This window comes from Carassius auratus, chromosome 8 (assembly GCF_003368295.1).
Source record: "Carassius auratus strain Wakin chromosome 8, ASM336829v1, whole genome shotgun sequence".
Lineage (NCBI taxonomy): Eukaryota > Metazoa > Chordata > Actinopteri > Cypriniformes > Cyprinidae > Carassius > Carassius auratus.
Window position 1 is genome coordinate 21,617,787 of NC_039250.1, and position 132,571 is coordinate 21,750,357.

Genomic DNA, 132,571 nt, shown 5'->3' on the forward strand with positions numbered 1-132,571 from the left:
GCCCAGACAGAGCTGATCATCTGCAACTACTGTTTTGAGCCTGGAACAACAAACTGGTAACACATAAGCCGGATATGTGTTTGTTTATTTGTGAGTGTGTCTTTTACTCACATCAGCAGATGTGGCCCAGGGAAGCGAATGTCACAAACCAAAGAGACTTTTTAGAGGCCAGATGAAACACCACCTGTGTTTTCATAGTGTTAAATGTCTACATTTTCTGCTCTGATGAGAATTTTCCAGACAACTTTTATTAGAATAGCTGTGAAATTGATCATTAAAAAGTACTGTGTGTTTACTGAACGCTGAAAGCCTGAGTAATTAATTTACGTTGAATATCATAAACAAATCACTTTGGATCAGAAAGAACTGTAAAAAAATTTATTGTATATAAATGAACAAAGCTTTAAAGATTTGTGTTGTAGAAAATGTTTCAGTTGAGAATATTAAATATTTTGAAACATTTACTGTAATTTTTAATACATTTATTAATTAGGAATTGGTTTCTGAATACAGTTTTGTTAACTATAATGATAGATGATATAGTCATGAACAATAAAAGCACTGAAAGCCATTTAGAATCCATCCAGTTTTAAATATATGGTTTTATAGTTTTTTTATAGTTACAGATTTTTTTTTAGTTAATAGTTATAAGTTATCTTTATAGTTATTATTGATGTGAATGGGCCTTAAAAATCTATTAAAATCACTAAAAAAAGAATGGGCTGAATATTATATTGACCACAACAACGGATCAATGTACAGACTATTTCTGTTCTTTTGAATACATTTTGTTTTGTGTGGATCCTGATAATTATGAAATCTATCTAAAACCTACTAACAAAGTTAAAGGTCTGTTTATTTAAAAAAAAAAAAAAAAAAAAAAAATTTACCATTTCACCTTTTGGTAGACAGGCATCTCAACCTTGTGAGTTTCATATCTTCAAGGCAAATTCATACATTTCAAAATATTTTAGGGTTGAATGATAAAGGGTTAATAAACCCTTCTGTGGAAATCTACAGATGGGCGTACATTCGGTGTGGGTCTTGTCATAACCCACGTGACTACTGTCAGACGTGTGCATCCTCTAGGTAAACGCTAGTAAGGTACAATGAGGATTTGAGCATCACACTTTCCACAGATGTCAAAGACATCATGATGCTGCATGCAGACGTGCACAAACACAGCTAAAAATAGGACTGAAGTATCCAGCAGTTCCCTCCCTGCATTAAATCCTGTAGCTCTGGGCACTCTGGAGCATCCTCAGCCCTGCAGCGAGTGCATGTGTGTGTGTGTGAATCACGAGGCTCTAGCTCTCTATGCTGGAGCACAGAGAGCTCCTCACCCTTCTCATGTGACTCACCTCGCCAGGCTCACTGCTGGGATCTGTTGCTATGGCAACAGCAGATCATATGATTCTGAGTCATTGGCAGTGTGTGTACATGGGATTATGTTCTGGTGGCATGAATGGGGCATGGTGGCACACGCATGTAAGATCATTGCAAAAGGGATGCCATCCTGCTTGACATCTGAAATCACATGCTGCACGTGTCACCTGACCTAAGACTTCTACTTCACACAAACACTGCACACATCATTAACCACAGCACCAGTGTTTTAGTCACCCATAACTATTGATAACTATTCATAAATAACTGGCATTACAAGCTACAATCCATAATTACTGAAAACACAGATTCTGAACACAAGCAATGTTAATAAAGAGGACTATGGAAATTATATCAAATATGGGGTATTTTATGAAGCCTTTGTCGCAGTGCTATTCTACATTTAAGTACTTTTTACTTACTGTATGGTTAGGATTATGGTATGGTTTAGGGTTAATTGTATGTCATTGTGTACAATTTATTGTTATTAAAAATAGTAAGTACATACTGTTTAACAGTACATGTAACAAGATTTTTTTTTTTTAGTTTCTGAATCTAAAATCTTTTGGATCTGCATAGACCAGAGTTGTTGTTGTTAACTAAAACTAAAACTATTAAAGATCATTTTTGTTAACTGAAATAAACTAAATAAATATTAAATAAACATTACAACTTAAACTGAGTTAAAGTTAAAGTTTTGCCTAGGCTTCTAACTGAAACAAAATAAGCTGATGTTGAAGTGTTAAAACACTAAAGCCAAACAATAGAGATATTAAAAATAAAACTAACAAAAATGGCAAAAGCGCATGACAAAATCACTTAAACTCAAATTCAAATAAAGGCAAATTCAAAATATTAGTGAACACTATAATAGTATATACATTTTTTCAAAATAAAATAGTGGCATAGACATCATACTTTTAAAGTCCGAGCATAACATCAGTAGAATCACAGTTCCTCCGGCATTCTTAGCACATTGTGAGGCTCTTACAGTGGTCCCAGAGAGAGGCTTTAATTATTGAGAACTTGCTTGCGTCACTGTGACCTTGAGGGAAATGCATTGGTGTGAATGCTCTCTGGCGCACACATGCTAGCCTGATGCATTACGCCAGATTTCAACAGTGCTGAAAGCGCCGTTCTATAAAAACTAAAGAAGGAAAAGGAGGTATTTTGTAATTCTTTTAATGAGTCTTTTAAAACGGTTACTCAGATGTCCATGAACTCTACATCGAGCCTCAGAGTTGATAATACTTCATATTGTGTTCACAGGCTCATTTGCACTCACAGGCTTCAGGAAACTGGTGGAGGGGATATTTATCACCGGCCTAATGGGGCATACAGCAAGGCTTGAATTTACAACATGGCCGCACGGGGCGTTTTATCTGGGGAAATTATGACACTATGGGCATAGCAGAAAAAGAGAGCAAGTGCAGTTATTAAGCAAAACTAGTAGGGTGAGTGCTATCAAATTGATCCTTAAGTATATACCAATTAATGAAAACTATATACCAATTAATGAAAACACTTTTATTCAGGATTTGTCATTGGTAGCAGCAAATGGCAATGGTTTTTGTGTCACGTGGCAGACTACAACACAGAAAGCTTGTAATACACAAAACAAAGCACTGCAAATCTAAGAACCTAAGAACCTTGGTTCCCAAAGAACCTTTCAGTGAAAAGGTCTTAAAAGAGCCATTTTTTTCATAGTGTGAAGAACATCTTAAAAATCTAAAGAACTGATTTCCACTATAAAGAACCTTTAATGGCTGTTGTAGAAGCGACCAGTACCTTCAATGGAAAGGTCCCATAGATGTTCAAATCTTGCCATCGATGCTAATAAAGTGTGTATTGATATCGTCAACCATTAAAAGATGGCAAGAAATTTCTAAAGAAAAGCCTCTAAACAGACTCCCACAACTGCGTCCAAATCCCTAGCCAAATACTCAGCGGTAAGAGTGCGATTTTGCACTCTCAGTCTGTCGTGCATTTGTCAGCACCAGTGTGATCCAAAAAAGAGCTGTCCCTTTTTTGTCGCCGTGTCTGTGCTCACTTGCTTGACTTGTAAACATTACAAAGCATAGATGAATAATGCCTAGAAGAATAAGAAGAAAAGCTTATTACAGGCAAGAAACAGCGCATAATATGGTATACTTGGTTATTTATTCAAAACACTCCATGCAATGCTATTCAGGATTTAACTTCTCCCAGGACTCCGACTTAATGGGCCATGGTGTCTTATCTCACTTTCTGTGCCTTTTAACTGCCTTCGACATGAACCGTATTTCCTCAAGCCTTGTTCCTGACAAAAGCTACCAGTACCTTTAGCACATTCTGTCAGAGACTCGGAGGCTTGGAAAGGTAATTTGCCCGATTGTGTGTGCACACCACATCCTTTTTCTCCTGTAGTGAAGTAAGCCTCATACATTAGCATGGAACGACTCATTAACGATGTATGATCAGTCCCTTCAGGAGCAGAAAACCGTTTAATCGCTGTGTAACTGACAGCTAATGACCTTAATCACAGTGAAGACAACAGGGGCCATGACTGAGATACAGCAGTAATTCAGGTGTCATGAATCAGGGTCGGTGTTACTCTGACAGGACATAATTCAGGCTGAAGCTGATCTGAGCACTATAAACAGCCTGCTGTTAAGGGCCGGCTTACGTCATAATCTCCTGCTGCAGCATTACGTATCATAAACAGGATGGCGATACAAATACTGTCCGCGCCAAAGGAGAAGCTACAGGGATGCTTTTGGTTTAGGCTTGATTCCAGTTAGATATGTGCGGTGACAGTACGTGTGTTTACAGAATGTTTTGACAATGGGGGCAAGAAAGAAATGATTAAAACTAGTCATAAGGATATTAAGGATAAATCTTATATGTATAGGTCTTATATGTGTGTTTTGGTATTGGTGGAGTTGTCATTTCATTTGGAAAGAAACAGAAAATGATAGACATGGGAGGTTGGAATTGCATGATGGTACAACACCGTCTGTATCAAAACCTGTCAGTGAGATGCTTGCCTGCTGCATAGATGAAGCAAATACTGATCATATATAGTATGAGATAATATATCAAACATATAAAAAGATACAGGGAACAAACACACATACACGTATGTATAACTTTAAATACTATTTATATTAATCTGGATTACAATGTCTTATGTATGTATTTATTTTGTTTATTTTCCAACCATCTAATGCATATATGCATAGTGCATTGTAATTTATCAAATGCCAGAGCTGAAGATGATAGACTGATGATGGAATTCAATCATTTTCAGTGAAAACCCACACACTGCATAATATAAAGATAGCACTGCGCATTCTGAGTCACAGATAGTCTATAACATGAAAGGATTAGACATTTGTTAAGCAAGATATGAGATTGAGAGATAAAACTCTAAATATATCTTTCATTTAAAGGCTGCAGGAAATAGACATTTCCTCCGCACTGTTCACAGAAACTGAAATTCCTCTGCTGTCAGGAATTTTAATGCATACTTCAGCACTGCTTAATCCATAAAGACAGAATACAGAAAAACATGACATTTTGATTTCTAACTAAATGGTTTTGATATTTTTCATGTGTTTTGACTCCAACTCACTTCCTGTAAGATTTACAATAAGCTGCCAGGATTATAGAATTGGATTAAATGTCTTTCTTTTTCTGGTTATAAAGTCTATAATGTTTTAAATAAATATGCTCTCAGCATTATGTGTACTATAAATCACACTGACAAAAGGTTAAAATACATGTAATATTAAAGCATAATTTGAGATTTTTTGTGCTACTAGCATCACCAAAAAGAATCCACTCTTTGCTAAGCTCCGCCTCCCGTGGTTGCTGTTGCTAAATCAGACAAGCTTTGCAGAACACCCTGAACAGAAGATCCCATGTGCTCTTAAAGTGGAAAAAATGGCAGTGATATTATCCTTACGTGGTTGGGGATGAATTGTGACATTGCAGAACATCTTAATCTGCCATTTCTAGTTAAAATTAATATGTTTACATTTCATACTAAGTAGTTCAAATCTATTAACATATTTACTGACATATTGCTCAAGACTTACTGATACTTTATTTGGCGTACTATTTGTGCACAATGCACATTACTTAATATTAAGCCTTAATGTGTTTTAATGTCACTATTAATGAGGATTGTATTATCTTTGAATAATACTGGTGTTTAAATGCAAGATATTTAAAGTGTAACTGAAGTGTACTTGCAATAGTTCCACTTCATCACAATCAAATCCAGTTCAGTATAACTTTAGATGGACTTCAGCACTACTTCTGCGCAATTAAAGTGGATCATACCTTGAAGCAAATGTAGATGTTCTAACTGATGTTCTGCATGTTAATTTGGGAATGATGGCTGACATATTTAATCCACAACATGAACTTTTCAAGATATATTTAAAGACATGTTTAATACCTTAATTGGAAGGATGAGATTATTAAAATTGGATAGAAAGAAGAATCTTAACATCAGAAATAAAACACATCACCATCCTTTTTTTTTTTGCATTTAAATCTAATCATGGATATATCTCGGACTCTTGATGATTATAATACTGTGATGATAATAATAGAATTAGACTCTCACAATAACTGATTTGATTAATGACTATGTGTGCACCAGCCAGTGCTACGATGCCCTTTTTTCTGGAGCGAAATGTCCAGAAAAAGCACACATAATAATCCTAACGCGCATTAATGGTCACCCAGCCATCTCTACTTAAGTCATTTTTTAATATGTCTCTCTGTTATATAAGGCACTATATGGGCAGAGATGGGAGTGGGTTAAGCCACTGCTAAGCCCTCATTACAGAGATAGAAGGAGGTGTGAGGACCCAACAGATGGGCAGAGATGTCACTCAGTGTAGTGATATGAGCCTTTCTCGCTTATGTAAGGCTCCGATCTAATGGATGCAGTTATTATTATGAATTGTTCCGTTGGAACCCTTCTGATTTTATTTTGAAAAAGTACATATCTAACACAGGTCTATTTTTGTCATGATGTTTTAAATGAACAGTGGAGCATAACATCTCGATGAGTCAGAGGCTGGATTTTATATTGTGTTTGATGACCCATTGTGCAATTAATCAGATGCACATTCTCCTAAGCTGCATGAATAATTTTTCTATAGCACATAGACTATATGTCTATAAAGCCAAATCCTCATGCTTTTTTTTGCATGTGTCTACTGAGGCCACAGAAAGTAGAACAAGACATGGAAACAAGAGCATATTGACTCAGATTCTACTTGTGTAAGTGCACATCACAAACGCAATTTCCATTAGAGGGAATACTCTTCAGCACAGCTCACTCATAATCTGCAAGCCCCACGTGGTCATTCATCATCTGAGTGACTAGGAGGTCTTTACACATGGAGAGGCCTTTTGATAAAGGAATCTAATAGGAAACAACCACCTCCTGCATGTTATACGTGTGTTTTTCTCAGCTATAGACCATGTCAGTCATGTGCATTGTGTTTGGACTTCTGTTTGACATCCTGCAAAAATATCACACATTGTTATAACCCTTACACTTTATAGTACAATAATTATTCTGTATGAATACACCAAGCATTTAGCTAAAGGAATCGTTCACCCAAAAATTCTAAATTTACTTATGAGTTAACATCTTGTAAAGTAAAAAGCTGTGCGAAAAAACACAGCAATAAACTACACTGAATAAACAACAAATGTCTTTGTACAGGATTCTTACTGGTTTTGTTCAGGATTGAGTCGGTTTTGTTGCTGATGTTGTTTTATCCCCATGTCCCCCGTTTAACCAGTCGAGAACAAGACATATGCTGCAGATGAGACAGATAATGGCCTGTATGGTCCAGGAATCTCATTTGCATAAAGACAGCAAATGGCAATTTCTTATAATATTCCTCACCAATATAAACCTCCATTATAAAGGCTCAAAAACCAGTGTTAGCTAATGAAATAGTCTATTGTAGAATTGCATAAGCTTAGAATCCATAAACAATTACTAAAAAAAAAAAAAATATTGTGGCTTTTTGTGACAGCATCCCATTGTGATGTAATATTTCAGTTTCAAGTAAATGTTTTTTTTTTCCTTACAAATACAACTTTTATATTTGTGTCTGTAGCCTATTTCTTGTGATTGTGAGACTTTCTTTTTTATGCAAATTTACTATACGTAAATTTCACTTTTAATTGTTTATTTATTGTTTGTTTGTTTAAAGGCAGACACATGCTTCCATAAAGAGAAGGCATTCTTAAATTTAGTGTGTTGGTTCTTGGATAAAGCAGCTAAACGTATCTTACCCATCATGCATCAGTACAGTGAAACGAACTCATTCCGTGTGGACTTTCAGCACCCTCTTGTGGCTAAAATTTCAGCTAAAATAAGTCTTTGCAGGGCAAGGCTTACTGGAAACATTCAGTAGTTTTAAAAAATGATGTATCTACACACAAAGTTACAGCCAATAATAAATATGCATGAGACAGAATCACTCCAAGCTCCTACTTTGACAATTGCTCTTATGCTTAAGCTGTTATGTACTTATGGCTGTTGTAATAATAATAAAAAATCTTTATTTTTAGCACTTCACTCTTGCATTTTAATCTAGATTTTTTTATATAATAAAATGGTGTCATCTATATAAATAACATAATAAATTATATAACATGGGTGTGATTTCATTAACATTAAGTAATGTATTAGGATAAAATAATAAATCCATCCGAATCTTTCAAAAAGTAATATTTTATTACCCCATACATCACTGGTGAGATGTGTGTTGGAGATTTACTCCGGCTCTTTCAGCACTGTAAAGGTCACCTTTTGAAGACGAACACACTGCAGACTAAAAAACTCCCATCCTCCTCTGGGTCCAGAGTATAGGGCTCTTTAGATGATCACACACCGATGTAAATTATGTTTCAGGACGATGGCTTACCTCATGACAGATGAACACCAGACTTATGGAAAATAAATGCACCACAATTGTGATTATTTCTACAAAAAAAGGAAAATTAAAACACTAAAAATTAGTTCAAATAATTTTAAAATGGTATTTTTAGTCTAATCTCCTATACTAAAATATAACAATATACAGATTTTTACAATCAATATATTGTCCCATACTGTGTGATTGTTGCCTCGTTCTGTCTTGCTATCTCTCCTTCCACACACACAAATACAGAGGTGACAAATGAGTGTGCCACAGCCGCTCTGGTGTGGGCAGTATTATGTCTCTCTCTCTGCCCGCCTGTCTTCATGCTCCATTGCTTTATTGATTTTTATCACATAAAGACATGAAAACTGTCTACATGAACAAGCCTGCTACACACGGCCATACTGTTGGGCTCTTTTCTAGTATGAAGCCAAAGAAAAGCTACCTGAAATGATCGGTGTTAATATAAACCAAAGCTACAAATTACTTTATTCCCAGTCAACCTCTACATGGTTCAGTGCTTATCAGTGCATGTAATTGTGTGAAAAGTTGAATTGATTGTAATGAAGTGGAGTGTTTTGGAGAAGATGGTTTTACAGCAGATGCAGAACAGGAGATTGTGGTCATCTTTTTTACATTAGACTTTGCCAGCTGCCGTATGTATGACAACAGGCAATATTGCACCGTTATAGCCATAAACAACCTTGGCTTCAGCACCGAAAGTGCTGGAAGGGGCTGTAACTCTGCAGTCTGCACAGTTGATATACAGTTGTGGGCTTCTTAAACTCTCGGTCAGGTCTCAAACTTCAAGCAGCATGGTCGTTACAGGGAATGATTATGGCTGTATTTCTCAGGTCCAGTGCTCTTTTCTTGCTGTTTGAAGTTGCATATTAAGGTCAGTCCTGCGCTTTGGCCCAATGGATGCAAAAAAAAAAATTGCATGATTACCGCAAAGGAGTCCAAGGTAATGGGCCATATATCATAAATAGGCCTGGCGGTGCATTTTGTGTGATTTTCCTGGCTCTTAAGACATCATGCTGGATGACAAGCTATACATCAGGGGTGCCAAAAGCAAATAATGATGAAAGTTACTTCAGAGACCTGGGAATGTTTTAGTTTGTTTAATGAGCTATTTAGTGCAAAACTAAGTAGCCTCTTAGAAGGACACTCTCAGAAATTGTTATTTTAGTCTAAATGTGAAGTTTGTGTGAATTTTAACTGAACAATAATCATGTAGAATGTATAAACTACTATAAGATTTTTAAACATGTTTTGATCTATACAGTAAAACAGTATTATTATGAAATCTTAGTACAATTTAAAATAAATGTTTTTATTTTTAAATATTTTAAAATTTAAATTTTTCCTGTGATGGATTCCTGTCTTCAGTGTCACATGATCCTTCAGAAATCATTCTAATATACTTATTTGATGCTCAAGTCACATTTATTGTTATTATTATCATCATTATTATTATTATTATTATTATTATTATTATCAGAACAGCTTAATATCTTTCTGGAAACCAGAATAATTTTTTTCAGGATTCTTTCATAAAAAGAAGGTTCAATGTAACTGTGTAAAAGTCTTTACTGTCATTTCTGATCAATTTAATCCATGCTTGCTGTAGAAAAGTATTCCTTTGGGGTTTTTTTTTCGTTTGTTTTTTTACAAAAATCTTACTGACTGCAAACCTTTAAATGGAAATGTGTGGGTGTGTGTGTTAGAGAGAGAGAGAGAGAGAGTAAATAAGGTGAAGAGAGCAGGGTAAATCAATGAGATAAAGGTGTAATAATGCATTAAACAGGAGTTAAGTGAATTTTGTTGTCTGTGACTCAGTGTTTTAATACCATCTGTCAGGCAGCAGAACACAGCTTGTGTGCGGTGTGGGCACACAGTCCTTGATGCTTCTGTGAGCTTCCTTTCGACATTTACACATGTATGATTTAAATTGAAATATGAAGAGTCAAGAGGGGTTTTATATTCCTCTTACAATCCAGTAAATAAATTTAGGGCAGCTTTAAAGTCTTAGCACTCTGTTCTTATAAGAACAACCAAGCTCATTAAAAGATTCCAGGTCTAATATACAGCTGAATAGTGACTAAATGAATATATGCAACTCAAACACATCAGAAGATATCTAAATGCTTTTGACAAAGAATCTAACTAGACTGTCCGCAGTATAGGAAATCACATCACTCATATGAGACATCAGTACGTCATCCACTAGATGGTGCTAAAAACGTCATGCTTGAATTCCATTGAAAGATTCATCACCATAGTCCTGATTTGTGTTCTAATGAACTGTACTCTCTATTTGCTATTTTTAAGTTGATCTCAGCAGATATAACACTGCAAGTATAGATAATACCAGTTGTTATTAATGGTAACCAACTGTTTGTGATCATCTTAATTATGATCATCTAAGCAATACAGTTCCTACAGTGTCAAACATGGAGCAGTGCGCCAATAATGAACCTAAAGGAGCTACATATTTGAGGTGAGGATGTTATCTGAAAGCACTGTGTGCTGCTGACCCTTGAATGAATTCTCCGAACAGCTCCGGTTACAGCTTAAATCTCCATGTGTTTATCTTTTGGCGGAGGGAGGGGGGTCGAATGCTAGAATGCTCTTGTCATAACCTGGCAACATTCGAGGGTCGAATCATGTAGAGGAAGACTCATTTGAACAAGAACCAGTGCCAAGTGGAGAGTTTGTGAGCTCTCAAGCTGAACGTTTTTGATTGTGAGATTTCATTGCAGATGGTAAAAAAAGCAACCACATGTTGAGTGCCGCATCTGTGATTATGACTACATGTGGACCTATGCATGCACAAGTCTACTACTTTAAATCAGGATACCAGGAAACATCTTGACCCCACGAGCTCAACATGCCCCTTTTAATAAAACAATAAACATAGGGTAAGCTGCGCAATCTACCCCCATAGCAGTCCGCCCCATAACCAAGGGTCACCCCCGAGAGAGGCTTTCCTTTTATCCCCATACCAGCCGATGGTTACAAATACTCCCAACACAAACACAAGCTCACTACAAATGCTGGTCACTATTTTAAGCCATCAAAGTCAAATAAAGTTACACACGCAAAGAAGGTAAATATTTCCACTTATACCTGGATGTTTCAAAAGAGCCGCTGTAAGTCTTTATTTACGCTCGGCTCCCCCTATGTGATGTCCCAGAGTGTTTGAAATTGAAGCCCTGCCACAGAAGAGGGGGGCTCACGGGGGTCCCAGACACCCAATACCCCACGCGCTGCAGGCTCAGTTTGAAGAAAAAGAGCACAATTGGATTAGATACCAAAATATGAGCGGTGTTTGTTTTAATCAGTCTGGTGACACAGGGAGCTTTTGAAAGCACTAGGGAGAGAGATTTTGAGGCGGAGGGGAGTAGGACAGCTGTCCTGCAGGCCTGATACAGCATTTGGAGACAGGGGCCTGGGGGCCGCAGTCTGGGGGGTGCTTGGGCATGAAGGGGTCACAGCCAGGACTCTTCTAGTAGGGATAACACCTTGGCATGAATATTACATTTACATTCAGTCATTTAGCAGATAGATATGTATATGAATATGTGTCTACCTACACAAAAGGATTTTCTCTGAACATTTTCTTTACTGGGGGAGCCATACTGTGTGAATGTATTATAAGATATAATCTCTCATTAAATTCACTTTATCAGAATCAAGATCAGCACCAGAATATTACTCCAGAAGGAAATTTGAAGCACAAGAAGAAACGTATCTGCTGGATATGGATCCAGTTGCTGGGATGCCATTCCAAAAAGAATCTACTTTTCAACTGTGAGATCTTGGAAATTGTGTCGAGTGAATATGATATTTTACTTTTTTCCCAAGAAAAGTTAATCCAGGCATCAATTGTTCACCAGGTTATAACAAAGAACGCAGGGCCATTAGATGCATTTTTAAAAGCGGAACATATTTTAACTTGCATTTTAAAGATGCGACTCATGTGAGACACAGAATTCAAAGCATGACATCTTAATCTTACATTCAAAAATGAAAAAAAAGAAGGACAGTTGGAGGCCCTTGTTCTGGCAAGTCAATTCACTTTGTTGTTTTTTTGTACCCTCATTTTAACTTTCAGTAGGCTCACTTAACATGTTTTTAAGGTAGCCTCAAAATCTGTGCAAGTGGCCCAGAATCTCTAGCGATGCCACAGTCTGTAATATAAATTATATGAAGTCTTGTTGTAATAAATTGACAATTACATAATCAAAAAAACGTAAAATAATAACAAATATATAATATGAATAAAATATAAATAAAAATATTGGAATAAGATTGATACGGCTGTGTTTGGGTAATCTTTAGCAGGTCTAGCTGGTGGACCATGCATGCAGTTCAACATAAACTTTGAGTCTCTATCAAAATGTTACACTTTGGTCTTCACAATGAGTGCTGGCTGTCTCAAGATGTATGTGCAGGGTAGTGAGTGAGCTGGAACTATGTAGACGTTGGCCAAAGGCTAACCCTCCTCACTCTCCCTCAACAGTCCAGAACTCTCAGAATCCCAGTTTAAGTTCCGCTGGCTGTAACAAAATCCCTCTCTCGGAACTGCAAATCCAGCTGCTGCTGCGCTTCAATAAATTAGATTTTCTGCACCGCTTCAGGGATCAATGTAAGTCTCTCTAGAGCATGATTGGGCAGCAGTGCCATTATCAATTCATACTGTTCACCTGTGTATCGCCGTAAGATTTTGTTTGCCAACATTTGTTGCTAGTGTACATTTTACTCAATAATTGTGATTTTAACTTTAATCTAAAACTACACAATTCAAGTGGGCCGGTTTTTGTAGAAACGGGAAAACTGTGGATAACATTGAAACGTTTGGTAGGTATTACCTTGATTTTATGTTTTATTATTAAACAAGTAAGTGAAATCATTTTTAATTTTGTTTCTCCTTCCTAATTGTATTTCTATATTAAGTTTTTGTTGATTGTGATAATAAATTAGTATCTTTGTTCTGAATGGGTAAAGATCTCTGTTTCCGGCTTTTATAAAAAAAAAATTTAACCCTGTGTGAAAGACATTCAGCAAATGGAGCATTAATCTGATCGTCATCTGCTTTCCATTGCTTTAGGTGCAGAGTATTTCCAAACAGTTTAGGTTTTGATTCCACGAGTGTCCAATTCAAGGTCAGCCGCTGTCTTTTAGAGAGAGGATTGAATTCACGTGAAATACTATTCATGTTCTTGTTAGGGTGTGTGATGTGGTTTCTCATTCACTCAGTCTCTTTTGGAAGTGAGTGTAGTATTTTAGTGTTGAAATATACATGGCTGTATTGCTGTCAGAAGAGTTTTGATAGCAAAAATGTCTTTCTGCCATTTTCTCTGAGTGTTTTAGAATAGCCTTGAGTGGGAGTGTGTGTGTGTGCAGGCTGTTTTGTGTGCAAGTCTGTGTATGCACACATGTTATTGTGAGTGTCTGAACATCCTTTGTGAAAGAATCAACTTCAGTCCTGCGGATGTAAGAATTTGATACTCACACAGGAGATAGACAGACATGGATATGAAAGGTTGCATTATGTCCAGCGTCTGGGTGGTTCTGCGAGGGGTCAGAGCGCATGTCCAGTGCCTCAGGCCGTCAGGATGAGCTCCGGGGCACGTGAAGATGACCCGTACTGTTTCTATGCAGTTACGCTTGCACAGCTGCCGCAGTCTGCCATTAAGACGAGTCCCACATCTAAAGGCCGTAGGACAAATGTAGGTCATTAATATCCTCCATCTTGCACTGTAGATTTCAAGATTGCTTAACCATCGCAATTTGAAATGTGGCATTAATTTGACACCTGTATTCCTCACAGATATTTATTGTTAAACTAATGTGATTGCTGAGCTACTCTGCAACTATTTCGATATTTAAGAAAGTATGATCTGTTGCAAGTTGGTATTTTTTTCTCGAAGATGGCCTACATAAAATTGCTGTTCTAGCTATTCCGTGACAAAAGGTGATGTTTCTTCAATCAAGGCATTTTTTTCTCAGTTATAGTGTACTGGTGTGTTTTTTTTTTGTGATAGAACTCCGAAAGCATGCAAAACATATATTTAATTGCACGAAATGTATTTATGTGTAGCTCTAGTTTGGGAAGCACGCTGTAAGTGCTACTTAGCGTTCGAAGAAACCCTGAAGTGAGCGCTAAGATCGTAAAGGCGCCCCCTGGAGTACATAGAGGCTACATCTTATCCCAATGCATTTTTTTGAATGGGAGGCTTCATTTCATCTGAACCATAGTAGGAAAAGGCTATAGAAACGTGGAGATACATTCATACATTCAGGAGATGGCATACACTCGTAGCCTACAAATAGTCAAATTAACAAAGATGTTCTTTCTTTTTAAGCAAAACAACAGACAAATTATTTTAACTTTTTATTATATATATATATATATATATATATATATATATATATATATATATATATATATTTTTTTTTTTTTTTTTTTTTTTTACAATAGTTTTTAATACATGGATTTTAGCGGATTTTTGGAATTATCTACTAGTATATTAGGCTACAGTTTACTACTAAATAAAAAGTTACACAGTAGCTTATTAGACATTTTTGTGAAAAATTTAACCTCACTCGAAATTTTAAACTAGAGTTTAAAAGAGTTGTTAGAACAAAAACAGGCGAAAAAGTAGAAAGAGATAGCGTATGATAGACAATATTTGTTTCAGATTGTTTCATCAGACTAACAACAACCAGCTAGATCGGGACAGTTTTTAGGCTTTATTTTATGGATAATGATGTATTTATTTATGTATACTTTTTAATTGTATTATGTTTATTTGTTATGAGGATTTGTGCGCACAGATGGTTAATTTGCTTATTGCAGTGTTAAATATTGTTTTGAAGTGAATGATCTGGATGGACCTTCATTCTTTTACACCTTATTATCAGTAGCTAAATGTATTTTGCGTATTTTCACTATTTATTTATTAATTTAGTACAAATTTTCTTTATAAATTAGATGAAGTATTGAACGATGTTTTATTAGGCTATTTGTAGCCAACCAAACAATCAATATGGGCTACACAAAAATACTAACATTAACACGAAAATAAAGACTAAATCAAAATATTTAAACGATTTAAAACAAAAATAATAAGAATAATAAATAATTATAATAATATTCACATAATAATAAAAACATTACTATTCAGGGCCGACATCATTGTATTTGATGGGGGCGGCAATAGGAACCTGCAAGGAGTTGGGCTGACCCAAGAAACCTTGAAAAACATAGTCACATTTCGTTTTTTATTTTTAATTAATATTTTTATACCTAGTTTTTTTTCCGGGACTATTTGAGCCTACTTCCAATTTATTTTATATTTCACGAATAGTAATGTGTAACATAGCCTAGTCATAAAGAACCAAGAATATGGTCTATTTAAGGTCTCTCTGTATTAAAAGTCATATATGACAAATGAACGATATGCATAAGAATGCAACCACTAGTTATCAAACTACTATGATAAATGCTAATTTATATGATCACATAATTTAAAAATATGTATTCGGAATACGCTAACCCCCCATATATTGCTTAATATGTTAGATGTAGAATGGATTTGGCTATTACGCTGCCAAAATGTGACAGTGAGGCTGATTGTTAATTCACGAACAGTAGCTTTAAATCTATTATTGGCCGGGTTTCTGTGACTCGCTGGTGACTTCCACGGAACAGACAGAAAGTTGGCATGGATTTAACAGCATGCTTTGAAGGGATTTGAGCACTCATTCGTTTTTCGGTGACAGTTTAAAAGGGCTCTTTCTATCCCGCGTACGCATGACTCATGAAACAGCCACAATGCTTGTGCCGAAAATAAGGGTCTATTTTATTTAGGAAAACAAAATTCAGGAAGGAATGAATGATGCCACAGCCACAACATGGACAAGACTGTAAATTATTCTTGTTTTTAGCCCGCAGAAATTTCATGGTATTATTTTTGGCTTGATCAAAAGAATAATTCTTGTCATTGTGCTTCATATTCGCAGGGCCACGACGACCTTCTTAGCGGAAAAAAGTCATGGCGCGACCTCAGAAATAGTGATGTGCAGAAGAAGAAAATGGGTTAAAGCAGTCTTCAATAAAAAATAAATAAAACCTCAAGAACAAAGAATAGGCCCTACCAGAAGAGACAACCATGGACATGTTACCTTAAACTCTCCAAAGAATGACTGGAATTACTAAAAAAGGAAAATAGATATTAGAATAAATCTAGAATAACATGTTTGACAGGATTTTAGATTTAGGGTAAAGTGCAGTACAAATTGCATACCACAACCATTACATTTATAGGTACAGAGTGCTCAAGTAATGTTTTTAGAACAGAGGTCCAACATGGGACAGAAGAGAGGTGAAGTGGGATGCTTGGCCAACTGTCTGGATTTATCCATATCAGAGGAGAGAGTCCCTGCCCCAGGCTGTAGTTAATGAAAATCCCATGGCTGAGCATCTGAGCTTCAGATACTTCTTCATGGTCATTGTGTGAGCACCTTTAATTGAATCAGAGCCACAGGTCACAGAGACTCTCCTCCACCAGCTCCCCCCTTCAGTATAAACACATTTAGGGACTATTTATTTTTTAGCTGTGGCGTGCGTCCACGGCAGCCAGGTCAACTGATACCCAGATGGTTTCTCTGAGGAGCCTGTTTACAGATTCCTGCAGTCAGAGTTGAGGAAAGTGAGGATCTGACGGTATGTCGCTGATTACAGTCACTCAGCTTTAAATGCAGGAACTGCATGATAAACATTACTCCTCAGGCCTGCTAAATAAGCTCAATTTTATGCTGTAGGGACATTTTCATTGTTTTCCTTATGGATAGATGGGTACAAGGATGTGCAAACAGAATGCAGAATTGCAGTTTGAATTTGAATCTAAAGAAGTAAAAAAACAAAAATTCTGGAATTTCTACAACTGTGGTTTTAAAAAAATGTTTACGGACATAGATAGATAGATAGATAGATAGATAGATAGATAGATAGATAGATATATAGATAGAATAGATTAAAATGCCATTTATGGAATATAGTAATTGGTTTTATTAAACTATTTTTTCCTATTCAATAAATTAATTTTTACTGACAAGGGTGGAAGAACACTTCATTTCCCAGAATGCATTGCCTGTGTTGCATTACTTTGATTTTGCTATTCAGTAATTTCCTCTTCCTACTCGAACACCAGTTAAACACCATCAGCCTTCAGTAATTTTCAGTAATTTCCTCTTCCTCTCATCCCAATTCATATTCTAGTTCAACTTTAATCAATAATTTAATACAAATTCTAACTTGTACAAGAATCTATTTTTCAGTTCTTTTACACAATATGTTCATAGACATATGTTTTATTTCGGTAGAGTGTGATGTAAAAGTCTTTAAAAACCTCTATAAACGTTTATAGTAAAGGTATTAACATTTGACTTTGAACATCATCATTGTATTCATTCACATCACCTTTCTGTGGTAATATAGACATCTCTTATGCAGTCTGCAGACAGCGAAATTGTGTGGGGTCGATGGAAGGACAGTCAGTCTGTTCCTACCCAGTGTCCCACATATACACATAAAGACCGGCCCTTCTTCAGTGCTTTTCAGACACAAACTCTCGCTTCCCAGACTCCCTCTGTCATGTGTTGTGACCCGGGGTCGGCAGCTGTCAGTCAGAGCTTCGGCTTCAGCTGGACAGAGAGAGAGGAAGAGAGAGAAAGAGCCCTCAGAGGAAAATCCTTCCTCTTTATACGGGATCATCTATCTGCATGCAGGGCACATAATTGAATTACTGCCCCTTCCCCTCCACATATTCCAATGCAAACCTGTAGGCTGGTATGATAAAGACCTCCACTCATGATCAGAGTGTGTGAATCAGCTTGTTAACAGCACAGTGGTTTCCCTGTTTAAACACTACTAATGCTGCATGCTCTTGATGAAATTATTACATAGATAGAAACTACGTATAGAAAGATAATTCCACATCCTACCTTTTAATTCAAATTGCAGTTTTGTTTCCTGTTTGAATTCAATTTGAATTCAGGAATTTAAATAGGAAGTTACAAGGCATTCTCAGTTCAGTTTTGAATGGTACACACCCATTATTAATGGAGTGGAGCAACATTGAAAAACTGATACAGTTGAAGAAAGCTGACAAGGAGATGGAGGATGATAGCAGGTCCAGGGTTGTGTGAACTGAAGGTCTCAGAAGGGTCACATCCAACTCTGCTCTTTCTGCTCTGAACTGGATGAGAAAGAGAGAGGGAGAAGGGCGAACAGAGAGACCGTGGGCCACAGACTGGACTGATTTCCTGCATGGGGTCATGCCAGGGACAGGTTCAGCCGCCCCAGGTTCGGGAAACAAGAGTGGCCACAAAGCCACAGCAAGTGGAGGAGCGAGGGTCAGCCGTTTGATGACTTATCAGAAATCCAAAGAGTCAATGGAGATACATGTATACAGCTGGGCAGAAATCAATGTTTCATCCTAATATCGCCTGCAGAGTTTTGGTGACTGATGTTCAGGTCAGGACTGTGAACCTTAAACTGAAAAACTTTTGGTGACAAATTGACTTTGAAACAGTAAATTTGACTAATAATTAGAAAGAAATGGCAAATACACACTAAAATAAACATGAAAATCTTAAGTAGAAAGAGAAATTGTATTTTCATGTAAACCATATTCTAATAATTGTTGTTTTTTATTTACAACTTCAAAAATATATATTTTTTACAGTGTATTTTCTCATGGAAACCGAAATGTTGTTCATAGCTTTTCCCCTTGAAATCTCTTAACTTTTTTCATTTCAGTATTCAGTCAGTTCTCACTCAGATCATATTCAGTTGTAGATTATAATTGTAACTGATAGGGGGAGATCTACTACAATCAGTCATGCAAGAATTACATGATTTTCTGAACTACATTTTATTCTGAGGTAACATATTTTTCTGTCATCCTTGCTTACAATGGCCAATGCATTTGATCGAAAAAGGAGGGCATATTCCTTTCTGTACTGCCAGTTGTCATATTGTATAGATAACATTGAAACAGAGAAGAGCATCAGCTCTTACTCTGCTTTCCTACAGATGCAAATGATATGACTGTGGTTGTGTGCACATCAACTCTGTCAACACCAAAGTTAAGAGTCCTTGTTCCTGGGGCCATCCAGCCAATCTAAAGTTGATATTTTCTTTAAACGTGTCTCCTGGAGTATATTTTCTCTACTGAGTTTTTTATTTCAAGAGCATGCCATCACCTCAGGCTAGAGTGAAATGTTCTCTATGGGGTTTCAGCCATTTAACCATGAGTCAGAATCACAAAACCTGGCTGAAGCTACTGGATCAAACACAAGAAAAGTGTCCAGGGTGCACTCCATACACAGTATTTGCATTTACAAAGACACATTGAAGCATAGAGAGTAGGGGAGAGCGGGGCTAGTTGTCACATTTTTTACACCAGTAATTATTTCTCAGGTTGGGTTTATTTTTGAAAGTCAATCAAATTCTAAAGACACAAACCTGCAGAAAGTTACTGAATAATTCCACTGTTATATTGCCCAGGGAAAAACCATACAGTTAAATGAAGAAAACCTCACTACATTCCAGAATATTTGGGCAGTTGTCACACCCATGGGGTTGGGTGTCACTTTTTTATATATGTATTATTCCATATATATTTCTATAGCCTATAAAAATATGACACCTAACCTGACATTTATGACTTTTTGTCCTGACCCTGTCTGAATTATTCCAGGTTTTTGCGTTCACTTATTTGACTAATTGGAAACTATTGGAAACTGCATAATCTGGACGTGATTAGGCCTATACAGTCATAATGACTGCACTGGATGCGGCCAGCGCAACGCGACAAAAAAAAATCGTCCTGAAAAAACTCATGCACAGTTCTATTTCTGTCGCACTCCACGCGCCCTTGCTACTTCTGACGCGACAAATAAAAGAATTTGCAGCGGTCGCTTTGTCTTGTTCAGTGTAGACAGTCTCTGTTGCAACACTAGTCTACAACGATCGCGTCGGCTGTAAAATCTAGAAAATCATTCCAATGCAGTGTTTAAACTTTAAGTTTGAAACCAACATATAAAACCACTGATACAAAACTTTTACATTTGTAATTGGACTTTTGACTCCAAATCCTGCAACTGGTAGATACTAACTGTTTGGGTAGACATTTTCCCGGCCCATGTCATCTCAGTGGAAAACATAATAACTGAATTCACTTAGCTCGTGAGACAACTTGTCCCGCATTATATATAGACTAGTCAGTATTTATTTATAAATACTTAGGCCTACACATTAACTCGCTGAATTAAACGAGCATTGTATTGTTTTGAGAATGCATTATCTTCTACTTACTGCCGACGCTTACTAAATTCCTAGCGGGTCTCCAATTTTCGCCCATATGTTTTCAGATCTCCTCCACAACATCCTAATCTAAGTCACGCTGTTTATTAATTGGCTCACAAACATGCCACTGCATACGAGCAGAAGCCGGTCATGTCCTTTTGATTAACTTCACGGGGTCCTTTAATGTGCCTTTAGGATCACTGAAATAAAAGGGTAAGATTTTCCTCTCTCTATTAACATCTTCACAGCTTAATGTGGGGTATTTGCTGGAGTGTTTGCGCAAATTCTTTTTTTTCTCTGTATTTGTAACAAATTTACTTTTTCTGCCCAATGCAAATTATGCAAATTATGTCCGCTAGATACAAATCCCAGTGTAACTTTTAACATGACTGACTTTTCATGTTTGCAACAGAATAACAGAATGAGGTTTATGTTTAGTTTAGACGAAGAATAAGTCAGTGTCATAGAAGTGAGTCAGTATTTGATTTTAGTTTGCAGTGCAACAAAACAACTTGTGGGAGGAAGTGATATGATCTCTTCCGTATTCCCAAAGTCTGTTTGCTTGGTGAATTCATCATCGAATGAAACGGTTCTTATGTGGGCTGACCGAAGCAAATGGACTGGATGTTTACACACTTGTCCGTCAGGTTGGCTCCATACGGCCTTACAGACATCCAAAAAACTGTTAGACATCCTGGAGAGCAGCGCGAGTCGTTTAAGTGCTCTGAGTTTAGAGATGCATTGCAGAGATTTGAGCTGCCACGTCAATATCAACAGTTTTCAATTTCTTTGATCTCTGGATGTCCCTGGATGTCCAGACTCAAGCAGCTCCACGAAGTTCTATGGAAGGCGTTTTTTTTTATTTTTATTTTTTATTTTTTTTGGATAAATTATGTGGACAGTCAGCAGTTTGCAATATATTTCATCAAGCGTTTGTTACCAACAAAAAAGTCAATAAAAAAGGATATTATGATAAACGCTTTAACTTTTCTTCTGGACTTTAAATGTATTTTTAAGAACCACAGATCGAACAGAACAAAATGCATACAGCAGATTTCTTAAAATAAATTGCTAGTAATTAAAAACTCTACAAAAACAATAAATCTATCCTAATATAGGCCACTCTACATTATAGCGAGTTGCTTTTTGTCTGTTTTGTCTATATCTATTATAAGCTTAAAGTTTTGTGCTTTTGCCATAATAAAAGAGGAAATGAGTAACAGGTGAGTTGGTGATCATCATATTAATGAACTTTATTTAAGAAGAATGCAAATTTTCTGTAGCAACTGGATCAGCGTTTGTATAATTTTTATTAATGATGCAGTAACCATAAACCAGCTTTATTTCTTTTATCTGTTATAGTCTATATATGTTAGCGTTTTCTAAAATAAAATAAATGTGATGTTTGCTATTTAACTACTTTTTATTAGTATTTACAGGTTTAGGTTTACATAAGATATATAATCGAAAACGACCCTTTTGGCTTAAAATAGCTAAAAGAAAATATCATAACTTAAATGTTGCCTTGTATAAAATAATGACGTTGGTTTGTATTACATATTAATTTGTACTACATACATATTGATGAATATGCATAGAAATATGGAAGAATATAGAATAGGAATAAATATCAATAGCCTAGTACCCTTAAATTTTTCCCCCTGTAAAAAAGCAACAGTTTACTTTTTATTTTTTTTAATTATTATTTTTTTTTTTTGCTGTTGCTTTAGGCCTTGTGATTTTTTCACACGGCTGTTTCCTTATGTAAATCAAATTACAGCTGTGCTTATACATTGCATACATCTCGATAATAAAATAAAAAGATGTTTCTCCAACGTAGAGTATTTTGTCCGTCTAACTAAAGACCGTGATGGCATTTCAGCTGTTACATATATGATTTAAATTCAAAACTAAATTTTGTCTTTGCTGTAGCATGATATATCATAATCGAATTCATTGAGTGGATGTTTTCGCCAGTGCGCGTTTAAAGGTCGATCCTTGATCCCTGCTTTGATTGAGTTGGGACAGCGTCACGCGTAACATGTTCCTGGATCAAAATCCATCAAATCTGGATTCAGTAGACTAGTTTGGTGATTTCAAGTTAGGCCTATAAGTGCTCAGCCAGTCACAATTATGTGATTTAATCACATTCTCCTATCTCTCATAACAATTTTGTTTTATTAAGAGAAAATGTTTTGGAGGTAAATGGTTAATTGACAGGAGCCGCACGTGATTGATTTTTGGGCGTATTGAATCAGACCGCTGTCTCCCTCTCTCCCTCTCCCAGTTTACGGGTCGTTGTTTCTGATCCTCTAAATCCCACCCACTTGAAATGAAGAGGTGGAAAATAATCGCCATCTCTCTTGCTTATACACTAACTTGTCCCCTGTTATTAGCATCCTGGTCCACTATTCTCGTGCTCGGGCCGGGGTGATGGAGACTGAGAGTTGTCTGTCTTTCTCCTCGCCTTCAAACAGGATCACGCCAGAGAATTCACCGGGTTTGGAGCATAATTCTGGCGCGTTCTTTCAGTGTGACGACCACCAAAAGTCTCCGCACCTTCCTCTAGCGCATCGACATGAGTTTTTTATGGGACGCTACACAGACGGCGGCTCCGCGGACTTTACGCACGGCGTCAGCGCTACAACTCCCCGCGCATCGCCTGGAAAACATACGAAGTATTTGGAGAATATGAACCAGGACCAAAAACCTTCGATCACTGAGAAGAACTCGTCATTTTATGAGACTAATTCTGACGGTAAGTGAAAACTAGTTCAGTAGTTCAATGTCAAACAAAAGAATAATAATAGTAGCCTAATAATAATAATAATTCTCAAAAGCCGTTTACACATTTTTTTAAAATAGGCTACTCCACCTGAGAGGCCCAAAACAACCAGTTGCTGGGAATGTCAGTCATATTTTTCATTTACGCATAATTTCTTGAAACGGATATATGGCAACTGGAAATGTAAATAGCCTACCATTACATTACACTTAAAATTATGTCAGCAAGAAAAGTGGTGTTATTTGTGCTGATTAGTGATTGGCTAGATTAAGCCAATTGAAATAATGTATTTATTTATTAAGTTAGACTTTTCGGTTAATCAGTATTTCTTTCGATCTGGAATCTCACTTGTTAAACACTTTTGAAATGGCCTGTACTTAACTTTTTTTCGTTTTATTAGGCTACATACATACATGGTGTTCACGATGTTAAAGTGAGATGTGTATTCGTTGTGTGTTTTTATCAATAACCACAATATAAAACGTTAGAATTATTATTATTTTTTTTACATAATTTATTTACACTACTACTTAAAGCAGTTTTGTTAGGCTTCAAAACTATCTTTTTACTTTTTTTTTAATTACAAACTTTTACAAACGTATATCTGATCTCAAATAGCTTAGCTAAAAGTTTAATGTTTGTATAATTTTGGTTTTTAAAATAATTAACTCTAAATAAGTTATCATAATGAGTTAAAAATAAGCCATATAGTAAAAGTAAAATAAAAGAACACTTTGTTTCAATTTTATTATTATTATTTTAAACCAGGCAAGTCAGTTAAAAACGGCTTCTTACTTTCAATAACAGCCTATTTTAGTTATTATTAGTATTATTATTATTTTATAACAGCTGAATGGTTGTTGTAAGAGCTGCGTCTTTTAGGAAATTTCAGGCCTGCTCACCCGAGCGCTTTTCGTCCTCACACTTTCCCAAATCATGATTTAAAAACGCATGTTTAAAGTTCTTGCATAATTATTTATTATTTGTGAGGTTCAAATCTTTTTTGATCTGTTGTGATCAAACGTTTTCTTTCCTCATACAGCTGAAACAATTTATTTCTAGTCTCAATTTATATTACAGGCCTAATCATAAAATATTGCGATGTCTAGGCCTAATTCTCAGAAACAATATCGTCAGAAGCATAATGACCATTCTTGTTTGCGTTTAAATGCCTTACTATTCTGTCACACATTCTAAATACGAACAGAGATCTTGGATTCTAAATTGGGTTAATTTATAAACGATTATGTCGATATAAGCTAAGTCAACAAGCAAGTTTACATTTCCAGAATAACTTATTTATTAAGATCACGAGACGTGTTGAGCCAGTATGTTCTTCAACTTTTAATTGGGGACCTCACCTTATGGGGCTCATGGGGTGTGCAAACAAATATAGATTTATTGGTGGGAACGAACTAGTGTTGAAGACAACAAAACAACATGTTTTGTCTTTTAGTATACTGTGCTATAAGGAGGAAGAAATGCAAGGTCATTTCTGCCATATGTGCCGGGGTCACAGCGTCGAACTTGTTTCCGATACATCATTCATCGTTGCACTTATATTATAGCCTACTTTTTGAAAGACACTCTTTGTCATGTTCTCAATCATTTTTAAAACTTCATCTTTATTAGTGTATAGCTCTTTCGAAGGTCAGTGGATACATTTTGGGAGATGTTTAATTAAAATTAAATTAAAATAGTAAAGTCTTGTTATATAGTGTTCTTAGGCCGGAGTATATAACTATTATATTCCTTAAAACATTATTATGATTATTATGATTATTATTATTATTAGTTCTTGCACTATTTGAAGAGATAAAATATAATAATGCTATCACTTTAAAGTTATGGAGCTCTAGTAAATGGTTTCCTCTGTTTTGGTGAAAATTAAATTAGGAAAACCATAATTCATCTCTGCCACTTAATCACTAAGCAGAGACAGACATTGAGCTTTAAAGCAAACTGCCTGGGGATTTTTATGACCCAAGGTCAGATGTTTTTAATATCTACAGAAACATCTAAATTATAATTTCACTCTAATTCAGATGGATTACAGGGGAACTCTTGTGAGGAAAACAAACTATAGCACTATCATTGTCATACAGTACTATCAGCAAGTTCTTGACATGCCTGTAAAGAAATATATATCATATTTTTTTATGTCTCAAATAGACTTTGACTCTTGTATGCATTTGAATGAATTAAAGCACATTTTCCATGAAAATTATGGATATGATTATTTGATTAAATAAAAAATTGCTACACAGAAGAGACATACATTTCTATTTTAAACTCATGAAGAAAAAAACACCCTCTTGTAAAGGACTTTGACTGGTTTATTCCTTTTAAAATAGCTCTTCCCATCATTTATATCCTCCTGAGAAAAGCAAACACGTCCTGTTTGAATGATGTTTATTATTAAAGTGATTATAACAGAACTTTTTTTGTCAAAATTCCTTCACTTCTTACAACCTTTTAACCTGTCATAACATAATAGCTGTGGATTTTGTAATGACATGCATTTTATTGTACTATTCAAGCAAGCGTTTAAACTTACAAAAATTGATTTTTAACTCAAGCCATTCAATCTAGAGTTTCAAGCTTAATCAAAACAGTAAGCTCTGCTGACAGTGTGTTATTATCCTCTTTAAAGTTTGTGGAATACCAATAAGTAGACTGAATATTTGAAGCAATGTTGGTTTAATGGTCTACTATTTAATATAAACTGCTAAAATATTCTTCTATGATATAAGCTTCTATGGTTTACAGTAACATACAGTGATTGCTATGAATTTATCACTGATCAAAAATATGTTTTATTGTTTATTTTTTTAGCAAGGTTAAATTGCTAAATATATATATATATATATATATATATATATATATATATATATATATATATATATATATATATATATATAGCTTTGGTGCTTCATATGGAAACCTGCAATATAATGTGTATTAATTTAACTTGTAAACATTATAATTCTATTCATAATTAAAACTCATATATTTGACATGCGTTTGTGGTTAGTCTGAGGTTGTTACGCCCTGCAGCTGAATCAGGTGAGAGGGAAAAATATTCAGGCTATACATAAAAAAAGCCATTAACTGCAGTTTAGAACACAAGAAAAGCACAGTACTTAAAGAGAAAATTATGTTTAATTAGCCTGGGCACAGTATCTATATTTGCTTATTAGAATCTAAATGTCATTCTGTATTGGTGTCAGCAGGAGATAAGACCATACCCAAGACTCTTGCATATCCTGCTCTAGACTCTGAGTGTTGTGGAAAACTGAAAGAGCCGTCCAACGGGTTGCCTGGAGACTCCTTCGCTGACTCCATCGACCTGTCAGGCAAGAACAAGAAGCGGAGGAACCGGACAACCTTCAGCACCTTTCAGCTAGAGGAGCTGGAGAAGGTCTTTCAGAAGACACATTACCCAGATGTGTATGCACGGGAACAGCTGGCACTGAGGACGGAGCTCACGGAGGCAAGAGTGCAGGTGTGTTAGACCACCTCGTGGGACAGGCTTTTAGTTATAAAATCAATGAAAGTATTTGGTATTATAAAAATAATTATGTCTATTCTCTTATTTTTGTGTATTCTCACAAAGGCTGCATTACTTGATGAAAAATACAGTTAAGACAGTAATATTATGAAATATGATTATATTTTAATTAACTGTTTTCTATTTCAGTGTATGTTAAAATGTCATCTATTAATGTGATGGCAAAGTTGAATCTTCAGCAGCCATTAGTCCAGTCTTCAGTGTCACATGATGTTTCAGAAATCATTCTAATAGGCTGTAATAATACGTAGTGCTCAATAAATATTTATTGCTAAAAACAATTGTGCTACTTACTATAAAGTTCAAAAGTAACATTGTCCTTACAGATCCTTGCTGAGTGAAGTATTAATTTCTTTCAAATAAACTTTGGTAACTAATCTTAATAAAATATCAGGTTTCAAACGCAGCAACATGCACTAATATTTATTTATTTATTTGCACAGATTTAAGTGCTTTCACTAATATTAATGTTGCTCATCGATTAGATTAAATATATTGAATTCAGTGAAAGGCAGAGTGTTCCATTTTGAGACGGCCTATATTTATATCACTCTATAATTAAGTTATTATACAGTAATAATAGAGTATATGGATATTCTTTCTCCAGGTGTGGTTCCAAAACAGACGGGCCAAATGGAGGAAAAGAGAGCGTTACGGGAAGATGCAAGAGGTGCGAAACCACTTTGCTGCTACATATGATATCTCCCTTCTCCCTCGCTCCGACTCATACCAGGTACACACGCAAATACACAAACACAGAACACAAAGACAGCATAAGACAGAGCTTGAGAACATAAAATGTAGCTTTTGTATACGATTTCAACACACACAGGGGAGTTGCTTTGGTTTGGCTGGAGACATAATGGACATTATAATGATTTATATTTGATGTCATAAACACAGACTCAGTTTAGTTTTATATTGTATGTTAGTGTAATTTCATGGGGCACAAGCCAGCATTAAACATATTTAATTTGTATACATGTTAATTAAATGTAAAAAGGTTCTGAAAATGATTTCAAAATGTGTTTTTTTTTCTTTCCACACAGATGCAAAATAACCTGTGGCCAAGCAGTGCGGGAACAGGAGGTGCCGGCGGGGCGGCCAGTGGTTGTGTTCTGGGAGCAGAGAACATGGCGTCCTGTATGAGCCCTTACCCCCATCCTCACGGCAACCTGCCCGGGCTCATGGGTATGTCTGCGTCTCCAGGCCATCCTCATCATCATCATCATCATCATCATCACCCACCCCACCACCCTAGCATTAATGGGATATACTCACTCCATGGCTTCCCAGGAAGCCTGGGGGCCCATTCCTTTGAGCCCGGACCAGAGTCTGAATACAAGCCCTCAGGCCTGGTGGCCCTGCGCATGAAAACCAAAGACCCCGGGAGCCTGTTATCCTGGCCGACATGACCGTGCAGCTGCAACTGGGATTGTGATGACATCACTGAGCCAGCAAACAGTTAGCATGCCTGCACACAACTGAAATACTTTTTTAATGCTCAATGTACACATCTGTTTTTTTTTGTTTGCAGGCTTCGAGATGTTTTCACTGCAAAGATACATTTGACGTTTTCCCTATGGAAGCATCTCATTTGTTTGTGTGCTTGTTGAAATTCTATGAGCTTTGCACACAACTTGCCAAAATATAAAATTACCAAAGAGGATGTGCAACCTTTTTTATTTAAGTATGTTAAAGTTACTCTCATAGTTTCAGTGTATGCAGTGGTTTAGCCCCATTATGTATATATGTAGTCCCAGTCAATAAATGATTTTACATTTTCTGACTTTGTGCATTCAAATATGTCACCACTAAAAACAGCAAATACATACGTGCTTCTGGTAAACCATAGCAGGAATGAACTATCACTGCATATAGATTACATTTTTTGTTACTAAGTGTTTATGGATTGCTTATTTTAATTAGGGATGCATGATATTTTGGAATCATATTGCCTGATATAACGGTTTGCTTTTTTATTAAACATCTTTGGTCAGTATTAAATATAAACTTGTACAAGCTCATTTCTCAAATTTTTACATTTAGATTAACTTAGGTATTATCTAACACTCAATTAAAGTCACTTTTTAAAAACACTAAAAACTTAATAACAATGCTAAATGTAATTTTTAGAATGCCCAGACACTTTGTGCATTCAAAATAATTTATTTAGTATTTGTTGTTTTATTCTTTCTTTTATTTATATAGAATTTAAAAAATTTACATTTAAAACCATCATCCTAGTAAAAATTTTTGGTATTCTACATGAATTTAAATATTCATGCATCCCTAATTCTAATCTTGAATAATATACGGAATTTGTGGTTTTACTATAACATAGATAATTGTACAGGTTCAGGCAACTTTGGGATCCATATGAACATCTCATAAAATTCTAATACAACAAAAAATATTTTGTGTGCCGATTTCTTAAGGCTAGTATACTTACAAGCAAGGTGAAATGTGTTTTTGTTTTTTGTTTTACTTGAGAGAGAGCATGGCTGTCTAATGAGTAATTTTTAATATTTTGGTGTGGGCTGGCTGTCAAATGTCACCTGATACACCAGCAGCATGTGACAGCCCTGCTAATACAAAACCAACTAAGTGACCACAAACATCTCACTCTCAGAATGATGACAGATCCAAGGTTTTTTTTTTTTTTTTTTTTTGTCATACCAATCAGTCTTAGTTCTGGGGTCTGACAGCTGGACAGAACCACAAAGAATAATGAATTATGAATCAACTTACATGTTATGCTACTGTTTAATTCAAGGGTCTTTGATAAAAATCTAAATACTAATGTGACAAGCAAAGCAGACCCCTTCTGAAGCTTGTTATGTGGTCGATGTATTAAAAAATAAATGTTTGAAATGCACCTGGGCTTCATAACTAATCAAACTAGTTCAATTCGAATTCTGCCTGGTGAAAACCTACATATTTTTGAACATTCAGTTCCTGTGACATTGACTTTTAATAACAAAAATGTCTCTCATACAAACAGGGCTTCTAAAGAACAACATGCATTCTAAATTCTGTTTTTGAGACAACGCAATGTCAGTATACAGTTGATCGTGTTTGGTGTGTTCTTGGAATCCCAATCCTGTGGGAAATAGCTGAAGTTAAAGTGTTCTGTTGATACAAGTGCCAAACAGCCTTGAGGAGGGCAGTTCTGTGACCCAGCCATGGGACCGGTGTGGGTTTTTCAGCTTCATCTGGGTTTAATGACTGCATGCCAATCCTGCCAGGCACTCTTTCAGGGGGATTCACTTAATTTAGATGACACATAAGACGAAATTGCTTGAGATGAAAAAAGCTGCAGTGACAGGATTTTCAAAGCTTCTCTCATTTTCCTAATTCCTCAAAATGGGAACATCTTGACAGTTGCTTTGGGGCTAGCATTTCCTGCTGCTTCTTTCCTTTGTGCATTGAGGATGACAGAAACGCTGGATCACATTAAGTGCCAGTTTGGGACCGTGCCGTGTTTTGGAGCGAGTTGACATGTGGTTCCAATAGAGGATAGAAAGGGAGGCTGACAGAAACTCTCTCCACACCCACAGCTTCGAATTCCAGCCTGATCTTTCAAGAAAATGGAGCCAGCTCCAGCTACACATGCAAACTGATTAAATCCCAGATTAAAGGATGCGATAAAGAAATTAAGTTCAGGAATACAAGAGAAGCGTTACTAAATAGATGTGAACTACAATGAAACAGATGGGATGAAAAATGTACAGAGTATAGTGAATAAAAAATATTGACCCGTTGTAGGCGTGCTGCAGGAAAATTGGGCAGTTTGAATTACATTTGGCAGTAAATAAACGTTCCTTGAATAAATAAAAAATACATAATGTGCTTATTTCTGTATTTAACCTTGATTTGTATTAGACAGAATTATTTCTACAAAAATCACTTATTTTTAAAGTATATATAACTGTCTGCTGAAACACACACAAGTAATTGTGAAGCTAAAGCACTTTTTGCATGTACTTCCGGATTAAAGTGTCTGTTTGTTGTCTTATAAATATATTCCTTTAGTAGGCTACTATTTAACTGTGTCTTTTTACATAACATTTTTACTATCTTTTCGCAGACTAAAATATATTACGGCTGTTCTGAAAATTTATATTATTTAAAATGCATTCATTATAATAAGGGTGAACCTCGCTGAGAATGCTAAATCAACACTGAACCGACATGGTGAAAAAGCTATTCTTCACGTTTACACTAACGTGACCCTTCCCTTCACTCCAGTTCAACAGGCACACATCACCATCTGTTGGACATAAAGTGAACTTCACAATTTGTTCTTAGTTTTATTAATTTGACCACTTGCAATTTATAATTCATTAAAATTCTTAATTTAAATTAAATGTGAGGTGAGGTGAAATTCCCAGTCTTTAGCATCAGCTAGAAGCATCAACACTTTTTAATTAAAAAATTTATTATTTTTTCTGCATGATTTATGGATTTATCATGTTGACAAAAATATCGAATTCAGAAGCAGATATGATTATATTTTCAATGCATGTCCTCACAACTTGAGAGAAGTTAAATGTCACTTCTCTTGTGTCTATGGTGTTTGAAGCTAAAATGGTGTACACCGAGACTGGGCGCTGTACGGGAGGTCTTGATTGACAGACAGAGCGACCAATTGCGTTGACGTTTCTTAGAGATTCAAACCAATCAAAGTCCATGGGCGGGTCGTCTTTTAGTCTTGACAAGATGGCGTATGCGGTTGTTTTGCCGCAGGGACTCTAAACAAATCATACAGTTTCTCGTGTAAATTCGTTGACATTGCGGTTAGCATAACTGTTAAAAAGTGTTTTATTAGGCGCGCAAAGCCAGAGGACATCTAACATGAAAGGGAAAGAGCGGTCGCCGGTGAAAAAGCGTTCAAGGGCCTTGGATGATATACGAGACAGGGGAGGAAGCCATCCGACCAGTAAGAAAATGGGGGTTATCTCGATCTCTGGCGGTGGAAGCAACAATGGCAGCACTTCGTCTAAAAGCGAAGGGGGTTCTGCACGACGGGGGCTGATCGGGGATAAAAGAGACGGACGGGATTTTGACGGACATGTCTCCAGTCGGACTGGAAATAACCACGGTTACACCAGCCCTGTCGCGAGCTCGAGCGGCAAGAATCACGCCTCGAGCCTATCCTTAGAGGCGGCCGCGCGCACCAACTCGCGCGGAGAGTCGCGCGCCCCACTTCCCACAAACGAAAGTGAGTACAAAACTTTAAAAATCAGCGAGCTCGGCTCCCAGCTGAGCGACGAGGAAATCGAGGACGGCCTCTTTCACGAATTCAAAAAGTTTGGCGACGTGAGTGTTAAAATCAGCCGAGTCAACGACGAGAGAATCGCATTCGTCAACTTTAGGAGACCGGATGATGCCAGAGCGGCGAAGCACGCGCGAGGCCGGCTGGTGCTCTACGACCGTCCTTTGAAAATTGAGGCGGTCTACTTGAATAGGAGGAGAAGTCGATCTCCTGTAGATAAGGACCATTTCTCTGTCGTTGCAGGCCACAGACATTTGCATACCCAGAGGCCGCTCTCTCCAACCGGTCTGGGTTACAGAGACTACCGGTTACAGCAGCTAGCGCTGGGTCGGCTTCCTCCTCCCCCACCCCCGCCGTTACCGAGAGAGCTTGAAAGAGAAAGAGAGTTCGCCTTTTATGAAGCCAGGGCCCGGCCTGCGTACATCGCCGAGCGGGCCGCACCTTTCCGCGAGGAGGACTTTATCTCTCCCGAGGATGACCAGAGAGCCAACCGCACACTGTTTCTGGGTAATTTGGATATTACTGTGACTGAAAATGACTTGAGGAGAGCTTTTGAACGATTTGGGACCATCACAGAGGTGGACATTAAAAGACCCTCTCGGGGCCAGAGCAGCACCTATGGCTTTCTTAAATTTGAAAACTTGGACATGGCCCATAGAGCAAAAATGAGCATGTCTGGGAAAGTTGTGGGCCGAAACCCCATAAAAATTGGCTATGGCAAAGCCACCCCCACCACACGCCTGTGGGTGGGCGGTCTTGGACCTTGGGTGCCTTTGACTGCGCTAGCCAGGGAGTTTGACCGCTTTGGCACTATCAGGACTATAGACTACAGAAAAGGAGACACCTGGGCTTATATTCAGTATGAAAGCCTGGATGCCGCTCAGGCAGCCTGCACACACATGCGTGGATTTCCTCTCGGCGGTCCCGACAGGAGGCTGAGGGTGGACTTTGCTGACACGGAGCACCGCTACCAGCAGCAGTTCTTGCAGCCCCTCCCTTTGCAACACTATGAAATCGTGGCTGAGTCTTTCGTTCATCGTGCCACCCCCGAGGCCATAAGGGTCCGAGAACGGACTCCCCCACCGCTGCACTTCAGAGAACGAGAACTGTATGCCGGGGCTGAATGGCCTGTGCCTGCCATCCGTGAACGTGTACGAACTCCTGCCTTCGAGCCCCTTGAACACTTGGAGCGCGAGCGGCGGCGAGAGGCCTGGTCACTGGAGCGGGAGCTGCCGGGGAGGGACGCTGCACGCAAGCGGCGGCTCATGGAGGACGGGAGACATCTAGAGTGTTCACCTGACAGCAGCAGCGAGTGGGCGGCCCGACGTCGCAGACCGCCATCCCTTGAGGGCAGCCCCGGAGAAAACAGTCGAGATGGACGATTCAGCGACCCAGAGCGGCCGGCGAGAGCAGACCGCGTGTCCCCTGTTCGAGAGAGCCGCAGCAGCCTTGACCGAGGCCTTGGTGAAAAGCGCATTAAAAACAGCAGCCTCTTCGAGTCCAGTGTCAGCGTGAGCCCTGCGGAGAGAAAACGCAAAGCAGGCGATTCAGGCAAAGGTGCCTCCAAAAGGGACCGATCAGAGAACAGCTCCAAAAGCAGCCAGGCTTCAAAGCAGGACGCAGGGGGCAAGCTGAGCATGCCCTGGAATGGCATGCTGCTCCTAAAAAACAGTAACTTCCCAGCCAGCATGCACCTTCTGGAGGGGGACCTGAACGTCGCCAACAGTCTCCTCATCGACGGCAGCACGGGAGGTAAAGTCACACAGCTGCGCATTACACAACGCCTTCGCCTCGACCAGCCCAAGATCGACGAAGTGTCTCGGCGCATCAAAGTCGCAGGCCCAGGAGGGTATGCGGTTCTACTGGCGGTTCCGGGCAGCTCTGAGGAGGCTTCATCTTCGGACCCAGCAGCGTCAACGCAGAGGCCCCTGCGCAACTTAGTTTCGTACCTGAAGCAAAAGCAGGCCGCTGGGGTCATCAGTTTACCCGTCGGGGGGAGTAGAGATAAGGACAACACTGGTGTCCTGCACGCATTTCCACCATGTGATTTCTCACAGCAGTTCTTAGATTCTTCTGCGAAAGCTCTTGCCAAAACGGAAGAGGACTTCCTGGTCATGATCATTGTGCGAGGAGCATCTTAACAATCATAATGCACACAAGTGTTGCTAAATGCAAGCAGCTCTAAATGTCTCTTAATTGCATGCTCTCTCTAAAGCAGGGCAAATGTTACCTGCTCTGCCAAACGTAAAAAAAAAAAAACAGAGAGAGAGAAAAAGGCCCATTCTTATAGTAAAGTTTAGTGCTATAGCAATATATTTGTTTTCATTTGCAATTTATTCAGAGGTTTAGTTTGTGATAAGTTGCACCCTGCATAAAAGAAAGAATGATATTGGGAATATTAGAATAGGAATTTAATTTGCTATTGGTCATTAAACGCTGTCTAGTTTCAACACTTCCTATCAACATGTATTTCAGTCAGATTCCAGACAGTCATCCCTGTACAAAATCCTTTTTGTGAATTGTTTATTTTGTTCATGTTCATGATTCTCAATTAATCTGATTTAATTGGAACCTGGTTTATGTGTCTTGATGCTTTGAACAATCATTCAGTAATGGGGAGTGTAATATAGGTATATAGTACTGTAGGCCACTAAAACAGGCAAAATATTTTGCTCCGTGAACTGCATGTTGATGCTAGTGTTGTACAGTAAGTGGTTTAATATATGTAGCCAGAAATGTCATCAGTGTTATATTGATTGATACAGGCTGCATTTTTAACACCCTTTTATCACATTAAAAATAATTTGTGAACATATTTTGATTTATAAATGTATATATTTCTAAGCCCCCCTTAGACCAAAGCATAACATCAAGCTTTCAGTTTGTTTAAAAATGAAAAAGGTGTTCTGACATACTGTTTTCATATTTTTGGGTTACATTTGAAAGGTTTTGAATGAAGCATAATTCTGATTTCAAAGTGGGATTAGAGTGAAATGTCTTTGTTTAAATTATAATGGGTCTCAGATAATTCATGTGTTTGCATAAGGTGGTTTTAATTAACCCCCCCACCTATAGGACTATCATAATTTCCCAGGTAAATTCTATTTACAGTGATATTGTTAATAATGGGATTCTTATGAAGGTCTCTTTATAAAGCTAAAGAAAAGAGGTGCATATACAGACTTTTCCATTCATCAATGTAAAGTGCATGTGTCCTATAATGTGATATTTTCATAATCACCCGTAAATGGCTAGATATGCCATGTGGATAGCACTAAGAAATTAAGGTGTATAACAAATATATATATAAAAAAAATCAAGCCCACGTATTTGTACAAAAAAAAAAGACTTGATGCCCTAAAGAGCTGTTTCCTGTGCAACTGTAAGACAGTCCTACGTTTTATTTCATTGACATACCTTTAGTTCACAATATAGACGTACATTTGAGTATGTTTTTAGTTTGAAATGTTACACAATGTTGTGGTTCTTCGGTGTCATTGTTTGAATGGTTTTAAAATGGCAGTCTACACTTTTCCCTAAAATCCTGAAGAAGTATAAATTTGTGTTCTTAGTCTGTTTAGCAAATTGCAGTGTACTGATCTGATGCATAACTAACATCTTTTCATGTAAGACGTTTCTATTCACACTAAATAGTGTTTTAAAAGTTGATTTGCTTGGTGATATTACAACATAACAGCTGTTTGTGTACATGAATAAATGGACATACTGTACGTTCAGTCCCGGCCACATGACGGACAGGACAGGAAATGGACCGTTCCACAAGTGGACTTCACATGGCTGGAAACAAATGATTGTTTGAAATGATTCTGGAGCCCTTTGGATGCACAGGGGCAAGAGCTTTCCATTTAGTGTTAGTGTACTCTCACTCAGAGCATCTTCCTGCTTGTGTAATTGTTTTTTTTTTTTTTGTGCTTACAGTTCCCGTATTTAAACGGAAATAATGACACTCTTGATTTGTGCTGTGTTTACCTAATTTCTTGATTGGGGGAGAAAGAGGAAGCGGTCACTCACTCCTTGCACAGCTTCTGACGTGGCTGTTTGTACACACACACTGGCCCCTCATTTGATTATATCACGCTATCAATAAATTGATTCATTTGAGGGAGAAAATGTTTATTCGTTGGAAATCAATTGAAGAACGCCTGCCGCTGCTTTTTTCGGTTGTGTTTCGGGAGGAATTGTTGCTCGATTGCTTGTTTCTGCTCAGGAAAGAGAAATTCTCCTCCGGGATCAGTCACAGCAGTGAGAGCGAAGGGAGAGAGAGGCTCAATGTTATTGTTGATCTGTGTTTTCCACCCCTTGTGTCCTGGAGTTGCCCCACATGCTAAGTAACCCGAGGGTGCTGATGCCCCCAACCCTCAAACAGATCAGGGAGAAGGGGGCCGTTCTGCTGAGCTTTGAGATGATGTTTGCGCAGACCTTCACCTAAACTGAAATCTTTCCATTCTCCCAGGCTGTATGTGTCCTTCATCTGGAAGTATCCAGGCTTGCTGTAACCAGTCCGGCCGTACTATGCATTGCCAGCACGAACCTCAAATCAGTGCTTTCCAGTTCAGAGGAGCAGGCGTTTGTTTGTCCCATCCTTTGATTTCATCCGATATGATTTTGTTTGGCTCCATTGAAAATCAGTGAAGGAAGAGGATTTAGAAAAGCCAAAAGTGTCTTAGCCTTTAACTCGAATCGAGTTTTGATAGTTTCTTAAGCGTTTATTTTCCCTGATTGTGAAAACGGTGATCGGTACGTGGTAAATTGACCCTTCGTTGTGAAGGACCCCTGAAAGAAAACATGCTGCCCATGTGAACTCCACCCAGAGTAATCCTGGAGTTCGCTTGCCAGGAGCCTCATCAGGAGGAAGAAACTGAACGTCCCTTAGTAAGACGTCCGGTCAGCTGCATCACCTCACCAGCAGCTCGTTCAGGCCTCTGACGCCAGGATCCAGACCAGTCCTCTGGGGTGGCTGGTGAGTAAGGGAGTATTTGCTTTAAACCAGGTCTGTAGACTTTAGAAGTCTTCCTGGTGCAGGTAAGTGTCAGTTAAGCAAATACATTAGAACATTGCCATTGGTTGTAACTCCGACATCTTGGTCTGTCGCTCCCAAAATCATATTTATTTGTTTATTCTGGGGAAATGAAAAATGCAGAAATATATGTAATATTTTAGGTAGGAGATTATTGTGCTTTGGGATGTTAGACACAGGAATTGGAAACTGATAAAATTCTATAAATATTACATTATTTCTGCACTATCGTGTTGTTCTACACCATTATGTCTTTCCTCTGTGGAACGAACAAGATATTTTGAAAAAAAATGTTTTTCTTTGTGTTTTTTTATTTTAATTTTTATTTCGCAAATATAGTTGAAACATCCTTCAAAATATATTTTTGTTTTCCACAGAGGAAAGTCATATTTGTTTGGAATGACTTGAGGGTTAGCAAATGATGATAGAATTAAATTTTTTGCGGGAAACTGTATATTAAAATGTATTGTATTTTTAAATGCAGGTAAACTAATAACTTGCCTATTATTCACAGAAACACATTCAAACACTTGTGACAGTAAACAACCCCAAAACATTAAACCAATAAAAATAAGCTCATGGTTTTTTATTTTAATTTTGATTATGAAATATTTTAGATAACTTTTACTAGATCTAAAACAACTAAATGTACAATTTAAATAGAAAATTCAACACAATCTCTTAATTAGTGAAATAATTAAAGCTTCACTACATTTACTTTTAGCATTCTAATCCTAACGGTTAATTTGCTTATGAATTCTAATGTTAATTTGAATTGTAACTTTGTAACAAGTTATATTGTGATGATTTCTTAAAACATTAGGAACATAACTATGACTGTCACTGTTAGGGTTTCATGGGTTTATTTTTATCTTTTTAGAAATGATATAAAGAAACAACTAAATTATTAGATTACTATAGAAAGTCATGGAGCTGATCATCTGCACTAAACCTCATTGATTATAGACAGCCAGAACAAAGGGCTTAGTGTGGGAGGTTGTGTTGAATTCCTTCGTTTTAATTATGTTAAACATTACATAAGGTTCTTTGATTACATAAGGTTCTTTTCATGTTTTTTTCCCCTCCATAGGACTTTTATGATTAATTCCCCATTACTCTGATATTGTTAATACGGTTATACTATGAATGTCACTTTATAAAAATTAAGACAAACAATAATTGTCTATAAGTGATAAAACTTTATACCTCAGGGAATAAGAGTTAATTTTATAATTATGTTTCTGAAATGAGACATCCCTGAAGAATTGAGAGGTAGCTGACAGATGCGGCCTCATGAGGGCGCAGCCCTTGAAATGTGACCGCTTTGATCAGGAGCACAGATGTGGCACATAGTTTGACCGAAATCTGCTCTCTGCAGAACGGTTTGGGAACTGGCTAACATGAAAATCCATTTGCATTAACTCGTATAACAGAAACAGCTGTGATAATTCATTTCTGTAACTTCATTTTCAGTTACGCGTAATGATAATAATAATCAGTTGTCTCAGTCCATGGCACTCAGCTGTGCTCTCTAATGTTTTCTCCTGTATCTTCACCACAGTTCTGACTGACTGGCTTGTCCTTCAGATGCCATGGAGTGGGCCTGGTAACTTGGTAACCGGTAACCCTCAAGCCCCTCCCCTGGCCTCATTTACATAATCTCTTTGTGTAGTTCAGGCACTGTTCCCTTCCCACTTCTCCAAGTAATGAAAAGAGCATAATAAGTCTGACAGTCCAAAACATTAGCTCATTGTTCCTGATTGTAGCTTAGTTCTCTGCATAAGCTACCACATGATGACTATAAACTATTTCAGGCCTCACAATAGGCTTTCAACCCTCTGATCTTACTATAAATTATCTTACTACTCTGATGTTTGACTAGAACCCAAGAAAACACTCATAACTGAATGCAGTCAGAGTTTTCTCTATAAAGAGTTTATTCTGAACGGTTATAGCTTATAAAGGAAACTGATGATTGTTAAAACCTCAGAAATCTGTTTAGAACTGTCAGTCATTGAAGTTATAGGTGACCCATCTGCTCTCTTTTATCACCAATGGCCACTATTGTGAGAATATTTGCTGGCATTTTTTAACCGATGTCATGATCTGAATCTTGTTTCAGGTGGACAGATGTTAGTATCTGCTGAGTAATGAACACACACGGCTGTCTTCAGATGAAACCAGGATGGTTTGTTATTGATTAGAAGCCTTTGTTTCCTACAGCTGAACAGGCATATTTAATTATTCATTTGTTATGTATGTGAGATTTTCTACACATTATTATATGCTGTTCATGGTTGCATTGTAGGTATCTATTCATCAGTGATTAAATATGAAAACAGTGCAGTGCAGTGCATCTCATCTCGGCTCACATTTCTGTAAGTACCAGCTCTTTTTTTTTTTTTTTTGCAAGTAATTTTGTTCAAATAGTTTAGAATCATGATTTCTTGTAATACATTTATATATTTAACCATTGTTGTGTGCTACATACAGTGTTCTCAATAAAGATGATCTTTTAAACTGCTTTGTGCTATTTTTTTTATATTACACATGAAAAGAAGAGTGTATGTGTGTGAGTGTGTTTTAAAATGACAAATCTTAATATGTATGCAATCTTTTAAAAAAAAAGGGGAAAAAAAGACTATTAATAATTAAGATAATAATGGACTTTGGACCGTGTGGTTTCAAAGATTATATTATCTATTTTCTGGTTTACAGGCAACTCTTTTCTTTTACATTTTCCTCATAATTTAGATAAGCTCTCCCAGGGATGAACAAAAGTTTTACAGGAAACCCAGTCAAATCTACTGCTGGCTTTAATCGCAGTCTTGTAGATCCTGACAGTCTTGAGCATTGTCAACAAAAAAATAAGAACAATAGAAGAAAGAAAAAAAAAACACTACAACAACAACAAAAAAGTTCAACTTATAATCCTCACATTTTTCCAAAAGTACGAAATCACTAACAGTACAGTATTGCTGGTGAAGTCTGTCATGGACATTAATAGTGTTATTGCGTCCCCTTAACTGTCTTTAAGGCTAGTATAAAACAACTTCTCAAAACAATAACCCATTTCTTCAAAAACAATTTAGTGTGAGAAGGAAAAGCTTGCTGCCAAAAACAAAACCAAGAAATCAGTGGCCAATGATTTCAATGGCGTATTGTTATTCTTTGTTAAATTGTTGCATTTGTGCGTGTCTTGCTCATTCTAGGAAATGCTTAGTTTGTCATTACTTGGCTGATGAAAGAAAAGAATGGGACATTCCAGAACATGGACAGCCTGTTAATTGAGACGACATTCCAGTAGCAGTACATCTTTCGTGCCTCTAGAGGGCAACAGCTCACACAAAAACACATTACCAGAGAGAACTACAACATATGAACAGTAACGAGATTTCTGTCAACACATGACACCTTCAAATGCATAGACTGATAAATTATATTTCTATTGCATCTTTGGCTCTCATCACAGGATATTTAGCACAGTCATTGTGTACAAAGGCAAACAGTGGTGATAAACAGTGCACTGTAGTATACTCAACAAAATCAGAACCTAAAAATAAAAATGACAAGAAGAATAAAGGATTTGCAGTTTAGAGAACGCTCAGCGTCTGGGCCTCTTGTACAGGTACACGTGAACCCACAAGCCAACTGACCTAATTCTTGCACAACTTGGCACCAGAAGAATATTCACTTGTATTCACGAAGCGGTTTGTTCCAAAAAATCTCTCGGTTGCTGTCAGCAGTAAATGACAGTGTGACTGATTTGGCACCAGTGAAAAAAAGAAAGCCATGTCTGGAATATTCTGGCCCAAAATGTCTTCCAGTTGGGGCACCAATGACAAAATCTGTTGATGTCAGCCATGATGGCATGATGCAGTCCTTTACACAGTACTGAGCTTCACAGCAAAAAACACATAAAAAAAAGGGAGGCTCACATGGTCTTAATATGCGTATTACATACTCATTCCCATCTGACAAAATACTACTAGTATATTTGAGTATTATGTGTCCTTTGATACAAATTTACAATCAAATCAGTGGAATGCATTTGAGTAACTTTCTAATGTAGGAAGATCCAGATTTATCATGTGTTGTAAAATAAAAGCTTATGTGGTGACAGAGGCTCCTCATTTAGTTTTCGTGGTGATCTAAGAAATGGAGAAGAAGAATTATATAAAACAATTCAACCAACTCCGTTCTCAGAATAAAGTCGTCTGCATTGTCCCGAAGCATTCATTTATTGGTCTCTGCATTCAAATGACCATTCATTTGCTTGCCACGCTGTGGTCCCGCCAAATGTTCAGGTCAGGTCCTCTTCCGATCAGCCCTCAGAGGGTGAACCACATGACAGGGTGAAAAGTAATATGGCTTTGAGTTTAGTCCTTTATTATACAACACCGTTCCTCTGAGGCGCCGGGCAGAAACAGCCATTATTCCACATCAGTTCTTGGTTTAGCGTCTCTAGCCGCTTCTTCCGGGCTTGCCAGCGCCTCGCCAGAGGCTCCAGGAAAAGAGAAACTGACGATAACAGATAACACACACCTGCCAGGTAAAAGGAGCAGTCGTAGGTCTGAGTGTAGTCGTACAGGAAGCCTTTGGGATGAAACGCAAAGTGTTAGACGTATATAATATTACTTACAGAAAGAAAAATTTCCTTAAATATTCAATGGAGGCCAATGAAGAAAACATGAAAAAAGACAGACTTTCTTTACATTCAAATTTCTTTTTTTCTGTCCTTGCATGATATACTTGAGAACAGTCAGTAACTAAACACTTAAAATGATGGACTGATGGAGAAAACGTTCTTCACTTTCCAGCCCAGAATCTCCACACACCTGTTTTCTGACTGGATACGCTTTTAAAACCACGGATTGTTTTCACGATGCAAGCAGCACCGGGTCATATGCGGAAAGGCCTCGGGTAGGATAGAAAATTCAGTTTTGCTTCCCTGGCTGCTCATTATTTTTTGGGGGGCGGGGGGATTGGAGGGGCCTGACAAGATGGTTCATGTTAGCATAACTGTGTTACAGAGTTCAGAGGAAGGTCTACGCTCGCCTTTCTGAAGAGGCCCCTCTTCAAGACTTGATTTTCCAAGAACTGTACTTCACTGTAGAACTGTTCTATATAAGGAGATACTGTATTTGTGTTGATGACTGAGTATTCTTATTAAATAACAGCAAATACATATATATCTAGTAGCCTAATGGAATTTATTTAGCAATAAATTCTAATGAAAAGGAGCCATATATATATACAACATAGTAGGAAATCTAAATAAGTTCAAAATGCTTTAAATCTATCCAGACAGGTAATCCTATTTTTAGGTGGGTTAACATGTCTCCCATCTGTAACCCACTTAAACAGAAATCTGAAACTGTATGACCCCAGGGTCCCTCAAGCCACACACACAGAAGCAAGCTTGTCTTACACTTTATCATGTCTGGCCAAGTCTTTCCAAAGCTGCTGGTTATTTTCGTGAGACATCAAGGCTAGGTTCACCTATTGATGTTTATCGCTTGCATGATCTAGTCAAGGAGTTCATCCAAACTCCACATACCTGCCAGAGGAGGACCTGTTAGACAGCCAAGCCCCACAAAGAACATCGAGAACCCCATCGAGTTGTTCAGCTTTTCAGAGCCCACCAAGTCTACCTGGAAAACACAGAAATGAATAATGTTTATGACGGATGACATATGGCAGATTATGACTTCTCTGATTAAGCCAGAAAAATAGAAAGAACTTTGGTTAGCAAACTTTGATATATAATATAAACAAGGATTTATCACTAAAGAAAAAGTTTGTTTTTTTTTTTTCACATTCTTGTCAAATTTATTAATACACACATTTTTTCCCCACCAAAGCATATTTCAAACAATAATTTTAATTATAATTCAGTGCAATATAATCACACACACGCACAATGAGGTATATGCAAAACTTGCATTTTTACTGACACCAATGGTAGTGTATATATTTCATAAAATGTTCATACATTATAGCACCATAAAATATGAAAAACTATATTCCATCATGCTTTAACTACAGTAATTCTCTTGACGTTCATCAAATTCACTCACAATAGAACAGTGGATTTGCATATTACAATTGGACAAGTGATTGTATTTTGTTAATGTTGATTATGTATATTTGACTTGCTTTCTTGAGGTTCAGGGAGAATCAATATTTGATTGGTCTCTTAAGGGGACAGTTCACCAAAAATGAAAATTCTGCCATTTGTTACTAATCCTAAGGTTGTTCTGAACCTATATTAGTTTTTTTTATTCTTTTGAACATAAAAGAACAGTTGCTGGTTCCCACTGACTTCCATTTTACAGAACAAAAATAGTACTCAAAAAATAAAATAAAATAAAAAATACTACTAGGTCAACTGGGACTAGAACTGTTTTGTTACTTAGATTCTTCAAAATGTCTTATTTCATATTTAGCAGAGGAAAGAAAACTCATACAAATTTGGAGGTGAGAAAATTATAACAGAATTGAACTATCCCTTTAATTAAAAATATTTGCATTGCACTTTACATGCCATTTACAGCATATTTAATATATTTAAATGTAGGCAACAAGACTGTTTTCCCTCAGGGGCTTTTTAAGCACTCGTTTTGTCTCTCTGGTTCACAGAGACTGATTCCAGGTTGTAAAAAATATTTGAAAGGTAAAACCTGAGATTCCATCCAGAGGAACGGCTGTACTGCAGTGCTGCCTGTCAATCTAGCCCTCTCTCCTTACACTGCAGTATTACACAACAAGAACTAAATGTCTCAGTACTAGAAAGAAGACCCCTCAATGAGCACATATAATACAAGTGTAGGAAACTGCATCAGGATGTCCCCGTTTGTCATGAACAGAACTGACTTCATAACTCCTAAGACATACTTTCAAGCTGCTGGTCACATTGAGAACAATGAAAGTGATGAAACAACTAAACAGAGACAACTAACATTTTTAAACTGAACTAAGCATATTATCTATACATACACATTTATACAAGATCTTTGCCAGGCCCAGGTCTGTCAGTACTCACCAGCACAGGAAGTAGGAGAGCCATGTACCCCCCACAGAAGATGGCAAAGAAGACAGCATAGACCATGAGCAAGATGTACGAGTTGGCCAGAGGGGAGAGAAGATTGACCACACCACACAGGATCAGGTAGGCCTTGTGGTAGTGATACTTGTGAACCAGATTCCTGTCTGTCACCCAGCCAGATGCAAGTTGGGCCACTGTCTCTGTTATACCTGTGAGACAGAAAAACTGTTGAACCGATGGACTGAAATGGGCTGCTTAGTGTTGGATTCATCCAAAGTTTCATCCTTACAGTATTGCTGTCTTATATTGATATTATGGGATGTCGTTTTAAACCTGTTATACCTCTTCATGTCATTTGTAAAGGACTGTGAATGTCAAGCGTCAGAATGACAAAAACATTGGTGAGCTAAATGTAGCATATTACTTTAAAGTCATTTTTTAGCTTTGTAAAATGTCCAAAATATAAGTCGCTATCATGCATACACACACTACAAGATCTTTTTACAATGAAATATACCTCTATATCTCCCAACATGAAGAATGGAGAGGTCAGTAGTCACAAATAATAAATAAATGAATACATAAATATTGCATATTTTAATTCTTTGGAAAAGTAACTCGGTACAATACTGTTCAAACGTTTGGGGCTGGGTTAAGACTTTATATGAAATTAAACGAATGCTTCTATTTAGCAAAGATTAATCAATAGTGATCAATAGTGATAGTAAAGACTTTTATAATTTTACAAAATCTTTCAAAAATAAATGTTGTTTCACTGAACTTTATTCATGAAAGACTTCTAAGGAAATTAATCTGAAATAATGAATATTAAGCAGCAAAAACTAATATGAAACATTTCTTATAGCAGCAAATCAGCATTTTAAAATGATTTCTGAAGAATCAACTAAATCAATTGAATGTTCAGCATTCATTGCTTAAGTCTATAATATCACACGACCTTTGTCCTCACAGGAATAAATATACTTTATTTTAAACTGTTTATTTCTAACTATTAACTATTTCACAATATTCCTGTTTTCCTGTATTTTCGCCTGGGTGAGCATAAAACGACTTCTTTCAAAAACGACCCCAAACCTTTGAACCACATGGGTAAATTTAACAAACATGAAAAACCACTGCTCAGCATACTTTCAGTTAATTGACTCTTTGCTTGAAGCCTCTGGCGCAGTCTGTTTTTCAGTTCAAAGAGTGACAGACTAGTTATTTTGTAGTGTGCTGTACGTTCAGTACTGCTTCATGTTTGCTGTTATCTGTGCTGCAGCTGTATGTCCGTGTCCTGCAGAGCTTTATTGAACAGTCTAGGAAAAGACCTGAGGCAGCACTATTGCAGATTCATACATGCGCAACAGATCCAAAGTGTGAGACTCTGTGTTGACATTAAGTCTGTCATGGTTTACTGGATAGACCTACATAAAAATGCACATACACAAGATCATATTTATTCATAACCTATTAAGTCACATAGTGAAAATGCTTACACAAAGCCCAGAGGTGTTGGTATGATCATCCGACCAGCTCATGTAAAACCAATGGCTTGAACTGACGCTGCAGTTTGTGCACATGTGGTGTCATTTATTTCTGGCCAGACATAAAACAAAACAGCTGCTCAATGTTTGCATGTCTTCGGTGCGCCACTAAAGGTGACGTCCCGGTGTGCCACGCTTGGACCCAAAGACATTTTGAGCGTTGTTTGTGTGTTTAAATCCCTGCAGGGCCATTGAGTTTCACAGCTGTTCCTGTCATGCTTTGCACAATGAAACAGAATCTTAGTGACAAAAAGTAGAGGTTCCTAGCCCACAGAACTCTGTAGTGTATAGTGGGACTTTCAGCAGGGTAATCAGGCATGTGACAGGTGTTTGTGTAGCCTATTTCACTCAGTGGACACAAAAGGACTGGACGAATGCAATGTCCCGACTACATCAAAGACCGACAATAGCCCCTCACTAAGGTACAGAGCGCCCAAATGCCCAATCGCTACCAGCTCATTAAAACACAAAACGTGTTTGGCTCGTCTCCTCACTCTCTTTTGTCCTCGTCGCTGCCTCAGTATCACGCCACACAATGTCAGCCACTTCAGAACTGGGCACTGAACTACCCAGCCTCACGGCAGCTACTTGGGCTGTTGCTTAGCGACTTCTCTCAGCTCGTCCACAGTTAGTGACCTGCCGCGAGGAGCCTGAGCTCTAGTTCCCTGCTCAACCCGTCCGATGTGAAAACAGCTTTCAACATGCAGGTGGAGGGGGTGGGAGGAAAGGAGACGCTTGGAATATCCCAGTTGTCTCATTTTTTGCACGTATGCACTATTCAAAGCCGTTTTGTTGACTACATATTGTAAGTATATTCATACTGACAATTCCAAAAAGAAAAGCTCACTTCAAATATCCAGATAATGCACTTAATTAACCAGAAAAACTAAGTGTGAAATGTTGGACACTTCATTGACTCAACTATTGCAGCTTTCTGTATGTAGCGGAAGGGAAGGTGCTTTCTTTTATGCTAAAACTACACATATCTGCACCATTGCTTCAGTGATTTATGAATTTAAATGCTTTTTGTTTGTGGTGTCTTTAAAATATTTATAATATAATTCAGAGATGGATACATTTTTAACTCCAAAAGGTGACTTTTTGGGCCATTATATAAAGTAGGGATGCATGATAGCCTTTTATTTTGAATTTTATTTTGACAAAAGAGGTTTATAATTTCATGACTGGTCATTTATTATCGGCCATAACATGAAAATAATTAACAGCTCATCATATCGGGCAGAATTATTATATTAGTGCAATCTTAATTCTAAAATAAAGCAAGAAATTCAAGTAAATTGCATGTGGTATAAAATAAAAAAATTAAATAGGGCCTGAAACATTAAAAACAACAACAGACATGTTGCAAATAAAAAAGCCTTTATAAAGCTATATGTTAGGGGTGGGGGAAAATGTATACATTATAGTATCGCAATATTTTCCACGGCAATACTGTATTGATATACGGATGCCATAAGTATCTATCTTTTAGTATAGGCTTACTATTTGGTAGAATAATAATAATAAAATCTATTTCATTACAATCCACAAAATGGTGGTGTTGAGTTTTTTTTTTTTTTTCAGTTTTTTTTTTTTTTTCATGCAGTAAGTTAGCAAAATAAAGATGGCTGCATCTCGAAAAGTTATCAGGAAAGCCATATCTGTGTTTAGATTGCATGTAGGGACTTACTTCGTATTTGTAAGCAAGAAGGGGATGTATCATGTAAGTAGGGATTTTCGGCATCCAAAAATGATCGCCAGAAAATGACATTTTTGGTTTTCAGCCGAAAGAAAAAAAAACGCCCAAAATATATAATAATAATAATATATATTGTCGCAATTAACAATACATGTATTACAGTGTTTATTAATCTTCTTAATGTTAGTTAATGAGAATACAGTTGTTCATTGTTAGTTCATGTTAATTCAGAGTGCATTAACTGTTCACAAGCACCACTGTTGATTTTAATAATGAATTAGTAAATGTTGAAATTAACATGAACTAAGATTAATAAATGCTGTAGAACTATTGTTCATTCTTAGTTTGTTAACTAAAGTAGTTAACTAATGTTAACTAATGAACCTTACTGTAAAGTGCTACCAATATTAATATAAATTCCGTCCAGTTTTATTGTGTTACTTTCAGTAAACGTGTGGTTATTTCATCGGCTTGTGTTAATTCAGTATCATTAAAATTGAGTAAAATTTAAATAGTCTTACAAAATAACTTTAAATATTATAGCTCTGGTGATTTCCACCCCTAGTATATCTTGCAGTAAACAAACAACTGGATCAATAGTACATGTTTTCTACATGCCCAGACAACACGTTGGTTGTGATTTTTTCTGAAAAAGTTAGCATTTCAATGAAGGCTTCTTAATGTTAATATGAGTGTATTTGTTTTTTTCTCCAAAGAGCACCATTAGAGGTAAATATCAACACCCTAATAGGCAATGCCTCAATAATATTAGCTTTCAGTAAATAAATACAAATGAAAAAAAAAATTTCAAAAATGTTTGAGTAAACATATTCACACTCATTATTGGCAGGACACTTGCAAGCCCTCTGGTTTTAGCCACTATGCCAAAGTTCATTTTTTATGTAAGAGCACTTATTGCATAACACTGCAGAATTTAAACTGCTCACAAATAATTCATGTGAAGTTGGCAGCGTTTCTGCATCAACCCTTTAAAGCCCATATTAGAGCACATCAATGGCCATAGTGCATCTATCAGGTATGGCTTTATGGCTTTCCTGGAATACATCCCTGATAAAGCCAGAAAAGAAAACAAAATGCTTGGTTGATGGTATGCTGTCCACTAGCAGTGTCATTACTGTCTTTAGTCTCTCCATTTTCCACAGCACAGCTCAGCAGTGCTTACGTCCTATTGATTTCCTCTACTGTTACACATTATTAGTGTACAGTTGAACTGTTGTGGCCAGAGAACAGCAATAACACACATGCTGACAAGAGGACTTTTTTTTGCAATAGGTAACTTTTTAATTTAAATCATCTTATAACCTTTGTGACGAATCTTTTATATATAATTTCCTTGCGAATGCTAAATTAATTCTGTAAAGAGCACTTAATACTTAAAATAGATGGAAAAACAAGACTCTAGTGTTACAAAGGCTGATGAAAGGTAATATGACTCACCAGCCACAGAGATGATGAAGGAAGCATCCATAGGGTCGATGCCCAGGTTCCGGGCCCTTGCAGACAAATGGAAATAAGGTATAAAATATGCCAGCTGACTGAAGACCAGCGACCAGGTGTAGATGCAAAAGAAAGGGTTCTTCAACAGTGAGAAGTCCAGCACTTTTTTAGGGTTTTCATTAAGATTTTCTGTTCTGCTGTTCTCAAGTAATGAATCCACAGGAGAAAGCCCATTCATCTCGGGGGAAGTTTTCATTTGGCTGCCGTCTGCACTGTTCGCCCCATTCTGGATGGATTTTTTGAGTTCCAGATGTGGGAGAGCATTCTGTTCATGAACGGTGTTCTCTATTATAAGTGTGTCCCTGTGAATGGGAGGTGAGCTTTCCATTTTGGAAGTGCCATTGGATATAGGTGTGTTGCCGTTCATATGGTCCTTAAGAGGTTCTTTCTCAGATCCAGCATTATGAAGGGTGGAGTTTGACATATGAGAAGCCGGAGGTCTAACATTAATGGGCCGCAAAAGCATCCCAGAAGCCACCAGGTTCAGCATCAGGCCTCCTAAAATCAAAAGAGCTCCTAAAGACAGAACAGAAACCAATAAGTGGCAATAATAATATTTTAACATGTAATAATATATATATAATTCATGCTCATGAATTCATTAAATAAAATTCAGATAAATTAATGTATCCAGAAAAAAAGTCACTTCATTAAACCACAAATTACTTTTTAGCCTTACTAATATAAATAAATAAATTACATTGGAATTATAATGTTATAATGTAACTGTAAGGATCATGTGACACTGAAGACTGGAATAATGGCTGCTGTAAATTCAATTTTGCCATCAAAGAAAAAAAAATTAATAGAAAAAAATTATTTTAAATAGTAATAAAATGTCATGAAATAACTACTTTGATCAAATAAACGCAGCCTTGGTGAGTATTAGAAACTTTCAAAAACAATAAATCAAAAAAAATCACACTGACCCTAAACTTCTGAACAACATGATGCAAATAATATACCAGTTAAACATGAATACTGACATTACAGATAATATCAGTATTATAATGTGGCTGGAAAAAAATCAATTACCCTGCCAAGCATACTGATCCAAAAGCAGCTGAGTGAAAGGAGCGAGGGCAAAGGTCAAACCCATGCCAGAGCGTCCAATAGAATATGCAGTCGCCAGCCTCTTTCGGAAATAGGTCACTGTTACAACAGATGTGGCCTGATAAAGAAGAGCAAAGCCGAGACCTGGAAAAAATCAATGTTTTTTAGATTACATTTTACTCTTAGCATCTATACTTTTATTTTTCAAATTGAACAAAACTCACCAACAACTATCCCCATGCTAATGTAAAGGTAGATCACGCTGGTGGCAAATATGCTGGTGATGAAGCCGACGCTGACAAAAAGTGCCCCCACTATGGAGGTAACTCTGTTCCCCAGCTTGGCACAGGCCACTGAGGCCAAAGGACCTAACGGTTCACAAGCAAAACTGGGTTTATGATCTGTCACACTGGATCGAAGATGGTTGCTATGCTGACCGTACCTCCAGAGAGCCTGAGGCTGGACATGATGGATCCAATCCAGCTGATACTCTCGGACGAGCCTCCAAACTCATCCTGCAGTGCCACAAAGAAGATCCCAAAGCTCTTCAATGTACCCATTACCAACACGTTCACCTGAAAACACCAGCATATTCAATTGATTTCAGCTCAATACAGATCACCTCGATTTTTATCATAGCAAAGAAACTCTAAATTAGAGTCTCTTAACAGTAGGATTCATGGCATACCAGGAAACAATGCAGGACCACCATCCAACCCCAACCACCATCTGGTGGATCCACAAAAACCACCTCCTTCTTTTCTTCCTTCATGGCTTTGACTTTTTGTTCAGAGCAGGAGGTTTTGGCAGCCTTGCCATCACTGAAACCACACAACATCCACTTAACATCAACCAGTGAGAGATAAAGCTTCATAAAACGATCACATCTTCAGATCTTCACCATCTGAAAAATACGACCCTTTACAGATGAAAGGCTTCCAAGAACACAACAATTAATCAATTGTTATTATATGAACAGGTTCAATTAAGATAAAAACAAAAGTACCAAAACACTGATAAAAAAGAATGTAAAAATGGCAAATGTGAAAGTTAATTTTTAATCTGATCTCCTGTTACTCTTCTATCTGCTTTGCCCTTTTTACATTTGGACCCAAATACAGTATCTCCAGCATAATGTGGTTTGATCTGGTGTTATCTGTTAAACATTTTCTAAACCCAGAATGCAGTGGACCGTGATGACATCAGTACCAGGGGTTGTTCTATTTAGAGCAGTTAAATTTCAAGTAAACATGAGGATGCCACTGGTCTAAACTGGTTATCAGTATTGGGTGAAGTGTTCTGGATCTGGGCCTTAGACCTCTTTATTTACAGCTGATACAGCTGAATAAAATGTGTGTCCAGTACATTCTTTAAAATGACACAGAGAGACTGAGTGAAAGAACGGTCAAAGGCTGACGGGTTCGTTCAAACAAACACCTGGCATGAAGTTAACCAAACAGCGAGCCCCTGTGCAGAGATGGTGGATCCTTTGAATTATTTTACAGAGATAAAGGCTTGCTCAACTATAAATACTGAGCAATCAAATTCATCACCTCAGGACATCCCAGCTGAAGCAGGAACATGAAATTCGCTGATCCGAAAATGTATGTGCGCACATAACCTTAAGGAAAATACATACTTTTTTCTTAAAGGTACAGTTCACTCAAAATATACCCGCTCACAGTTTTCTTACCTTAATTTTGTTTCAAACCAGTATGATTTTATTTTTTTGTGGAACACAAAAAAGTAGACATTTAACATAATATCTAAATTGAGATTGGACGTACCTGTACAGTGAAAGTCGATGGGAATCAAGCCAAAAAAGAAGCATAAATGCACTATATTTCAGTTATTTAGGAACCATTCAATAGCTTTAAATGGGAAATGGACTAAAATGTAAAAAAAAAAAAAAAAAACATGGACATTCTGCTAAAAGCATCCACTTTGTGTTCCCCAGAAGAGCAAAATCCATACACATTTTGAATTGGACAACATTTTCTGTTCTATGTGAACAATCCCTTTATCTACAGCTGTTATGTGTGCAGAAATCTGAAAGACAAAGTGATCTGGAAATCCATAGCTTCACTGATGAAAACATAACCATGTCAGACAGAAAATGTGTGGTTTGTATAGCTCCCGTACATTAAGCTCATGCGTCAAGTAGTTGGCTGTTCCTTCAAGAGAAAACAGACAAGTGGAGACGCTAAAACATGCAGAAACTGCTTAGAGGATTACAGAGCAATGAATTGGGCCAGTGTGTTGTAAGTGAAAATATTTCCTTCCATGTGCTTACCAAGGGCCACCCTGGAATGTGTCTGTGCATGTGTGTGTGCTTGCATGCATGTATGTCAGATCATATGTGTGAATTCTTCAGTTCAAGAGTAAGTCTATAAGTTGCATTGGAAAGGTCTACAGTCTACCCTGCTACTCACCTTGACACTTTCACTCAAAAGGCTCTTTAAAAATCAGTGCTAATTGCATTTTTGATAATTGTCCTATGTAGCGATTGAGTGTGCAATATCTTTGGTCACAAAAGCAGTTTTCCTCTGGTATGTATTATGCAATCATTATATCATTATTGGTTATGTGACAGTCATGCAAAACCTGTATGGTCACTTTGTTTGAAATGTTGGAGAAAAATGAGTAGCTATATGAATGAAAAACAAAATCCACCTATAAATTTTAAAAAACAAATTTAGATCTCATAATCTTAGGCAGTCAGAGAAAAACACTTTGAAAAAGACTCACCTGTGTGGCTCTTTTGGCAGCATAATTGTTGCACAGGAAAATGAATGACCTTTAAGGTGAAAGCTTATTTACTCTTGTGTCATCTTCTGCACTGGAGGCTCAACTTGCAGATCTTGCTTTAGAAGAACCTGTTACACAAACTCTGTTATAACATACTATCTTTTGGACCTTCCCCACACAAGAATCTCTAATCACTGGGTGTCCTTTCAGACAACTAATTCTCTGAATTGTCATGCATGCTGGCAAATGCATGACTTAGTTAATGTTATATTCATTGTTAGAGATGTCTGACTGGGGGTCACAAGCTTACATAATCAGAGTACTGGTTTTTTCACATTTTTTTAACAGCTGTTGTGTTAATAAACCTGTGTGGAACTTTACACCTCTGTGACTGTGCATGGGCCCTCTTGGGTTTGTGCAGGGGCTTGGCATTTTTAATTAGTAATATAACCTCAATTCAACTGAGAATTATTATTATTATTATTTTTATCATTATCTCACTGACTGATGAATCTGCAAAGGCGGTCTTGTTATTCTGACAATGCAGCCAGTGGAAGGAAATTCCTAGACCTCTCCATTGATTCACTGTAATGTTTTCTAAACACATTCACAGAAGTACATTTCCACAAACTGCTTCCCAATGTCTTCACATCAAACATTTAGAGTCTAGAAAACATGCACAACTTTTCCTGATGTGAAACATACTAGTTTAATAAGATTAAGTAGGCCTAACCTAAGACACTTTTACTAATTTTGTGAGAAAGTGTCCAATATATAATCCAGTTTCACTCTTCAGCGTTGCCATACATAATAGCCTCGTGATTCCCAACTTTCACTTAAACAATCGTTTGTAAATGTTTGCAACCTTCAAAGATTCTCACTGGGAGCACACCGTTCAGGACATCCCACACAGACTAGATTTGCTCCTCATCCTCTTCTCAGCCGGCCGTGCGGTGGTAGTGTAGTTAAACCTCTAAAAACTTAGGCTTAGTTCCTAGTCCTACACTATGACACAAAGCAGAGGCGAAAATCACGAGGATGTTGCACTTATGCACTTACCTCAAACGCCAGAGAGCCGCTGCTGTCGCGAGCTGTCCGCAGCCGCATAGCGCTCGAGTGTGCGTCGCGCGAGCCCAGCGGCGTTCATGTGAATGCGCGCTACTGGAGTGCAGTACTTTATACCTATCGATAACAGTCGATAGAAGAAAAAAAAAATTCCTTTGTCAGTTAAACCTTTGGCATTATATGATCAATGCTGCATGTCCTTGTTAATGTCATTGGGTTTTATTTATTTATTTTTTCTTTCTTTTTTTCAAAATAAATAAAAAGTTAATCGCATTTAGCTAGCCTACCTGTCGTTTATACGCATTCGTATTAGATTGTATTTAATTTAGTTTTAGTTTTTTGTAAAATAAAAATACATTAATAACATCACATTTTGAAAAGTAGCTAAATAAAATAATAAAGAACTATAAAATTATAACCTAGCCAGGTTACATGGTTTTATATAATCATGTTTTAATGAACACAGAACTCCGAATAATTCTTCACACGGTGTTGAAATGATCCTACAGCATATAAAAACTATTACCAAATTGACTCTCTCTCTCTCTCTCTCTCTCTCTAAGGGAGCCTTAAAAAACTTCGGATTTGTCTATGGACTTGTGGACATTCCAAGATCGAGTCATCCACTATTTCATAAACAGGAAAAGAAGGATTTACCATATTTCCCGAGACGATATCAGTCATTTTATTCCAGGTATCACTTGTTAAGACTTGATCTGGATAGACGTCTCCTCACGCGCGCATCTGCAGTTGCGCTGCAGGAAACATCCGTGGATTCCCCGGTGACAGCTCCTCCTATGTGGTGGTATGTCTTATCAAAGTCATCATTGACCATGGCTAGGCTCCCTGTGCTGAAAATTTCCTGCCTTCTTAAAATTTGGCCCCAGTATCTGAGTCTCTCGGGGGTCACATCTGACCCCTCGGACCGGCACAGATCGGATGCAATGCGCTCAGGCTGTGCAGAGCCAAAGACGGCCCCTACTGCATTTAATGACCATGTGACCCGAACTTAGGGGCTAAGTATTGGAGTGCAACTAATTACAGAGGCTTTCCTGGGCTATGGCTATTTGAGAGAGATTAAAGCACTACACTATTACTGCTTCGGGGGCAAATAATGTTTAAGGTAAAATGTTTATCAGAGATATACCACCATGTGGGGGGAAAACATAAAATGCACTGATGTGAGATGCTCAGGCCCTTTAAACTTTGAAGGCAGGTTAATCTTTGAAGTTTTTAGAACCACACAGGTAAACAGACAGTAATGAATGACAGACTGTCCTACAAGTTCTAGACCTGTACATTTTGATACTATAATCCCAGGTAAAACATTGCCATGCAAGTCATTGCATGCCTTCTATGTTCCTAAACATTAAAACACACCTGCTGTGTTCAAAAAGTTTAATCAAACAAATGTATTAAGAGAATCTGCTGTTTAAAGCACTCACACACCTTCCACATATCACAAAAAAAAAAACTTAAGTTACCGCTTTCTTTTTCTTTTTTTTACCTTTTTAGAAATATGAGAAGACCAAAGAATTCTCTGCATTTTCCATATGCATACAACAAACCTATTCAATTCCAACAAACGAGAAGATATATATATATATATGTATATATATATATATATATATATATATATATATATAGATAGATAGATAGATAGATAGATAGATAGATAGATAAAAACAAAACTAATTTTAAATGGTATGTTTGACAAAATATATATTTATAATTAACCATAACTAAGAAGGAGGTTGAGAAAAATCCTACCCCTCTCGACTTTAATAATTTGCCATTGTTAATCATGCACATAAACGATAATTCACAATGACCCATTAAACAATTCTCTGTGAGGTACTTACTGAATGTAAAATCATTATAATTTTCTTCATTAATTTAAGCAAAACATGTCACAACTACTGCCCCCTTTTGAACATATCATGGTACTTCAACTTAACACCTCTCACAAATGTGCAAAACAGACTCTGTCAGAATTAGTTTCCTTAAATAACACAATTTATTAGCCAGGAAATAATAGTTTTAACCACAAAAAAGGGGGGTGGGGGGCACACAGTTAACACGTCTAAACTATGGTTGAAAGAAAATACAAATATTGGAAAAGCAATGATTCATTAATCATGGACACAAATATATGATAGTTTCTGATATGATGGAAGACATAATCTCAGCTGATCAATAAACTTCTATGTTGCTGACAATAGACCGTTGAAGCTTTTCAAACTCAAAATAATTATGTTTAAAAACACAGCACACATTCAATATATGACAATCAGAAATAAACAGAAGTTATGATGCCATCTTATGTACAGCCAGTGTAATTGTTCCATGTGTTCTCATCAAAATGTTCCTGCAACGACAGAATTACATTAAGGGTCCCATTTAATACTAAAAAAGCAGCAACAACATTTTCTTACCATTATAATAACCTTAAGTGTGCACAGATATAATTTGAAGAGTGTGTGTGGGATGAAAGCAGCAGGTTGGAGAACATGTCCTCACTTTTAATATTGCTATGCCCTGGATTATTCAATTTATTTATTTTTTTCAACCAAAACAAAAAAAGAAACATTTAAGATCTGGAGTGTGCTTCGTTGATCTTGGATGTCTCTCAAAATGAAGCTTAATCAAGATCCAGAAACTAGACAGATGTTTGTCAAGTAGCTTCTTACCCAGAGTCAGACTCCAGACACACAGTAGGAGAGTCGGTGGGGTCTTTGGTTAGAGAAGCAGCCTGCTTGGCCAGCACAGACACAACTCCTCCATGTTCATCAGAAAGCGAGCCACGGCCTGAGTTTAAAACAGTTGACAGTTACAGTACATGGGTCATCCCTGAATTATGGTGAGCAATGAAAAAGATTTCAGGCAATCAGGAAAGAAACATATGAAAACAAAATTCTATAAGCTTATATTTTATTACACAATATTTTCAATGTTACACCTGCATTATTCTGGACATTTAAAAAAAAAAAGCTTCATTAGTAAAACACAGTATAATAAATGTAGTGTGTTTTTTTTTTTCAACTGCTCACACACAACATCTTTACTTACACTTCTGAAACCTGACACTCAAATACAAGAATCACACACCAAATCTGCAAAACCATACACCAATTCTCAGCATTTGACTCAGTTTTCAAATTCATAAAAGACTTTTTGCAAAACACAATACTCTATGTATCACAAATATCTAACAGGAAGTATCTTGATTTCCTTTTTCAGACACAACTAATCAAAATGCCTCATTAATTCATCATTGCCTCTCACAAACTCCTCACATGTGCAAACACTGCTTTACTTAACACCAACCAACCATGGCTTTAGAATAGGTCTTTTGCATTGTGTAATATTATATTCACAACCACAAAAACACTTACTGTAAAAAAGTTTTAATTTTGCCTTCATGCGTTTACCATGAATTTTTCAACATCTCTCTGCCAATTATTTTCAATGTTGTACAGGAATATACTTAGGAACTCATAAAAGAAGAGCTTTAAGATTTGAATAACTGTGTGTGTATATGATATATCCAAAAATAAAGCATGGCAAAGGTGTTAGCAACACAATACAAATGTTTGCTTTTGAGATGTGTTTTGTGATGTTTTGAATGTAGTGCTTCATTTAGCAAGAGATGTGAGTCATTGTGCATTTTGTGCATCCAATTCTTGGATTTGTGTGTAAAGTAAAAAAACAAAAACAAACAAAACAAAAAAAAAACCTGTAATTACATAGACAATTGTAGTTTTCATTAATATTTGGAATCAGCTTTTCTTTTCCTATTTTCTATTTTCTTTTTAGCTTTAGCTAATTTTAATTTTTAATTGTTTTAATTTTAGGGCCTCAACTTAAACATATTTTTGTTTCTTATTTTCGTTTAATTTCATTTTCCATTTTTGTATTTTTTATTAGCATATATAAATACAAATGCATACGCATATTTTTAGTTTGGACTGTACTGTAGTTGTCAATTTTAAATAATAACGTCACCCATTTTATGAAAGCAAACTGAACAGAGCCACATTCAGAACTTTTTGCATACACTTAAGTTACGTAAACATGAATGTTGCTGAGGAAAAATGCGAATGCAAGCTGCTCGAATCCTGACCTAGTGGATAACTGAGACAGAATGATACTTACATCCTAGATTATGGCCTTGAGCGTCTGTGCACAAAACCCCAACAATGGCAGGATTTTTCATTCTAGTGGAAGAAAACGGATAAGTAAAGGAACACCTAAATTTTCATGCCTATGCCTGGGGGGGGGAAATAAATTTTTTAACGTACGTATCATCAAGATGCTGCTCCAGTGCACCCTCCATAATAGCGGTTTAAATTATGTCTCTAAAATAACCGAAATATTAATGAGGGAGTGGCAGCAACATTTATTATTCGTATCACTTCCGGGATGTCAGCTGACATTTAAACACGCGACTACAACACTACGGCGCCCTCTAAGGAAAAAATACTAAAATCGAACATGATTTAGCGCCATCTAGCTCAAAGTCTAATTTTGACAGTAAACAAGAAAATACTGTTAGCAGCCAAACCCTGTTTGTGTAGCCTGTAATGCATTATGGGTTTTAATTTAAATAAATTTTAATTTGAAAAAGTTTAACTGATATACGACAGGAGAGGTAACGAGCTGTTAGCTTAGTTTTTGCTGGAACAAAGTTATTTATTACCAGCTTGAACCACAAACCAGCTACAGTGTAGGCTACTAAAACAAAGCAACCAGCTTGATGGATGTTCCTGCGGGGATATGGATTGCTGCACCCATGATGTCGAAACCCAGAAATGTGAGAATGAACCAGTTTCACTGCCCTAAGGACGACCCTGCACTGACCTTTTTTTTTATACATGAATTAAAAAAAAACTTTATTAAAACCCATAGCACATCCTCGAGGGAACCCATGGTGAATTAGTCAGTGTTTTGACGTCATGACTGCACCACTATATTGTTATTTAGTGGATGATCGCATATGATTCAGTGGCTAGATCGACATCTTTTTCTTCCTCTACTTCCTTTTTTATAAATAATACATTCCTAAAAATTCTATAAAGGGCAAATAAATCCGGTTAACATTTAGCTGTCATTGTCACAAGGACTCCCAGGGGAATGTGTGAATGTTCACTGTTGATATCTCTCTGGACAACCTCATGCTCCTCCGACCAAGAGCAGAATAAAAGCGCAGTCCTGCTCCTCACCATCAATTGTATCAGAGCAGATGTTCTTTATCAGAAACCAATGCTGTCTTCTCCATTTGAACTCATGATAGGGAGGCACTCTCTTTTGTGTTTTGTGAGCATGTTTTCAGAAGAATCACTTCTAATATATATATTTAGAATAAATATACATTACCAAAAGTTTGGAAACATTACTATTTTTAATGTTTTTGAAAGAAGTTTCTTCTGCTCATCAAGCCTGCATTTATTTGATCAAAAATACAGAATTTTTTTTAATATTGTGATATATTATTACAATTTAAAATAATTGTTTTTAAATTTATTATACTTTAAATTATCATTTATTTCTGTGATGCAAAGCTGAATATTCAGGATTATTATCACATGATCCTTTAGAAATCATTCTAATATGATTATTCATTATCAAAGTTGGAAACAGTTCTGCTGCTTAATATTATTTCAGAACATGTGAAACTTTTTTTTAGGATACTTTGATGAATAAAAAGTAAAAAAAAAAAAAAAGAAGAAGCTATGTTTTTAAAATATAAATATTTTGTAATAACAATATACACTACTTGTCAGTAATTTGGGGTCAGTAATTTTTTTCTTTCTTCTTTTTTTATAAAATCAATACTTTTATTCAGCAAGGATGTGTTAAATTGATAAAAAGTGATGGTAAAGAAAATATATTATTAGAATCTATATTATTAGAATTTTTATTTTATTTTAAATAAATGCAGTTCTTTTTAACCTTTTATTCATCAAATATATTAGACAGCGGAACTATTTCCAACACTCATAATAAATCATAATATTAGAATGATTTCTAAATGATCATGTGATCGACTGGATGTTACACGTGACACTGAAGGCTGGAGTAATGATGCTGAAAATTCAGCTTTGCATCACAGGAATATTTTTTTTTAAGTATATTCAAATAGAAAACTATAATTTTAAGTTGTAATAATACTTCACAATATTACTGTTTTTTCTGTATTTTTGATCAAATAAATGCAGGCTTGATGAGCAGAAGAAACTTCTTTCAAAAACATTAAAAATAGTAATGTTTCCAAACTTTTGGTCTGTACTGTATAATATATATATATATAAGTATGTTTATATAACTGTGTATGTATACTGTACAGCCAACCACTACACAATTTGTCTAAAGTGTCTAGTGTAAATCAGGTTATTGAACTCAATATACATGCAAATGGAATGATGCAGAGCAACATCAACAATTTCTGTCCCTCTAGAGCCCATCCAATCAGGTTAATGTTTCCAGAATCTATCCAGAATCTAAATTTCACAGTTTTGATAGGAGGTCCATTTAACATACTACTGCTTCCGCAAAAGACAGACATTTATTAATTGTCTTATTTAGATAAAAATGACACGTTATTAGTGAGTGCTGGATAATTGAAATAATAAAAAAATAATTATTGAGTGAATATTAAGTAAATATAAAAAAAAGTATAGGCGATGTATTAATAATTTAATTTAAAATTCAATTTAATTTAAATAATTATTTTTCATTCCTTTTTATGGCTCAGTTTTCAAACTGCATTTATTATGAAGTTATGCTTAAGAGCTTTCAGGCTCTTTTAGCTAACTTGGATTCTCCCCTGCCGGCAACGCTTGATCATTTCTGCCCAGTCCTGTGCAGTTAGAGCCAAGTTGGTCTGCTGACGGGGCAAAAAGTTGCAATGTAATTACGTGGCCTGGGCGTCAGTGACATCCATCACTTTCACTGCAGTCAAGTAATGCACTGCTGACTAACCAATGGCATTTTCATGCTCTCGCTAAACGTAAATCAAATCCCAAAAGATAGGATTGACATTTTCCACCCTGCTATCCTTCACTCCAATTGCCGTCAAGTCAGATATTTTATTTAGCTATAATTTCAAGTAAGCTCATTGATTCTGTATAGCTGCGTTTCATCACGTATCTCCATCTCTAGGGCTTTTGATGATCAGCAGTTCATACAGGCTATATCCACATTTGCATTTGCTTCTGACACTGATAAAAAGAGTGTGCTGGACTTCCTTCATAATGACTTTGTAAGACCAAGTAAGATGTCATAATTGTATGTATTCTTACCTGAACCCACAAGTAAAACACTTATAAACAAACATGCTATCCACATTTATGAATGTAAGGCATTCCAATTGTGCATAAAAGTGCAGAGCTTTGTATTTTTGAATTTCTGCGGGTGCAGCGATGCCTTGTAGGCCTTTCTGATGACCTCATGGCGGCAAAAGCAGAAAGACAAGACCAGATTGAACTTGACACAAGAAACTGAAGAGTCCTTTTTTTTTATAGAGTCACTTCATTAGAAACATACTGTTTGCAGTGAGTAGGGCTTATGTGTCCATGATGAGATGTAATTACTCTTGTTACTGCTGGGTCAAGGAAGTTTTCAGGCTTGAGAGGACATGATGTCGAATGCGTTTAACCGTCTGTGCCTGACTGGCACATTTAAGACTTGTAAACAGGAAATAGTCAGTGAATGACAGTGCATATTATGTCATGAAGTGACTGTAGGCTTAAATATCTCAAATGAACTGACAAGTGCTTAATTTGTTGTGATTTACCTGCGAGCTGCATCATATTGCCAGGAAGCAAAAATAAATGTTTCTCTCGTCAACCCCTTGCGCTGATGATTCATTTCCTATGAACTTACTTGACTTGTGTTAGTAGTCTGAAACTTGGCTGCAAGTCTGACGTTGCTTTGGCACTGTAAAGGGTGATGAATCCTAATGATTCAAACGAGAAGGTGATAATTATGGCTCGTGGAGTCCTGTAAAATGAACAAGCGCCTAGTGGAGAAGTGAATGAGGAAACGGGAAAAAAACTGAAATGACTTTAACAAGCTGTGCATTAAACCGGATGCATAGAGGATATTGGATGATGAAGGTGTGAGGAACTAATACTTTTTGATAATGGAGTAAATCTTTTTGAAAATATATTTTCACATTTTTGTTTGAGAATTTCAGACTCCTCACAGCTCTTACATCATTCAATTAAAATTACAATTAAATTTATGCATTTAGCAGACACTTTTATCCAAAGTGACTTACAGTGCATTCAAGCTTACATTTATTATGTGTTCCCTTTACAAATCCTGTTAAAATGTAAAATATACAAATGTACCTAAAATATTTCTTTTAAAGTTGCATAAATTTACACAAATTCTACTAAACAACTTACGGCAGCGGGAAACAAGTATTTTCACATATTTAATTTTTTTTCGAAATATAGAAAAATGACCAAAAATAAAATCACATATCAATATATAAAATAATAAAAAAAATATATACTTTTTACTTTCATTAAAATTCAACAAAATACACTCACGTCACCTTTATTTGTATTCTGTGCAGTGTGTGTATCATTTTTGAATAAAAATAAGCAAGGAACATAAAGTGTTACAATATAAAAAAATATATAAAAATAATCAAACCACTTTGGTATAGCCCAAAGTTTTTATCTTTAGCCTAAATTTAGGCCACTGGAAGACTAGAAATGTATTTTCTTGCCCCTAAAATACATAAATGCATATTTTATTATATGAAGGTTGAAAACAAATATATTTTATAATAAAAAATATATATATTTCATATAGCTTCACTTTTTACAACATAGCATACATAGAAAAAATACATTTAATAATCTGAATAATAAATAAATAAAACACTTTAAACATTAACTGGAGGATTTACTGAAATATTTTATAATGATTTGAGTTCCAGTGATTCCCAGGTGTACTTGGAAAGATTTTGATTTGTTAAAAAAGGAAGAAAAAATAAGCAAAATATTGTTTTTTTGTGTGTTCTATGAATTAGTGTGGGCAACACTTACCAGAATAAATGTAATTTTTTTAAACTGTCAAATAACTTCTTGTTTTAAATGATATTCAGTATGAAATGAGTTGACAATATGAGCACATTTCAGAATTCAGTGAAGGGTGCTTGAGTGGGCTTTGGGGGCATATAAGACGGGCAAATAATGCTGTTCTAAATATAACTCAGCTGATTTAAAACCACACAAATCCAATGAAATATGTGCTGCTCTGGTGTCATTAGAAAGGATGCGCTTGAATTGAAATGTCCAGTGAGGTTTCTCTGAGGTCTCCATCATCCGGTCCAGCGTCATACAGAAAGAGATGACGAAGTCCCTGCGGAGGTGTGGGTGGGGGGACGAGAGGGGCGAGGGGAGATAAAGAGAAAGAGAGATGGAGAAAGAAAGAGAACGACAGGGACAGACCTCAGACCTGATTTCAGAAGTTACCAAAGACTCCAGACTCTGAGACCGGAGGACAAGAACAGCAGAGACGTGAAATCATCTCAGGGCCATACGAAATCCTCCAGAAGCTCCACAGGACAGAACAGAGATCAGTAGGGAGAATTAGAAAGACGTTCAAGCTCTTAGCGTTCAGTGGTGTGTGTTTTGTCCCGCTGCTGCCATGAGCAGGGTGTTGATTCTGTCGGTGCTCCTGCTGTCCCTGAGCTGGTGCAGATGTGCCGTCATCACAGGGGTAAGTCTGATCAATCTTCTCACAGCATTGACTTTAATTCAACTTAACTGTATTATTTAATGAAGTTTTCATTTAATTGATCATTTATTTATGCAATTATACATAATCAGTTGCGTTTAGTTGGTTTTGAAAATAAATCTCAAGACTTCAAGAGGTTTGGTTATATCCCAGAATTTGTGATTTGCCTTAATTTAGCTTGTTCAGACTAATTTTTTAAAAAAAGCAAGTTTGCTCGTAAACCAATATATGTCAAATCAAATGCAAACTGTATTACAAAAAAATATTTTATATAATCCAAATTAATCATATAAATATTTATTTATAATAAAATTGTTGAATGTTTTCCTCATTTTTCAAACATAATGCCGAATTAATTTATCATTTCTATCACATATTTTATCATTTTTTTCTTGACCTTTTTTGTTCTATACTTTTACTGAGCCAACATCCTCAGTTAACATCCTCTATTTAACTCATATTTAACTGAATATCGTTTAGCATTGTCATTTCATGCAGAAAATTAAATATTACTATTGCACTGATTCACTTAAATTATGTTTTTGTACTTTTTTTTTCTTTTGTAATGTCATATTTTTACAGGGATGTGTGAAAAGAGACTTACCAAGAAAGTAGCTTCCTCTCTCTTTAATAAGACGCCTGAGCGTTTCTGACTCTCACAAGTTTTCATAGTTCTGGGGGAAATCATCAGAATAATCCCTGTTCTCAAAAAAATCAAAAAAATAAAAATAAAACCCCGAAAAAATAAGCATAATTTAAATTTATTTATAAATCAAATCCAGACAGAATGTTTAATAAAACATTTAATTTGCACTCTTGGCATGGGGTAACATAGATACATTAAAAAAGCAAATACTCATCATCTTTCACTTTGTACAAATTAACAAAGACTTTTAACAAAGCCATGCAGAGCAAGATCTTCTATGCACTGGGAATGCCATGCCGTATGTGACTGATGTTGTGTTGTGTTTGTGTGTCAGGCATGTGACAGGGATGTGCAGTGTGGAGTTGGTCTGTGCTGTGCTGTGAGTCTGTGGCTCAGGGGTCTCCGGATGTGCACACCACAGGGGCTGGAAGGAGACGAATGCCACCCGTACAGCCACAAGGTATATAGATACACACAGCCCCTCTGGAGCATGAAAGCAGGGATTTGACTGGCTGACCTGAGGCAACCAAGGCCTTACTGTTATAAGAACTGCAAGAAAAAAATAGAAACCAGGAGATACACAGAGGAAAGCTCAAAAGAGAACGACAATCTTATCTTAGACTAGTCAAAGCGGACAGTACAGCTTATATGGTCAAAGAACTCTTAAAGGGATAGTTAACCATAAAAATAAAATCATTTACTCACCCTCAAGCTGTAGCCAACTTTTGTTCTTCTGTTGAATATTAAAACTTCCATAGAATTTATTTGCCACACTGTGGAAATCATTGGGAGCTGTTCGCTTTGAAGTAAAAAGAAACACATTGGAAACCAGTTTTCAGTCTCATTTTAAACAGCTGATCGGATCATGGAGTAAACATGGGTGACGGCCAGAGATGACTAAGAAAGCTTTTAAAAGAATCTGCTGATAAGAGTAACTCTTATTGATCAAATGTCTCACAGATCAGGGCTGTTCATCACTCTGTCAGACAGTCGCAGACTGATACGGGGATACAGAAGCTTTGCCATTCAGCTGAGGTTACAAGGCAAAGAGAAACGGATTTGGAGGGTGTTTGTGACTCACTGATGACTAGTAAAACTGACAAGATCCTTAAACAGAAACCTAAGCCTATAGAGTTTTGTAATGTATCTTGATTAGCTAACCTAACAGCTTTAGATTTAGATTTAGTTAAAATGATATCATTACAGCGGTCAGATTTACACACCAAATACAAATGATTCACAATTTATGTTTTCATAATCAATGCATTGCCGATTCAAAAGTCAATTAACTATATTAAATTATAATATAATATATTATCCAGTAACTAATGAAGTTATCTGCATTTTTTGACCGCAGGTTCCTTTCCCTGGTAAGAGACAACATCACACTTGCCCCTGCCTTCCACATCTGGTCTGCACCAGGTACAACGACAACAGATATCGCTGTACCAGTGACTTCAAAAACATAGACTTTTAACACTGGAAACATGTGAGAAAGAGACAGATGAAGGTGCTGAATACTTGAAAAGGAACAGCAGAAGAAGATTCATAACAAGTGCCATAACAACTTTCTGGTCAGCTTCATTTTTCACTCTCATGCACTTTTGCACTACAAAAATAATACATTATCCATCATGGCACAAGGTCTGCCTCAGAATCTCTGGTTTACCTTGGCATCCACCACACTTGATAGTAAAAAAGTTTCATCACCTTTACATGAGAACACATGCAGACAGACATCTTGTAAGGAATGTGCTTAGGCGTGAATTTTCTTCAGTATGCTTTGAATTTGTTGAAAGCTTTATTATGGTAATTAAAATTTTATCAGTCTGAATGGTCTTTGTGTTTTTCTCTTTTTTCTTATATATATATCATTGATACTATATTTAACCAGTAAAGACAGCAAAATAATTGTAGAAATTGCATAAAATGTTGTAATATTGTAAAATTACAAATTGATTTTGCTAATTTCTATACAAAACATTAAAATAACATAGTAAAATATTGAAAATAAAATTAATGATCATGGTTTACCATGCATTAGGGTGTCAACACAACTGTTCAAACAAGCTTTAATAATCACAGTTTGATTTTGAGAATGGTGATCAATATTCAATTCGCAGGCTATCTAAAACATATTTTACTTGATGAAAACAACAGTCACAGTCATTTTCTATTTAAAGATTTATGAAGAAAAGATGACTGCCCTTTTTTAATTTCACTTCTGTTTAACAGTCCCTAACACTTCTGTATGACCGGTGCAATCAGAGTTTCAGTTCAGAGAATCATTGTAAGTGCATAATTGGCTTTCAAACTGTTTCTATTAATTAATATTTTATTTTCATGGTTTTTTGAGTGTGTGTCTTTGTAAGTATGTAATGATGTGATGTAATTCAGCTGCCTATCTTGGCCAGGTCTCCCTTGCAAAAGAGATTTTTAATCTCAATGGGCTTCTCCTGGTTAAATAAAGGATAAATAAAAAATAAAAAATAAAAAAATTAGCAAAAATAGCATGAAAGAGAAAGGCCTAGTGTTGATTCATTTGAGTGACCTCGATTAACCCAGTGTCCCTTAAATCCTATTCAATACTAACACAATGTATTAAACATGACATGCTTCACCTCATCTTTATGTTGCCTCACTCTTTAGATTTTGACGGATAACTGCTGCTAGATAAAGAAATAGAGAATTGCAAAATCTGGTTTCCACTGACTTTCAACATCTAGTTACATGTTTCATAACTGTAACTTTCTCTGTTCATCCAAAATAAAATTATTGCAATTATAATTTTTGCATCACAAGTTGTCATCCTGTGTGTTTCTATGCCCTTAAAGGTCAATCACCCATGTAAGTCAAGTACCCAGAAAGTTAAATATTTTTTAGATAATACATTTTACTTCTATAGACATTTTCCGGCATTTATCATCATAATTAAATTTTCAAGAATAAAATACTTCTGCTGTATCAGTACAGTGTTGAATTAATAATATTGTTTTTTTTTTTTTATCTTATAAGAAAAAAATATCTCAAGAAAACAAAAGCAACCAAAAAACAAATCAAAGCAATTGAAAACATAGAACAAAATTATTGCGAATGTTTATGGTGGTGCTCTAATAATAGTGGAATATTCTACACTTTCCTCTACTGTGACGTTAGAGTTTGAAGAAAAGTCTTTTGGGTTGTGCATCTGTAAATTGGCATAAAGTTCAGATGGATCCTGATGGGGCTTAAACTCCACCATAGAGTAGATGATGGCATTCTGCTCCTGTGGAGAGATGTTTGATGACATTTCAGAATCAATCATTTTATCCATTCATCCGTCCATCTATCCATCGTAATTGTAGAATCTAATTTTCCCTGTTCAGGATGACGACGGTGATTACAGAATAAGCAGTCAGCTCGTTGTGGATGAACTAATGATTCACCAAATGTTGATTTTAACTCAGGTTAAAACGTTTTATACCACATGGCTACCAAACTTATTATTAGAAGTGGAAGTTAAAAACAACATCAAATAAACAGTAATCTGTATAGTCTCTACACTTAAATGTCTTACATCTGCATTTGTAAGTCTTTACTGAGGGACTGAATCAATCTGGATAAATAAGTTAATAACATACAGTATGTATAGACTTCTTACCTTGGAGACGTTAGGAGAACCACAAATTTCACTTTTACCTGTAGGCAGAGAAAGAAAAAGTGTTCAGCCAAAAATTCCTTAGATAAATGAAAATAATTACTGTCCATTCACCGACCTGTGGATTTCTTCTTCCTGGTGTTTAGACGGTACACGAGCAGTGTCGCAGAGATGACAGCAAACAGCAGAACACTTAAAACTGCAGCTAATGTGTAGGATGCTCTCCAGCTGTCACTGCTTAATGTATTGTGTCACACAGATTAATAACTCTTAAGAGTTGGAACTGTAAAGGGTTCATGATTGTAACAAAATTTACCTTAGTTTATCTTTGTCGTCTTCAGAAACAGTTGGCAAAGAGGGAGAGGGAGAAGTAGAGGGCCAGACTGATGGTTTGATGGAGAATTTTGGCAAGAGAGGAACTGTGTTTACTGCGATGCGTGTTAATTCTGTTTGTAGAAAATATTTTTTTTTTGCATATATTGCATATTATTACGATTATTATTATTGAAAACTATTAAAATTATAGAATACAACCTCCAAGTGATTACAAATATTACATATATTTCTCAACCTTTAATCAATGAATGCAAAAAATTGAATTTAGAAATATCATACCAGAAACTGTAACTTGAACATCTTCATAAGTGACAGGGATGCCACGGACACCACATCTGTATCTGCCAGCATCCTGTATGCTCAGCTTTGTCATTCTTACTTGAAATATTCCATCATAATTAGTGATGAATATTCTTCCTCTATACAGGTTTGAAGCATATCCTCTGTTATTAACAAAGATGATGCACTCTGATTGATATAACTTACAACAAGATATTTCATAATTATTATAATATGTGTTAAAGAAATATTGTAAGATAATTTCCTGTGAAAAATAAAACACACGGAGCCCTGCTGTTGAATTCATTCCTAAAAAAATCAAAGAAACAAAAAAACATTAATGTCTCTCAAAAATAGGCATGATAAACATAATACCATTGTTAACTTTTGCTTGAAATATTGTATTTATTTATAGTGTCATAATGAAAATGTAAAAAATAAATTTATGGAGCTAATATTTAGCAAATGTCTGCTTTTAAATATAAATAGAGCACTACAAGCATATGGTTTCAGTGAAATGTTCCATATTCTAATATTCTTAAAAAAGAAAAAGCAAGAACCATTCTCACCGTTCTCCAAGAGGACAAGAAGAAATAAAATCAGCTTCATTTTCCTCTCTAATATTTCAAATATTCTTTAAAAAGCTGAACTCACTCTGGTAAAATTGTGAACTCTATGTTCTTTTCCAGTCAAATTGAGGAACGACCGATCTAAACACAAGACTATGACGAACAACTGACAAAAAAGGAAGTACAGCCTTTTTTACACATTAGAAAAGTATTTTTGACTGCTTCTTAAGAAGAATATGAAATACCACTTAAACATAACAACCACATTAAAGTTGTATTTCTCTAAGTTTCTGTTGTATTTCTCTAAGTTTTCTATTGTCATGGCAAGTAGAAGTGTTACTTTTAAATTTTCTGTTGTCCTTGAATAGAGTTTGAAAGAGGTTTGTTCATCATAAGCAGTGAATGTCTTAACATAGAATGACGGTTGAGTTCAAGTTCTCATCAGTCCCAACACCAAATTACAATACGTGATGATTTCATTAAATGAGAACAAATGAAAAATTAACCTTAACAATTTAGCTACAGAGCAGATTGTCACAAAATATTGTTAAATAAACTCTCACCACTGGTGTGTAAGTCACTTAAAGTACTTTAATGAAAGGATAAGACAAAATAGCACTATACAATTAATCTACACAATTTACATCTAGAGTTCCTGCAGAATTATGAAGGAAAACATTCTGGAGAAATTATGGATAAACTTTGTCAAATAGCACATGCCAAAAATGAAGAGTTATCTCATCATTTTAAATAAAATAAAAAAATATCAGTGTTCATGCTTGAAATTAAAAGTTTAGTTAAATTTAAACTGGAATGTTACCTCAACAAATGTTAAGTGGTTAACTAATTGCAGCAACTTTTTTTTACATTTAAATTTTGTTTTTATTTTTTGTAAACTGAACTCGGTTGCCTTGAGAGTGCATCAAAAGCTGTAAATGTTAAACTCCATTCTGAGAGCTCACATACATGACCTGGGCAATGGAAGACAGAAGAAGAGATGGAGACAAAAACTGTCAGACTGTGATTTGATCATACGTCCATCTGACTGAGGCTTTTCAATCTGTTTATATTGATACTTTAAAACTGCAGCAGAAGTTACCTCAGTGATTTCACTGTGTCTGGTCATCAGGTGCTCCACCGTCTGTCCATCTGCCGTGTTGTTCTGCAGAATAAACGTCACCTCCTGTTAAGTAAAGTGATCAGATATAGGACATGAGTTTTAAGAGGTTTGATATGTCATCCATGTGGTCATATGTCAGATGCATAAATCTCTTACCACCATGGTGTCGAGAAAACTGCAAGTTCAGTGTATGAAAACCATATTTAAATTTATTAGATTTAAGAATTGGTCACATTATATTCAAATTGGCAGAGTATTTTTCTTCTACCAACCTGTGGATTTCTTTTTCCTGGTGTCTAGACAGTGAACACCACACTACTGAGAACAGCATTTAGCTTGTAGGATGCTCTCCAGCTGTCATTGATTAACATGTTACAGAAGTTAATGAATATTAAGAGGAAATTCATCCAATGTAATTTACTCTACTTAATGGCATTCTACACCTGTTTGACTGTCTTTTGTCTGTGAAATTCAAAGGAAAATTTGAATAATTTAGAATTAATTCTTTTTTATTATTTTATTATTTTTTACTATTTGGACCCAAGCATTCTTCAAAATATCTTTTTTTGTGTTCTGAAGAAGAAAGTGAGTCGTGGAACAACGTAAAGTTGAGAATTTTTGGGCAGTTTGCTGCAGTTTCAAGGGCTTCATATAAGTTGATATGAGTTTCTCTTGTATCATTCTCAGAAACAGTGGATAGAGATGATAGACATAATCCAACTGTTTATTGCTTGATATTATTTCATTCTTTTAGTAGGATTATTATTGATAAAGGTACATTTAGCTTAGCTACTTAAGTAAAATTAAAACAATTATGATTCATAAACATTTTTACAATTGCTCTAAAACACCTTTTAATTGGGATGGACCTGATCTTTGGAACTGAGCATAAAAGCAGATGCAAATGCAGAAGAGATGAAGACAACATTAACACTTTTATTTGATCACAAGTTCAAGATGAATTTATTTTAACCTGACATAGTTTAATTAATTTTTTCTTGAAAAAGCTCTTGAAAAACCAGTAAGATGTCTTAATAATGTACACAAGTGCAATTCATTTGATGTTTTCATAATCTACTGCATTCCATTCCCTGTCCAACAGCTTTGTCAAACCTGAACTGTAGCATGATGACTTCAAGAAAACCAACAATCAGTTCAGATAAAGAGGTTGTGATTTATTTGCTATGCATTTTAAGTTCCTTTCTGTAGCCATCTGAAGAAAAACAAATCTCTCAAACTTAAGAAGCAAGTGATGAAACGGTGCATTTCATGTAAAATGAAAACAAATAATCAACCCTCCTTTATCAGCTCCAGCTAGGAACTGTTCATAACAATGTGACTTCAATCCTCCAGTCTCCTGTTTCCACACTGGGACAGAAGGAGCATCAATCGTAGTACATCACAGCGACACGTAGAATTAAATACAGGGATTTTCTATACAGGCAAGCCTTGGCTTTTGTGTTTCTCTCTCTTGACAAGGCAAAACACAGTAGGCAAAGATAAATTGCTTTAAATATTTACAAAGGCATGAGTCGTATAATTTTCAGAGAGGATCTAACTTTACATTTACCCTCTTACTGAACAATTATGGAAGAAAACAACTGTTACTTGTGACTGTCAGAGTTTGGAGTGTCCACTGCAGTCATCTGAGGATCTGTGTGTATGTGTCTTGTTTCTACTCCTCAGTAAAGGTGATGACGTCATACTGGATGCCCTGCTGCTGCAGCTGCTCCAGCTGTTCAGGTGTGGCCTCGGTGTAAACCGTCTGAGCCTGAGCCATGGCTGCATCTGCAACAGCTTCACACACAAACACACATCACTTACATCACCTCTGACTCTCCTAAACATCACCAGAACGTTGTAGTATTAAAACTTTCTGTTCTTGGGTTTTTGAGTGAATAAAACCTAGTTAAGTGTGAAGGTGTAATGTCATACCTGTGACCGCTGAATGGGCGGCTGCCCCCAGGTCCTCAGGCTCGGCAGTGATGGGGACGTACTGGATCTGTCCATCCTGAGACAGAGCAATCTGGCACACCACACAGAATAGATTTACTCTTGAATCAGAGTAAATAAATTATGCATCACATTCGTTTTCACTGTTATAGCCAGTTAGATAATGTTGAAAAAATTTTGAGGTCTTTTAAAGAAATTAAAATTAACAAAATGAATGCTGCATTAAACTCATAAAATGTGACAGTTAAGACTATTACATTGTTAAAAAAAGACTATTTATCAAAGAATACTGGATTTTATGTGTGTTCTAATATTTCTAAAAAAATATTAAACACTGTTTTCAATACTGATCATGAAACATTAGTATTAGTAAATATAAATTTCGCATATTAGAATGATTTTTGAAGGATCATGTGAAACTGAAGACTTTTTTAAAATTGTAGTAATATTTAATCAAATTAGTTGAACTGTCTATTTTTGATTAAATAAATACAGCATTATTTTTTACCAATACTAAACTTTTCAATGGTTTTATGTTCCACATTCATGTCACTTTATTAAAACAGCATTTTATATGACAGCATTTCAGGTTTCATATGCTGTCATCGACAACAAAGTTGCATATTGAGCCATTTACAATTATTATGCCCCTTAGAATCAAATAGTTTCAAGTAGGAAGACATGAACATCTCAAAGCATCAAAGCTGTAATTACTATAATTCAAACACAACTTTAAAATGCAGCATAACATAAACTTTAATATAAAAAAACGTGTAATCAGCTCTGGGTTCAACCTGTTGCTCCTGCAGAAACGTCCCGTCATGCTCATACTGAATGTGAGCGATCCGCCCATCCTCCATCTGCAATTCACAATCAGAATTATTTTTGTCATAATGATGAAATATAGCATCCTCCAGACCACAAATTATAATGAAAATGCTTTTCAGGCTGCTGTAACGTCCATCAGAGAACTGTTCATCAACAACCATGAGGAATTCTGCACCCTTGGGTTATGAATGATGGAAAGAGCACATTCTAACCTGAAAGTGGTTTCCTTCAGATAGCACCACATATTCCCGCGGGAGCAGATGCTGAACTCCATCCTGAGAGATGATATACTGGACCTAAGGAAATACAGGGCAGAAGAGGGCATTCAGCATACAACGGAAGCTCTTGAATGTGTTTGAGGAACTGACACACAACAGTCAATTTATATATATATATATATATATATATATATATATATATATATATATTTTTTTTTTTTTTTTTCAGGTTCTCTTTTAAAAACTCCTAACGTTTAACTTGATGTGTGTATATAATTTTGCTGCTTTTCTGAATAAAGCCTTAGAAAAGGAGTTGTACCTCAGTGACCTGATTGTCTCCAGTCATTAAGTGCTGCACTGTCTGTCCATCTACTGTTGTGATCTGCTGAATATATGTTGCCTCCTCCTGAGAAATGTAAATGAAAAACATGCAAGATGTGAAAACCTGATATGAAATCTTCTGTATTACACAGACATTCAATATTAAAAAGCTGCTCTGTTTGCCAAAATGTGTCAGTCATTTAGAGGATGAGAATGTGACTGCTTGCATTGAGCAAAAGTGCAAAACCTGGTCAGAAAGAGTCTGATCCTGAGCCACAATGATGTGTTCCTGACCCAAAGCCTGCTGCAACCTCTCCGGACTGATGACTGTCTGACCCGTCTGCAGATCTGAACAACAGAGGAAAGATAAATATAATTAATGCATAAGTATGTCAAATAATCTGAATAGGGCTGTGTGAATCCATTATTTCTATAAAAACAAAATACTATCTTATTCTGAGAGTCAGCACTTACTCTGCAGTGTGGCTAAAGCTTCTTCATCACTGTTAACGATGATGGTCTGTTTGGAGGGGACAGAGCGGGTTTTTTGGGGCGAGGGTTCCTGAGTATGAAGCCTCTCCATGTGGAACTTCAGATGGCCGTTACGGTTAAACCTTAAAGAGAAACTCAGAGCACTGAGAGGCTGTGGAGGTCTGAGTGTATGTGTGTTGCTTACATCAAGTAGTGGAAGTGTTGTATAACCCGTAACAGCACAAATTCTCTGATAAATCAAGTCCATAATCATTTTAATAATATATATTTTTGAATTGCTCCCTCACCTTTGGCCACAGATTTGACAGGCGTAAGGCTTTTCGTTGGTGTGTGTCATCATGTGGCGTCTCAGGTCCTTCTTGTTTTTAGAGGCAAAACTGCAGCTGTTGCATTTATGAGGCCTCAAATATGCGTGCATGGCCATGTGAGACTAGGAATATAAAAATAGATCGGTCAGACAAAGTCATAGATACTGAATTAAAACTCCAAAACCATATGATCAACACACCTTGACTTCTGGCCAAGAAGGTGCTGTAAAGTCACAGTCGGGGCATTTGAATGTTTTGGGGCCTATGTGCGCCCTCTTGTGGTTCTCCATGTCCGAGCGGCAGTGGAAAGACTCCATGCAGATGTGGCAGGAGAAGCGCTTGCCGTTCAGCTGTTTAGAAGCGGGTGATGGACACAGAGGAGGGGAACCTGGAGCTTCACTGCTTAGCTGCAGGAGGAGAATTCTGTCACTTAATCTTTCCATCGTGAATGAACACAATTGGTTATTCTAGCTGTGAAGTAACCAAACCGAGTCTCACCTCTACCTGCTGCAGAACTCCATCCGTGAAGTCTGAACTCAAATAAAACTTCTCTTTATTCTCTTTGAGAGGTGTAGAGATGGACAAGGGCTCGGTGCTCACTTCCATGAGCTGAGGCTCAGCTGAGGGTTCCTCTAAACTGCTGCCAAACACATGCATCATCTTAAAGGATTTATATGACATCATAAGACATTACACTAGCTGTTTCTGACATTCAGTGGTACCTGTGTGCTGTCTCTTCGGAGGCCTGCTCCACCACACTGAAATCTGCTCCCTCGTATGTACCCATGCCAATCTGTGTCACCTCTTGCGACACATCCGTTGTCTCCTCTTGCTCCACGGTCTCCGTAGCCGTCTCAAACGCCTCCTGCACCAGAGTGTCCCCGTTCTCTGACACATGGAATGTGACGATCTTTTGAGGCTGCAAGAATGAGCCCTCAGTCCCAGAGTCAGCTCCCGTCCATGACCCCGTCTCCAGGGTCTTCCCGTCTGGTTTCAACACTGCCACCTGAGAAGAGTGATCAGTTTAGCACAAATAAAGAAAAAAATATTGATAGATAGATATATAGTCATATCATTTCAGTTCTACAGGGTTATGATTTCAGAGAAACAGATGAAGAAATATAATAATCTAAATTCATAAAAAGGCTGGTATCATTATTATAGCTTACTTATAATTACTAAGTATTTATTGCATTGTGCATGATCTAAAAGAGAATTCCTTGACATAAAACAAAATTCCTGTGTGTAAAGCATGTCTGATGTTTTGTACACATGAAGTCTATGTACACAATACATGCATTAATACATGCATTGTAAAGAAAACTTGCTTCTGCACAATTTTAATTATGATTTTTTTAATAATTTATACTTTGTAACACTCTATCACAGAACTTTTTATTGTTTTCTATAACATTTTTGTTGCTTATTGTTATAGTACAAAAATAACAAACTTATATAACAATATTTATTACTTTTCTTTCATTGAGCTTTTCTAGGCCAGTAAAATTTTAAACTTACAGATCCAATTCAGGTATGTTCAAGTACTTCATATTGTTATTATATTATGGATGCAACATTAAAATAGCTCCTTTTCTGCCTTTTGTAGGAGTGTTAAAGCACAATTCAAAGGCAAAACAGTGATATGATTGCATACACACCAGTATTGGCGTATAGCTGTGTCGTTGTTGTAAAAATTTGTATCATTAAAAATGTTTACTTTTATAGATTATGACATTCATTCACTTACTGGTACTCACTTCATCCAATAAATGTCATACGCATTATGCATTTCTAACATTATTTTATATTCCAGCAGAATGATGTGAGTGTGTACCTGCAGTTCTCTAGCGTTACTCATGTTCAGCAGCAGATCTAGAGCATTTTGGGCTGCGAGGTCTGATGTCTGGGCTGTGAGGGAGTGTAAAGATCAAATGTAACACTGTATATTAATAAGGTGAGTGATGAAATATGTAGGGGTGCTCCGATCACGATCGGTCGATCGTTAATGCGCATCTCGTCAGTAAAGCCGGTTTTCTAATCAGCGGTAAATTCCATCAGGTGCGTGATTTCACATAGAGCAGCTGTTACTACACAGAGCCGTTGTTAACTGAGAAGAGGAACCAAAAAATGCTGAAAATGAAGTGGATTTGCGCATCTTCTCTATTAACAACGGCTCTGTTTAGTAACAGCTGCTCTATGTGAAATAAGGCACCTGATGGAATTAACCGCTGATTAGAAAACCGGCTTTACTGACGAGATGCGCAAAACGATCGGCCGATCGTGATCGGAGCACCCCTAGAAATATGTATAGCACACCATATATTTTAGGTGTGTTCCAATCACTGATAGTTTTGTACGAACCTTGCTCATAAATGATGGTAGTGTTTCCTAGTGCATCTTGAGATACAGATGTTTTCCCTATGGACTCCATGGTTTGGAGAGTAATGGGGTCCACTGTTACCTTTAGTTGTAAAACAAATATTATATATATGGATACTGGGATTTTATTTTATTCAGATATGCATATCTATGTACGTACAATGGTCCCTTGAAATTCCTGGGGTTCATGCTGTAATCTCAATTCCTCAATCTGCTGCATGGTGAAAACAGACGTCTGGCGCCGGCGAATTGGCTCCTCTGGGTGGGATCGGCTCCACTCATCGAAGGCCTCGGGGTGCCGACACTGCACATGCAGCCGCAGGTTCTTCCTGTGTCTGGTCGTGAAGTGGCACATGTCACATGAGAAGGGCTTTTCACCTGGTCAGTGGGTGAAGATGGACAGATATGATCAGTAAACCTTCCTAACATCAACGTTTAAACGTTCTTAACCATTATATAACTCACCAGTGTGTTTAATGGCAATATGGGACAACAGGAAATCCTCTTTACTCGTGGAGTATTTGCACTCTTCGCATTTGAACGGTTTGTCGTTAGTGTGGGACAGCTGGTGATTAAGCAGGTGCTTCTTGTCATTGCAGGTGTACTCACAGAACTCGCACTGAAAGCTGACACAGGAGGGGAGAAAAATAGCTGCCTTTCCATTATGTTAACCAGAGGAGTACAGTTTTAAAGAAGACATCCTGACATCTCACTTACTTGCTGTTGCCACAGTTCTGAATGTGTGTGAGAAGATGCATTTTGAAGGTGTAGCGCTTCTTGAAGGATTTCCCACACTGAAAAGCAAACACATTTATGTTAGTGTGAACAGCATTTATCCAGGGCTTAACCAATGTAGATTGTACAGACTGTTTTTTAGAAGTGCTTACTGCAATCTGCTTATTCATCAAAACTAGATTAATAAAATTCACACACCTAGCTACACACAAGAACTTTACCTTGTCACACATGTGAGGTTTCTCTGTGCTGTGTGTCTTCAAGTGTTGCGTCAGGCGTTTCTGCATGGGATATACGCGACCGCAGATGGGGCATGGAAACTCGGACACTTTAGGAACCTGTGAAGGATTGATGCAAGACTGCTGTTACTGAAAACCTTTCCTTATCAAACCACTCAAAGCTAACTTAAACGGATACGTCATGTCACATCTTGAATCTTACCATATCGGTCTTTCGACTCCTAAAAGAGAAGAAACAAGAACATACATTTATTCTGTAATAGGCTTATTTCATATGTGAATTTTACATTTCAATATTTCACAATTTCAAGGGGACAGACAAGGAAAGGAGACGTGAAAAGGAGACGTGCTCAATTCTTACTTGGTTTTGTTGTGGACAGCTGAGTGTCGGATCACGTCTTTCTTATAAACACTGGAGTAATCACACATCTCACATTTGTATGGTTTTGTACCTTCGTGATTGAACATGTGCTCCTATAAGACACATACATCACCTTCATAGTTATATACACATTTATTTTGACATTAGCACATATTATACAAACATTTATATTACATTATAAATCATTCTTTAAACGTTTCTTTAACTAAAGATTATTTATGGATTGTCAGATGAAGGACACTACTTCTTACCTTCAGTGAGGACCAGCGTTTGCAGCGGTAGCTGCACTGCAGGCACTTAAAGCATTCAGGGTCATTTCCCTCATGAGAATCCACATGGAATCTGAGATCCTCTTGTGAAAGAAAGCGAGAGCCACAGATCCAGCAATTATGAGGTCTTAGTAGAGGCTTAAGGGATCTGTAGTACTTGCTTTAAAAAAAAAAGAAGATAAATGAAACTTTGACTCCAGACTACAGAATGTGTTTTAAATGGATTATAAGGCTTACTAAGATATAATTTTGTGTCAGACGAACAGGAGAAATTAATCAAATGTTGTGGATGAGTACAGGTACTACTAACTTGCGATTCATGTACTTTTTGTACTTCTTTTGAAGGAACCGTTTAGATGGTCTTCCTCTTTTTTTGGGCAGAAACTCCAGGTCATCAGGGCCTGTGTTTGACGAGGGATCTTTGTTTTCTGAATCTGACTGGCTGACGACTGGTTCCACTGCTGACCCGTTGGATAGAGAGGTAGAACCATTCTCCAATCCTGACGAACTTGCTTCTTCCGGATCTTGAGGGTCCTCTGCATTTCTTGTTTGAGTTGCTGCTGGTGGCTCTGTTTTATACACAATTAAAAAATAATAGTTATCTTAGACATATGCAGATTGTGAAGAAGGGTGAGTTTAATATTTAAAAATCTTATTATACTTCTTAGACCTGAGATGCTGAATTAACACTGACCTGAGTCAAGAAGGAATTTGCGGGGTGGCCCCACTGTCCTGCGGGGCCGTTTCCGTGAGGTAGAGGAAGATGATGAAGAGCAGGAAGGAGGAGGAGGAGGAGTGCTGTGACTGGAAGCCAATCTGGACCTGGCCTCTTCAACAGCTGGCTTATAATCACGGTCACCTGAATGCAAAATGCATATAAATAAATAAAAACGGAAATTAAATATAGAGTACACAAACTGCCCTCCACTGACCTTGATCATCAAGAGCGCCTGCATCAATGATGTCATCTTCTTCCTCTTCTGCTGCCTCCTCCTTCTTGACCTCAGTGACCGCTCGTGCCCTGCTCTCGGATTTTCGAGGACGTCCCCGTCCACGTTTCTTTTGGCCTGGAACACATATGTGAGATAGCACATTCTGAACAAGAGAAACTTAATAGAACTGCACACATAAATTAAGATCAGATTGAGACTCAAGACTGAACTTTATTTTCTGTGTTATGTTATTGTAATTGCGCGTTATTAATTCACAGTGTTTGTTAATAGAACTGATCCTACAACTGAGCTTGGATTCTCACAATTTTTTTTTTTTTTTTTACCTTCTGTCATCTCTGACTTGCTTAGATTGGGTTTAACAGACTCTGATCTGCTTTAAGATATTTAAAATAGGGCTGGGCCACATGGTAAAAAAAAAAAATCAAATGCATTAAATATCCCAAATATCCTCTCTGTAAGAGCATCTGACGGGGAAAGCTGCTTAAACTTTACATTTCAACTATAAAGCCCTTCATTTAAAGCATATATTATAAAATATTATTCAGATGTGGTCGTATCAAATCACTGCATATCCATAAACTATATGCCTCATACCAATATCACAACTTTTATGGTGCCCTGGGCCAACCAACCCTTCTGCCACGTCTACATGAAATTAAATTTACATATTTTTTATTTTTTATATAAATGTATATATTTAAATCATTCAGGAAAATAAAAGAAAAAGTACAATAAATCTTCCCAAAACTGCACAAATGTACAGTAAAAAAATTAATAAAATAAGTGGTTACATATGTTTAAAAATAAAGTACATTACAAAATCACATTTTACTGTATGGTTATAGTTGGACAGAAAAAGGAATGTTTCCCTATGTGCAATAGCATAGCATACCATAACGTAAGTGATATATTAGTCTATTTTAGTGAGGTCAGTGATAGCTGCCTGGATAATATTTATCTTTTGCACATTTTCCCCTCTTCTTTTTCCTAAATTTGATCGGTCTCTGAATTCAGCACTCTGAATTCAGCAATGTTTCTCTGGATAAGCACGAGTCTTGAAGTGCATGCAGTGCATACGAGCAGTAAAAAACCTGATCGCGCACCCTATTTTTCTTCTTTCTGCGGGCGTCCCGTGTTGCCCCCCAGCAAAATGCCGCCCTGGGCGGTTGCCTATGTCGTCCAAGCCTAAATCCACCAGTACCAGTGCTTATAAACAACATATTGATATATCATACAACCTCAATACACCACTCAGCCCTAGTTTAAGAGTGCCATTTTGGACTGGGCCATTAACAAAGAATACATTTAAAAATGACAAAAGTAGCACCTCCTACTTTACCTGGTGGTTTAAAGTGTTTGTCTCTCATGTGGTTGATGAGCGTATCCTTGGAGACACTTTTATATGGGCACATCTTACACTTAAACTGCTGTACGATCACCACCTCCATCATTTCCTCTAGCTCAGCCATATCTGGGGTTCTGTGCCCAGGCTCCTCCACCACCCCAGACTCCACCGCTTCAGGCTCTGCGTGGGTGGAATAGGTCCCACTGCTACTTATGTATGAGCCAGGCAAGTTATCATTGCAGTCCATTTGGTCAGTGAGCTGGGATCCCACAGTGTCAGCCAGTGAGTGCTGAACCGTACCCTCGTCAGCATATAGCGAGCCCTGTGGTAAGTAGGAGTTCTGGGCCTCTTCTACCACACTTTCCTCTTGCTCTGATGCCGAGACGTGCTCCCTGTCATCCATGCTGCTGTCTATATAATGTGAATGCTGCGGTCGCTCCCCACCTTCAGCCCCGTAATCCAAGTAGTCATCACTGCACTCTACGATGTACCGAGAGGAGCGAAACGAGCGTCTCTGAGGGCTACTGTTCGTACCGCTGCACTCTGCTGCGTAACGCCCTAGAGGTTCTTCTGAGTCTGCCATGTTGTAGTTGGTGACCCCTGAATGACGTGGGGTCTGGTCTGGTTCGGCTCCTGAGCACTCGATGTAGCGAGCCTCTCTGGTCTGGTCCGGGTCGTCTCCTCCGCTGCACTCTATGTACTGGGAGTGCTGCGTCTGGTCTGGGCGGCTGCAGCTGCTGCTGCTGTCGTCATGCTCACGGTATCCGGAGTGTCCAGGCTGGTCGGGTTCCATGCTGCCCTGTGGGTTTTCTGACAGGTCTGCCTGGTCCAGGCAAGTGGAGGTAGGTCCATCGGCAAGGGCTTCAATGGCAACGCGGCTTGACAGAGCAGAGGAAGACATCTGAGCCACCATAGGAGCTCCTACACACAGTGAACAAAGGAAATGGCTAATTAAATATCCATAAACTTATGGAACAAAAAAAGAAGATTTTTTGAAGAACGCTAGTAACTAAAGTTTCAGTTCTCATTAACTTCTATTGCATTTATGTATATTCAATATGAAGTCAATGGGGAACTGAACAGTTTAGTTACCAACATGTTTTTTTTTTCATATAGGTTTAGAACGGCAGGATAAGGAGAAAATATTCCTTTTAAGACTATCCCTTTAAGGTAATTTGAAAAGTTATTTTCTGTATTGAGAATGGTAGAAGTACTTGAACATTTTGGTCAAATAATATAATAACCGACAACTTATGCATTCAAAATCTAGATTAGTCACATAGATAAGAACAAGACAAAAAGGAATTTTACTACAATATAAATACTGACAGCACCATATGTAGGATGTAGGGATAGTTTAGTCAAAAATGAAAGATCGTTCATAATCTATTAATGCTCTTGTTGTTAAAAACTCATATGATTTGTATTATTATGTGGAACAGGATTTGGTCATTTAGCACACTGATTGTCAACCTTGCTGACTCCAAAACCAGCAATGTCCACATATATGATTATAGTTAAAAAAAATGAAGGAAACAAGAATTCCAGACGTTTGGAGGTGCATTAATATAATAAATATATTATGATTTTTATTTTATTTCATCTTATTTCAAAGCTTGTTTTGTTTCCCAAACAACCATAGAGTGTAGGTGAAAAAATGTATGTGAAAAGAACAGTATGTCCGAATTGACAGTGTTCATAAAACAGTAGGTGAAAAGTGACCAGACACCCTACTACTTCTCGGATGAAATTCTGAAGTGCACATCTGATGGACAATTTACTATCCCATGAGGCTATGGGAGAGGATTTGTGAGTGTCAGTAGAGTGATGCAACTGCCATTGTAGGTCATGTCCGAATTACAATCATATGACACATTCATATAGAACATACTAAAAGAAGCACCGACTTATAGAGTATTTGATTCTACATACAGCCCTTGACTTTGAACTCTAGGGATCTTTCTCACCATCATCAGGTCCTTGAAGGATCAGATATTGTGTGGTCTCTGCACTGCCATCCTCTGCACTCGTAACTGCAACACATCCAGTAAAATGGACCCAGAAACACAGTATTGACATTGACATAAACATGAGGATGACAATGTCTACCATATTAAATACCTTGGCTGTAATAAAATAGAAGAGGTAAGAGGTTTTTCTACCATTCATAATGTCAGGTCCAATGGTGGATTCGATGATCTTGTCGATAGCTGAGCCCAGATCTGAGGAGGTGGAAGCAGTGGAATCAGAAACCATCATTCCTCCTTCAGAAACAGCGCTGGAGTGGACCAGGACCTGGACAGACTCTGACACCAGGACCGACTGTGTCACTGTGGAGACGCTGGACACACTGGTCGACTGTGCGACAGAAGAGGAGTCTGGGAGATGAACTCTTCGCACATCTGTACTGGAGCTGGTTTCTGGGATAAAAACCTAAAGCGCAACCCAAAAAATAAACATAATAATAATAACCTTGATATGAATTCCGCAGTAACATGCAGTGATATAAATATGTGGGTTGTTTGTCTTACCACAAGTCCCTCAGAGCTCTGTCCTACGTGACAGTCTGACTCTGGGGCCGGGGCAGGAGGAGCCGCTGCATCGCTGCTATCAGCAGACATGGCTTCTGAAGACTCCATGCCCATGCCGCTCTCTGATGGCTCCTCCATCCCAGAATGCCCCACATCACTGCTGCTCTCCACCTCCATCTCCTCAGAGTCCATCTCTGCTCTGTGGGAAGTGTCTGTCACTCACTAATGTAGAACTTAGATGGACATTGCATTCTGAATTATACATGCTTTGGTGATGACATGAGTGCATGAAATGTAATGAAGTACTCTTCAAGAGACTCTGGTCTCTTTTTTTTTTTTTTTTTAATGTACTTTGATGTATAAACATGATTTTGTGGAAGTTCAGTATTTTAATATTTATATTAAAGAGATTTTAACAAAGTTTGAAGCCAAAAAGAATTTCTAAATAGAAATTAAGACCTTCATTCAGCAAGGATACAATACATTTATCAACAAATACTATTTTGAATAACTGCTGTTCAAAAATGATTATGGATTCCACAAAAATATTAAGCAGCTGTTAGTTCATGATAACAAAAATAAATGTTACTTGAGCAGCAAATCAGCATATTAGAATAATTTCAAAAGGATCATGTGACGCAATGAAAACTGGAGTAATGCCTATTGAAAATGCACAGAAAAGATGTAGGCATACTTATTAAAATATATTATAATATGAAACATTTAATTTAAACAAATAATATTTCACAATATCATGTTTTTCAACTGTATTTTTGATTTAATAAATGCAGCCTTGGTGAGCAAGAGAATTAAAAAACAACAAAAAAGTATGAATATGAACAACAATTTTGAACGGAAACGTACACATATTAAATCATTTATATTGTCTCCCACTATTAAAATAATTCATACTCTATATCCAAAAAAAAAAAGATTTGTTAAAATCATTATATAGGAGATACAGTGGGTTTATATAGTTTTTTTTCTAGAATTATATAATACATAATTGTTTACATAATTGTGTAAAGTGTTTTGCAGTAATCAGTGAGCTATGCAAATAAAAACCCATGTAAAACCGCTCAATAGCTTATTTTCTTTCATCCAGTTTTAACTGGACAGCTTCACTTTGCAGAAAAGCTTTTTTTTGCAATAAGGTTGCACAACTAGATTTTTCTAAATAAACTACAATGTCCAAAATATGTATTGCACCACAAGATCTTTCTTTTTAATCATATTTTGTGTTGCATTGTATTTGTGGTTTCCTGCTCATGAATACAGTTGTCTTGTGATGAACCCTTTCTAGGTCACTCAAGCACATTACAAGCTTCCCAGCAAAACCACAAGCCAGCGTTGTCCCCGTTAAATTCATTTAAGTAACAGAAAACATCATCTAAATCACTGAATTTCTCAGGTCGCATCAACACCCATCTAGCCGTGATTAGGACATAAAATATTTCCCTTCACTCAAACCTATCAAGGCCAAACGGTTTTTGTCCTTGCTCAACATGTCACGTTCTTGTGCTAAGCACACCGACAATTTTATGAAGAAAATGTCACTACATTAGACGCTAATGACACTTGAGTCCTCTCAGGGACCGTGGCGTTTCTGTCTCTAAGCGCGTGTATGTGCTGCCCTTCATCCTGCCTGCTCGCGCAGCGCCATTTTCCCTCCCGCCGCTGCGAGTTTATTTTTTTCCGCTCAGGCGATATGAAGAACCGCTCGGGGACCTCGAGGGCCTGAGCGAGAAGGGAGAGCCAGTTCGCCCGAATGTTTTTCTCTTGCTCATCATGGAAGAAACTGTATTTGTACACAATTCTACACCATTATTTTGAGCTACGATTTTTCTTACCTTGAATTGACGAGTATTTTGCTCTTCACGCTCGCGAATGAGGCGAAATAAAATAGACCTTTGAAAGCGAATAGTCGGTAATGGTTTCTAGTCGGGCGCCATCAGCGTCTCCTCGCTTCCTGTCCTCAAAGATGGCCGGATCTCATTTATCCGTCACAGGGAAAATACGAGAGGGACAGACCCTTAATCTGTTTTATAATGTATCACGATTTGTTTTAAAAAAGTTGTACTATTTAAAGAACATGGATGCAGAACATCTCACTTCATCCTTTAAGTGGTTTGTCAAATAATGTCGTGAACACTGAGGACTAATTGCTCTCAGAGGACGAAACCGCCAAATGTCTCGCGGATTAATATGACACAAGTTGTTTATCTTAAGAGCCTCGTTTATAATTTTTGATTACGCCAAAATAAACATCTTTTATTTCACATATTTAATGTGAGGGGTTATACACGAGTCACGGTTACATGTTAAAACAGTTTACGTGTCTGTTAAATCTGTTCTGTTGATGTAGATGAGACGTGTACACCACTGCACATTCAGTCATTCCGCGTGAACTTCGATTCATATTTTTACTTAATTAGGTTTTATTTGTAAAATTAGTCTAGCGCTTTCACTTGTTTTAGCATTTTCTCTTACGGTGAATCGGTGAAACATTTAGAGCAGCGTTAAAATATTAAATTCAGGTGTATTCGTATAGCGATACAAATCATTGCAAAGCAGCTTTACGGGGAATAAAATTTCTACAATATATTTAGTAGTTCTTATTTTAAATCATTATAATATCTGCTTTTTGTATTATAAGTGACTATCTTTAAAATGATAACTTTTATATCAAATGGGCATGCTTTCGTGTGTGGTTGTGTAAATGTTTACATTAATTTCTACTGCATAAAAATATTAAACTTTCTTTCGATATTGATCAGCTGCTAGATGTCAAACACAAGTGTGGCAACAGTTTAAAATTTTCTGCCGTAAATATGTTTTGAATATTAAAGAACTAAACTTAACGTTCTAAACTGCATTAAAAAAAAACGATTATTTGTCTAGATATAATGATAGAGCAGTTGCACAAGGACTGAATGGTCTTGTTTAAAAATTTATTGAGTAATCGTAAACAATGCAACAAACAAATACAAATATAAATAATTGGAATGTTAAAATTAATAATATTAATATCATTTACACCAGGCAAATGATTTCACAATATGCCAAAATCTGGGCTAAATAACATCTCAATATTAGCTCTAAGGCTAAAAATAAATCCTTTGCTTAGAAAAACATGTGAGTGGGGTCAGTACACAGAGAATGGATGCTTTGTTGACAACAAATGCATTAAGGCTACAATGTTCCTGAGGTGACTCCACTCATACATTTACAAACAAAGTTAATTCCTAGAATTAGTCTGGCAGTGCCTCATTGTAGTTTGATAGAACAAGATTATAGTTTCTCTTAAAGTGTCATTAAGAAACTCATCGTGGACAAAGCAGTTATATAGTAAGCTGAAATAAATTATAAGACCATGCTAAAGCTGACAGACAAATATGCCTAACATCCCGTTTCATGTGCCTAAGATCATTTCAGTGTTAAAACAGTTCATTTCCTATAACAGTTAAAGTCAAAGTCCCCATAACAGAGACTTTAAACTTAATACATTCTGTCTGTGTCTTCCTCACTACATTTTACACTGAAGAGAAATGGTTTCTCTATTGAAAAGGGCTCTGTCATCAGGTTAGGATGTTGTCACTATGCACAGCGACTGCACATCTTAGCATTTTAGGAGGTCGTACTTCACATAACCCACTTTGTCAACCTGCCTCTTGGCATTCCTTCTCCAGTAGAAATTCTCCCGGCAGAAGTAAATGAATCCTGGAAAATATTGACAAATAGCAGAAACAAATGTCATTTGCTTGATCAGATAAATCATAGTAGTTAATCTGACTTTATTAACGTTTTTAGACTATTAACTTTTAGTTACCCTTGTAGAGGAATACGTCATGTGAATCCAAGGGCACTCCAGTAAAGAAAGATTCGGTGAATCGTGGGAATCCACTGTCTATCAGCTGAGCCTTCACATCAAGTCTGTGAAAATAAATAAGAGATGAGAATACTGTGGAAAAACTACAATGAAAGAGCTTTACACTCTCAATCAGCTTTTGCACATTACGGTCCTGAAGCATAGGTCTCATACCTCCAGTAGCTCTCCCTGTTAAACAGGAGCACCTTGCCTTCTTTTCTCTGCACAGCTCCATCTACCCTGTCCAAGTTGTTTGGCAGGCCAAGCTTCTCGATTTTACGTGGTCCAAATACCTCATTTCCAGTATAAACCCAGAACTGTTTTTCTGTGTGCATGAGATAAAGTTGAAAAAGCGCTATTATACATCAACTTCAACATGTTTGACAATATTGGCAAAACATCTCAACCAGGATAATAAGTACCTGCAAAGAAGTAGATCTTCTGTGTTAGCTGGTCCTCAAAGGCTGTGTTAATGACAGCTGGCAAGGCAGGCCACTTCTCAGATATCAAGAAAGGACCTTCGCGTTCTCCTTTGTTTGAGACCTTCCAGTAGTGCCTTTGAGAGAGAATTTAGAAACATGTAATTGAAAATCAGGCATAATGAAGTTGATTTTGTTAGTTCATAACCCTATATACGTAGAGTTATAGCTCATACCCATTCTTGAAGAAATGAAGCTCTTTCTGGATTTCAGTGATGGAATCAAATTCCTTGATTTCGCAAGCATCCTTTGAAGGGTCGACGTGTACTGTGGTAGAAACGGTGGTTGTTTTCTCACTGGGGGTGGATTTAGTTGGCAGAAACGGAGACAAAGTGGTGAACTCTGGTTCTGGAGGAGTGGGATTAGGGCCAGGATTAGGTCCTGAAAAGAAATAATCAAATAATATAGATATTAAGACCAGGATAGTAAGAGACTATTGGGTTTCAACGTTTTTGAATAAGAAAATTTACAGTATTCCTAAAAATCAATAAGTGATGGATTGCTTAATTGGATAAATACCATAGAGATACTGAATGCCCTAATATCATCGCGATGCAGAGAGAAATCCTCTACGTATCTGTACATGGGATACATCAGTGCGTCTTTGACGTTGGAGTGCTCCAAACCAAGCGCATGTCCAAACTCATGAGCAGCCACCAGAAACAGACTGTATCCTGTGAGAGAAAAGACATGTTAGCCAATGTCTCCCTTTCATATTTGTCATAATTTCTGAAGGGGATGATTATCACTTACCCTTATCAGGGCAAAATCCCCATTTTTTATCTGTGTCATAGTTGCTGGTAGTCGCACACCAGAGTTTTCCATCGCTACGGCCTTCACTGGTGCAAGAAGAGTATTTGTCTCCAAGGAAGGTGAAAGGAAACTGGCATGGCTCCCCTTCGGAATTTCCACCAATCACAGCTGTATCTGTGAGGGGAAATATTGTGTTATGAAATATCTTACTTCATTAAAGTTTCAGGGTCCAGTCTGAAAGTACTGCTTACCTCTGTTAGGACAGAATCCATACTCCTTATCACTGTCATAGTTAGCTGTAGTGGCACACCAGCGATACCCGTCATCTCGTCCATCTGTGGTACACGAATCATATTTTTTACCACCAAACACGAAGGGAAAAACACATGGTGCTCCATTGCCGTTCCCATCAAACGTGAAGAGAACTGTGGGAAAATGGAGAAAAGAATGTTAGGCCATGGTTTTTGAAATCTTGTGACATTAATTCCACATATTAAGGCCAAAGGAGTCAGTTTAAATGTCTGTTTTGGAATTAAAGCCTCATAAAATCTTGACTCGAACACTTACGCTCACTGGGACAGAAGCCATATTTCTGGTCTTTGTCGTAGTCTGCGGTGGTTGCGCACCAGGGGAGACCATCTGTGCGCCCCTCCGTGGTGCAGGAGGTGTAGGATGTTCCCTCAAACAGGAAGGGGAAGTGACACATCGCACCCTCTGCATTACCATAGTGGGTTTGAATCACTGAAAGAACCACAATGTCATTGTCTTCTCCACTCATTTTAAGACAACAGGGTATACACAAGTAAACATGCTGACCTGACTTGAGTGACATTTTTAATACTGTATGTAAGGACACCTTACATATTTATGAAAATGATTAAATGTGATATTATAAAGACAGTGTGTTTCCAAATGTAATTAATTGGCAATTTTATTTTTATTGAATGAAACCTAAAGCAAACATTTAAAATATTGCCCAGACCCTGGTTTAAAAACAGGGCTACAAAATTAGAAAATACAGTTTACAGTATATGAAAGAAATGAAGGAGAGGGATAGTATTAAGACAGTATGTTTCCAAAAAAGAAAATAATTATAATATAATAAGTAATTGGATTTTTTTATTTCTGTTGCATGGAACCCCAAAGTAAGCATTTACAATATTACCATTAGCTATAGATTTGAATGTATAAGTACTCATTTGTACTACACAGGAAACATAATATACAAAATTAATGAAATGGCTTATTTATTGATATTGGGTGGAACTTAAGTAACATTTCAAATATTACCCCAGATTAATATATTATCAGTTTGACAAACCCTATTTTAGGACAGACTCCAACTGTCACACTCAAAACTGCAGAGGGAGCTATTGTTATACTGTGCATCCCGTGCAGCTTTTAGAGAGTATGATGCTACACGGTGTTTAAAGTACTTATATATTAAATACATGCAGTGAAAATAGGGAGTATTGGAATATTCAATACTCCCTATCAAGAATCACTCTCACCTGGTCCAGAGCCAAGGGTCCAGTATTCATCATCATCGAAATGGGCATCTCCCTGTATTCCCTGTCCTGGAGGGTAAGCATGAGCCAACAGCCCATCTTTCCCATCAAAGGGATAAAGATCGCCATGATCTGAAACAAAAACAGCAGCTCAATCAAACTCGTTCAAACATTGTTAAATCGTAATACTTTAATATATTACAAAAACTCAACACACCAGCTTTGCCAAAGGAGATCATGATGTCAGCATTGCCGTCATAGAGGCGCGTGAACGTCAGAGGGGTAACGTCACTCCAGACTTTGAAAGCTCTGGCAAAGGCGTCATCAGTCAAAGAGGCGTCCAGGTCAGGTGAGTAGTTCAAAATCCTATTTATCAAAACAATGCAATGGATTACAGTGTGTTCATTACAAATCTATGACATGTGCTGTATTCAAGGTGCAGATGTTAGATAATATCCCACCTGTATGTAACGTCATTGTGATCCCACTTCAGGTCTCCTCTGAAAGTCTGATAGTTGCGGATGTCTGGGACCCCACAGCGAGGCTGCTTCATGGCATCAATCGTGGCCTGGTCAAGAGAGCCCGTCTCCTCCAGCCCGAGCTGGTTCTGGAGCTTCTGCAGTGCTTTAGAAGTGGACATGACTGCCTGCAGTCCGCTCTTCTTGAGAACATCTTTGTAGCCATAACGCTCCAGGTACTCCTGGAGTTACATATTTAGATAGAAGAGGAATACATTAGAATAGTTCAAATCAATTGCATTGTACTATTTTAAAAGCAGATGAATGAATATCCAGAGAACCCATGAACTAAAACTTGATATACTCACATCTGCCAGCTGTGTGTCTGTCATGTTCTTGATCACATCTCCTGGGAACGTCACATACACAGATTTGAGCGGCACACACCAGGTTCTTAAAGAACAGGTTCCCAGAACCATAAATGCCAAGACTCCAAGTCTCATGGTTAGCTCTTCAAGTCACAGATCACGCTGAAACGATAAGAGCAGTGTTTGAAGGAGATGTAGTACAAGCGATGCTGTTGTTCTCTCTTCTCCTGCTCGGTCTGTCTTCTCTGGTGTCCTGAAGGCAGTATTTATGTGATCCCCAGGGCTTAGTCACCGAGCAGCCACCCACCATTTCAGCACTCCCACTTACTAGCACTTGGCCACTGAGAAGGAGTTTTTTTTTTTTTTTTTTTTGCATCCATTCAAAAAAGAAGGGGCTTTCCAGCAACCTCACATTAAGCTTGAGGACACAAAAAATAACAAACAAAGACTGTCTTGTCTTAATTCAAGTTTCTTAAAATAAATTGTGACGCATAAATATAAACATAAGTATTAATTAAAGCATCTTTTGCAATAAATATAACGTCTTTAATAATTGTAAGAAATTAGCAATGTGAATATAACTGTTTTTATATAAAAGAATAAATAAATAAATAGTACATATTTTAGCAACTGGATTTTTTTCAGCAATTGGTTGTATTAACATAAAAGCACTTAAGAACAAGAAATATAAATAAATAAATAGTATATATATATATTTAGCAATGGTCTATAAATGCATAAATGTATTAATGGAAAATAAGGATAGATAAATAAACAGTATATCATTTTAGTAAATTGCTTTATGAGTGTAAATTTATTTATGGAAAACAAACAAACAAATATATGCATTTTAGCAATTGGCTATATGAGTGTACATAAATATAAATAATTGTTTTGTTTTGTTTTTTTCACAGTTGGGGACGGTAATGGAGGTAATGAGCACCAGAGAATGTTAATTTTGGATCATTTCCTGTCAAGAACAATGAATGGGCATACAGTCATTCTGTATTTGAAAACATTGGGAAACCCATAAACTGAAAGAGTGGGGGTAAGCAGCCTCATTGCACAATCTCCTTATATTTTTGAGCAGCATTGATAAAGCTGAGTAACTAATATTTACAGGTGTCTTGCCAACACAGCCCTATTAACTTACAGTATTGTGCAAGTGTATTCATGTGCGCTGTGTTGACATGCAGGTTCTGACTCGTTTTGTGCCCAGAGGCAAAGGAAATCCTAAACCATAAATGGCCATAAATTAAACCAGTTTTGGAAAAAAAAACTGTTGCCTTATTACAAATGAGGGTATAAGAGTATTGTTAAGTGATGCAATCATATGCTTATTCCTAATTTCAGTCTCTGACGTGTGTCTGTGTCCGTTTTTGGGGAAATTCTGTTACACACGCCTCACATAATGTAAAACACTGACGAAATATTTGATATCATTGCCTTTTCTAGTCATGAACCTAAACAAATGCATCAGTACATTAATAAACTGTGACACACACTGAAACAGGAAAGTCTTCTCGCCTCGCATGTTACTAAAATTATCTTGCATGTCTCTGTTTTGGACATTAAAATAAATTTCCTCTTTCAGTGTACACTTGATAATGAATCAGCAGCTACTGTATAGTGAGGGTGGTGACTGCATGTACGTTTGCTCTTTTGAGGATATGAATTAAATTAGTTATACAGAATAAGGTAGGTAAAAGTGATATGGTTTTTAAACAGAACAATCTAAGGCTGCAAAGCCAAAGTGGGACAAATCTGAACATTTATGAATTGATTCTGACACAGTGATGGGAAAATACTGCATAAAACCGAAATGTATTGAAAGACTTCCAAGGCAAATGCAATATCCTTTTTAATTATTTCATCAGGATTGAAACACAAACTTTAATCCCTTTCAAAAACAATAACGCAGATGCTTAATTGCCCATACTTAGACAACAGGAGAAACAAGGAATCTGCAGCATTCAGAATTCAAATGTAAAAGCTTTTTTATATCCGTCCTCCATTCTCACATCAGTGCCAGTGTTTTCACATGCATAAATGAGCCCCATGTCTCTTTCACAGGATTCATATGTTATTTTCTGAAATTGTTTTTTTGGTCATTTTCAGATTTAGTGGACACCAAGGGCAAGGGACACATGTTTGAGTTGTTTGTGACATGACATAAAACATTTTAGGACAAGTGGATACCAAGCTGACGTTTTGTCGCTTGCATGTTTTACCCCCAGAATGTTTTTTATAGAGTTTTTATAAACAACTAAAAAGTGCTTTGGAACTGTAATCTGTATGTATATGTAGGCCTACTATTTTTCTGCTTTACCTGAATTTAGAGTGAACTGATATAGAAAGCATGACTTATATAGCAAAATATCAAAAATACTGAGAGCATTTGATCAGAAATAGTTTTTATGGTCCAATGTAACGTCTGTATTATTTTGGTGTAGTTGGATTGGGAAATGGATTTGATTTTTTAAAAGGATAATAAAAATAACAATATAATGAGGTCACTTTTAAACCAGTTTGTGTTTGTGTGTGTGTGGACATTGATGTGTGTGTTTAAATTAAGGGTGTGACACTCAAAATTGTGAGTAATAAATTATTAGTAAATCTTCTCTATATATCTTCTCTTCTCTATATATCTATATATATGCTGAATGAGATCTTTATCAGATCATTTAAATTCAAATAGAAGCTTAGTCCTGCATTACATTTAAATAATAATAGCTATATAACTAAACATATACATATAACATATATATATATATATATATATATAATGCAATTGGAAATAATAGAACAATACTGTATTTTCTACAAAAAAATGTTTGATCATGCTGAGGTAGAGTAAGTCCACATGAAGACTGAAGACACAATTTTCTCTGCAGACAACAAGGGAGTGACTCTTTAAATTTAAAGACAAAACAAGGGAAATATATTGGTGTTTATGTTTTTGAGACATAAGGCTGGCATTTGATGTGGAGAGCTCTGTTGTTCATTTAAAACCCTTTTGTGGACAAGCTTTAGTGCAACAATGACGGATGTCACACTTTGACACAACACAAGAAAATAATTTCAATTTGAATTAGCATAACAACAACATCATGCACACACACACACACACATGCAGACAAGCTACATTTAGGAAGCAACTAAAATCAACAAAAGCATAGCATAATTTGCTGATGTGGTCACATTTGTTTATTGCACTGTTGGTATTATAAAAAAGATCTTGTCAAAGGATTTCTCACTTCGTATAGTATTTCTATATTCTGACTTGCTGGCACACTGTTCATTTTTATGGTAAATCAAGTCCTGTTGCTATATCTATTTATAAGCTGGGTTAATTTATTGGACATATATTTACAATCATTTATGCACAATCATACAGGCACTATTATTTCCATCTGTCACATGAGTTCATCCAGATTACTTACGCGGAAACATCTGTATCTGTTTAAGTACGGCGTCAAGTGAGCAATAAAAAAACAGCTCCAGGGTTGTATAGAATGCCGCAGTGTTTTTGTTATTTTACTAAAAAAAAAAAAAAAAAAACGCCTAGCACACAACCCCAGCATTTTCTGCTGTGAATAAAATATATCAACCTGCCTTGTTTGGCAACAGTGAAATTACCCTTAATTTGAGAAAACAATTCTCATGCCATATGTTAAAAGAGGCGACCACAGCAGACATACGATGAGGATGTGTGTGTGACGTCAGTCTGAAAACATCCTTTGTGAAAACAGCATGCTACTGTTCGCCCGATGATGTTCAGTCGATGTTTGACAAGTCAAGGAGTGTCCACGACAAGTCCGCCTCTTCTTAACTCTTAGGGTGAAGCATGAAAATAATTATGCTTTAAATGTCACAGGCAGAGATTGCTAGCAATAAAACAACCACAGCTACATAGTCTGCCCTGCCCTGGTCCTCCAGCCAAAGCCTACACAGACACTGAGCCCTCAGACTTGGGTTTGTGTTACAAAATGGCTGAACAACCGAATAAACCGTTCATAAATCATTGAGAGTAATTCTGTATCGTGTTTTACACCAATGGACACTAGTAAAACGGAGGGCTGCACCCCAGCTATGTATTCTATAAAAATATGCTTATATCATTCAGATAACTGGATGGGAATACATCATCCAGCAGACCTAATCATGTATACGACAGAATTTCTATTACTTAATTCTTGAGAAATGGTCTGAAGTGTCATTGTACTCCCTCTGGAGTGAACTGGTACACCAGAAAAAGGTTTTTTTTTTTTTTTTGTAATTTTTTCCTGTGAAAATTACTCCTGTCTCAGGACTTCTCCAGCATTTTGATTCACATTTATCTGCCCCTATTTTTTTAACCACATTTCAAATCCATGCATAGAACCTACATTTTGTTTACTTTTTAGAGAACTGATTATACTCAGATGTAAGTCACAATATGGAAGAAAAACTCCATTGCATTGCATTGCAACTTTAAAACAGTAGCTTGCCAGGCTACAGGACAATCATAATTACACTAGTCAATCTAGTCATTTGAGAAATACAAATAAAAAACATATTTAACTTCATATAAGTTACATTAAAGGGGGAAAATGCATACATTTAAAATGTCAAATTATTTAATTCATAATATAAACAGTGTTTTATTTTTGTTGGCACAAAAACATTGAGGTTTTTGATTGGCAAGCGATGACGACATTCATAACACTGAAGGGTTTTATCACAATTGACACTATAAGAGTCCAATAACACAAGCTCATTAGTGAAATCTTAACTAAACAGCATTTTAGTACCAAAGTAGAGCATTTGAGCGCTCATGCAAATAACCAAACTGTGTCAACGTAAATGCATTAACAACCGTACTGTGCTAGTGTGTGAACATGGCCTCTGTGAATCAACTGAATCATTTTAGACACATCATCTGCTGCTGTGTTGACATGCTTTTCCAACGGCAAAAAAAAAAACAAAGATGAAAAATGCCAATGTAAAATAAAGCTACTCTGCCGGTAATAAGCAAAAAGTAGCATCTTTAGGCTTTTATCATCAAAGGCACTTGTTTTATGCTTTGCTACTAGCGCAGCAGATGCGGACTAGGTGGTTGCAAAAGAGGTTGAATCATTTCCTGTGTGGCTACATACAGTATGTGATGACATTATAGGAGGTAAGTGGGATTTTTATTTTTTTTAAACAGAAAGGGTAGGATATGAGCCACCTTACCAGTAAGATACCAACACTGGCACTTCTTAGAAAGCTTAAGTCAACAGTTGCCAAGGCTAAATATGGAACAACATGATAACATCTACTCCCTCAGGTTGAGCAAGAAGTATCCTGAAGATTTCTCAACTTCTCCGCCCTTAGGAAACTGGAACAGTCACCGTCCATCAAAGTCCCTTGCAGTTTCAGAATGACATGGATTGACATCGACTCTGTCCCATCACCTGTCAACTTCAATCCTTCCTCGAGAGAGCAGTCATACTGACAAGTCATTCTACTTTCTCTTCCATCCCTACCTAGATATACCCTGCAGCGGGTCCTTTGTCACCATATGTAATGTTGTGCTGATAACACACACTCTCTCTAGCACTGATCTGCAGAGAAATCATATTTTTATATAATAATAATAACTGATAATAACTGCGTGTCAGTTCAGCATATTCAAATTTTTCCTAAATGATCATCATGACACACTTGATGATGACTTGAGCAATGGTTGTTGAAAATTCATCTTTGACATCATATGTAAAAATGACATTTTAAAATCTATAAAAAATAAATAAATAAAAAGAGTTAAATATTTTATTTTATTTTATTTTTTGATAAAATAAATGCAGCCTTGGTGAGCATAAGAATTATAAAAAAAATATTAAATATTCCATACTTTTGACATCTAGTGTATAAAATAATGCATTCAGATTAGTATCCGAATCAATGATATCCACCAAACAAACAATACACAGAGAAACACACAAAATCAGGATATTATGATATTATTTATAATATCATGCAGTGGAGATGATGTTCACCTGTCCCGCAAAACTGAAAAAGGTCACCAATTAGTAAATAGTCACAACAAAAAGTGCTGTGTAATACAAATCATATACAAAGCATTATTATTTAGAGCCTAAGGTGTCATATGAAACTAGGATGAAAACAAAAAACTAAATCAAAAAATGTAAAGTCTGTGATCCACGAGATCAGTGAGTCAAAGTGCTGGTGTTAAAATAAAATCCCATGATGACTCTTCTGTCTGGCTGGAGTGAACTTCTGCAAAACTTTTCATAGCGCAGGCCTCACTGCAATGATTCATTTAAAGCATTGAGATCCAGAATCAATAGGTCTTCACTTCTCAGTCTGATGACTGTTGTTTCCCAACTGAACTGTGAAAGGAGTATTAATTATCAGTCTAAACCGCATATTCTAAATTTGTTGTAAATAATAAAAACAAATTAGTCTGTCAGCAAAATCATTAGATAAAAAAAATGGTAATATAATTGAGGCCAAAGTTCACAGGAACACACGTGAAGATAAAATAAAGTGGTGTGCACAAAAACAGGAGACAGCAGATGTTTTTGCTCAGCATTAACCGATAAACTTTGTAAACTTTGCACAAAAGCGAGAATTCACTGTCACTCCAAAGCAGCCACAAGCTGAACTCAGCAAGACCTGTAGCAAGCGGTGGTTAAACATTTCCATTTCCAGTAAAACCACACGCAAAGGAAAAGAGAGAGAACTATTTGCAATGCATAAACAGACTTCAGAAAATCAGTTTAAAAGGCAATTAGGTCACATCCAAATGAGAAGAAAAGAAACAAGAAAAACAAAGTGGGATGGGGGCTAAATCTAAAAAAAGATGGATTTTTCCAATGGCAGTCAGTGCTGCGGAGCGAAAGAAGTGCGGTTTTAGCGGAAAGGATTCTTTTAGTTGGCAAAGAAAAGCAGTTGTAAAGCTGTGGTTGATCACACACTGCCGTAGTGAGAGGGATGGACCACAAAGCTTGATTAACCCATATAATTACAGCTTATTTAACATGTTGGAATACACAGGACTACGCCTTTATAACAGTTAAATGTGTTTATTTTTTCTCTGTAAGCAATGTCTGAGAGGCACAGTAGTCAGAAATGTCTTCTGGCAGACAATATCAGGTATTTATAACTTAAAATTGATTTTCAGAGGTTACGGGTAACTAAACATCCACAACTTTCAAGAGTCTTTTTGACCTTTTTAGTAGCAACTGAACTCCACAGGTATCCACAAACAACAGCACCATCATCATCGTCATCGCCGCCAAGTTTCAACTTCATGTTTAAAACAACGTTTCCTCTCATTGGGGCAGGTTGGGGAATTTCCTCCTCTGCTTGAGTCAGGAGCAGCTGTTAGCATGACCTACACAATACAGGCCCTGACAAGACAAACTGAGGTAGATTCTGTGTGTGTTTATGTGAGGTTATGTGAGGTTAGATAAGTGGTCACCCTAAGGTGAGCATATTTTCTGAACCACTAATTTGTAACACTCAATCTGCAGGAATACTGTATGACTGTACACCAACAAAAACACATATGTGTGCTGACATAAGACAAACACAACAAAGTGTGGCAGGAGAAAAGCAGGAAGTGGCTATATAGAAGAAATAATAACTACAAATAACTATAGGTACAGTTATAAGTCAAAACAGGTTTGTTTTTCTGTATTTTATATAGCTATTCCATTTACAGAGATAATTGCATTGAGCTTTTTAAATGCAAATAGGGAGTTTTATATGAAATTAATCAACATGCAAACATATTTTGTAATAAATAATATTGATAATCATTTAATAATTACATCAATTTATAATAATGATCATTTAAATTATTTTAATAAATAATAATAATAACTATTAATTTTAGAGTAAGGTGAAATTATTTCTGTTATATTTTATTGACCAAATAAATAAATATTACTTTTTGGCAGGAAAAATAATAATAAGAATAAAAATAAGAAAAAAATTAACACATTTTCAGAAATTCATCTAGGCCCAAATATCATAAAATGTGTTTTAGTATTTGACAACTATTAAGTGCTGAGTAGGATAATAGTCATAACAATCCTGGTAAATTCCTGGTTTTCCACATGCAACAGATGATAATAAACCTCCCACATCCTGGCAGGCACATATGTAGGAGTCCCCTTCCCATAAGTGATAATCATCTTAAAGAAAACTCCAGAACCATGTAATCCACAAAACGGAATAATCATTTTAATAATCTACAAACCTGATTCCAAAAAAGTTGGGACACTGTACAAATTGTGAGTAAAAAAGGAATGGAATAATTTACAAATCTTATAAACTTATATTTTATTCACAGTAGAATATAGATAACATGTTTTGAAATGTCATGCCAAATATTGGCTCATTATGGATTTCATGAGAGCTACATATCCAAAAAAGTTGGGACAGGTAGCACTAAGAGGCCGGACAAATTAAATGTACATATAAGGAACAGCTGGAGGACCAATTTGCAACCTTTTCAATTGGCAACATGATTGGGTATAAAAAGAGCCTCTCAGTGTCTCTTAGAAGTCAAGATGGGCAGAGGATCACCAATTTCCCCGATGCTGCAGCGAAAAATAGTGGAGCAATATCAGAAAATATCAGAGAAAAATTGCAAAGAGTTTGAAGTTATCATCATCTACAGTGCATAATATCATCCAAAGATTCAGAGAATCTGGAACAATCTCTGTGCGTAAGGGTCAAGGCTGGAAAACCATACTGGATACCTGTGATCTTCGGGCCCTTAGATGGCACTGCATCATATACAGTACAAAGCAACTTTACAGAAAATTACATTTCTACAATATTTAGTAGTAGCTTATAAAAGGTGACTGTCAGTTTATATGACACGCATATGACAGGAATTTTCAAAAAGACGTAGTCAACCAGACAATGAAAATTATTAACAGCAATTATTATATGATGCAATCACAATATTTGTTAGTTCCGTATGTTGTTTCAGGGTTAGCATCATCTGGGGTCCTCTGAAGGGTTAGCATCATCTCTTCTCAGGTGTTCTGGATCCAGACTGGAGCTTGAGTATATCCTAGTTACCACCCTTGGCAAAACAGAGAAACAAATAGAGACATAACGTAGCTACTGTTCCAACAAAGTAAAATAAATTAGTTTCACCAAAGATAAAGAGTAAGAATGTGCATGTGACGAGTGGGACGGGGCCGAGAGCCGTGGGAACAGAGCGATGCCGGTGGAGTGATTGGAAATGAGCGGTCTCGAGTCCCACGGAGGAGATTATAAGGAGACAAAAGAGGAGCGACGACAGTGAAGGATGAGAGAGGACCAGGTCTGGGCTTTATTTTGCGTTCTGTTTTTGTTTGTGTGCGACAGTCGTCCGCGAGGGGCTGTGGCGCATTTATGTGTTTTATTTTCGCTGCTCGCTGCTGGGGTGAATCCGCGGTGCCATCGAGCAGGCGTAGCAGTCTGGCACTGGGGACGCTCGAGGCGGTGGGCTGGACTGAGTTGCCGGGGACGGACAAACTCGCTGCCGGCCGCGAGGGAGCGGAAGAGTTGCCCTCGTTTGCCAGGGAGCCGAAGTCGTCCGCGAGGGGCTGTGGCGCATTTATGTGTTTTATTTTCGCTGCTCGCTGCTGGGGTGAATCCGCGGTGCCATCGAGCAGGCGTAGCAGTCTGGCACTGGGGACGCTCGAGGCGGTGGGCTGGACTGAGTTGCCGGGGACGGACAAACTCGCTGCCGGCCGCGAGGGAGCGGAAGAGTTGCCCTCGTTTGCCAGGGAGCCGAAGCCTGCTGCCATCCGAGATGGAATCGGGAGGAGCAGTAAATGGGGGACTCCTGTCGGCTGCCCAAAACCGGAAGAGCCATCTGCATCCACCGGGCGGGAGGAGTGTCGTACCGTCCGCCGAGGGCCATCCAGTGCCACCGGCAGGCACCACGGAGGAGTTCACCCAGCTGGTGGAGGGCCGAGCGGCAATTTTTTTTTCTTTCCTCTCTCCCCTCTCTCGTCTCTGTCGCTTCTCATCCTTCCATCACCTTTTCTCTCGCCTCGTCTGTCCTACCCCCAGGTTCCCGCAGGTTACCATGAGCGGTCCCCTCAGATGGAGGGGGGGGGGGGGGTGTAGAGTGCAGTCTTGTGGGTACCCCCCGGTCTGCGAGGGGCGATGGGGGTATGTGACGAGTGGGGCGGGGCCGAGAGCCGTGGGAACGGAGCATGGCAGTGGAGTGATTGGAAATGAGCAACACCTGCGACACTCACCGGTCTCGAGTCCCACGGAGGAGATTGGAAGGAGACAAAAGAGGAGCGACGACAGTGAAGGATGAGAGAGGACCAGGTCTGGGCTTTATGTTGTGTTTTGTTTTTGTTTGTGCGTGACAGTCATCCATGAGGGGCTGTGGCGCTGTTATGTGTTTATTTTTTTATTAAAGTTTCATTTGTGTCAAGTGTCCACCGGTTCCCGCCTCCTTCTTCCTGCGATTATGAAGTTTGTAAAAGTGTTACAATGCTTGGCGAAAAAGATGTGTTTTTAATCTAGATGTAAACAGAGAGAGTGTGTCTGAACCCCGAACATTATCAAGAAGGCTATTCCAGAGTTTGGGAGCCAAATGTGAAAAAGCTCTTCCTCCTTTAGTGGACTTTGCTATCCTAAGAACTACCAAAAGTCCAGCGTTTTGTGACCTTAGGGAGCGTGTTGGATTGTAACGAGAATTGGGGTAATATGATCACATTTTCTTGTATAGCTGCTGCATCTTGGACTACCTGTAGCTTGCTTATTGAAGATGCAGGACAGCCCATGATTAGTGCTTTATCAACTGTAACCAGAAGGTCTGAGAGGAAATCTGCAAATTCTTAAACCACTTTATTCTTAGGAATTCTATAAACGGCCCTGGTGGTTTATACACAGTAGCCAGATCAAGAGATACAATAGATTTATTTTGCATCTCTGACAGTGTAACATTAAGCAGAAGTATTTGAAATAAGTTAAACCTGTATCCTGTTTTCTGGGTAACATTGAGAATATCACTATTGTTGCAACACCTCCGCCACGACCAGTCTGACGGGGCTCATGCTTATAACAGTAGTTTGGTGGAGTAGACTCATTTAGACCAATATAATAATTTGGTTTTAGCCAGGTTTCAGTCAAGCAGAGTATATCAAAACCATTATCTGTGATCATTTCATTTACAATAACTGCTTTGGGTGTGAGTGATCTACTATTTATGAGCCCAAACTTAAAAAATTGTTTTTTTAATTTATTTGACATTTTTCTGGTTTAATCACGATAAGATGTTTTCTAGATCCTTACATTAAATGTATATTTTGACCTCACTATTCGGGGAACAGACACAGTCTTAATAAATTGGACAGAGCAAGTACTGTAATGGAAATAACAACATGGGCTCAGGAATACTTCTAGAAAACTTTGTCGGTGAACACAATCCACCGTGTAATTTGCCGTTGCAGGCTAAAACTCTATAGGTCAAAAAAAGAAGCTATATCTAAAAATGATCCAGAAGCGCAGGAGTTTTCTCTGGGCCAAGATTCATTTAAAACGAACTGTGGCAAAGTGGAAAACTGTTCTGTGGTCAGATGAATCAAAATTTGAAGTTCTTTTTGGAAAACCGGTACACCATCTATGTTGTATTCTAAATAAAATATTGAAATTTGAAGTTTTCATTCAAAATTTGTACAGTGTCCCAACCTGGAATCGGGTTTGTAGTTATTAGAAAAAGTCCTGAAAGATGGTTATATTATAGTTTTTAGAAAAACAACTGAAAGACGGTGATATTATAGTTTTTAAGTAAAAGTCCTGAAAGACGGTGGTCTAGTTTTTAGTAGAGATCTGATAGTGATCTAAGGTAGTTTTTATTAAAAGATCTGAAAGATGATCTTAAAACCTGAAAGATGGTTTGGTAGTTTTTAGTAAAATCCTGAAAGACTGTTTTGCGTTTGTGTTGTAAGAAGTCACTGACTTATGCGGAAGGTCTGGTAGGTGTCGATATTTCAAACAGACACTATAAGGACTAGAAAGGTGTTCGTTTTTATAAGATAGGGAAAGAAGTGTACATGCTTAAGTGGAAGGTTGAAAGGTGTTGACATTTCACACCAGGGAGTGAGACTAGAGAAAGATATATGTTGTTTGTGTGTGCACACTTGTGTAAGCAACGACAACTTGAGATTGTAAAATTATTTTTGTGTTGTCGTCTGACTCTTTGTATAGATATATCTTCATAAGAAGGACACTATGGGCCCTATCATACACCCGGCTCAATGTGACGCAATGCGCAACGCAAGTGTGTTTGCTAGTTTCAGTCCAGTCCTGCATTTTCCTGTCCAGTGCCATGTTGTTTAATTAGCAAATGCATTTGCGCCCATTTGTGCGCCCATGTGCGTGCTGGTCTGAAAAAGAGGCGCATTGCTGGCTCATTGCTTTTTTAAGGAGCTGAAAATAGACTGCGCATAGACCAACTCAAACCTGGTCTAAAGTCTGTGCAATGTTTTTTAGCACAACTGGCTCTTAAAGGGAATGGAAGATGAGACTCTGGTTGGTTTATTGCAAGTTACACTCAAAAAAGACCCATTACTCAGTAAGAGAATAGGGACAACCCATTTAGACCATTCGCCCAGGCACGCCAACCTTTTTTTGCGTCGTTAAAATAGCATAAGTCGATTTGGACACTGAGTGCACCTGCGCTGTGCACTTTACACTTTGAGTTTAGATCGTTGAAATAGGGCCCATTGACTGGTACACTTGAGAGAAATGAATGATTATATAAATGAATAAATAGCTAAATAGAAGAATAATAAGATACAATGACTACATTTATATAATGATATATATACTGTAATACATTTAATATATAAATAAGTAATATGAAAACACATTCCCAAAACATTACCTTATATATAAAGAAGTCTATCATTATCCCAGAGAAACAATATGGAAAATTAATCCATTGGAGGGATTTAGAATAGTATAAGGTTTTCCAGCCAGTTCTATCAAACCTTTACAATTAATCCAGAACGCGGCAGCAAGATTAATTTTTAATGAGCCAAAAATAATACACGTCACACCTCTGTTTATCAATTTGCACTGGCTTCCAATAGCTGCTCGCATAAAATTCAAGGCATTGATGTTTGCCTACAAAACCTCCACTGGCTCTGCACCCATTTACCTAAATTTATTACTTCAGACTTATGTGCCCTCTAGAAGCTTGCGTTCTGCAAGTGAACGTCTCTTTATTGTGCCATCCCAAAGAAGCACAAAGTCCCTTTTACGGACTTTTAAATTAAATGTTCCCTCCTGGTATGACCTCCCCAACTCAATCCGAGCAGCTGAGTCCTTAGCCGTCTTCAAGAATCGGCTTAAAACCCATCTTTTCCATCTTTATTAGACCCTCTAACTTTAACACTCACTATTCTAAAAAAAAAAATCTAACTACCTTTCTAATCTTTTTGTATTCTTTTTTCTTTTCATTTATTATGCAATTGTGTGTGTGTGTGTGTGTGTGTGTGTGTGTGTGTGTAAAGACCTCTAACACTAGATTGTTCTATTATTTTCTTTTTATTTATTATATTATTTAAAAGCCCATGCTACATGTACTGTGTTAACCTAACTGAGACTTGTTATAGCACTTATATATCATTGCTCTTTTTTGTTGTTTTTGATTGTTTCCACTGTCTTCATCTGTAAGTCGCTTTGGATAAAAGCGTCTGCTAAATGAATAAATAAATGTAAATGAATAAATGGAATAACCAAGGGAATTAAAATAGCACTCAAGGAATGTGAAAACAAAACTATTGCCCTAGCTTCTATAGAAATATATGAAGACCAATCATTAACAATAGCAGATTTCTTTTGGATTTGTGGAAATTAACAATTATTGCCTTCTTTACCTATTGGGTTATTAAGAAATTACCATGGCACAATGGGGAACAGAACAAAATGCAAATCCAGAAAACAACAGAATTAGAAGAGCTTATATACCAGACCCTAATATACATATATATTCAATTGGACGACCTAGAGGAATTCAACGCGAATTTAAGGCAAGAGATGAAGTTAGAAGTAAGAAGGTTTTGAATCAATATTTATTTGGATTTCACAAAACAAAAACACAGAATGGATTAATTATATTTATTATAATCAACAAAGATTCATTAATTATACTGATGATGCATTAACATTGTTAGGAGACCAAGTGCATGCAACAAGTAGAATGAGCGTGGGGAGCCTGGTTTGCTAAACTAGGAATGTTTTTAGGAATTGCCATATTAATAGGATGATTATTATTTTGTTGTGTATTACCTATATTAAGGACATTAATTGTTAATGCGACTGTCAAACAAATGGAAATGATAGCATATCCAAATAATAAGCAAATGATTACAAGAGACAATTTAAATTAATATGATCAAAAATGGCTGGACAAAGTTAATTTGCAAATATTGAACGAGAGCTCCAGTACCTCAAGTGAGGATGAAAATGATGAGATGAACCATACTCTGGGTGTATGTGCTAGCCTAACCTCTCCCCAAGAATGACCCTTTACGATGCGCATTGTATCTGGGTTGAAGACAACTTACTGTAGGCATGCTCTGATTTTTGAGTTTGTGTTATATATTGTATATGCTAAAGAATGTGAACTATTGATCATACCCCCAATATATATAAATTTTTTTAAAAGGTAAGGAATCAGAACCTTTTACTCCCTTTTTCAACAAATCCAATTAAGAATGGTTATGGGAGATGTTTGGTTCTGATATCCTCCAGAGCGTGATTGCATAATTGGGACATTGGTAATGAATATGTGTGACTTAATTTAGTCACTATGGTTCTAAAGCTAAGAAACTTAACTTATGAAGTAACGCTCTGGGAAAGTTAGGTGAGTGAGGCTTAATTAAGAATGTAGAATGTAGAAGATTTTCAGTGATCTTAATTCAGTATAATACATAGAAGTATGCCTATTTGTAGGAAGAAACTAGTCTACTATTATCTATTATTATTTAAAGAGACTGTGAGTAACTGTGTTAAAAGCTGCAGTAAAGTGAACTATTTTAAAACTCGAAGACCCTGCATATATGGAAAGAATCTGTTCAGGACTACAACAAATACAACAATGAATATATGGAACTCTGTAAAGAGCTCCAAACACACACACACACACATATATATATATGGAATGTGTGGAAAGGATGTTCTGGAGATTTCTTCTGCAAATGCAACTCGTCTTTGCTGTGGTCAGTAAAGTCTACTGGCTTGGCTTCAAAACCTCTCTTAGCAGTTTATTTTGAACAAGGAAAAATCCACAACAAGCACTTAATTACTGAATTAATTCAAACACGCTCAGGTGTGTCAGGATGCAAAGGTGGTTACCAGCTACTCTGTCTAACTGTCTGTTTGCATTAATTGGCCTATTAAATGTTATTTCTCCATTCATTTGATTTAACTTTTTTTTAACAGGTATGCATGAATATACCTGTAGAGGGCACTGTGTATCTCTGTATAACTGTGTGGACAAATCATTAACACACAAACCTTTGTGTGTGTGTGTGTGTGTGTGTATCCTACTATAGTTGCTTGCATCTCAGCTTATCTAACAGATTTGCTTTATTCAACTTTAAGAAGATCAAGCCCTGTCTTTCGGAACATGCTTCACAACTCTTGTTCAAGCTCTTGTTCTGTCCAAGCTGGACTATTGCGATGCTCTCTTGGCTGGTCTTCCAGCCAGTTCTATAAAACCTTTACAATTAATCCAGAAAGCGGCAACAAGATACATTTTAATGAGCCGAAAAGAATGCACGTCACACCTCTGTTTAACAATTTGCACTGGCTACCAATAGCTGCTTGCATAAAATCCAAGGCATTGATGTTTGCCTACAAAACCTCCACTGGCTGCACCCCTTTACCTAAATTCATTACTTCATACTTACATACTTACAGTATGTGCCCTCTAGAAGCTTGAGTTCTGCAAGTGAAGGTCGCTTGATTGTGCCATCCCAAAGAGGCACAAAACCACTTTCACAGACTTCTAAATGAAATGTTCCCTCCTGGTGGAATGACCTTCCCAACTCAATCCGAGCGGCTGAGTCATTAGCCGTCTTCAAGAATCGGCTTAAAACACATCTCTTCCATCTTTATTTGACCCTCTAACTCTAACGTTAAAAAATGCCCTTTTAAGACTTGCACTCTATTTCTTTACTAAAAGCGTGTTTTCTTTAAAAAAAAAAAAAAAATGAATGAAAAAGAAACTAACACTAGCTTCTCTAATCGTTTTGTATTATATCTATTTGTTTTCTTTTTATTTATTATACAATTAACAAAAGAAAAAATGCCTCTAACACTAGCTTGCTATATTCATTTCCTATTCTATATTTTTTCATTTTCTTTTTTTATTCATTATATGGTATACTGCATTGAGCTAACTGAGACTTGTTATATAGCACTTGCATATCATTGCTCTTTGTTGATTTTGATTGCTTCTATTGTCCTCATTTGTAAGTCGCTTTGGTTAGAAGCATCGGCAAAATGACTAATGACTAAATGACTATGAACAAAGCAAAATTTTCACATTTATTGTAATAATCCCTTTTCAAAGTAAACTATCAAAAGGAAAAAATGCAACTTGTGTGTTTTCAAAAAGCAAATTTGTCCTGTTTACCAAGTAAACTAATCTGTCAATCTCTGTTTCTAGAAATACAAAGAAAAACATCTTTCAGATGTCAAATCACTTACTGCTCACACAACAGATAGAGACACATAGCCAGTCATAATGGTTTTGAAATGTATAACACATGAATTCATTCTTCTAAATACAATTGGATTGCTACATTAACATACATGTTTACGTGTGTGTGTGTGTGTGTGTGTGTGTGTGTGTGTGTGTACATGAGTGTGAGAGTGTGAGGGTGCCAATGGATGCTGAGGTGCTGGAATTCCTGGAGGAAGTGCTTCATTAAACCAAGAGCTGTGACCGCACTGCCCTCTATGTGTGCTACACTGACAGCAGAAGCTCGTCTTTGTTTATTTATTGCTTGTTATCATTCCTTTGTATCAAATGAATGTGTATGAAGATTTTGGTAAAACCTTGCATTTGCCTAATCAATTTAATAAAAAATAATAATTTAATGTTCTTTTCTACATGATACCTCATAGCAATTTATAGATCGGCTTGATTGCAGGTCTCTCTGCTCCACTGGTTCTGTCTGCTTTGGCTATTTTATGCCTGACGTAAGCACTCTACTACTGATCTGCTCTGTTGTCAACCTGGCCCATAACATCTCTGTAAGCTCATCATTTTACATGGTGCTTGTTTAAACAATGTTCGAGATATAAGGGCCAAAAGGGCCTCTTTTTTGTCAAATGTTATCTTGAAAAACTGTAGGCCAACATTCATCCATATTAAAGAGAATCTAGGACTCAGAGCGCTTTTTATCCAGATATTCAGGACAAAGCCTGGTGAAGTCCTGAAGCTGTAATACCTTAAAAACTCTATGCTTAAAAAAATCTGCCACATGAAAACATCTACAACTAAGAATATTTTGTTCATGTTGTGTTGGTCAGTAAACTTTTGGGGCTTACTCAAATCCAAGAGGATAGATATTTATCTTTCTCATGCTTCAAAAGCAGCCAAAAGTTCCAGTGCGGAACATTTAGTTTTCAGCATCATTTAATCTGCTCTTATGTAATGTTTATTTAAGCTTAAGCCTGAATAAATTATTGGAGCTTGAACTAGAAACCCTTTTACCTCATTCATGCCTGCTGACCTAACTGAGCTGGATAAGCTGGCATTCATGTGTTAGTGCAGTTTCTGTTATGCCCTACTGAAGGCCATTTAAGATTAGACTGTAGACCTTAATTAGAAAAACACAGGGAAGATGGACTGAAAACCTTCTGTCTGTTCTGGTGATGAGAACAGTAAGCACTGCATCAGTCACATGTGAGTACGAGTAAATAAAGACTAAAGATGTAATGGATTATAAGCAATAGCAATGCTGTATTATCTTAAAGCACTTAAAAAATTCCTGCCTGATAGCTATGTTGACATTATGACATGAAATCATGAATCTTCTTTTATTAACTCATTGCAATGCCCAGAAGCTATAAACATCCAATCATTTTGCTTCAACCTTGCATATTTTCGACAAGTTATCCTGCTTCAATCATTCACATTAAATATGATAAAATTTTGAAAAAAAAAAAAAAATCTCATTCCATTGAGAAACAGGTTAACTGTTCATTCTAATCTGTATTTAATGACGAGCTGAATGTGAAATTTATATTCATCATGACTAATGACCTTGCCCTTAAAAATCCATGAATATGTGATCTTAGAATCATGTTACATAAGTAAGTTAGTGTGTTTGGCTATTTTTTTTTTTAAATCTATAGACTCAAATATCACCCTTCTTCCATATAGCTTCACAGGTATAACATAAGACAAATTCCTTTCCATACATTACACTGTTGCCATGGGCCTTGAGACTGATGCCCACACTTTTGTTAAACCAACATTATACACATTTATGAAAGCAATTAACCTGTCAATGGTAATGGAAAAGTGCAAAAAAAAAAAAAAAATTAGATTAGATTAAATTAATTTAGATTTTGATAATATTAACTAATTACTTCATGGTGAAATATAATACTACAATTTAAAAAAAAATACTAAAATGATAGATTCTTCAATAAATAAACAAATAAATATGTGAGCTGCAATATTTATTTCATCAACCTGGCCTACAGATATTGCAATGTCCAAAGGCAATGGAATTGTTCAACAACAAAAAGAAAATTAATTTAGATTTTGATGATGTCATTAAAAAAAATGAGTTATGGCAAACATAAGCTGCCATTTAGGAATCCTGTCTATTTCCGCTGAACACTTAAACAACACTTGCTCACTGTCATCTTAACAATACTGTGAACAAATGTTCATAATGTTTAAATAAAAAGGGCAATTATCACACAATAGAAAGTGATTGCGGTTCAATCCCCCCCCCCCCCCCAAAAAAAAAAAGATTACACTGATTATAGCTCAGGTTTGGAGAGCAGGTGCACCAAGAGCAGAGGGATCTTTGTTTTTGTTTTTTAAAGAACCATGTTCGCAGCTTTTCATGTTTCCTGCCTCTCAAGACAGCTGTTTATGTTGCCATGCTTTAAAAACACCTGTTCCCAATAGACTTCTTGGTCTGACACCATAGAACCATAGTGGTTCACTTTCAGTTTAGACCTGTTGACAAGAGGTGTGTCTTTTCAAGGTGAAACCTGTTGAGCCAGTTTGTAAGCCCTCCGTCAGAAAGATGCCGAAAGCTGTATTTTTTAAAGACAAATATAGAAAACAGAACGGATCATTACAACTCTGGGCGTCATACAAATACACTTACAGTAGCAATACAAATTCAGACTGGACCTGTTATCCCAGGAAATGGCGATCCGTAACTTTGCTATTGAGTATGACGCCTTAAATGATCGCAACACCTTCAGCAATGGGGATACTTTGGTGGGCAGAGTTATCATGGAAGTGTCAAAGGAAACCAAAATCAAGGCTCTGACTTTCAAGGTGAAAGGCAAGGCTGATGTGTCATGGACTGAGACGCAAGGGGAAGACAATGTGACGCACTGGGATAAAGAAAAGTATTTCTCACAAACTCAGTCTGTTTTACCGGAGGATAACGAAGGTAATATCTAATGTGACAGATGATGTTATAAATGTTCATCTGTTCAAAACAATCTTTACATTTAATGTCATTTATTCTATAGTGCAAAACAAAGACTGTATAGTAATAAATGGAAAAACATTAAATACTGGACAACATTATGATTGTGTACTGTGGTGCGTGTCTGTTATTTGTAGGCAAACTGTTTCAAAGTTTTGGGTTTGTAAGATTTCTCATTTTACAAGAATAATAATTTCATTTAGCAGGAACACATGCAATTTATCAAAAGTGAAAGTAAAGACACTTGTAATATTACAAAAGTATTAGAAAAAATATTTTGTTTAAATGCTGTTCTTTTAAACTTTCTATTTATCAAAAACCTTGAAAAAATAGTTTCCACAAAACTTAAGCAGCACAACTACAAACCCAATTCCAAAAAAGTTGGGACACTGTACAAATTGTGAGTAAAAAAGGAATGGAATAATTTATGAATCTCCTAAACTTATATTTTATTCACAATAGAATATAGATAAAATATCAAATCTTGAAAGTGAAAATTTTTAAATGGCATGCAAAATATCGGCTCATTTTGGATTTTGTGAGAGCTACAAATTCCAAAAAAGTTGGGACAGGTAGCAATAAGCAGAGGTGGAAAGAGTACAAAAATATTCTACTCAAGTAAAAGTACCATTACATTAAAGAAATTTTACTTAAGTACAAGTAAAAGTACCAGCCTAAAAATCTACTCAAGTAAAAGTAAAAAGTAGCTCATTTAAAATTTACTCAGAGTAAAAATTACATTTTAACAGTGGGAGGGAGTCAAAAATGGGACAGGCCAAGGGTGTCAAACTCAGTTCCTGGAGGGCCTGTAACGACAGGTAAATGAGGAGGAAGCAATTGCAGGTAATAAGATGATGTTTATTAGAAAGAGAGTCCAGAATGTTGGCAATGGCAAGGAAGGTCTACGGTGGCGTGAGAGGAGCTGGAGGGTGAAGTCGATGGTGCAGGTGAAGGAGGTCAATGGGTGAAACCAGGAACAGACCGGAACACTGACACGAGGACGACAACACTAATCCAATCCAGCATACGAACACGGAAGACGGTAATCCAACTAGGACACGGAGACATGAGAGAGGATCTGACAACAGAGAGAGAGCGAGGTGAGTATAAGTAGCTGAGGTGTGATGGAGATCAGCTGGAGCGAGACAATCAGCACCCAGGTGATGACAATCAACTAAACGAGCACATGGGGACAACGTAAGTACAAAAACAATAACAAAACATGACACGGAGGAAACACTGGATTTCCTACCGTGACAGTACCCTCTCCCCTAGGACGTCACCTGACGTTCCCAGCCTGCTTTACCTGTAGATTGTAATCATCTATAAGGTGGTGATCCAATATGTCCCGAGCAGGAACCCAGCTTCTCTCCTCCGGACCGTAACCCTCCCAATCCACCAAGTACTGAAAACCGCGTCCCCTCCGTCTAGAGTCCAGAATACGATTAACCGAATAGGTGGTTTCCCCATTAACGAGACGAGGCGGGGGGGGAACCGGGGCAGGCGGATTAAGACGGGAAGAAATCACCGATTTAATTTTGGACACATGGAACACGGGATGAATCCTCCTGTACGCCGGAGGAAGGCTAAGACGCACGGTTACCGGATTAATAATCTTGGTAATAGAAAACGGGCCAATAAATTTGGGAGCAAGTTTGTTAGAAACGGAACGCATAGGAATATTCTGGGTAGAAAGCCACACTCTTTGACCGACGACGTAACGGGGAGGCTTCGACCGGTGGCGATCGGCCTTAGCCTTGGTGCGCGACCTAGCCTGGAGCAGAGCTCTGCGAGCTCTGGTCCAGGTGCGGTGACACCTCTGGACTAGTGCGTGTGCGGAGGGGACCGAAACCTCGGATTCCGTACTGACAAAATTAGGTGGTTGGTACCCTAAACTACACTTAAATGGAGACATGCCCGTAGATGACACTGGCAAAGAATTGTGTGCGTACTCCACAACTGAGAGTTGCTGACACCAGGACGAAGGATTACTGGAAGCCAAACATCGCAAAACCCTCTCGACATCCTGATTGGCTCGTTCGGTTTGACCATTGCTCTGGGGATGGAACCCGGAAGAAAGACTAACAGTCGCTCCTAACAATTTACAAAATTCTCGCCAAAATTTGGACACAAATTGGGGACCCCTGTCAGAAACCACGTCTGTCGGAAGGCCATGTATGCGGAAGACGTGGTCAATGACAGCTACCGCTGTTTCCTTGGCTGAAGGTAATTTGGGCAAGGGAATAAAATGAGTCGCCTTCGAGAACCGGTCCACTACGGTTAAAATCACCGTATTGCCTTTAGAGGGCGGGAGGGCGGTGATAAAATCTAGCGAAATGTGGGACCAGGGTCTTGAAGGGACAGACAGCGGTAAGAGTAACCCATCTGGAGGTCGATTGGAGGTCTTACCAATAGCGCAAACTGAACAAGCCAAGACGAAATCGTGGACGTCACGAGCCATACCAGGCCACCAAAATCGTTGCTTGACTAGAAATCTAGTTCTACTAACCCCTGGGTGACAAGCAACACTGGAACAATGACCCCACTGGAGAACGTCTGACCGTAACCCCTCCGGCACAAACAATCGGTTCGGTGGGCAACGAGCCGGGGGCGTTACCCCTTCTAAGGCGGTCAACACCTTCGATTCGACCTCCCATCTGAGCGCGGAGATAATGATGGTCCCCGGTAAAATGGGGCTCGGGAGTAGCAGTACGATCGGAAGACGGTAATCCAACTAGGACACGGAGACATGAGAGAGGATCTGACAACAGAGAGAGAGCGAGGTGAGTATAAGTAGCTGAGGTGTGATGGAGATCAGCTGGAGCGAGACAATCAGCACCCAGGTGATGACAATCAACTAAACGAGCACATGGGGACAACGTAAGTACAAAAACAATAACAAAACATGACACGGAGGAAACACTGGATTTCCTACCGTGACAGGGCCACAGTCCTGCACAGTTTAGATATAACCCTAATTAAACACACCTGATCCAGCTAATCTAATCATTTAGGTTTATTTGAAAACTACATGATATGTGTGCTGGAGCAGGGTTAGAACTAAACTCTGCAGGGCTATATGGCCCTCCAGTAACTGAGTTTGACACCCCTGGGATAGGCCTATTAATCTCAAACTAGTTGTTTTTAATTAAAGGAATCAGTTATTTAGAATAATAAAACGTTTGGGCTGTTACCAGGCAAATCAGTATCAACAAACTCATCTTTTAATGCAGAGGAAATGCAGAAGATTAATTGGAAGTGGCATTTAGATGTATTACACTGTTTAGTGCAGGACAAGAATGCATTTAACCTTCAGTTACAAATGCATGAATAATGTTGTGATATACAAGACATAAAATGTTGAATACTCATTTGAAATGATAAGAAATTAATTATTTAAAAAAAAATCAAAAGATACTTTAAATGTGAAATTAGAATGGCCAGTATGTGTCAGCAAGTCACTGTTAACAAGTGAGTCATTGCGATTGAACCGAATCATTTAAACGGTTGATTCATTCAGAAACGAAACACTGTCATGTTGCTCAGAGACGCAAAACTGTGCTTTGGTGGCTGTGTTTGGAATTATTTTCTGTTGTAGAAATAGAGCTAAAAAAGGCAATATGGTGTCTAAAACGCAAGTCTCTTAATTAACTTGTTTACTGAACTGTTATATATTTGTATGTATATATTCATAATGATTTTTGGAGGAAAAGACGGCATTCTTTGTGTAATTCTGATTTAATATATGAAATTATATAAATATGTGAACTTTCTGCCCCTATATCTTCAATTTTGTGATCATTCTAAATGCATTTTAGGAGACTGAATCACACAGTGAAAGAACGCACTATAAATGTGCGCGCAATTATGATAATTATAATTATCAAAAATTATGATATTATCGCAGACGATATATATAGCACACTCCTCACCACTGTCTTTTTGGCTAATTTGTACAAAACCTCTTGCTAAAATGTCAAAGCTTCATTTAAACCACCAATGCAACGATGCAATTATTTAGCTTACCTCTACATTCTTGCAAAGGGTTGATGTCTTGTCGAGATTTTATAAGCTGCTAGTTTGGTCTTCCTAGGCAAGTACAGCTTACATTGCATAATAGAGCATACATATGGCCAGGGGTTCACTTCATTTCCTTCGAGTTAGACTTCAGAATATGACGGGGTTTCGTTTTCAGCGGTGTCTGCACCACTAACGCCTGTTTTGGCCGTCTGCATCTTTCTTGTGATTTTAGCGCCAGTTTGCCCTCCTGCCCATTATTTACAGCCGTAGTTTCCAGGGAGCGATTTATTTTTTTTATTTTTATTTTTTTTTACTCAGTAATTAATGTGTTTTAAAATGTAGCGAAGTACAATACTTCAAACATAATATTCTTAAGTAAAAGTAAAATTACAGATTAAAATCAACTTATTTTTCCCTTAAAATTATGTAATTTCTCAGTTTAAACTTTTGATATGTCATTTATTTTGTATTCTGAATAAAATATTGAAATTTGAAACTTCCACATCATTGCATTCTGTTTTATTCACAATTTGTACAGTGTCCCAACTTTTTTGGAATCAGGTTTGTATTTTCAACATTGATAATAATAAATATTTATTTGAGCACAAATCAGCATTATAGAATGTTTATGAAAAATCATGTGAGTATCGGCCTTGAAAACTTCAGCTTTGTCATGATAGGAATAAATTACATTTTAAAATATATTAAAATAGAAAACTGTTATTTTCAAATATAGTAATATTTCATTATTATGTTTTAAGAGACTTCTTTCAAAAACATGTAAAAAAAAAACAATCTTACCAACTACACACTTTTGAATGGTAGTGTATTATGAAATACCTATATGTAAGGACAACATTAACAACATTATGTAATGTGTCTGAATCTTTTTGCTAGGCTCTATAACTCTTGTGGCTGGCAGACATGCCTTACCTTTTGCCTTTCAGCTTCCCTACCAGTAAGTCATCACCTTCTTGCCCTGCAGGCATTCAGTCTGGTTGATAGATGTGACTTATAGATAGACAGTATATAGTTTATTGATTCCTGAGAGAAAATCAATCTTCCTTTGAAACAATCTCAGTTACTTTTTGCAATGTAGCCAATACTTCAATGTGCTATATCCTGTATGCTGAAATATTGATCATATCATATGATGCAAGATTCTTTCTGAAGACTGTTAGTCATCGATGCCAAACCTCTCTCTTTCAGGGGCCTGCCTTCATCTTTTAAAGGTGCTCATGGTAAAATTCATTACCGAATTTCAGCCAAGTTGAGCAGGTCTATGCGTGCAGCAAGTAAAGCTGAAGCCAAGTTTACCTTCGTTGCCAGAGCTGATTATGACCAGTCAACACTGATGGTATGATGACAGCTTTTATCAGTTAGACCAGAGAAAATATTCAAAGCCTAATTTTAGTGCATGAAATACAAAACAGACATATATGGACCAATAATAATATAAATATGACAACTTTATCAAAAAATAGGGGTGGGCGATATATCTTTAAAAAAGGCCTTTATTGATATCAAAAGTTTACATACCATACCATACATACCAGTGTCAACATCACAAAATCTAATACTAGCCTGAATAATAATAAAAAAATGATAGACAGCAGGAATATTAGACTTCTGTCACTTTAAGAGCTTCCTGGATCCAATATAATGTGTTTTCTTTCTTAGCTGTTTGCTTTCACATAAGACTTAAATTACTGCAAGGATACATTTTGACAAATACAAGTGTGTGTACTTAACTGTTCAAGGCCTATATAGCTGCAAAAATAACTCAAGTTCAATACCTGCTCTATCAGAACCATTTTCATGTGCGCAATCCTCTCAGACAGCACTCAGAAACAGTCTCTCAGACAGCGAGCTTATATAGCGAAATGAGTAATACGTTTTCATGACCACATAGCACACAAATGTCATTTTAGCATGTAACCATGTCCATGATAGAGATAATAGTCCAAAATCTCTACCAGTTTACAAATTTCTACCACTTAATCATGTCTACTGGTATATCGCCCAACCTTAAAAGGCCCAAAAGATTACATTTTCCTGTTGTTGAAAAATATTTAAAATGTTTTACTCTGGAACAGATTAACAGATGTAACTATAACTTTATAAATGTTAATTAAGTAATCCTAAAACTTTCATACTCTGCAGGCATCTCAACATGGCAGTAAAGACAAAGATGTCATATTTTTTGTCTCTGGAAATATTTCGATGAATATTTTTCCTGCCAAAGACAGGCTACCAGCAAGGTAACCCAAGCAATATACCCGGCATTTTGATTAATTAATGGATTCATAAATAAAAAATAAAAAAAAACATCATACAACATAGATAACTGCTTTGATTAATTTGACAAGCTGTAAAACAATACTTATATCTCAAACAGGTGAAAGGCTAGTTGTCAACGGTGAGATTGTAAACAGCTCAACTCGAAAAATTGTGCCAAAGTACATTATCTACCAGAAGCAAAGCTTCTTTGCTGGAGGCCAGAGAGCTGTTCATACCACCCAGATACTGAAGGATAAAGGAGAGCCTTTAGTGTCCTCCACCAGACAGAATCTGTCGAAAGTATTAGTCCTTCCCACAGAAATCAGCACCACCATCCAGAACTGCAGAATCCTCAAGGTTGAATACAGACTGAAGGTAGGCACCAGAAAACAAGACAGGCCTCTAGCAGGTCTCCAAAAGACTTTGATTTCTTTTCAGCAGCAAAAATGGTTTAATGTACTTTGTATTCATGAATGCTACCATTTTTTTATATTATAGTCTGCTTTTGTGTTTTCATGAAACAAAGGACTGGAAATAAAAGATAATGTCACTCAAAAAAAAAAAAAAACTATGCTCAAAAAATTATGCTTTTTTTTTACTGTTCAAAGTTTCTTTCGTGAAATCATCTACAGTATAGTTTGTTTCTGTTGCAGGTTATTTTGGAAGTATCGTTCACTAAAAACCCTGTGATTAAACTCCCGTTGATCATACTGCCTCAACATGACGGGACCTCATCCAAAGAGATGGAGGCAGGACTACATGGAGACCTGGCCAAAATGAATATTTGAAATTAATATAAGCAATGAGCACTAGATTTGTTTGCACTTTTGTTTTACACTTATTGTATCCTACTATAAAAAATCTTTTATTTTCGAAAATGTGAAATAATATATGACAAATAAGCCAAAATGTGATATATTTCTCATAATAAGGGAACAGTTCACTCAATGAAAATCTTGAAATAATTTTTTCACCTTCATGTTGTTCCAAACCTGTATGTTTGCAATAAATAAATAAATAAATAAATAAATAAATTCTCTCTCTCTCTCTCTCTCTCTCTCTCTCTCTCACACACACACACACACACACACACACACAGGGAATGTTTTTTATTTTTATATTGAAGAATAATATGTTCCAGAGGAGAAAGAAAGTCATACAGATTTGAAATGAAATGAAAATGAGTAAATATTCATTTTCATTTTTGGGTGGACTATCCCTTTAAAATGAAGATAATTATATCTCTTTCTAACTAAATGTATTTTATTGCTTCCGTCCTTAAAAAAAAAAAAAAAAAAAAGTACAGAGTACAGAGTACAATATAAAAAAATTAATACATAAATCATTAATGAATGTCTCCCTGAGAGTGTAATGGTCTTTATTGTTGGATATAATCTCTCTGTAATCTCATTTGTTATTAGATCAGCTCGGTTAATTCAGTGAAATGGGAGAGTATGTCATGTTCCTTTTACAAAGCGAGCATGTGAAGATAAATGGAACATCAGAATGGCATTTACCGTGACACTCAAGCCCTCACGCTGATATAAATACAGAGGAAGACTCTGCCTGTCAACCTGGAGGCCACTCCGCTCCAGCGGATATCTTTCTGCACCAGTATCCTAGGGCTCTTTGCTGTGTGTACTAACTCACAGCTCCTCAATTCAGTGCTCAACACACACTTTAGTGTAGACTGAAGGATGTGCAATCAATTATACAGCTAATCTATGACCTTTGACCCCACAGCAAAAGATGTAATACAGAACGTCTGAGCTTTGTAAATGGAGGACACTGAATTTATCTGTTCCATCGGAAGAGCCCTTTGATATATTTGAGCAAAATAAAATTAAAAAAACACAAAAAAACACTATACTTTAGATATAATAAAACAAATGACTTATTTAAATGATTAAATATTCTTGTGGCATTCATGTGGAGGAAAACCTTCACTGTTTACAACATCAACATTTAAAGATCTATTTCACTTAATTTCTACAATGCCAATTGGAAAGTTCTTTTACTGTTAGTGATCAGCAGTCATCTTTAGATGACAGTGATTGGATGAGTTCAATATTTTGCCTTCCCCGGCTGAAAAAAACAAATGTTGTTACTTCTTACACGACTTGACAGTTTAATAGTGTCTGTTCTCTGGTGCTCAACATGTAATTGTAGTAATTCACTTATCGAGTAGAAATCGTTAACTGCTGTGTGTGTGTTGGCTTGCACCATCAGTAAATAATGTCAGAACATTAGATAAAGCTCACGGGAGGCTGAACATAGACAGTTTATCGAAAACCATTGCTCCAATCTAATTACAGGTGACGTGAGACTGATATATTTTCTGTGAGGACTAACACAAATAGGTTAATTAGGGCAGCATAATTGAATTGTTGCATTTATTTAGCTAAACCAGATGACCTTTAATGAATCCTTAACATTAATAGCATACATGCATACTGTACAATCTCCTGTGTGAAGTGGACTCAAATTAACATGAGATATTTAATGGCTAATCCTAAAATGCAGCTTCCCACAGAATACCACAGAATATGTTATTTACCCACATTATCCAACACACTGCTAAATAAATAGCAACTGATTGGGTGGAATACCACACATGATGAACATTTCTCAGCATGAGGTGATCCCGTAGTTGGCCTACAGAATGTTGCTCATTTTAATGTCAAAGAGTCATGGGCTGTTCCTCAGTTTCCTAGAATGCAAAGAACAGACTTGCCACATTGAAAGAACACACTGGGAAGGACATGAGGACACAGAACCTGAGATATGCTGAGATCTTGTTGCTTAACTGATTATCTCAACACATTTTAAGCAATGGGACGGCACCATCCAATGCACAATAAATTGTGTAAATGAGCATGCATATTTAATGTTACTTATGCTTTGTCAATGTTAAGATTCCTATTAATATGGCAATAAAAAGTAGTGCAGGGTTTCCAAAAGGACTTCATCACTTTATTCAATTAAGCCAAACATTTTTTTTCACAAGCTTTCACATATTTGTTAGCTTGCTGCAGGAATCTATCAAGTCAGAGCAAGAGAACTTTAAAGCTCACAGACCTCTGCACTGACTTTTTTATATTGACGTTGGTTCTCAAGTCTTAAGTCAATGTATCCTCAATATCAAGAATCCAGGTACTTTCATGCATCCTCTGTACTTGTGTTCTTGAGGATTAAAATAAACTTTGGCAGTTGATGATGATGTAGAACAAGAACACAAGGACATAAATCAAACATTTATTGAGAAACAGCCATTTGCTATATTTTGAGTAGTGCTATATTGAAATAGGACTAGTCTTTACATACCTGTCAGATGTGTCATCCTTTCTAAGCGAGTGGCTCTTGGCTAGAATAAATTGCAGTGTGGACCACATTTATGCTGTTTAATCAAAGGTCTGGCTATGGGAGATTAGTGCAATAATATAAAAATTGTGACATCTTGGCACCAGCTGTGAAGGCTATCATTTGGCTACAGGATGGGAGAATCATATGCCACATGCTGTATGCCGCAGTTTCTTCAGGCCTGATTCTGTGACCACTGAGATTTAGATTAAATATTTTCCTTACGGATCATAAACTGGAGGAAGAGAAAGAGGTCTGTTGGAGCGACTGAGCTAGAGCGGTCACCGCACCTCATTAGGTCCAACATTTAGCCTGTGTTTGAGCAAATCTATGAGCAGACAGCTGTCACAGTTTGCACTTACTAATGAGAGGAGCAGCTTATTTAAAGTCAGTGAACATACTCGGACTGAAGGGAACTCATCAGTGACCCATTATAGATTCAGACACTCAAATGCCACTAGCCAATATCTCAAAATTAATATGGTTTTATAACAACAACAACAATAATAATAATTATTAATGTCCTCATTTGTTAGTCGCTTTGGATACATGTAAAATATAATATAATATAATTTTTCATATAAATGCTGGTTCTCATGTTTGAAATCAATGTATCTTCAGTGTCAAGAACACATCTGGGTTCTTTCACGCATCCTACTCTGTAGCTTTTTTATTTATTTATTTATTTTACATTATGCATTGCTGAGTGTGACGAGTGGGGCGGGGCCGAGAGCCGTGGGAACAGAGTGAGGCCGGTGGAGTGATTTGGAAATGAGTGACACCTGCTCCACTCACCGGTCTCCAAGTCCCACGGAGGAAATCGGAAAGATACAAAAGAGGAGCGACGACAGTGAAGAACGAGAGAGAACCAGGTCTGGGCTTTATTTTGTGTTTTGGTTTTTGTTTGTGCGGGGCAGTCGTCCACGAGGGACTGTCGTGCTGTTTTGGGTTTATTTTATTATCAAAGATTTATTTGAATGTCCACCGGTTCCCGCCTCCTTCTTCCCGGCATTGTTATGTTTTTTTATATTGTTACACCGAGAATGTTATTGTTCATAAAAAAGAGCTTTAAAGGAAGAATGCTTTTTTCTGATTGGTACGATGAGCAGGGAATTACATGATGAACTCCAGATGTTTGGGTATTACTATATAAGGTAATCAGTTAAACTTGTTTAAAAGTAAGATGTGTACAAGCTGCTCTTGAAAATGAGATGAATGAGACTAATCAGAAAAGCATATCTGAATTAGTGTGAAGAGAATCTAAACTACAGATGGATGGCAGTGTGAACTGGGAAAACATAGCACAGCAACAGAACACCTCATTTCTCTCCTAAATGAAAAAGAATATTTGATAAACAACAGTAACCACTAGAGATGCTAGACGGTCCCTATTTATTTCTCATGAAGATGGCAGGCCCATTTCACTTCAGCCATAATTAATTGCATGTGGAAATTTGGTGTCACACTTAAGACATGCTGGGATTAAAATGGTCCCTATAGGAAGGACACTTCCATATTTGCTTTGCTGCAGGGATTAGGATTGTTATTTTACAGCTTTACATTCAAATATGTGTACTTTGCATCTTAAGGCTTTTTACACATTATTTAACATGGGTCAGTCGTTCAGACCCCATCGAATATGTGGAATGACTGCATGCTCTCATAAGCAGAAGAATTTTGCACATATAGTAATTCAGGAAGTCATGCATGTACAGCTGTTTGTCTGGTTAGAGGGGGAAGGGAATTTGAAGAAAAAAAGTGAGAAAGTGAGGACCATCTGTTGTCCCTGTGCAGATGGAATAAAATTTCAGCTGTTCCCAATAAATGGCTTCAATTTGTTGTGTGCAATGATGCAAATCACAAGTCCTTGAGTATTTTTTAGGATTTTTAAACAAGCTGCACCTCAAATTAACAAAAAATGTTCTTGCACTCTTAAAATAGATTCTTAAACTAAATATAAAATGGAACAAATATGCATACAAGGGTCAGAGTAGAAAGGTTTTGTGAAATGGAGAAACAACCATTTCTACAAGTATTAGCCATATTCATGTCTGAAAGTGAAATTTTAATATGTGTTGCTTTTTTATCCCTAATTAGCTAGACAGTTTTGGGTTGCAGATGATCAGAGGCCATGCTGTATCCCTGAACACTGAAACAAAGTTGAATTTGTGCTGTCATCAAAAATCTGCATCTGCACATTTATAGTACTTAAAAGATTTTGTTGCTGACAGATGAATGCAGTCATATTCATCCTTTGTCTGTCCTTACCTGAACAGGTGCCAGAATCTGTCTGGTGATTTCAAGATCAATGGACCATCATGTTATTATGTTATGCTTATATGAAGAACTTTTCTCTGTTTCCCTTGGGACCTAAAAAGCTGCGGACAGATACTCCCACATGGTTTTGGGAGGTTGTATAGCTTGAATTCCCTCGCTCTTTACTGTGGGGATCTTTCTTGTATTAGAGTCTCAGCTTTCAGAGGAAAGTCCTTGAGAAATATGAGAAGTGTGATGTGTGAGTAATGCTGATGGCAGGTTTACAGGCTGAGCTGTGTCCCATTCTATTCCACTTTCTGTTCCAGTATTTTCTCAGTTGATATTTGATGTCTGGAATATGTTGTAGTGGTCCACATAAGGGCTGTTGTCAGTCCAAGTTCTGGATCTGGCTTGGCTGAGACAGCTGAAGATCTGATATTTTTTAATGGAATGTCTCATTAAAAAAAAGTAAAATAAAGTAATACATATACACTCACCGACCACTTTATTAGGTACATCTGTTCAATTGCTTGGTAACACAAATTACTAATCAGCCAATCACATGGCAGCAACTCAATGCATTTAGGCATCTAGATGTGGTGAAGACAACTTCCTGAAGTTCAAACCAAGCATCAGAATGGGGAAGAGAGGGGATTTAAGTGATTTGAACGGGGAATGGTTGTTGGTGCCAGATGGGCTGGTCTGAGCATTTGAAAAACTGCTGATCCACTGGGATTTACACGCACAATCGTATCTAGGGTTAACAGAGAATGGTGCAAAAAATATAAAATATCCAGTAAGTGGCAGTTGTGTGTATGAAAATGCCTTGTTGATGTCAGAGGTCAGGGGCAGACTGGTTAGAGATGATAGTAAGGCAACAGTAACTCAAATAACCACTTGTTACAACCAATCATACCATCTTTGAACACACAACACATCAAACCCTGAAGCAGATGGACTACAGCAGCAGAAGACCACACAGAGTGCCGCTTCTGTCATCTAAGAACAGGAAACGGAGGCTACAATTCGCACAGTGCCAATTAGTACCAATTGAGCATTGTTTAACCACCACAGCCAACCTGAGTATTGTTGCTAACCATGTCTATCCCTTCATGACTACAGTGTACCCATCTTCTGATGGATACTTCCAGCAGGATACTGCACCATGTCACAAAGCTCAAATCATCTCAGACTGGTTTCTTGAACATGACAATGAGATCACTTTATTCACTTTATCTCAATCCAGTAGAGTAGCTTTGGGATTTGGGGGAACGGGAGATTTGCATCATGGATGCGCAGCCGACAAATCTGCAGCAACTTCATGATGCTATCATGTCAATATGGACCAAAATCTCTGAGGAATGTTTCCAACACCTTGTTGAATTTATCCCATGAAGAATTAAGGCAGTTCTGAAGGCAAAAGGGGGTCCAACCTGGTACTAGCAAGATGTACCTAATAAAGTGGCCAGTGAGTGAGTGTGTGTGTTTTTTATAATATTAAAAAAATATATATTTCAATTATTAATAAGTTCATTTATTTTAAATAAATAAAATAATTTATTTAAATTGTCCTATTGACAAGAACATATTTTAGCTTTTTTAAAAATGTATCTCAGGTCATTGATGATTTCACATGAGACACATATTTGTTTCTTACCCATATGTTTTTGTCTCTCTTTTCTTCATTCCATGAACTGATGAAAGAGGTTAAAATAAGTATATGGTAAGTGAAATATGACACCTCCCACACAGGAGCAAAAGGCTCCGGACAACTCTTGGTAACCACCGTCATAGGGACTAAGTGTGAAAGCACACCCACCTACACCCACATCAAAACAATGCTGTTTGGTTCCCCTTTGACATTCTTTAACCACAAGTCATTGTTTTAAATAAAGAAAAAATGTTTTTTTATTTATTTTTATTTTTATTTTAAGTAAACTAAAACTAAAAAATCCCTTTAATTTCAAAATTTTCTCTCATTATCTAGTCCAATGCAAACTGGAAATCCCCAGCGCTGTTTTAGCAATGTAAGGTCTGTTGAGACAAAGACTTTGGTTACATACAGACTGAAATGAAGAACAATGTGGAATCAGCATTTTAGGTTTTATTCAGGTTACCAAGGCAACAATTCTCCCAAGTGTGTTCTAGGACTGTCCTTAAAAGAAAAAAAGCGTATTAAACATGTACTAAAGTAGAGTGGAGCTCCAGTGAGACAAGTCAACAGTGGATAACATAAGGTTATTAAAGGGGGGGTGAAATGCTCGTTTTCACTCCATATACTGTTAATCTTGAGTACCTGTAGAGTAGTACTGCATCCTTCATAACTCCAAAAAGTCTTTAGTTTTATTATATTCATAAGAGAAAGATAGTCTGTACCGATTTTTCCCGGAAAAACACGACCGGCTGGAGGCGTGACGTGTGGGCGGAGCTAAAGAATCACGAGCGCCAGTAGGCTTTTGCGTTGAGAGCATGTGAAAGCTGTGACATTATCGTGAGGGAAAAACCATCATCCAAAACAAACCATGGCTTACAGTCAGATTCAGCCATTTATTTATGATCCAGAATCAGATCCCGAGGCTGAAACTGAACGAGAGCAGCAGCAGCAATGACTCGCTCCGAGCGGGGCTCGAACCGGGTCTCCGGCATGGGAGGGGACGCACTAACAAGGAGGCAGAGATATTTTAAGCAGTTTTACTCACCGCCTGCGGTTCCAACACACGATAGTGACCCTTTTTCGTTGGGATTGCATCATCCTTAAGAAATAAATGATACGCAAATCCGGCGTCAAACTGGGCCTTGTTTGTAAAACAAGCATCTTCGAAATGCAGGGAACAAACAAAAACACTTGCACAACTCCGTTGATGTTCTGTAAAAATAAACTCCATCCACTGGTCCCTTAATGCTGTTTTTTTTGGTAATCTGTGCAGGGTTGTCTTGCCCTGGCAACCAAAAACACACTTCTTTTGTGACTTTTCGCGACGCTCTCGCTCTGATCAGTGAATCGCTCTGATCAGTGAGTGAAATGTCTGTGCTCAGCCTCGCTATACGGGAGCACGCGCTCTTCCGGCAGACGTGCCCTCAGGACCCATATAAGGAAATTCCGCTCCATCTAACATCACACAGAGCCATACTCGAAAAAAACTTTCCGAAACTTGTGACAAACCGGAAGGAGTATTTTGAGAACAAAAATACTCCTTCAAACGTACAACTTAATTTTTGAAACTTTGTCCATGTTTAGCATAGGAATCCAACTCTTTAACAGTGTAAAAAACTCAGTATGCATGAAATAGCATTTCACCCCCCCTTTAATGGATTCAATGAACCCCTGGGTCCTCAGGCCTGTGCTGCATCTTAGTAGGGTTCCTCTTCTCTGATACAGGCCTGCAGATCAGTGTGATCTCACTTAATGTGATTATTCGGCAGCATGCTGACTTTTGTCTCCATTAAAAGTCAGATGGAGCACAAACACTCAAGAGCAGTGATAAACAGCACTGAAAACATCTCAAGAACAGCACACCTTTTTTAAAGGGCAATCCTGGCTCACTCGATGCCCTACTGTAAACGAAATAACAAAAGACCAAAAAACGTAATGACCTAGAATAAGAAGAAGGGGGAAGATGACCACCTTAAGATCAGAGTGCATTTACCTCTAAATTGCATTTGTAAAATCACTATGATTCAAATATTCTATGTACATTATGTACTGACTCCAACATTTCATAATTATTAAAAAATATTTATTAATTAAACAAGTTTTAAGAGTTGCATTTAAAAGCTTTCCAGTCTGACTCCTGGGGCCCCTGGGCAATTCACATTTCACATTTCGAATTTCTCTCATTCTGACCTACCCAATTCTACGTGTCCGTTCATTTGTGGAGCGCTCCATGACCTGAATTGTTCATGTCAGATTAGTGATAAAAAAGACATGCCCTAGGAGCAAGAATGAGGAACATACTATCCCACAACTCACAGCAGCTTCATGCTCTCTGAGAAAAACAAACCCACTGTGCAAAACATGTAAACACAAACCTATGTGACCCTGTACCTCAAATGCTAAAACCCCTCTGCTAGCAACAGCAAGGTCATGAGTTTGACTATGGAATCCACATAATGATAACAGTTATAGCTTGACTGCACCATAACTGAAAATACCCTGCCATGTGCAATGAATCCTCTTTAATTTGTGGCTCTCCACAAATTCTAATTGCCAATATTCCAACTGAAAAATAACCTGATGCAAGATTACATGTGCTTTTGACAGGTCTCATACTTTATCCATATTGGTGACACTGAATATACATAGTTTTTAAATATTATGGATTTTCCAAAACCTTTTCATCTTCAGTGTCATCTCACCCAGTGAAAAATAGCTTTCAGGTCACTCTTTGTTCTGGTGTTGTGTCTTGCCTTAGTTATAAATAACTATCTTTCCTCCAGAGGTGGCTGAGGCTAGAAACAGCTCTCTCACCCTCTTCCTCTTCCTGTGAAAGCTACACCCAAGATGTCACTGCAGCGGGGAAGGAACAACCCACCCACCTCATTCAAAATAACTCACATTTGCCCTAAATAATGAACAACTATTACCTTGCTTAAATTTACAGTAAATATAACCATACTTGTATTCTAAAACACTATTCTTGGTGGTGCAGTTTCAGGCAGATTTCAGTGGAGATAATTTATTCAGTTTTTAGTAGAACAGGTATAAACGTATACCTGAGGTGCTAGACTAGTCATTTGTGCTTTAGAGTGAGTCTCTCTGCAGCACAAAATAGAGAATGACAGTTAATTAAAACAAATCTCACACTCAGTTTTCACATCTCACACTACTCTGATGAAAGTGTTACTCTCGCAGTGTTTTTATGAAATAGTGTTCTGCTGTCTTCACTCATCGGCAGACAAGGCTGTGTTCTCATTACCGTTTTATGAGACCCAGGGCATTATAAATCTGCAGAGCTAGTGTTAGAACAAAACTGCTATCCAAAGATCATTTCACACAGTCTCTCATGCAATAAAAGTATTATAAAAATGGCAGCTTAAAAAAGAAAATGCAAAGTGAAAGCTATCTTGGCCTAGTGTTTATTGATGTTGTGCAGGTCCCACTCTATCACTGTATATGAGCCAGATTCAGTTACTTGAAAAGCTTCTCAGAGAATTTAAATAGAAAATAAATTCTAGTTATTGTTTTGGATTTATACAATTCAACTGGACTGTGTGGCTCAGTGTTCTAGTTAGAAACCAAGGCGTGTATATTTGCTGGATAGCATGGCTATATTAGCCCCTGTTGGTAGATGCTGTAACTACATCTAATTTATATATATATATATATATATATATATATATATATATATATATATATATATATATATATATATATATATATTCTGCCATTGACAATCATTACAAGTGAGCCATCTATTTTAAAGCAATTTTAAAGGTTATGATTTTAAATGGAATAAATTGTTATATATGTAATAATTTTCTAAAATGCCAGTGGAGAAAATTTGGAAAATTATCTCGCTAGTCATCCATTCTGCTGAAAAACTGGCCAACCCCTGTATGTTGTGCTCTGCTCTAAGAGCAGAAAACGTCTAAGGTTACGTATGAAACCCTGGTTTCTCGGAGGAACTTGAGCTGCGTCGAGAACGAATGGTGAACGCGTCCAGCGTGACGTCTCTGAATAACGTGTATAATCAGTCCAATGAAAGGGCAAGACATCATAGGAGGGTGACGTCAGAGACCAGGAAGCATAAAAGCATGAGCGGCGAAGCCGGTAATCAGCCTCAAAGGATGAAGCAAGCACCGGCCAGAGATGCCGGAAGTGTGGCACTGCGACGCAGCTACTCATTCCTACGAGGAACCAGGGTTACATACGAGAACACATGGGTAACGAGAATGCCCACGGCGCCAGACTTTCAAATCTCTGTCTAGTGTGGAAGAGCACAGCTAAAGCAAGAGAAGGAGCCTGACAGAATTCGGGGACAACCCGTCCAATGGCCAAACTTCAGAAGGAGTGAGTCTTGACCCCCAGGAGAGGGGGGATCAGAGGACTCGAGGCTTAGGATAACATCCTGATAACAAGCTTCTTATGGCCGGAGGCCTCAGCGCACCATGTAGGTAACATGTAACCAGAGGGTTTCTGCCCACTGACTGGCCACCGAGAGGGGCGCGGTAGGCCACCATGGCCGCCACGTAGACCTTCAGGGTGGAGTGGGTCAACCCTGCGGAGAGCCTGCAGGAACTCCAGCACTGTACCATCCGGGCAGTTAACTGGGTCGAGCAGGCGGTCTCCGCACCAAGAAGTGAAGAGCTTCCACTTCAAGGCATACAGTTTCCTCATTGAGGGAGCTCTGGATTGGAGAACGGTCTCACAACCTCGGTTGAGAGACCGGAAGCTAAGAGTTGTGCCTCCTCAGAGACAACACTTACAGCCTCTAAGCTCCATGCCGGGGCGCACCCTCCGCCTGCCAGAGGAGATCTCTCCTGATGGGAACCTCTCTTTTGGAGTGCCATCAAAAGGAGAAATCAGGCCCAGGAACCATACCCGGCCTGTCCAGAACGGGGCTACTAACAGCAGCCGGACTCCGTTCTGGCACACTCTCTCCAGAACTCCAGAGAACAGAGCAATCGGGGGGAAAACCACTCCACAGACCACGGGCAGGGTGGCCACTCATGACCGCACCCCAGCCAGTCGCTAGCATCATGCAGCGACAAGGAGCTCCCAGCACCGGGCCCTGGGACAAGAACCAAGGCTTCCTCCACATATCCAAGGCACGTAGGCAGCGCCGCGTGACCTTTAGCATGCGAAGTGGGTTTCCCGTCAGGGAGAACCCCTTGGTCTTGAGCCACCACTGTAGGGGTCTCATGTACAGCAGGCCAATAGTATTCATGTTGGACACAGCTGCCATCAGACCCAGCAATCTCCGTGACTGCTTGACAGTGAGTGACCCGGCCTTCTCTCACTCTCGCGACTGCAGTGAGGATTGACTCGATCCGAGCAGGTGACATACGTGCCTGCATCGTGGTCGAATCCCACATCATGCCCAGATAAGTGGCTCTCTGAACTGGAGAAAGCACACTTTTCTTGGCATTAAGTCTTAACCCCAGCTCTTTCATGTAAGCGAGAATGACACCGCAAAGGTCATCTGCTCAGATTGAGCTGATATCAACCAATCGTCAATGTGGTTGAGTCGTGAAAGTGTGGGGTGAGAGTGCAAGGCCAGTGGAAGATCCGTATTGGTAGGCTTTTGCCCAAAAAAAAAGCTAACTTCAGGAACTTCCGATGAAGAAGGATGGACATAAGTGCATCTTTTGATAGATCGTGACACACCAGTCCTCGGACTTGGCCTGTGCAGGCGTGCTAAACTTCAGTCCCCTGACTGAGAGGTTCAAAAAGCACAGATCTAGAAAAGGACACAACACCTCATCCTTCCTCGGAACAGTGAAGTACCGGCTGTAGGACCCGGACTCTGCAACCCAAGGAGGGACCACCTCGATGGTCTCCGTCCTCAGAGAGAGTCCATTAGAACAGAAGTAGAGCCTGCTTGGGGCTAGTTGCTCTGATGCAACCAGAGATCAGTCTTGAGAAGCTGATTCCCTTAGTAGACTATTTTGCAGCGTGTGCATGTCTTTTTTTATATTATTTTATGCTACTCAGTCACACAAACAACATCAATCTCCTCAGAGAAAGATGGATGCTGCAGCAAGCTGTCTCAGAGGGTGAAGAGACCGCAGCGATGGTTTCCAAGCCTAGAGAACGTGCTCTAGATCTAGTGAACAGGGGTGGAGATAGGACGAGCCGCCTCCAACCCGTTCGCCAGATCATATGCGATTCCCGCTATCGCGGTCGCCGCCGTGCCTCAGCAACAGCGTGTCCGCAACTGCAAGATCGCATGCACGGACACACTCCTCGAAGCGCGCCCGGCGAGAGAAAGTGAAAGTGACGTGACATTCAGCCAAGTATGGTGACCCACACTCAGAATTCATGCTCTGCATTTAACCCATCCAAAGTGCTCACACACACACTGTGAACACACACCCGGAGCAGTGGGCAGCCATTTATGCTCCGGTGCCCGGGGGAGCAGTTGGGGGTTCGGTGCCTTGCTCAAGGGCACCTAAGTCGTGGTATTGAAGGTGGAGAGAGAACTGTACATGCACTCCCCCCACCTACAATTCCTACCGGCCCGAGACTCAAACTCACAACCCTTCGATTGCGAGTGCGACTCTCTAACCATTAGGCCACGACTTCCCCTAAGAGCATGCAGCAACAGCAGCGAGCTGTCTCAGAGGGCGAAGAAACCGCAGCACTGGTTTCCAAGCCTCGATAACAAGCTCTAGATCAAGTGAACACGGGTGGAGATAGGACGAGCCGTGGTGGCTAAGAAAGAAGATAGGAACTTGTCCGTCTTACATTCCTTCCAGCAGAACCGAAAGCGAATCCCATGAGCACAACCATGGCTCCGCCTCGGCGAAAGTGGGGCTGGCACCGCGAGAAACACCAGTGAAAGCTCTCTCCTCCAAGAGAGCCTTCTGAGAGTGAAGCAAAGGCTCGCATCAAAGCCGTCAACTCCCTCGAGAGCTGACACAGCGCGCTTCACTCTCAAGCAGACAACACACGAGCTGCGTGTGTCCCTACCTTTTTTTTTTTTTCTCTCTCTGGCAGGGAAGACAACCAAGCCTGAACGCTGCATGCGCTCTCACAAAACTTCTCTTGATTGAAGCTTTGACAATGGAGTTTATCAGTGGACAAATGACACTAAATAAGACTCATAAACAGATAGCGATTGACACACACACACAGAGCGCTTGCTGACGACTCACACACACACACACACACACACAGAGCGCTTGCTGACGACTCAAGCTGATTACCGGCTTTGCCGCTCATGCTTTTATGCTTCCTGGTCTCTGACATCACCCGCCTATCAGGTCTCGCCCTTCCATTGGATGATTATACACGTTATTTAGAGACGTCACGCTGGACGCGTTCCCCATTCGTTCTCAATGCAGCTCGAGTTCCTGAAGAGGAACCTTGATTTGCTCACTGTTGTGTGTGTAACCATAAAGTAACTGTGCTAAATTTGCACATCACAAATGTATGCTCTACGTCATGCACCAGCCGATTAGAAAAAGTATAGGAATGCTGCCATGGAAAATAACAGGAATGCTGATGGTTTTATTTTTTCATCACTTCTTGTCATTTAACAGTAAAAATAGACTATTCTGAAAATACCAACTTTGTTACCTTGTAAAATTACATAGAATTTAAAAAAAGAGAGAAACGTCTAAAAAACAATCAATTGCCTGTAAAACTCACTTGTCTTTATAGATCTGCCACAATCGATGTTCTGCTAGAGCGTGGCTAACAGGGAGTGAGATTGTATTTTGACTGGCTTATTGCTGCAGAACGCAGTGTTAACGCGACAGCTGTTGAAATGACAAATGCACAGCAAAGCCTGGGAGCAGAGATGAACAGTTATCTTATCACACCCAGTGAACAATACAAGCATCACACAACTGTGTGTTCTCAAAAGGAGTACCTGACAAACACTGGCTGGGAACCTATGACAGCATCAGGGGTTATCACTAAGGAATGCACTCTCTCTCACTCTCTTTCTTTCTATGGTTTTCGCATATCTAATCAGACCTGAGGCAGAAGTGCTGAGTCGTTGCTGACTGAATGCATGAACAAATGGTTTGGAACATGTTTTTGTTTCGTTTGATATAAATTGCTATGTACTCACGGCCTCCAGACAGAACCATTAGCATTACAAAATCACAAATCAGCTGGAGCCATGGAGCCTTTTCCATTAAAGAAAGACACCAAAAGCACTGCTCTGACCTTTGCGCTTGCTGATATGTTAAAAACAAACACAGATTTTTATCCAGTTAGACAGGTGTAGGGGTCACCTTCAGCGAAACAAATCAGCGTGTTAGAAGAAACGCCATGTAAATATGACTCAAGGTCATGTATTACTGAAGTGAAGCTGTGAGCATCTCTCAGCACATAAAAAACTGTTCCAGACTGATCTGAAGCCCTGCTGTTTTAATGGCATCATGACAACTACTTTTTTCTCTTCACTGTTCTGCAAACACTCCTAGAGAAAAGAGCAGCACTGCATGACATTAACCATCTTGATCAG

The 132,571-nt window shown here is 37.5% G+C and overlaps 6 protein-coding genes and 2 pseudogenes across 13 annotated transcripts; 4 read left to right on the forward strand and 4 right to left on the reverse strand.

The window, feature by feature from the left end:
* Nucleotides 1–23,129: 23,129 nt before the first annotated feature.
* On the forward strand, nt 23,130–28,607 carry LOC113106774 (homeobox protein aristaless-like 3). Of its 2 annotated transcripts, none has more exons than XM_026268801.1 (4): nt 23,130–23,470; nt 26,728–27,002; nt 27,676–27,801; nt 28,118–28,607. In XM_026268801.1, the coding sequence occupies exons 1-4, from the start codon at nt 23,146–23,148 to the stop codon at nt 28,481–28,483; spliced, it is 1,092 nt and encodes a 363-aa protein (XP_026124586.1). In that variant the 5' UTR covers nt 23,130–23,145; the 3' UTR covers nt 28,484–28,607. The 2 variants fall into 2 exon arrangements, with proteins under 2 accessions (XP_026124586.1, XP_026124587.1); XM_026268802.1 differs by having other exon boundaries at nt 26,731–27,002; nt 28,118–28,606.
* Nucleotides 28,608–31,760: 3,153 nt separating this feature from the next.
* LOC113107618 (RNA-binding protein 15 pseudogene) lies at nt 31,761–36,477 on the forward strand (annotated as a pseudogene).
* A 3,586-nt stretch (nt 36,478–40,063) lies between these two features.
* Nucleotides 40,064–55,245, reverse strand: LOC113107619 (monocarboxylate transporter 5-like). 2 transcript variants are annotated; one of them, XM_026270258.1, is made up of 11 exons: nt 54,720–55,245; nt 54,057–54,179; nt 52,998–53,125; nt 50,938–51,070; nt 50,692–50,824; nt 50,474–50,617; nt 50,232–50,393; nt 49,137–49,712; nt 44,430–44,641; nt 42,945–43,038; nt 40,064–41,980 (listed from the first exon to the last, which is right to left on the reverse strand). In XM_026270258.1, the coding sequence occupies exons 3-11, from the start codon at nt 53,018–53,020 to the stop codon at nt 41,775–41,777; spliced, it is 1,683 nt and encodes a 560-aa protein (XP_026126043.1). In that variant the 5' UTR covers nt 53,021–53,125; nt 54,057–54,179; nt 54,720–55,245; the 3' UTR covers nt 40,064–41,774. The 2 variants fall into 2 exon arrangements, with proteins under 2 accessions (XP_026126043.1, XP_026126044.1); XM_026270259.1 differs by lacking the exon at nt 54,057–54,179.
* Nucleotides 55,246–56,056: 811 nt separating this feature from the next.
* Nucleotides 56,057–58,509, reverse strand: LOC113107620 (ragulator complex protein LAMTOR5-like). Its single transcript, XM_026270260.1, has 4 exons — nt 58,364–58,509; nt 58,218–58,279; nt 56,753–56,870; nt 56,057–56,430 (listed from the first exon to the last, which is right to left on the reverse strand). The coding sequence occupies exons 1-4, from the start codon at nt 58,396–58,398 to the stop codon at nt 56,370–56,372; spliced, it is 276 nt and encodes a 91-aa protein (XP_026126045.1). The 5' UTR covers nt 58,399–58,509; the 3' UTR covers nt 56,057–56,369.
* Nucleotides 58,510–63,104: 4,595 nt separating this feature from the next.
* LOC113107623 (prokineticin-1-like) lies at nt 63,105–66,746 on the forward strand. Its single transcript, XM_026270262.1, has 3 exons — nt 63,105–63,800; nt 64,799–64,924; nt 65,822–66,746. Exons 1-3 carry the CDS (start codon nt 63,729–63,731, stop codon nt 65,939–65,941), a joined length of 318 nt encoding a protein of 105 aa, XP_026126047.1. The 5' UTR covers nt 63,105–63,728; the 3' UTR covers nt 65,942–66,746.
* Nucleotides 66,747–67,337: 591 nt separating this feature from the next.
* On the reverse strand, nt 67,338–85,496 carry LOC113107621 (zinc finger protein 335-like). Of its 6 annotated transcripts, XR_003292687.1 has the most exons (35): nt 85,209–85,495; nt 83,359–83,557; nt 82,990–83,260; nt 82,795–82,860; nt 80,822–81,748; nt 79,462–79,596; nt 79,224–79,388; nt 78,840–79,098; nt 78,512–78,689; nt 78,240–78,352; nt 78,081–78,099; nt 77,861–77,977; nt 77,622–77,698; nt 77,370–77,530; nt 77,065–77,282; nt 76,887–76,986; nt 76,360–76,433; nt 75,248–75,531; nt 75,024–75,165; nt 74,726–74,932; nt 74,505–74,647; nt 74,200–74,339; nt 73,973–74,073; nt 73,724–73,810; nt 73,399–73,482; nt 73,153–73,218; nt 72,341–72,431; nt 72,014–72,202; nt 70,385–70,468; nt 69,286–70,256; nt 68,717–69,025; nt 68,418–68,547; nt 68,220–68,338; nt 68,105–68,142; nt 67,338–67,729 (listed from the first exon to the last, which is right to left on the reverse strand). XR_003292687.1 is itself a non-coding variant. In XM_026270261.1 (28 exons), the coding sequence occupies exons 2-28, from the start codon at nt 83,548–83,550 to the stop codon at nt 72,081–72,083; spliced, it is 4,539 nt and encodes a 1,512-aa protein (XP_026126046.1). In that variant the 5' UTR covers nt 83,551–83,557; nt 85,209–85,495; the 3' UTR covers nt 71,560–72,080. The 6 variants fall into 6 exon arrangements, 1 of the variants encoding a protein (XP_026126046.1); XR_003292688.1 differs by having other exon boundaries at nt 69,286–70,468; nt 83,359–83,591; nt 85,209–85,496; XR_003292690.1 differs by having other exon boundaries at nt 69,286–70,468; nt 75,024–75,162.
* A 796-nt stretch (nt 85,497–86,292) lies between these two features.
* Nucleotides 86,293–91,014, reverse strand: LOC113107624 (matrix metalloproteinase-9-like). The gene is given in 14 exon segments (XM_026270263.1): nt 86,293–87,078; nt 87,188–87,291; nt 87,401–87,551; nt 87,649–87,782; nt 87,882–88,086; nt 88,225–88,245; nt 88,248–88,379; nt 88,459–88,632; nt 88,710–88,883; nt 89,026–89,199; nt 89,970–90,098; nt 90,184–90,332; nt 90,428–90,666; nt 90,793–91,014. Coding segments are annotated over 14 exon segments (2,022 nt in total). The 5' UTR covers nt 90,928–91,014; the 3' UTR covers nt 86,293–86,977.
* A 19,210-nt stretch (nt 91,015–110,224) lies between these two features.
* LOC113106775 (arrestin domain-containing protein 3-like) lies at nt 110,225–117,798 on the forward strand (annotated as a pseudogene).
* The last annotated feature ends 14,773 nt before the right edge of the window (nt 117,799–132,571 follow it).

Excerpts from the sequence above, each read along its gene's own strand:
- LOC113107623 (XM_026270262.1), top strand. The coding sequence starts at position 63,729 with ATGAGCAGGGTGTTGATTCTGTCGGTGCTCCTGCTGTCCCTGAGCTGG. Across the intron at positions 63,801-64,798 it reads GATGTGCCGTCATCACAGGG|GCATGTGACAGGGATGTGCA; the intron begins GTAAGTCTGATC and ends TTTGTGTGTCAG. Across the intron at positions 64,925-65,821 it reads GCCACCCGTACAGCCACAAG|GTTCCTTTCCCTGGTAAGAG; the intron begins GTATATAGATAC and ends TTTTGACCGCAG.
- LOC113107620 (XM_026270260.1), bottom strand. The coding sequence starts at position 58,398 with ATGGAGGGTGCACTGGAGCAGCATCTTGATGATAC. Across the intron at positions 58,280-58,363 it reads GAGCAGCATCTTGATGATAC|AATGAAAAATCCTGCCATTG; the intron begins GTACGTTAAAAA and ends TTCTTCCACTAG. Across the intron at positions 56,871-58,217 it reads TCAAGGCCATAATCTAGGAT|GCCGTGGCTCGCTTTCTGAT; the intron begins GTAAGTATCATT and ends TTTTAAACTCAG.
- LOC113107621 (XM_026270261.1), bottom strand. The coding sequence starts at position 83,550 with ATGGACTCTGAGGAGATGGAGGTGGAGAGCAGCAGTGATGTGGGGCAT. Across the intron at positions 78,353-78,511 it reads AACGCTGGTCCTCACTGAAG|GAGCACATGTTCAATCACGA; the intron begins GTAAGAAGTAGT and ends TGTGTCTTATAG. Across the intron at positions 75,532-76,359 it reads GTAACGCTAGAGAACTGCAG|GTGGCAGTGTTGAAACCAGA; the intron begins GTACACACTCAC and ends CACTCTTCTCAG.
- LOC113107619 (XM_026270259.1), bottom strand. The coding sequence starts at position 53,020 with ATGCTGCCAAAAGAGCCACACAG. Across the intron at positions 51,071-52,997 it reads CTGCCAAAAGAGCCACACAG|TGATGGCAAGGCTGCCAAAA; the intron begins GTGAGTCTTTTT and ends GTGTGGTTTCAG. Across the intron at positions 50,394-50,473 it reads TAGCATGGGGATAGTTGTTG|GTCTCGGCTTTGCTCTTCTT; the intron begins GTGAGTTTTGTT and ends GATTTTTTCCAG.
- LOC113106774 (XM_026268801.1), top strand. The coding sequence starts at position 23,146 with ATGGAGACTGAGAGTTGTCTGTCTTTCTCCTCGCCTTCAAACAGGATC. Across the intron at positions 23,471-26,727 it reads TTATGAGACTAATTCTGACG|CAGGAGATAAGACCATACCC; the intron begins GTAAGTGAAAAC and ends TATTGGTGTCAG. Across the intron at positions 27,802-28,117 it reads CTCGCTCCGACTCATACCAG|ATGCAAAATAACCTGTGGCC; the intron begins GTACACACGCAA and ends CTTTCCACACAG.